The sequence below is a fragment of the Lissotriton vulgaris genome, chromosome 2_1 (assembly GCF_964263255.1).
Source record: "Lissotriton vulgaris chromosome 2_1, aLisVul1.2, whole genome shotgun sequence".
Lineage (NCBI taxonomy): Eukaryota > Metazoa > Chordata > Amphibia > Caudata > Salamandridae > Lissotriton > Lissotriton vulgaris.
Genome location: NC_141687.1, coordinates 351,113,826 through 351,258,004, shown reverse-complemented (window position 1 = coordinate 351,258,004; position 144,179 = coordinate 351,113,826).

The window sequence follows — 144,179 nt, the reverse complement described above, 5'->3', positions numbered from 1 at the left end:
TATGAGTTAGCATTGTTGGCCCACCAGGTCCCTGAGAAGAATTGGGGAGCGGGGTTGTGGGGTCGCTTTCTGAATGAGGGGAGAGATACCTTGTTAGACATGCCTGTTGCGGATAGGATGTTGTATGCTCATATGAAGGATGCTTTAATGTTGCGGTATGGCCTAACCCCCGAGAAGTACAGACAAGCTTTTAGAGAATGTAAGAAGTTGCCTGGTACGACGTGGGTTGAATATGTGTCTTATTTTTGCAGAGCCATGGATGGTTGGGTAAAGGGCAGCAAAGTGGAAAGTTATGAAGCTCTTTATGATTTATTTGCTTGGGAGCATTTGTCGAATAACTGTTTTCCAGAGCTGCGCCAGCACCTGTTTGATAGCAAGATATCTAACCCTAGAAAACTTGCTGAGGAGGCGGACCGCTGGGTCAGTACCAGGGTCCATAAGGGTCCAGTGGGAGACTCAGCCAAAGGTGGGCAGGGTCCCCAGCAGAAGAGTGGGGGGGACAAGGGTAAACAGAAGCAGTCTCAGAAAGGGCCCCAAAGTAATCCCCAAGGGAACCAAGGGAAAGGTTCCCAGCCTCCCCCTGAGAAGAAGCCAGGGGCTCCGACGGGTAAACCTGTTCATAGGGGCCCCCTAACCTGCTACACTTGTGGGCAGGTGGGACACCGGTATTACGATCCCCAGTGCCCCATGAAGAAATCGAATGCACCGCCGAGTGCACCCCCCCGTCAGTTGGCGAGTGTAGCCTTGGGAGGGGAGGAGATGGTTGTCCATGGTGGGAGGGGTCCCACAGAAATGTCCCTGGTCTCGCTAGGAGACATGCAAATGGTCCCTCCACCCCCTCTGCCTAGTAACACTAGTAAATATAGGCAGTGGGTGACCATTAATGGCCATAGAGTGGAAGCTCTCAGAGACACCGGAGCGAGTGTGACAGCTGTCAAGTGTCACTTGGTGTCCAGAGAGCAGGTGGTTCCCCACGCATTCTACCCCGTGATAGCTGCCGACAACTCCCAGAAAGAGTGTGAGGTGGCTCAGGTTTCTTTGAATGGGGGGGAGTTTCAGGTACTCTTCAGGTTGCTGTGAGGCCCGCCATGCCTGTCGATTGTCTCCTGGGCAATGACTTAGAAGACTCCCCTTGGGCTAAGGTGGAGAGAGAGGCGCACTTGAAAATGTTGGGCGTGCCAGAGTGGGTGTGTGCAACCACTCGTTCGATGACAGCGAGTAAGGGTGTTGATGGGGTCCCGGAGCCTGAAAGTACGGCCCAGGACCCAGCTGTGAAGAGAAGAGGCAGGAGGCACGGGAAACTGGCCCCCGTAGTTCCCGTGGTCCAGGAGGAGGTAGACCATGAGGGGGATGCCCTGGAGCCCACAGGGGAACAAATTGCCGAACTGGGAGACCTGCCCGAGCTGACCCACTGGCAGCAGGATGGTGGTCCCTCCAGGGAGGAATTCTGTGCGGAACAGAAGGAGTGCCCTTCTCTTGTGGGCATGAGGCAGCAGGCCTCAGCCCAATCCTCAGGTGATCAGTCAGGGTCACATTTTGTGTACTGGGAGAACGACGAACGACCTCCTGTATAGCGAGCCTAAGGCTGCTGAGCCTGGGTCAGCCCGTGTGCTGGTGGTACCCCAGCGCTTCAGAGCCTTCCTACTGGGTTTGGCTCATGACGTTCCGATAGCTGGACATCTGGGGCAGGACAAGACCTATGACAGGCTTGTCACCCAATTTTATTGGCCTCAGATGCGTAGGGATGTAGACATCCATTGCAAGACTTGTCGCACTTGCCAGGCAAGTGGGAAAAGCGGGAGGAAGCAGAAGGCTCCCCTCCAACCTTTTCCAGTGGTCAGTACCCCCGTTGACCGGATGGGTATTGACATTGTAGGGCCCCTGGACCCCAAGACAGCCCTGGGCAACAGGTTCATCCTGGTCTTGGTGGACCATGCCACCCGGTACCCGGAAGCCATCCCTCTCAGAACAGTGACGGCCCCCGTGGTGGGACGGGCACTGATGGGTGTTTTCTCCCGGATGGGGTTCCCCAGAGAGGTGGTGTCAGACCGGGGCACCAACTTCATTTCGAACTATATGAAGTCTCTGTGGAAGGAGTGTGGGGTAACCTACAAGTTCACCACTCCTTACCACCCTCAAGGAAATGGGCTGGTTGAGAGATTCAACCGGACCCTTAAAGGCATGATCATGGGTCTCGAAGAACCAATGAGGCGGAAATGGGACGTCCTCTTGCCATGCCTGTTGTTTGCTTACCGAGAGGTGCCGCAGAAGTCTCTAGGGTTCAGCCCCTTTGAGCTCTTATACGGTCACCTGGTAAGAGGGCCTTTGAGTCTGGTCAAGGAAGGCTGGGAGCAATCTCCCAGGAAACCTCCCCAGGATGTATACAGCTACATGCTGGCCTTTCGGAACCAGACTCGGCGCTTCAGAGAACTTGCTCAGGCAAATCTGGAGGCCAGCCAGGAGGAAATGAAGCGATGGTATGACCGGAATGCCACTCTGGTAGAGCTTCAGCCTGGTCAGGAAGTGTGGGTCATGTCCCCTGTGGAACCTTGTGCGCTCAAGGACAGGTGGACTGGACCGTTTAAGGTTGTGGAGAAGAAGAGCGATGTCACCTACTTGGTGGACTTGAAATCTCCCAGGAACCCCTTGCGGGTCCTGCATGTCAACCGTTTGAAGCCCCACTTAGAGAGGTCCGAAGTGGGCATGCTCCTATCTACAGATGCTGGAATGGAGGAGGAGAGTGAGCCTCTTCCTGACCTCCTGTGTGCTAAAGAGCAAGACGGGTCAGTGGATGGTGTGGTCCTCTCTGACACACTGACCCTTGAGCAGAAACAGGATTGTCGCCACCTGTTGGGACAATTCCCAGATCTGTTTTCCTTGGTTCCGGGTGTCACTCATTGGTGTGTCCATGACGTTGACACCGGAGACAGCCCTCCTGTGAAGCACAAGGCTTACAGGGTGACTGACAAGGTTAGACCATACATTAAGGAGGAGGCCTCCAAAATGTTTGCGTTAGGGGTGGTTGAGTCCTCTAGCAGTCCTTGGGCCAGCCCAGTGGTCTTGGTCCCGAAGGCTGCAGCGCCTGGTGCTTCACCGGAACTCCGGTTCTATGTGGATTACCGAGGACTCAATTCGGTCACGAAGACTTACACGCACCCCATCCCCCGAGCTGATGAGCTCATCGATCGGTTGGGGGCTGCCCGGTACCTTAGTACGTTTGATCTAACGTCTGGGTACTGGCAGATCACCTTGACTGATGGGGCAAAGGAGAGGTCCGCATTCTCCACACCAGATGGGCTATACCAGTTCCGGGTGATGCCCTTTGGGATGAAGAATGCCCCTGCCAGAGGTTGGTCAACCAGGTCTTGGCTGGACTGGAGGATTTCAGTGCCGCCTACCTGGACGACATCGCAGTGTTCAGCGCCAGCTGGGAGGAACACTTGCGCCACCTCCAGGAAGTGATGTTGGCCCTGCGCGGAGCAGGCCTCACAATCAAAGCCAGTAAGTGCCAGATTGGGCAGGGTTCGGTGGTGTACTTGGGGCACCAAGTAGGGAGCGGCAAGGTTGCCCCCCTGCAACCCAAGATTGATACCATCCTGGCTTGGGCGCCGCCCAAAACCCAAACTCAGGTGAGAGCCTTCTTAGGACTCACAGGTTATTACAGGAGGTTTGTCAAGGATTACGGCAACATTGTGCACCCCTTGACTTCGCTGACTTCCAGGAAGCAGCCACGAAACGTGATCTGGACTGATGCCTGTCAAACGGCCTTTGACACCCTGAAAACTGCAATGTGCACAGCACCTATACTCCAGGCACCCGACTTCTCGAAAGAATTTATTGTCCAGACAGACGCTTCAGAGCATGGCGTGGGGGCTGTTCTAGCTCAGGTGAATGAAGAGGGCCGAGACTTGCCTGTAGCCTTCATCAGTCGGAGGTTACTTCCCAGGGAAACGAGGTGGAGTGCGATAGAGAGAGAAGCATTTGCTGTGGTCTGGGCGCTGAAGAAGCTAAGACCCTACCTGTTTGGGACTCACTTCCGGGTTCAGACAGACCACAGGCCCCTCAGATGGTTGATGCAGATGAGGGGTGAGAATCCGAAACTGTTGAGGTGGTCCATTTCCCTACAGGGGATGGACTTTACGGTGGAACACCGCCCTGGTACCGATCACGCCAATACTGATGGTCTGTCCAGATTTTTCCGCCTTAGTGATGAGGACTCCCTAGGTCAAGGGTAGTTCTCCTCACATTTCAGCTGGAGGGGACACGTGTTAGACCTGACATCATTGGCTTGAGTCTCTCCTCCATTTTTTCTGTTTTGCCTCCACTGTTTTTCGATGTTTTGCTGGTATATGCTTTGGGCGCTGTGCCACGGCTGATCCGTGCCACAGCGCAAGTGCTCCCTATGTTAAATTGATGTATCTATTGTATCCATGTTTGGCTTATTTGGTTTACTATCAGTCCCTAGTCTAGTGCACCAGGAGTGCCGGGGCTTGTAAATACAAATGCCGCTCGTGGGCTTGCAGCACGTGTTGTGCCACCCACAGGAGCGGCCTCGTAAAAGAATGTCTGCGGGTCGGTCATTGCGAGACCCACGTGCAGCCTAGTGCTGTCACGCAGGCTGCGCAAGTATACCTACTTGCCAGCCCCCCAAACCTTCCCTTGACTTCATGTTAGTCACCCCTATGGTAGGCCCACGGGCAGGGTGCATTGTAAGTATAAGGTAGGACATGCCTGACCAAGTTGGCATGTCCTAATAGTGAATTACAGCCATCTTCGTTCTTCACTATTGCGAGGTAGCCTGCTCTCCATTAGTTAGAATGGGCCGCCGGGATTATTAACGCTATGATCCTAGCTGGCTCGGGGAGCATGGTGCAATGTCGAGTTTGGTATCCCTGAACGCGGGGTTTAATTACGCATCTGTTGGTGTGGATGGTTTTTGGACTCTGGGTTCGAAAATAGCACTTTTAGAAAGTGTCTATTTTCTTGTCTAACCATTTCTGGTTTCTGCTGGTCTTGCGTGTGTGTGACAGGAGCTGGGTGGCTCCAGAGGTCTGGATGAGTCAGTGTGGGATGAGTGGGACATTTGCGTTGAGAGTAGGGGGAGAGTAGTTGTTGATAGCCTGCCCGGTACAATGCTGGCTCCACCTCCTGCCAAGCGGCTGATGGCTCTGTGCCTGCCATGGACGATCCTAGCCCCACCTCCTACCAAGAGGCCGATAGCTCTGCCCCTGCCAGTGTCAATGCTGGCTCCACCTCCTGCTGGGTGTCTGAGGACCCAGCCCTGCTCAGTGAATAGGCCAGGTGCTTCTGCCTGGCTCCACCCACAACAGACCCAGGATGTTGGGAAATTCCCCTGCATGGACAAAGGGATCAAAGACGAAAAGGGGTATAAGAGAAGGACCCCTGAACCAAGAATTTCGATCACTTCTGACAAGGAACCCTGTAACCAAGGACAAGAGGCCTGCTGATCTGAGGACTTGCCTACCCCTTCTGCCAGTGTGCTGTTTGCTGGGGGGAATCCTGCAGTGCTTCTTTATTTTTGCCAAGGAACCAGGAGAGAGGAACTGTGTGTGTACTCTCACGGTTGCTAAGAAAATCTCCAAGGACTGGAAGAGTGCCAGTCTCCTGCTGAAGTCACAGGGCTAAAGGACTTCATCTGCTAAAGTGCTATTTGCTGGAATCGTGAATCCAGCACCTCTGAGAGAACCAGCAATCTCGACGCCGACGGACGTCGCCGAATCCAGCTCGACGCAGTGGGTAACGGCCCCAGTGTCCCGCTTCCTCGACGACCGGCCGCCGGGCCCGACCGACGCCAGCAGCAACGCCAGTGAGTGGGAGTACGGCTCTAGCTCCAGAGGACCTCGTGTCTGCACCTCTGCTGATCGCATCAACTGTGTGCCCCCTCGACGCCGTGAGCGCTGCTCACTCTGTGCAACCGCACCATCGACGACGTCTGCTGAGGCCTGATCGACACCGAAGACGCGACGCCGGATTGCTCGACGCCGCTGATCATCGTGTGCTTCATTTTCCTAAAGGTACTGTGTTGTTGGGGGTCCGTGTGACTCCCGGCTCGACGTATCGCTCCTCGCGGTCGACGCCGAACCTTTGGATTAACTTTGCCTCGACGTCGTGTAGCCCCCGTGTGGGTTACCCTGTTGCTAAGAACTTTGTTTCCAAGAAGAAGATTTGCGTCGAAAGACTTTGTGCTAAAGAAGAAACTACCTTGAACTATTTTTCCCTTCCCAGAGTATTTATTCAGATTGTGTACATTTTGTCGTTATTTGGTCTTGTGCTAAGCCTTATATAAAAATACTTATTTTTATAATACTACTGTGTCGTGTCCATTTGTAGTGTATTCACTTTATTACTGTATGTGGTCATAAATGCTTAACACACAGCCTCTGAGATAAGCCTGTCTGCTCTGCCAAGCTACCAAGGGGGTGAGCAGGGGTTATCGAAGGGTGTGATCCCCTTGCCCTGACTGGAAAAGGTGTGTCCCTATTTGTCAGAAGTGTATACCTCTGCCAACTAGAGACAGCCGGTTCTAACAACCCCACAAATGGGTGGGCTGTGGGAGCGAATCAATGTGTTGTACAATATTTAAAATATTAATTCTTTCAACAAGAGCATACATATTTTTCAGCAGAATTATATGAACTCTATGGTGTTTGTAAAAGAACTCGAGTAACCAAATATATTGTGTTGAGAAAGCTTGGCTACTCACTAAACATTTACATTGAAAAACAATGACATTGAAAAATATTTCTAAGCTCCAACCAAAATGTGTATGTCAAATTTCTATTGAGCAGATTTTGAAACCCACGTATTGCCTAAATCCTGTGCCAATTCAGGTGAATGTTGCAAAAGAATATAAGGTAGGTAAAAGTCTAGAGGCAAGATGTGTTACAAAGGAATTTCAGTTTTTAGTAAATTGAAAGGTGTTCAGTCCTAATGAGCAATTGAGGGATATGCCTTTTAATCTTCATGCTTCTCTTTTATTATGTGAATTGTAATGCCTAGACTGGAGGCAAACTAGGAGCTCTACCACAGAAACAGTGGTTTTTATAAGGAGACAGGGTTGTGATTTATGGTGCTGACTCACCTTCCTGCACTCAGCGAATGTACAAGTGCAATACTTTGAACTCACATGGGGATATTCTCAAGAACGTGTGATAATTATCGCAAAATTAGCTTAACACAGCTTTGCATATCGCAGTCTATCGCGGGAAAATAATGGTGTGTTAACGTTGTATTCCCAACACGGCGGTACCATGCGATAGTCTCACGGTAACGTCGAATGACCGCATTAAAATAAATGCGACACCTAAAAAATGCGAAACACAAATGTGAAAAGAGCGTAGATGTCCCAAATCACGATACAAAAATCAGCAATAACCAGCGACAGGCCGGCAATTCCCACGCATCATGTTGGAAAATGCACTATAAAAGCAGAGAAAATCACAAACAAAATAATTTAAACTGCGTAGCACCATGGAGGAAGCCAGAGCAAGTACAGAGAATGACCAGAACCCCATAAGGCTCTAGGAGGACCAGCCTTGGACCTCGGGGTCACGAAGGACAAGGAGAAGAAGACGAGAAAGACGAGTTTCAGTCCACAGGAAAACAGAATCATCATCACAGATGTGATAGAACTCCACCAACAACTGCTCTTCACCTCCAACGTGTCATTGGCAAATAAAAATGCAATATGGCAGTTCAAGGTGAATGCAGTCCGAGTGAGGAGGAGGACGATTGGAGAGCTCTGGAGGCGCCCGAATGATGCAAAGCGCAAACCAAGAAGAAACTCGCTGACAACCATCAGGAAGTAATGCAGACTGGAGGTGGCAGTCCAGCGGAACACCAGGAGCTGGATGAGATGGAGGATCATCGCTCAGCCCCACCCTCTTCAACGTCTACATGAGCCCCCTCGCAGCCATCGCACGCCAACACAACCTCAACATCATCTCCTACGCCGACAACACCCAGCTGATCCTCTCCCTCACCAACGACCCCGCCACCGCCAGAACCAGCCTACACGAAGGGATGAAAGACGTCGCCGAGTGGATGAAGAACAGCCGCCTGAAACTGAACTCAGACAAGACGGAAGTCCTCATCCTGGGGTCATCGCCCTCTGCCTGGGACGACTCCTGGTGGCCCCCTGCCCAGGGCACCACTCTCAAGCCAACGGACCACGCACGTAACCTGGGCTTCATCCTGGACTCCTCCCTCTCGATGACCAGACAAGTCAACACCGTCTCATCATCGTGCTTCAACACCCTGCGCATGCTCTGAAAGATCTTCCGATGGATCCCCGCCGAAACCAGGAAGACGGTCACCCAGGCACTCGTCACCAGCCGACTGGACTACGGAAACACCCTCTACGTCGGAACCACAGCCAAACTTCAGAAAAGACTCCAACGCATCCAGAACGCCTCCACACGACTCGTCCTGGACATCCCCCGACACAGCCACATCTCTGGCCACCTGAGAGACCTGCACTGTCTCCCCGTCAGCAAGAGGATCACGTTCAGACTCCTCACCCACGCACACAAGGCACTCCACGACCTGGGCCCCAAGTACCTCAACAACCGCCTGACCTTCTACACACCCACCCGCCAGCTACAATCGACCAGCCTAGCCCTCGCCACCGTTCCACGCATCCGCAGAGCCACCGCCGGAGGAAGATCCTTCTCCTACCTGGCAGCCAAGACATGGAACTCCCTCCCCATCCACCTTCGGCTAACCCAGGACCATCTCTCCTTCAGGAAGCAACTCATGACCTGGCTTTTCGAGCAGTAACGGACCCCTCTCCCCCAGCGCCTTTAGACTAAGCCTGGGCGTAGTTCGCGTAGCCGCACTCCGCGAGCTACGCGAAGATGCACTTGCACTCCGCGAACTCCGCATAACTCCGCGAACATGCGTAGTAGCTTGCTTGACCCGTTCGCGAGCCGTTTTTGTCTTTCGGAGCGCCGTGGAACTCTGGAACCTGCTCGACACCACATCTCCAGACGTCGCCTTCCTCACGGAAACATGGATGAACGCCTCCTCAGCACCCGACATCGCCGTCGCCATCCCGGACGGATACAAGATCACCCGGAGAGACCGCGTCAACCAGACAGGAGAAGGCATCGCCATCGTCCACAAGAACACCATCCGCATCACGACCAACTCAGACGACACCCTCACAGCCGCCGAACATCTTCACTTCCAGATACACACGGACCCCAAGACCACACTCAGAGGCACCCTCATCTACAGACCCCCAGGACCTCGCACACAATTCAGCGAAGACATCGCAGACTTCATCAGCCCGCACGCCCTCGCCTCCGCTGACTACATCCTCCTAGGGGACCTCAACTTCCACCTGGAGAACAACAACGACAACACCACCACCACCCTGCTGGACAACCTCGCCAACCTCGGACTCATGCAACTGGTGAACACCCCCACCCACTACGCTGGACACACGCTTGACCCAGTCTTCTCCTCCAGCAAGTACATCTCCTTCAGTCACTCCACCGGACTCCACTGGACAGACCACAGCTGCGTCCACTTCAGCTTCAGAAAGACCACGACTCACCACCACCCGCAACAGGTTCCCCGCAGGAACTGGAACAAGATCACCACCGACCAGCTCACCACTTCACTGAGCCAGAACCCTCCCGCCAGCTCAACGGACCCCAACCAAGCAGCCAACAACCTCACACAGTGGATCACCAATTGCGCTTGCCCAACCAGCCTCGACCACTCGCAGTCCGGTTTCCGCGCCAACCACAGCACCGAAAACGCCCTCATTGCAGCCACTGACGACATCCGAGCCCTGCTCGACAACTGGGAAACAGCGGCCCTCATCCTCCTGGACCTCTCCGCAGCATTCAATACGGTCTGCCAACACACCCTAGTGCAGCGCCTCAGCAACATCGAAATCCAAGAGAAGGCACTGGAGTGGATCATCACGTTCCTCACCGGAAGAACCCAGAGAGTCCGCCTCCCCCCGTACAGATCCAAGGCCACCGAAGTCATATGCGGCATACCACAAGGATCATCACTCAGCCCCACCCTCTTCAACGTCTACATGAGCCCCCTCGCAGCCATCATACGCCAACACAACCTCAACATCATCTCCTACGCCGACGACACCCAGCTGATCCTCTCCCTCACCAACGACCCAGGAACCGCCAGAACCAACCTACACGAAGGGATGAAAGACGTAGTCGAATGGATGAGGAACAGCCACCTGAAACTGAACTCAGACAAGACGGAAGTCCTCATCCTTGGATCATCACCCTCCGCCTGGGACGACTCCTGGTGGCCCCCTGCCATGGGCAGCGCACCCAAACCAACGGACCACGCACGCAACCTGGGCTTCATCCTGGACTCCTCCCTCTTGATGACCAGACAAGTCAACGCTGTCTCATCATCATGCTTCAACATCCTACGCATGCTCTGAAAGATCTTCCGATGGCTCGCCACCGAAACCAGGAAGACGGTCACACAGGCACTCGTTACCAGCCGACTGGACTACAGAAACACCCTCTATACCGGAACCACAGCCAAACTCCAGAAAAGACTCTAACACATCCAGAACGCCTCCGCACGACTCATCTTGGACATCCCCCGACACAGCCACATCTCCGGACACCTGAGAGACCTTCACTGGCTCCCAGTCAGCAAGAGAATCACGTTCCAACTCCTCACCCACGCACACAAGGCCCTCCACGACCTGGGCCCCAGGTACCTCAACAACCGCCTGACCTTCTACACTCCCACCCGCCAGCTACGATCGACCAGCCATGCCCTCGCCGCCGTGCCACGCATCCGCAGATCCACCATGGGAGGAAGATCCTTCTCCTACCTGGCAGCCAAGACTTGGAACTCCCTTCCCATCCACCTCCGCCTGAACTAAGACCACCTCTGCTTCAGGAAGCAACTCAAGACATGGCTGTTCGAGCAGTAGCGGACCCCCCTTTGCCAAGCGCCTTGAGACCCTCTGGGTGAGTAGCGCGCTATACAAATATCCTGATTGATTGATTGATTGATTGCCTGCATGCTCGGGATGTGTAGCGCGCGAAGTTACCCATGAGGTTTGTCCCGCCCGCTCGCGTCCCCTTATTTCCGGTCACTACTAACGTGTTCGCGAGTAATTCTGTGCCAGATTGCAGTTTCTGCGTGTTCGGCAACTCAATCTTACCGACAAGCATCCTCGCGCACGCGAAAATGCTATTGAGCGCGCGAGAACTACGCTACGCAGCAGTTTGCGGAGTATTTGACAACTTCGCGTTCTCCGCGGAGCGCGGAGTTGCCGAAACTCCGCAAACTCCGCGAACGGAGCGTAGTTCTTCGCCCAGGGCTACTTTAGACCCTTCCGGGTGAGTAGAGCGCTATATAAATGTCATGATTGATTGATTGATTGATTGAAATGGTATCCACAGTCATCAGTGGGGAGACGGTGGCAGGAGCTGGGGGTCCGGACACTGCTCGACATGACCTGACACAAAAGCAACAGGGTGAGTACCGAACAGGGACTGGGGGGACAGGGGGAGATGGGCACAATGGCACACATGCACAATTAGGTAGAGCACACTGCACAACCACAATGACTCTGGATCATGTCCCTGATCCCCTTGGCACACTGCAGCACACATACAAACATCAAGTAGGCCCACGCCCACCATGGGCACAATCGGGTCCCTCCACACACAGCACCATTCTCACAACCAACCCATGCACACGTGTTAAAACCAGCAAAGCTGCGTGTCTGTGAGCCACACTGACAATGTAAATGACACTGAATGACGGATAGTAAGGCTGCAGTCCAATTATCATGACTTGGTGCACGCCACAACACTGAGGTGGCTGTGTGGAACACATCTGGAAAGGAGCAGGTCACACTCTGACACATCCACATGCACAAACAACCCCTGACGTCAACAACACATCTGCGGATAAACCATGCCCAAGTGTCTACAATCTGAACAAGAGCCAAAATTAGCCAAGTCTGCAACATCTCAGCACTGTAGAAGCAAAGAAGTCACAGGCACACCACCTCAAATGGATAAGGGGCAGCAAAATCATAGCTGCAGGGGTGACTCTCCCACATGCAGCACACACACATAGCAATAACAGCACATCAACATTGACGACAATGTGGTACAAATTGCAATACTTTCACTGCAGAACAGAGTACACAACTGGTTCCGTTTGTGCTTAGAAACCTGCCAATCACATCTGGCATAGCAGGAAACTGTGAGATGATTATGTACGTGTACAACCTCACATCTGTGTTGTAGTTCAAATGTCCACTGTCCCGCATCAAATAGTCAGCTCCTCCCAAACAGTCACAATGTACATTGTCATGCAGTCTGTATGTAAACTTGAACAATGCGTCAACATACATGTCAACACAATGTTAAAATGCATCTACCCTTCATATTGCAGATGGAAAATCAGCACCTCCTGCAGAGCAGACCCGACAACTCATCAGTGTTGATGAAGAGGACCTCCACACCTTCGACACCGACGCCCTACAACAGCTCATGGACAGCTATGGCAACCCACCTCCAGGAGCAGGGTAGTCCAGCTGCATCGAGGTGACCCCACCCCCTGCACAGACCACACAGCAGGAAGCACCCACCACCATGTCTGGCTCCAAGCACCTCACAGAAGAACACATCGCATTCCAATGCCAGGTGTTAGACTGCCAGAACGAGGTGGCTGAACAGGTGCGGGTGGGGTTCGACCACATGGCAGCCAAACTAGATGACATACGTGGGTGTCTAAGTCACATCAGGGACCACTTACACTCCCTAATGGACACCCACAGTGCGCTCCATGATGTCCAACAATCCATACCCAACATCACTGGAGTCATGGCTCTGAGATGAGAACAACTGTCTGGTCAGAGTGGCATCAGCGATGTCAGCATAGAGTTGGCACAGATGCTGAGGATAATGGAGAACATGGAGCAGATGCATGCGGAAAGAATGACTGCCACGGATGCACACCAACAAAAAGTTGTTAGTATCTTCCATGCCCTGCAAATCCTCATCATCGCTTTCTTGCCACTAAGGCAGTCGCTGATGAATGCTGCTGGTACTTCTACACACACATCTCCGGCCCTCTGATGTGACAGTGGCACACAGTGATGCAGACCAAACATCAGCACCCACATGTCAGACAGATGACATAGAGGATGAAGATGCGGGTGATTCCACCTGTGTATTAAGAAGGAGCCAGTACCAATCTACTCCGCCTTACGCCTTGTTTCAGCTTGGTTCTGCCCTCTGCATCATGCCCTGGAACAACACCCCCCACTTTCCCCTGAAACACTCTGCAACACTCACCTTGGCCCACGACATGGACAGCCATATTTTGTTTGCTCACCAATGACACAGCAATCAGACTGCAGACTGTACTCTTCCTCTTCCGATGTACTTGTCAATCCCTAAATGACTCTGGCTGGCCCTCCACTGGGCTACAATGTATTGTGGGGTTTGCATGGCCAGTACTGCTCCAGCTCTGACACTCTACCGAATGTGAATAAATCAATTAAAATCACACAGATGTGTCATGTCCATAATCGATCAAAAATGAAAGTATGAATTAATGTAAGGACATTGATTGCACAAAAAGGTACACCCCAGGAAATAAAAGCAATGTGTATGTGTGACTGTGAGCGTCATCATCTGCTATGGTATCTCTCTCAAGGAGTGCCTGCCGCATGCAAGACCAAGGTCAGAGGTGCAGATGTCCTTCCGCCGTATGCATTGAGACAAAGGAGCTTTCATCCCTAATGTTAGTCTGACTACTGCTTGCATTCTGGAAATGTGATGTGGCATTCACACTGCAAATGAGGCTAGGCCTTAGGCTTAGGGTGCACCAATGGCGATAGACACACAGCAGTTTGCATGTATGAGCCAAGAGCCCGAGCGGTCTTGCACTCCTTGTACAATCCCTTCGTGCGTGCCCCCCCTCCAGGTGCATGCAACATTGCAACATTGTCGATTGCAGGGCATGTGGCCCTGACACTGCGACAGAGACACAACCATCAGTTGGTTTCCTGTCCAGCCCAGAAATGAACCACTCCCAGAGCCCATGAATAATTATTCACACCCCTACGCTGGCCTGGCGTACCCCGACCCTGCCCACTCGGATTACCTATAGAGGGGGGGACGATTACGCTACATGTCTCAGTACTTCCCCACTGCCGGAGGTGACATGACTGCGTATGCCTGGCATATCACGAGACTTGATCATAGAGGGTCCATGACTTGTGTTGCACAGACTTGATGGCACCGGATACACTGTGGCCGGCACAAGCCTACCACCACGAGACTGTGACTTTCGGTGCTCTGAGGTAGGGGCACCTTAAGTGCTGAGCCGGTGTGCAGCCTGCGATGATGCACCATCCTGGTGGTCCAGACTTGTAAGGATTTGTATGAGCCCTGCTGGACCGCAGTGTAGGCCTGAGCAAGCGGACAGCGCGGGCCTACCGCCACGTGGCATTGCCTTGCGGTTCACAGAGTTAGTGGCACCTAAAGATTTGAGCCGGTGTGCAGCCTGCGATGATGCCGTGTGCACTGATATGATCTCTGCCATTGCGAAATCAAGACCCAGAATCACGTGTTTGACCTGGTGGCCTGCGGTGCGGGCTGCATGATGTGGAGGCTGCCAAGGTCGCCAGACCTGGGCTTGGAGCTTGCACCGGCAAGAAATCCAAGATTAGTAGGTGTGTCATGCACTCATCAAAGGACAAAGAGAGAGATAAAGAAAGGGAGAGAGAGAGTGAAAGGAAGTGAGAGAGAGAGAGAGAAATAGAGAGAAAGAGAGGGTGAGAAAGAGAGTGAAAGGAAGAGAGGGAAGTGGAAGGGGATCAGTGAGGCCTGGGTGCGCAGGAGCAGGCTATACCGCTGGGCGGCGGGAGGGGCTGGGGTGCAGCAGCCTCTGTGCGCAGGTGCGGGCAAGCAATGATGGTGTGCGCAATGATATAAACTCTGCAATTCATAAATCTGGACTCTGTTTAGATAAGGGACCTGGTGGACTGCAGTGTATACCGTCACGTGGTTGGAGACACACCAGTGGCAGCAGGTGAGCAGTTAGGCCTGGGTCCGCAGTGTCGGCACTCTCTCTCCCTCTCCCTCTCTTCCTCTCACTGTCTCTCTCTCTCCCTCTCTCTCTCTTTCTCTTTCTTTCTCTCTCTTTCTCTCTCTCTCTTTCTCTCTCTCTCTTTCTCTCTCTCTCTCTCTTTCTCTCTCTCTTTGTCCTTTGAAGAGCGCATTACACACCTTCTTATCTTGAATTTCGTCTTGCAGGATTTGACTTACAGATTGTGCAGAGAAGACCCGCCATGACTCTTCCAAATAGTTGTTTTGAGTTTGATTTGAATAAAATGATTTGTTTGGAAATTCAAAGATGAATGAACGATTCTCCTTTTTCTGACCACACATGAATGTTAATTGTTGTAATGGTACAACATCAGGTGAATTGTTTTGTTCATGATTTCGTAAAGTTGATGTAAAATATCTTTGTCCGGGGGGTGGGGCGGGGGGGGAGGCGATGGGTGTTGTGGCTTTCTTGGGTGTCCATGCTGCATGATCAGTAGCTTCATGGCATCTGTTGTTTTTCTGGTGTGTCTGTGGGCTGGGCTCCCATTTCTGGTGCAGGTTATCGTCCGACTTAATTTCAGAAAAGAGCAGGTGTTAATTCCCTCCTGCTAAAGCGCCTTATCGCATGTTTTGTGATCTTATCGCTGATCTGGCTGGTCGTTGAGAATGTTGCCAAGTGGTGTTTTCGTGGCTTTTTGCACGGGAACGCCTACTCTGAATCTCATTAGGGTTAGTTGCCAGTGTCATCCTTGGCGATGTTTTTTGCGGCTGCTATCACAGGAAAACTAGCAATGTCGGCTGTTAGCAACAGCTTGTGAATAGGGAGATAAATCTATTGCCACTTCTGCGATAAGTCCTTGAGAATATGCCCCACAGTGTTACCGTAGCCAGGACCTTGGTGTCAGACCTTGTGAAAACCTGGATGGTTCTTTTCTTTTGGTGCTTGTTTAAACCTTGAAGACGTATAAACTACATTGAGGTTGTACTTTGGATATTAAACTACATTAAGAATGGGAAAGATACTCTTAACTCCAAAGGACAGTTGACATTGTCATGATGTACATATTGCATTTAAGGTATTGTAATGGTACATGTTTAGAGAAACATAATTAATTGATATTAGTATGAATTATATAATCCTTATGAATATTTATTTGCATTGCAGTTTAAGAAACAACCCAGAGTATACAGTAGAAAGAAGAGTGCGTGTTCGCCCGCACAATAGAAGGTAGTTATCTTATCTTGAAAGGGAGTGAAATTATGATAAACTTCGAATATTTAATTTCCTGAGGTTCTAATTGTGTTTCAGTCTATAAACACCAGAGTTCCATCAGCATCCAGCGAGTATGAGATATAGAGATATTCGGAAGGTGTATTTTTACAACAATTAGAGTAGAGGACTCTATGCAAAGATATGCATTGACAGTATCAGCTTGTCTTTAGAATTCCACTGACTACCAGCAGGCATCCGCTCCTGCAAAGTAGACGTCAGCACCCTGTATAGTGAGAGGTCAAAGTGGCAATATCCAGTGTGTCTGTTTCTCTCACTTATCCTATTCTTGTTTCCCCTTGTCAACTGCTAACCACATATCACTATTTTGTGTGGCTGACTGAGAATAAGGAAAAGTGTAGAAATGTACATCGTGCCCTCTAGATTTCGAATTCAGATTAGTGCATTTTGACAATACGTTCTAAGCTGAGCATACCTTCATTAGACCTGTAGATAAGCAGAACAGAACAGAACAGATTAAATAATGATTTCCTGTCTGTCTTACAATGCATGAAGTGCTGTAGAGTGTACACAGAGTAAGGTCTTGTAGCAAAAGATGGCAGTTAGTCCCCACTAAAATAAATGTAGAAATGTTACTTTTTAAACCACCTTTCTAAAGCTTCAGATGCACTCAAGTTCTGAGTCTCTTAAAGTTCAAGGCTTTTGAGGAAGTCACCACTGCTGTCTTCATCAGAGGCACGCCGAAGTTGGGAAAGGCTCTGATGGATTCCTGACACTTCCAGACAATCTGCATGGGCTGTGGCTGACACACAGAAGATGGACAAGAACCTCCTGAGATTGGCCCTACAACACTTGTGGTGGTATACAGCAACAACAGATTCCATTGTGAGCAATCTCCCTGGCCTACTTCAGTTCCTGATTGTTTTGCTTTTATGGTTATTTTTTTAACACCTGTCTCAGTCCAGTTGTGCTCCTTTAGATTTTGAGTCCAAGGTAAATTGTCTTAGTATGCATAGAAGTTATTAAGGGTATTCTGTACTGACCGCCAACCCATGGCATCAATATTATTGAGGATTGCGTGATATGGAACAAGACTCGGGAAATGTAAATGATGTTGAAGTATGGAAAAAAATGCAAACCAATAAAAAGCAATAAAAAAATGGCGTTCTGCAAGATATGTAATATTTAATTATCTCTCAGACTGTAATTTGGCTAAAGGAGGCTGGGTGACTCTTTTATTTTCCCTCAAAAACTATAAAGCAAAGATCAAGTTATAGCACAGCCAATGGAAATCCATGCTGAATATACAAATGCGTATCACAAACTGTGGTAGAACTGTTAACGTTACTATTTAACAAACAAAGTAGGGAATTAACCACTCATCTAATCTGACTAAGTATTTCTTTAGCCAAAGACGTAGATATAAGCAGAGAAAATGTATGTAAAAGTGTAATGAGTGAAAACACTATTGTAAAAGTCACAATATGCTATATAAAGACACATATGCTAACAAAGAATGTAAACAAAAAAGAATGAGGCTGGGTGACCACAGGTCACATACATGTTTTTGGGCCTAAAAATGCGAAAAATTCTTCTGCTCGATGACCTGTCTTGTTTTACACTTGCCAGTTGTCAAGAGCTACTGTCACTATAGACTACATCATACAGGACTTGCTCGCTCATATGGATAAACAAGCATTTACAATGCAATGGTCTCGGCAATATTATAGGTAGAGGTATTGGTATTGCTTATTATTTTTTTAATCTTTTTTGTATCCTTAAATAAATGGCATTGTCATTTCTATTGGCATTAGCTTTTTTTTGCATATGTGATACCTATTGCATTAGCAGAGAGAGAGTGAGGTAGTGAGATAGAGAGAGAGAGAGAGTGAGGTATTGAAATAGAGAGAGAGTGAGGTAGTGAGAGAAAGTGAGTTAGATAGAGAGTGAGGTAGTGAGATAGAGAGTGAGGTAGTGAAAGAGTGAGGTAGTGAGGGAGAGGGATGTTGTGAGGTAGTGAGATATAAGCATAGAGTGATATTGTGATGTAGTGAGATAGAGAGAGAGGTAGTGAAAGAGAGTGAAAGTGAGTTAGTGAGATAGAAAGAGTGAGGTAGTGAGATAGAGAGAGAGAGTGAAGTTGTGAGCTAGAGAGTGAGGTAGTGAGAGAGTGAGGTAGTGATGTTTTGAGAGAGAGAAGTTGTGAGATAGTGAGGTAGTGAGATAGATAGAGTGGAGTAGTGAGGTAGAGAGAGTTATGTAGTGAGAGAGAGGTAGATAGAGAGTGAGGCAGTGAGAGACAGAGAGTGAGGTAGTGAAAGAGTGAGGTAGTGAGGGAGAGGGATAATCTGAGGTAGTGAGATAGAAACAGTGAGTGAGTTTGTGAGGTAGTGAGATAGAGATGAGTGAGGTAGTGAAAGAGAGAGTGAAAGTGAAAGTGAGATAGAAAGAGAGAGAGTGAGGTAGTGAGATAGAGAGAGAGTGAGGTAGTGAGTTAGAGAGAGAGTGAAGTAAAAAAAAAAAAAAAAGAGTGGGACATTGCTCATGGGGGCCTTAAGGGTGCCGGAACACAAGATGTGGACCTTAATGTGTCCAGGACCCAGACCACAAAGACCTTACAGCAATAAGGATGCTTGACTATTTGGCCTAAAGGCAGCTCACACTCAGATCTTGGAGTTCTTATGGTCTTAAATCACTACAAAGCATTTACCATAACAACCAGGGAAGTTTCAACACATTACATTTACAAGGCATTTAGGAATTTCTGTGTGGGCAGACTGTGGTTGGTGGTATTTAGGGGCTGGAGGAAGCTCTGGGGTCGTAAGAGGTTTTTAGGTTTCAGGGATGGGTAGTGGTAAGGGTTTTTTGGGGGTTCAGAGATGGGTATAGGTAAGGGGTTTTAGTGTAGTAAGGAGGATTTGTAGGACTCAGGATAGGAAGGGATTTCTTGGGTTTAGGCGTGGGTAGTGGCAAGGGGTTGTCAACGTTCAGAGATGGGTGGTTTATAGGGATAGCAAGGGCTTTTTTTTTTTAAATCTTTATTAACAGGAAGGAATAGTGGTCAGTCAGTATCATACAGTCATATGGTTGTGGTTACAATTTTTGTACATTTAACTTTTCGTATGCGACAAGAAACATTACAGTAGCAAGGACTGTGCTGCATTAAACCTTTGAAGACTCGTACATACGTTGTCATGTGGTCCATTCGCATGTATTGTAGTTCGTTACAGTTCCCCCCTTCGTGTATAATTCAACGGTAGCATTACTTTCATATTACAGAAATAACAAACACCCTCCCCCCCCAACCATGTGTCATCATTGCCATTGTGTTTCCACCCACTTTCTCAATCAGTACTCTCCTTAGCGTGTTCATCGTTACATAGCCAGGTCAGTGCAAGTAATATCGTGCTGTTGTGTCGCTGAGGTTAATACCCCCTTCTCGCTTTGTTACTCCTCCTCCCCCTCTGAGTCCAGTTCGTCTCCCTCCGGCAAGGGGTCACAGATTTCTCCTCTGTATATGTTCCACGCCGCCCAGACCTTGTTCCACTTGCGGGGCGCCGCGCGTAGGACGTATACTGCCCTTTCTGTTACCATCAGGATGTCCATGTTCTTAGCCCACCTGCTCGCGGTGGGTAGGTCTGGTGCGCCCCACTTCTGTGCTATATCCCGCTTGGCCACTGTCATGGCCAAAGTTGCCCAAATCAGTTCATATCTACCCAGGTCATTAGGGTCCCAGATGTTCAAAAGGCACTTGCGTGGTTCAGGCAATATAGTAAGTTTAAGGGCCTGGGAGATCGTGCGCATTATCTGCCTCCAGAATTCTCGTATTTGTGGGCATTCCCATAGTGTGTAAAACAGTGTCCCCTCCTCCCCGCAGCCTCTCAAGCAAAAGGGATGCGGCGCTCTCAGTATTTTATGAAGTAGCGTCCTGGTGTAGTAGATGCGGTGCAAAATTTTTAGTTGTACCAGTCTGAGCTTACTCGAGATTCCAACCTCTCTTGGGGAGGCCAGCGCCTCATTCCACTCAAATTCATCCGCCTCACCTATTTCCTCTTCCCATCTTTCTTTAAGTTTCAGCGTTGGGTCTTTGAGATTATTGATCAGTTTTTTATACGTGAGTGAGGTCGCGCTTTGGATCATGAATTCTGTTAGTAGTCTATCTTCTAACGGAGAGGATTCCGGCAGAGTAGTACCCGCAGGAATCGCCCGTAGTAATGCGTGCCTAATTTGTACATATCTGAATGTTTCTGTGGGTCCGAGGTTATATTGCTGCTGTAGGTGTGGAAATGGTACTACTGTGTCATTGTCCCAGAGGTCCCCCACCGTAGAAATGCCTATGGAGTCCCACCGCTCAAATCCCTTACAGCCTCTGAGGTTTCCCAATGTCTTCGTGTCCCATAACGGCGTCATTTTGGTGATTCGACCTGTCCACACCAGTCGGGCCTGTGCCATGTGCCATAGGGCCGCCCTGTGCCTGGTCGGACCGAGTAGACTCTTAAGGTGTGATTTATTGTAGAGCACTGACAGCATACAGTCCGTTCCAAGCTGTGACCAATCTGCCCGATAGGCCGGGTCCTCTTTTGGGGCGTGTATCCAATAGTTTATTATTTTAAGCTGGGCCGCCCAGTAATATAGTTGAATGTTGGGGAGCGCTATTCCCCCCTCATACCAGCTTTTGACCAACTTGTCGTAAGCTATACGCGCCGGGCCAGCACCCCAGAGCAAGGTAGAGACCAGCGCCATGATCTGCTTGAAGTATCGTGGTGGCACTAGGTGCAGGGTATTTTCTAGGACATAGAGGAGCCTTGGGAGCGCCATCATTTTGTATAATGCTGCCCTACCCAGTAGGGTCAGGGGCAGGGCCGCCCAATGCTTAACGTCCGCACGCAGGCGATCTATAGGCGGCTTTAAGTTACTGGTAAAAAAGTCTGCCTCCTTACTCGTGATGACAATACCTAGGTATTTGAAGGAGGCCGTTGTCGTAATCAGAGGACAGTCATCCTGCAACCTCGGTGCCGGGCCTTTTAGTGTATATATGACAGATTTCGACCAATTCAGGGTGTAGCCCGATGAGTGTCCGTGGGTGTTACAGAGTTCTAGCAGGGCCGGGACGCCGTCATCAGGTGCAGTCATGTAGATGAGCATGTCGTCGGCGTATAATGAGACTTTGTCCTCCCACCCCTCCTCCCATTTAATGCCTGCAAATAAGGGCGTGGTCCTGATCTGAATTGCCAGGGGTTCAAGCACTAGCGCGAAGAGCAAGGGCGACAAGGGGCAACCCTGTCTAGTCCCCCTTCCCAATTGGAACCTCGGTGATATGTGGCCATTGGCCACTACTTGTGTGACTGGCTTCGTATAAAGCAGCCGTATCCATGCTATATATTTCGGCCCAAATCCCATACGTTCGAGTACCATGAAGAGATATTCCCACTCTACGAGGTCAAACGCCATTTTTGCGTCGAGGGAGAGAATCACAGCCCTCTCCGAGAGGAGGTGTGCACGGGCCATCACACCATGTACTCTCCGGAGATTCATCGCTGTGCTCCGGTGAGGCATAAAGCCCGACTGGTCAGGATGGATCAGGGTACTAAGGTGGGGCATCAAACGGGTGGCCAGAAGCTTAGCCAATATCTTTGCCTCAATATTCAGTAATGATATCGGGCGATACGAGGTACATTCAGTCGGGGGTTTCCCTGGTTTGGGTATCGCCACAATCGTGGCCGTGCGTTGATCCAGCGGCAATTCTGCTTTTTCCCTGCTTTCCAGATACATGGCCAGCAGTGGGGCACTGAGTTCCGGAGCCATGGACTTGTACCACTCCACGGGTATCCCATTCGGACCCAGTGCTTTTCCAGACTGTAATGCCTGGATTGCCAGCTGAATTTCCTCTTCCGTTGGGTCTACTTCTAGGGTTCTCATATCATCCTGTGTAATGCTGGGGACGGCAATATCCGCTAGTGTTGCTGCAGCCATTTGCCGTGTGACTACCCGGTCTGGGGTGTATATTTTTTGATAATGCTGTGCCAAGGCGCAAACTATGTCCTCTGGGTGTGTCAGTGTCCGCCCTTCCTCCGTGTGCAGTCTCTGAATACCTTTCGCTCCACTCCCCCTCTTATCTAGCCATGCCAGCATTCTACCCGCTTTGTCTCCCACATCGTATATTCTATGTTTAGTGTTTGCGATGTAACCCTTCTCTGTCGTTTTTAGGTGAGCCTGATATTGCTGTTGCCGAACCATGAGGGTGTGTGTCGTGGTCGGGGAGAGGTCCGTCATGTGCGCCTTATTGGCCGTGTTGAGTGCCAGTTCTAAGTCTGTGAGTTCCTTCCGGGAATCCCGTTTGTGCCCCGTTATTGCTGCAATGGCCGCCCCCCGGAGGACTGTTTTGTATGCTTCCCACAAGATTGATGGCGACGTCACCGTGCCAGTGTTTTCAGCAAAATACTGTGTCGTCACAAGTTTAAGTTTCTTCCGAATCTTTGGGATTTTTAAAAAGGTTGGGTAAATTGGGTAGATCCTTGCACATTTTTTTCTCTGGTGGTAAGTGATAGAGCAATTGGAGAATGATCAGAGATGCCCCTGGGCAGGATGTCCACTTTATCTACCATTCCCAGTCCCAACCCCAGGGCTAGAAAGTAGTCTATACGGGATAAACTATGTACAGCTGAGTAGTAAGTGTATTGGGTAGCCTCTGTATGCAGATGTCGCCAGATGTCTACAAGGCCCAGGGCTTCTACAAAATCCGAGAGCGATGCAGTTCCTCGTGATCTGGCCCCAGAGGGAAAGGTGCCCATAAATGGATCCATGATTGCATTAAAGTCTCCCCCGACAATCGTATCCCCTTCAGGGAGGTCAAGGAGGAATTTGCCTAGTGCAGGCAGGGCCACGGAGTGTAGTGCCGGGGGGATATATACCGATATTATATTGAGAGATCTGCCCTCCCACTGGCCATGTACTGCAGCAAAGCGACCCTGGTCGTCCGCCACGCGATGTGTTATGATAAAGGGAGATGATCTTTTCACCAGTATTCCCGTCCCCCTGGAGCCGGTAGTGAATTCTGCATGTATCGCCATTGTATAGCCGCGCCTATCAAGTGCTTTGCAGGTGGACCCCGTGAGGTGGGTTTCCTGTAGGAGGACCAAATCCGGGCTGTGTCGCTTTATGGCCTGCAGTACCAAGCCTCTTTTTATTTTGTCACCCAGGCCTCTGACATTCCAGGTTAGCATGCGCAGTGGGGGTACCCCATAGTCACAGGGGAGCCCTCAGCGGGCGTGTTGTGAAGCGGCCTGGCCATTGAGTCGGTGAGAGAGCATTGCACGTGGTGTTGCCGTGGGATAAGCACAGGTGTTGCTTCGTGCCATGCTGTGTAGGTGACTGGCAATATTCGGGGTGGTAGTACAATGTGAGTGCTGAATGATGACTATGAACAAAAACATGAACTCTAACAAGAAAACTTCAGTCCCGTCCCCCCACCCTGCTACCCTGCTCCACGGACAAACCCCCGCCCGTTTCCCCAACTTTGCAGAGCGCTTTAGTCCTTCCCCAAACATCTTACTTGCTCGTGGGGTTGGTGAGTCCCTTACGGGCACTGCCTGTGCCCACCCTACTCAGCTACGCCAGGTCCATGGCCCTTGCGCCACACTCAGTCCCATACAAATACAGTCCGGCTTCAGACCGGAGCCAGTTGTCCAGAGTCCAGCGGGTCCCTTTCAAGATCCGATTCAGTTTCTTCCGCGCCTTCTTGATGGGGTGATTGGGAGGTCTGATTGTTCAATGTCTTTTCAGTACGATGTGTCGGCCGGTCCCGATCTGGGCGATGTCGATGTCCCACTGGCCTCCAGCCCTCCAGCCATTCCTGCGCTACCTCCGGCGTGTCAAAAAACCAAGGGGCAGATGTATCAAAAAACCATTTTGCGAGTCCGTAATAGCGATTTGTTGCGAATCGCAATTTCGGAATCGCAAAATGGTATGTAACAAAAATAATGCAATAAAATAGCGATTCCTTAAAAGTCGCAGAAAATAATGCGAGAAATGTGCGAATCGCATAATTGCGATTTTCGCATTTAAGGAATTCGCAAAAACGGGAATCATGCAATGCTGGAACAAGTTGATGACATCACAAGCAGGAAGTACCAGTGATTGCTTGCACCTGCTACCCAGAGCCACACCCAGTGGCAGTTGGAAGAGTGTGCTGAGGCAGAGCAGACCTGTTTGTTCAGCTATGGAGGCACAGAAGGCACAGGAGGAGCAGCCAATTGAGAAGAAAAAAAGAAAGCAGAAGTTTTCAGAAAAGGAGCAAGAAGTGCTAATAGAAGAATTGGTGTGTAACCATGAGGACCTCTTTGGGAAAAAATCTCTAAAGGTACCTGACTCCAGGAAAATAAAAATATGGCTGGAGATCCAGGAGAAAGTCAACTCTGTAGGAGTCACCACTCGCTCCATTGATGAAATCAAAAAAAGGTGGTATGACATGAGACTCAGATCCAAGGAAAGACTTGCAGAGAGGATAAAAGATGCCAACCTGACAGGTGGTGGAACTTCCATGGTGGACAAACCCACACCCCATGAGGAACTGATAGAATCCACACTGACAACTGAAAGTGTGAGTGGAGTGACCAACATAGACAGCTCAGAACCCACAGCAACAGCACAAGGTAAGAGGATTTGAAAGTGCACCCATGTGTGTGTACAAAGAATGTGTGTGTGTGTGTGTGCAATGCATGTAAGATTACCATTAGTCCATTAACACTGTGAAACAAGACCACAGCAATGTATTATGGGAGTGGTAGTCCCATTGACATAGTAACACTCACAATCATAGTCACTCATATAACTTTTTTATGTGGGACTTCGTAATGCTGAAACAGTGCAGTACAAGTAATACTCTGCCATAAGAAGTTTTTATTTTGTCATGAACACAAATTCATATTTTGCACTCTACATTCACAGGACATACCAGTGAGGACAGGACTGACAATGATGTTGAATTGTCACCTCCCCATGTGATGTCAGATATAGACAATGAAGTCACTAATGCCCCTGTGACCATACAGAGGAAGCGCCGACGAGTTCTACCTCTACAACCAATGGGAGAGGATGAAAACTCAGATGTTGAAGCAGTGTCCAATGAGACAGTCACTGTGTCCACCCAAGATGCACAACAGCCTTCACAAAGTCCACGGAGGGCACGTGCATTCCGTATTGAGCCATCTGTAAATAACACAGGACAGAGTGAAGTTGTGACAGTGTTTGCAGGCCTTGAGCACAACATGCTTGAGGTACAACGCCTTCAACATAAGGCACTGAGATCCATAAATAGGCAGCTAGTCAAATCCAACAAGAACCAGGAACGCATGGCTGATGCTATAGACAAACTTTGCCTGACACTTGTCAACACAGAGGAGGCACGGAACAGGGCTGCACAGGCTGCGCAGGACACAATGCACACCTACACCAAAGCCATCAACAGGCTATGTGCAGTCACCAGCAACTTCACACGTCGCAGTGTGAACATGCAGCGTGAATTGAGTGATTGCACACGTTCAGTTGGACAGAGTGTGAACAATATGACATTGGTACTGGAAAGTATGCAAACAAACCAATCAGGTGCAAGGGCCCTCCTGTGCTCGGGAGAAAGCGAGGACAACTCCAGTAGGAGTAGCAACAACCCCACACCAACAAACATCATGGTGCAACGCAGGAGTGGAAGGCGTTCCACTACTGGAGCAGAGCAAGAGGCCATGCCTCCACTTGAGCAACATGCTGGCAGTCGCCAGGGGAAAAAATGACTTACCTTGTTGAAGTACCCATGCAGCAGTCATGCATAGATACTTTTTTTTGTTTGGTTTTAGTAGTATGTATATGTGAAATCACAATGATTACAAATAATTTAACATACATTTAGCACTGTTTTCATGTTCTGAATAAAAGAACACTAGCAAAGTGAAAATGGTTTTTAGTATTTTTTTCTCACCTAAAAATAGTTACGTGTAATCTCTGCCCTCCTTTGACGACCAGCCATGGCTCCTACTCCTGCCACTGCCATTCTTGGGGGAGGGTTATCATCATCATCATCAGATGTGTCTGAGTCACTCACTTCAATTTCTGTGCCTTTGCGGATTGCAATGTTATGCAGCATTGCACATGCTGTCACTATTTTGCAACATGTCTCTGGATTGTATTGCAATGCACCTCCACTTTTGTGTATGCGTCTGAAACGGCTTTTCAGAATTCCAAATGTACGTTCTATTACCCCACGTGTGGACCGGTGTGCCCTGTTGTAGCGTCTTTCACTTGCATTTGCAGGATTCAAGTATGGGGTGAGTATGAAATCACGCACTGCGTCGGCACTATCACCTGCAAGTTAGAGAGGAAAAAGTGACTCAGAGTTCCATTACATTGGTTGGGTGGAAGGGAGGATGGATGAGTATTACTTACCCAGCAGGTATCCATCTCCAAACTGACCAGCACTGAGACGTCTATGTATTGCACTATGTCTGAAGATGTAAGAGTCATGTGTACTCCCTGGAAACTTTGCCACAATGTCCTGGATTATGTATTTAGCGTTGCATATGACCTGGATGTTCAGTGAGTGGTAGTTTTTTCTGTTGCGGAATACATATTCAATGGCTGCTGGTGGGGTGATGGCAATATGGGTTCCATCTATGCATCCAATCACATGTGGAAATCTTGCTATTTGATAGAAATCCAACTTGGCTTCCTGTATGGCTTGCTGAGTATTGGAAAAATATATATGATGTTGAAGTCTACTGATCATTGCATCCAAGAAGACATGGAAAAAACGTGATAGGGCACTCTGTGAGACTCCACCAACCTCTGCTATTACTGTTTGAAAGGAGCCAGAAGCCAAAAGGTGCAGTGAGCACAATACCTGCACATGTGTTGGTATGGATTGTGTTCTGGCAGTTGGGCGTGTCAAAAATGGTTTCAATTCAGTAATGAGGTCAAGAATGCTGTGAGGATGTAGCCTGTATTTTTCATATATCTCCTCCTGTGTCTGCTGGAACAGCGTAATGCGTAATCGGAATATCCTTTCCTGCCGTTGTCTTCTCTGGCCAAGAGCTTGGATGCGCATCCTCCTGGCAATCAGGTACAGTCCCGCCATTTTGGAAACAGTGAAAATGCATTCTGGGTGCTCATTTATATATATATTTTTTTACCACCTGCTTCTACCTGGTGTTAATAGCGATTCCTTAATGTGCTAAATAGGCAAAATCGCAATTTGCGAATTTTTCTTACATATCCATGCGAATTTCGCACTTTTGCGACAATGCAAAATCGCGATTCGCAAAATATTCTGCGATTTAACCTTTCTCGTACATTAGGAATTCGCAAACATGCGAATTCCTAATGTGCGATGCGATTTCTTTCATACATGCCAATTTCTTTTTTGCATGTCGTAAACGCTGTAAAATAGAGATTCGCAGCTTTTGCGACATGCAAAACACTTGATACATCTGCCCTCAAGTCTTTCTCTCAGCCACAATTCGCAATTTAGCGGGAAATAGCATGGAGTACGGCAATTCTCTGTCCCGTAGCGCCTTTTTCACCTCTGTGAATGATTTACGACGTCTGGCCACCTCTGCCGTGTAGTCTGGGAAGAAAGCTAAGGTTACGTTATGGATCCGCACCGGCGGTGAGGTTCTTGCCGCCTGTGGGATCGCATCCCTGTCCCTAAAATTGAAAAGCCTGGCCAGCACAGGCCTTGGTGCTGCTCCTGTCTTGGGCGGACCTCCCGGGACTCTATGTGCCCTCTCCACCGAGAAGAAGTGGGACAGGCCTTTGGGCTGCAGTTTGTTTTTTATGAGATCTTCCACGTAGAGGTCCATGGCCCCCTTCCCTTCCGTCTCTGGAAGTCCAAGGATGCGCACGTTATTGCGTCGCGAGCGCCCTTCTTGGTCGTCCAGCTTGTCGTGCAGGAGCTTGGTGACTTTCTGCATGCGTTCCATGGCTACTTGCAGGTCCAAGGTGTCTTCCACAAGAGATTTCGTGACCACCTCCACCTGCGATACCCTTTCCGCCATTTTGTGAAAGTCTGCTCGCAGCAATGAGACTTCAGAGGAGATGGCGCCCACTGTTGTTTTAACCTCTGAGAGTGTTTTCATAATGTCTTCCAGCGTTATTTTTTTTGTTCCTTCTGCGTCCTGGGCATTACCCGTGGAGCTTCGCCCTGTATTGTGCGGCTGACCTTGTTGTCCATAGGCAAATTTGTCCAATTTGGCCTGGGTGGATCCACTCCTAGTGCCTTTGCCCGCCATGGTGCTGGGGCTCGTGGAATCCGGAGTCTTGCTCTGCTGAGTCGCGATCAGCGCTTCGTCCTTTCCCGCAGCTCGTAGGTACCAACCAGGGAGCAGTAGGCTGGCGCGTGTTAGACGGAGTATCACCTTCTGCCCTCTGTACAGGCCTCACTGGCCGTTGTGGTGATGCAGGACAGTCCCGGCGGTCGCTGTGCGTTTTTCAGTTCGTTTCACTGTAGGCCGCGCCTCGTGGTCTGCGCTCTTGCCCCTCAATTCTCCCACCCCGAGTAGGGACGGTCTCAGCGGCCTCTGATTGGGGTCTCCCGGCAGGTCCACCTCACTCGGGCACCCCGGATGGCGGAGGGTCCGGTTTTGGGCAGTCGCACCCCCACCTATAGGCCAGGCAGGCCGCAAGCTCTCCCGCTTGGGGTTCAGGATCTGTTTCTCCACTGTGCCAGGGCTACTGATGCTTCTGGGCAGTATGTGGGCCCCGAGTCCCCTTCGTGAGTTCCTGCGTGGATCCTCAATGTATCGCCGTCCCCCGGGGGTACCAATGTTCCTTACCTCCGATCGGGGCTGGTATTTGCTTCCACTCCGACCCCGCGGGCAAGTGGGGCGCGAAGATCGCCTCAGCCGTTCCGTGCAGCTCGCTAGGTCCCCAGGGGGGGGGGGGGGTTTGGGGTTTTCGGCGCCGCGCAGCACGCCCTAGGCCGGATCGGCCCGTTCCTGTGTGTTATGCCAGTCCCGCACAGGTGGTGTGTCTGTACGTGTTCCGTAGGGCGAAGCCACTATATGTCCCAGGTAGTTTTGTGCGCTGTCAGGCGGGTGCCGGGATGTGTCCACCCTTCCAGGCCGGCTCGGTCTCACTTCCGCCGGGGCCTGTGCGCTACGCAAGGCCGGTGCTGTCCTCCCGCTGGGCGGCCCAGACTTGGTCACGTGGATTCCGTTAGGCTCCGGTCCTCCGATTAACTTGAAAGTCGGACCGGTGACACCGCTTCGTTCCCGGACCCGATCGCCGCCGCTTCAGGTGAGCAGGGTAGCGGATTAATGTGTCGGATTTAGAATAAGGCCACAGTGCCCTCAGGAGCTCTCACGCTATGCTGCCGCCATGCTTGGCTGCTAGCCACGCCCCCAGCAAGGGCTTTTTAGGGTCAATCGATGGCAAGGGTTTAGGGGACTAAGGTTCTTATAGGATCAAGAGAAGGTTAGTGCCAAGTAGTAGTAAAACGTTTTATAGAAATGTATGTGTGTATACACACACACACGTGCATTAATGCATTGTAGTGATGCTGCAATGCGCGACTGTGGTATTTGCAGTAATGCTAATGTTGCTGAATGTATGTGATGCGCTGTAAGGGTAATCGTTGTGGTAAATGTGCTATAATGTCTTGTCTTGTGTGGTGTGGGTTTGCAACGCAGTGACCTATATTCAGTCTTAAGGCAGCTTTGACTCAGATCAACACTGCGTTTTTGGCTTACATCCAAACCAGGGACACGCTGGCTATGCCACTGCTTACTGATGAGTCCTGGACTTGGCCCATGAGACATAAAGCATCCTGGGTCTAGTTGATGGTGGTTTTAGAACAGGCAGGTTCAAGGTAGTCTGGGTGTTGGAGTAGGTTTCCAGAAGGTAAAGGCTGTGTGGATTCAGAAGTTCTTAAGTGTTCTAGTTATGGTGTTAAGATGGCCCGGTTAAAGCGATTTGGAAACACAGAATTGTAAAGGTTGTCTGACACAGAGGTGAAGCAGTTTGGCTATAGGACGCTATGGAGAGCTGGTTAAAAAAGTCTGGCCCAGTTTCAGGGGTGGGAAATGTGGTCTGGTTTGAAAATATTTAAGGGGACTCAGAGAGGGGGTTAAGGAGACATGGATGCAGGAGTTGTTCGGAATAAAGAGGGGGTCAAGGTGGTCTGATCATGAGGGGCACAGAGACCTGGGTAAAGCGGTTTTGTTACAGGCGGGTTAAAGCCTAAAGGTAGTCTGATTCGGTGGTCCAAGAGGAAGAGTTGAGGCGGTCGGGCTAAATGAGCATGGTTTAAAAGGCCACATCGCAGGTCCGGCTGAAGTGATCTGTTGTTTGCAAGGGGGCTAAATGGGGGACTGTGTAAGGTGCCCGGTCTACTCATTGGGAGTAATAGGCGGTAAAGCGGGAGGGTTACAGACGGAATAAATGGGAGACTGATTAAGGATGTCTGCTACTACGGGATTAAGGCGACCTGGTTAAAATGACGTTGATACAGACGGGCTGAACTGGGGTCGGATTATGATGATGGGGCCAGAGGGGGTGGAGGGTAGATGTCTGGGTAATATGTTATGCATGCATATGCGTCCCTGCACACTTACCTCTGGATAGCAGTCCTTGGCCAGCACCTGTAGCATGGCCGTCTTCCCACAATGCACGTCCCCCACGAGGACCAGCTTACACCTCACCACGGCGGGGGCCTGGGGGCTGCGCCTTTCCTTCATACTCGGGATCTGCTAAGGGCTGGGCCCCTTGTGCTGAGGCTGGCCTCCTGGTGGTGGTACCCCCAGACTCTGCGGAGGCCTCTGCGGCTCCCCAGGCTGCAGTAAACTGTGGCAGAGCTGGTATATCAGCTGGACCCAGGCTGTCCCGCTGCAGTGGCTCTCTGAGGGGTGTCCAGACTACGCCACTGGAGCAGCGCACCGAGGGCCGCCCGGCTGCTGGTGCTTGGGCTCTGCTGTCTCTCAGGCCTGCCCTCGGGCCCGGGGGCTGCTGAGGCTGGAAAGGCTGGGTGCAGCACGGGCTCTATGTGCGCCGCGGGGAGCTGTGCAGCGGTCAATCAGCCCTGGCTGTGGATGCCCGGCTCTGGCGGGGGCTGTGCACGCGCTGCTGCTGCCCCGGCTCAGGCGCTGGTGGTGCTTGCGCTGCGGCGGTGGCTGGGCTGCGTGCTCTCCTGCTGTTTGGCGGGCTCTCCTGGGGGTGGGGGCTCTGCTGACCTACATGGAGGAATGTGGCGGCTGCGGCTGCAGGAGGATTCCCAAAAGGGCTCTAGCCAATCCTGAGGCAGTGACAGGCTAGGGCACCGGCCAATGAGAGGCGCGCCCCCACCCCACCTCACACCAGCTTGTCATTAATGCCTCGGTTGCATACCGTAAGACCAGAGGTGCCGCAATTCTTTTGCGTAGAAGGGTCGCGTGGCGCAAGCTGAGGTATATAAATGTACCTACAGTAATGGAAAGACGGACGGTAACTCACCAGTCAACGTGGGTTTAAAAATCCGCATATTACGCGTCCTACAAGCCGAGTAACCCCTAAAGTATTTTAGCCCCCAGAAAGCTCATTTTCATTACCGCCTGCGGTCTTCAATGGTAAGAGTAAGCCCCCTCCTCTCCAAAAAGTAGTGCTCACTATGGGCAACAGCAACGAAAGCTTCCAGAACAGACAAACAACAAGAATAAGATGATCGATCCTCACCGCAGATGAGAAAAAAATGGCGGCCGCAAGCTTCCGATCATTTTCGGATTCGGGGGCGTGGTTTTGCTGTTTTGAGTGACAGACGACGTCACTGTCTAAAGAACAGCAAAACTTACGCCCCCAAATCCGAAAAAAGACGGGGCTAAATTGGAGTGACGCATCTCTCCTCCAATGGCTGGCATCCGTTTACGAAGCCAGCCAATGGAGGAGAGACGGGCCAGTGAGGCGGGTTCTAAAGCCCTACTAAGAATCATTAAATCTCCTCCCGAGACTGCGCAAGCGCAGCCTTTAGGTCCTCGACCTAAAAAAACTAACATCCTGATTAAACTGTAGAAGTAAAACGGTAGCAGCAACAGATAACTTTTAAAATTAAAATAGATATGATGATACCTTTAATCACCATATCAGAAAATGAAACTGTATTTCATAAATTGCTTTGTAAGTATTTTTACCAGTGCCTGAGTTTTGCCAATAAATTATTTTTTTATTCGTAGGGTTTTGTAAAATGTGTTTTTCCCGTGAGTCTTCAGGGCACTTTACAGATGAACTAGAGGAACAAGAAACATTTACAGATGACAGAACCTTATGAGTTACAGTACATCGATAGAATTGACACTCACAGTGATGGATTGGCACATTATATACATTGTGCCACTATGCTAAGCAAATGGAAGTATCAGCGGTTGAGTTGTGGTAAATAAAATTACCGTACAATTTTTCCGTATAATTAATGACAAGTAAAAGAATAGCTCAATCAAATGAGAGGCAGATTCCGTGGTATCCGAGTCATACGGGCTTTAATTAAAATGGCTGGAGCCAATGGAGATCAGATCCATCACCACAAGGGTTCAGGAAGGGATATGCAATGATGTCAATGATGTCAACGTTTTATTAACAGTACACAATATATAAAGTAAAACTGCACAATGGTGATGGATACAGGAGGCGTGACAAGTGAAAAGAATAAGATAAGAACACATGTGCGTAGCAAGAAGGCGTGTACAAGGGCGTACACGGAGGTGTGTGCTGGAAACGTCACAGAAAGTGTCATAAGTGGGTGGATGCATAGAAAATTTCTGCAGGGTCAGCAGAAACCTTTAACATGGGTGCGCGCGCAATCAGTATGACGTGTGATTGACGTGGACCTAGGGAGAGGCGGGGGCTTGACTTTAGCACTAGTAGAGGAGACAGAAGTCTGGCATGTCAGATCGACCTGTTCCTATAACATATCTGATATCTTGTGTTTGGAGGATGTTTTATCTGAAGTAAAAGGTCTCTTGGGCAGAGGCTATTCTATACTGAATGCATATGTGTCTAAGTGCAATGCCCGGGGCCATGGGCCTACCATGGTAACGGGAGCAATGAATCACATGAAGGAGACAGGAAGGCTTGGCCCTTTGCTCTGCAGCCGGGAATATGTTTACCTATATCACTAGACTGGAATGTGTTTTCGAGGAGGCTGAACTGATAAATTGAAGGCAAAATACTGTCTTGGCAGGCAGGCCGGGCTGAGCCAGGCACCGCTTTGCTTGGCAGGAAGTAAGGTAGAGGTCAGGGATGTATTCCCATGCTGCAGCTTTTCAGAGACAGAAGTGGTTCGAAGTCAGAGATCAGGGCCTAGCTCGGCAGAGCCAGGAAACGTACAAGTATACCATGTAAAGACGTTGGCATGGCATGTTTAAAGACTGAATTATCAATCCATTCATGGTGGATCTGGTAGATGACATGTTAACGTTGGACGCAAATGTATATGCGTCTTCATATTCGGTCATGGAGGGAAATTACATGTACTTTAAGCACGTACATGGAATCGTTGGGGTACACGTTAGGGGACATACTTGACCATAAAAATTTCAATTATCTCATTCCCTCCTTGTCCCCTACGTTCCCTTCAGGATATATCTATTTTCATGAGACCATCTATCTGTTCATATAACATCATCTGCTCATCTTTTCTCATACGGGAACTGGAACGTGAACTTGGATGTGGAATGCAGGCTGTGGCACACAAGCCGCAAATCGCTGGCCCACATTGTAGGCATAGACAACAACTGAATACTATGAGCAGTATGATTCCTAGGAATGACAGTACTTTCCATCCCCAGGCTGATATTACACTCCAGAGCCAACCGGACCAAGTCCAGGTGCCTGGGTTCTGGTGTAGCTGATGAGCCATTTCATGAAGCCTGGTTATTGCTTTGTATACTGATGGTGCGTTATTAGGAATAAACACACAACAACTGGATCCGATGACTCTACAAGCTCCGCCCCTATCGGCCAGGATGACGTCAAGGACAAGGCGTTTCTGAAGAACAACAAGTCTCATAGCAGACTGTTCCTCTGTTAAGTTACCTAAAGCAGAAGTAGTCTCATTCACTACTGCTTCGAGGGTTCTAGTTAACTTGCGTATTAGTTTACTATTTGAGACTGTACCTAAGAATGGAAAAAATCCTTTATTGAAATCTATATATTGTTCTAATGTGGTTTCAGTCTGATCGACAATTGGGAGACCTCTCTTTGGTCTAACGTGAGTGAGATGGGAATTCCTATGATAATCAGATGGGGCTAGAAAAACAGGTGGCAATAGGAATGCAATAAAACAAGTACCATTCCAGTCTAGAGGTAAACGTATATAGGCTGTCTGACCACAAATGAAATAGGAATGGCGGGAAGCTTTGAAAGTAGACTTGCCTTTATCACTGAATTCGACCACAGTAGTACAGTCACTGTGTCCTAGATGTACTGAACCATTCTTTCTGACGCATAATTCACCTTTTACTGGTAAGACTGATATGGATGGCAAGTCTGGACTAGTCTCGGATTGAACATTCAGAATCATGAGGTCAAGTGTAAAATTACCTAATCCATACACTTCATTTTCTAGATCGGTCCCTGTCCTTTGTGGAAGACCTTCCTCGTCTGGGAAACATGCTTTATTCATAACTGTGTTCAGATTCCCCCATATCCAATTGCCCTGGGAAACTCTGTATTCAGTGTCTAAAGAGGATATTAGACTAAACCATGCACCACAGGAACCATTATGTGTAAACGGATAAGGAAAGAGGGGCAGAGCTCCCTTGTAGTTCTGATAGGGAGGGAGTCGGCCACATATCCAACAATTAGTAGCATTGCTGGTCTGGTGAGAATGGTGTAACATACGGATGAATGTATTATTGCGCAGCGCAAGTCGATAAGACAATTCCTGTGGGGGCAGATCACTAAACGTGTGCTCTGCAGTGTTATTAGAAAAAGAATGTGCAATGGGAAAAAAAAAATGCAATATCCAACTTATGCAGATTATCGTAAGACTCAGAATAAACATAAAAAGTAACGTAAGAATGCAACGACTTCGGAGATTTTTACAATATCGCTTTCTCTTGATCTCCTGTCTATCTCTCTAACTATTGGGGTCTATCTTATACATGTCAGGAACCTGTCTAACCGCTTCACCCGAGGGGGACTTAAACAATTAAACTGTCTGACTTACTAGACCTCAACTTGGACTTGTACTCCTGCTGCGGAGTTTTCTCTAACAGGGGGAGTTTAGTATCAGTGTCTGGAATGTGGCAGTCCTGGGAAACAGTTTTTGGCGGAAGCCCATAAAATTTCTTCACATGGCTCGAGTGCAGCCAGCCTTTTCTTCCTTCTATTTTCACAGCGGTCCTTGTGGTCATCAGAACGATTTTAGGCTCCTTCCAGCGGGGCTCCAGAGGGCTTGATCTGTCGAAATTGCGGACCACGACGATGTCACCGGGAACAAGTTCATGCGGTTTCACCTCGGTGTTGTCTGGGAAGGCTGCCGCAACCTGTGAACGACATGATAGTAGTGCAGACATCAAGGAAGCAAGGTAATCTGTCAGCATAGAACTGTCAACATCAGTAATCTTACGGGGCATAGGCGTCCCCCACATATTCGGAGGCCTACCGAAGACCACCTCATACGGGGATAGCCCTGCCCTAGAATGAGCTACCATTCGCATGTAAAAGAGGGCAACTGGCAAAGCTACCATCCAATCTACACCTTTTTCTGCACATACTTTAGCAAGACGGGTTTTCAGAGTCTGATTGTGTCTCTCCACGAGACCAGCTGCCTCGGGATGTCGAACACAGTGGACTTTCCATTGATAGCCTAACAAGAGTGAAACCTGTTTCATGAGCTCGGACGAGAATGGCTGACCATTATTTCTATTTAGGGGGTTTTGTAGAGCGCTTGGTGACGCACAGCGGCGTGTCCCCGCGCTAATGAGCTAATGTGTACCAGACTGATAAATGCAGAAAATTACTGTGAAAATAGAGCAGTCTTCAGCTTGGCTCTGAACAGTGTTTCTGAGGGTTCTAGTCGCAGTGCCATTGGTAGCTTGTTCCATCTGGATGCTGCAAGGAGCCTAAAAGATCTTCCACCCATCCGGGCTCTGGACACCCTGGGAATTGACAGGAGTCCTGAACCGGAAGATCTCAGAGAGCGAGATGGCTCATAGGGTGTCAGCAATCCTTTCAAAGGGAGCGGAGCTCTCCCGTTGATGATCCGGTGGCACGTGCACAGGGCTTTGAATTCCACCCTGCTGCGAATCGGGAGCCAGTGCAGAGACCGGAGGGCTGCTGCGGAGCCCGCTCTTCTAGATAGTCTAAGCACTAGTCTAGCAGCGGCATTCTGGAGAACCTGGAGACGGCTCAGGTTCTTTTCCAAGGTTCCCAAGTAGAGAAGATTGCCGTAATCCATCTTTGACGTGACTAGTGCATGCACCAGAGTTTGGCGGGCTCTGATTGGTAAGAATTTTAATACCTTCCTGAGACTTTTAAGGGTCCCAAAACATGATCCAACCACCTGATTGATCTGAGGACCGAAGGTAAGGTCAGAATCAAACCAAATGCCCAGGTTCTTTGCTTTCTGGCAAGGGGCAGGTAGTGGGCCCAAGCACGGTGGCCACCCCGCCGACGTCCACGCTGATTGGCCTCCCCCCACTACCAGTACCTCGGTCTTGTCTCCGTTGAGTTTGAGGCAATTGGCGGACATCCAGGCCGCGAGATCTTGCATGCAAGCTCTGAAGATGTCCGCCGAGGGACCGGGGGTACGTGATAGGGAGATGACCAGCTGCGTGTCGTCGGCATATGATACCATTTGGAGGCCATAGCTCTCTACCAAGGTTATCTGAATATACGACACGGGGCAAACCGTACCGTGGGAAGAATTCACGAACCAACTGCTTGGCAGTGGTTATGGCAGTATAATCTGGGACTGGATATGCTTCTGTCCATCTGGATGGGGCACATACAACTACGAGGACATACTTGAATCCTCGGCATCTGTCCATCTGGATATAATCCATCTGGAGGACTTCAAAAGGATGGTCAGGGGGATGAAATCCACCTTGTTCCACGGGAATACCTTTTCCTGGATTGAACTGACAACAGATCATGCAAGTACGCACTTTCTGTTTTGCTGCTGCTTGTAAATGCTTGTTGAACCAGAGGTTCTGTAAACTGTCTAACATGGCTTTCTCTCCTAAATGTACTGGACTATGTGCTGTATTAATGATAACTTGAACCATAGAGTCGGGGAGAAACCATGTGGCTTTTCCCTTCATCATCCATCCTTGTTCTGTCTGGACCCCTCCTTGTTCAGTCCATTTCTTGATTTCGTCTGGGGTGGCATGTGTCTGTATATCGAGTACATCTTGTGTGGGATCCCTAACTGTCATGCAATGTGTCAGTGGAGCTACTTCAGTCTTTGTCATGTCAGTCGGTATATCAGTTTGAGTCTGAGCTGTATATTTTGCTGTTCGATCTGCCAGGTCGTTACCCTGGGAAATAGTGTCCGTGACTTTAGTATGTGCTTTGCACTTCATGATGGCTATGGCTGTAGGCAAATGTATTGCTTCTAACAGAGCTTGAATGAGGGGACCATGCTGGATCTTGGCTCCGTGAGAGGTCAAGAAACCTCTCTCTTGCCAGAGAACACCGAAGTCGTGTACGACTCCAAATGCATAACGTGAATCTGTGTATATGTTTACTTTAAGGTTCTTGGCTCGTATACAGGCTTGGGTCAGAGCAATGAGCTCTGCTGCTTGAGCTGACAGGGTGTCAATGCGATGTGTTTCTATGACATCAGTTTCAGTGGTCACTGCATATGCGGCCACTAACTCTCCTGTGCTTGTTCTCATACATGAACCATCCACATAGAGTGTCAGGTCTGGGTCGGGTAATGCGATATCTGTCAAGTCTTGTCTGGGTTTCGTGATTGTGTTAATGACTTCCACACAGTCATGTGGAGTAGGGTCTGTTGTGTTTGACGGCAAAAGTGTAGCAGGGTTTAGCGTATTGCAGCGTCTAATCTCTATGTGTGGTTGAAACAATGTCAATTCATAACCTGTCAGTCGTGCTATAGTCAAGTGCTGAGTCTGTGTTCTGTTTAGGAGGACTTCCACGGAGTGTGGAACCTGTACTGTCAGCTGATGTCCTAATACTATGGAATCACTTTGTCTTATTGCTAGAGCTGTTGCTGCAACTGATTTTAAGCACGCAGGCAAAGCCTGGGCTACTGGATCTAATGTACTCAAAAAATAAGCACACGGTCTGTGTTTGTCTGCCTGAACCTGAGTGAGAACCGATAACGCTGTGCCATCGCGTTCCGTGACAAAAAGTGTAAAAGGTTTGTTGTAACATGGTGTTGCTAAAACAGGTGCTTGACATAAGGCTTTCTTTAATTCGTCAAAAGCTTGTGTATGTTCCTGAGTCCAAGGGAGGACAGTCGAAGTCGCTGCCTCCTGTGTTGTCAACTGTATGAGTGGCTTAGCTAGATATGCATATTGAGGAATCCATTGTCTGCAGTAAGAAGTGAGTCCAATAAAGGCTCGCACTTCCTTTTGTGTCTTGGGTTGTGGAAGGTGTGCAATTAACTGGATACGATCAGGTGTTAGCTGCCTACCCCACTTGGACAGCAAGTGCCCAAGGTATACCACTTGCTGGGCACAGAATTGCAGCTTCGAAGGAGACACCTTGTGTCCCTTGTCTGCCAGAAAATATAGAACTGTCAGTGATGCACGTTCACAATCTCGTTCTGTTCGGGCCGTGATCAATAGATCATCGACGTATTGGAGTAGGGCAGTGTCAGTAGGCATGTGAATACTGTCAAGTTGTCGTTTCAGTGCCTGGCTATAGATGCTAGGGCTTTCTGTGAATCCTTGAGGGGCGCGTGCAAATTTGAAACTTCGGCCATTTAAACAGAATCCGAAAAGGTACTGGCTTTCCGGACGAATGGGGACACTAAAGAAGGCGTTCTTGAGATCGATTACAGTAAAGAACGCTGCTTCTGAATCAATAGCTGTCAATAATGACGAAATGTCCGGGACCACTGGGTATTGTGGTATGATACATTTGTTTAATTCTCGAAGATCGATCACCAATCGATAGACTGGTGGTGCATTCGGATCAGTTCGTTTAAGAATCGGAATGATAGGGGAATTACAAACATTTGAGTCGGTTTCTACAACCACTCCTTGTGCAATGAGCTCGTCAATGATTTTCAGTAAAGCCACTACAGCATCAGGTGGTAACTTGTATTGCCGGATTCGGGGTAATACAACTCCTTGTTTGAGAGTAACACGGTATGGTGTAATGTGCATACAACCTACATCAGTTGGACCTCGTGCCCATAAATGCTCTGGTACATTCTGTAATCTGGGATCAAAATCTCTCAACACATAATGTCCTTTAAAATCACGTAGGAATAACCTCACTCCTTCCGGAGAACAACAAATCACAGCTCCTAGAGCTTTCAGCGTTTTTATACCAAGCAAGTTTTCTGGACATGATTTCGTAAGTAACAAATCTGTAGTACGGGACAATGGACCAACTGCAAGGGGAACTGGTTTCGATACTTCATTAACAATAGGCTTTCCTGAAAATCCAAGGGAAACATTCTGTGAGCCTGAGAGGGGTGCCCCTGGAACCTCGTCATGACTAATGGTAGTTCTGCTTGCCCCTGTGTCAATCAAAAATTTTCTGTCCTTACCTAATACCTGACTATGTACATAAGGACCCTCTTGATCTACAGGAACCTCGATAAGGGGCAAGCCAACCTCCCTCTCTAGGCTGTTTCATGTATACTGTTGATAATCGGGGTAATCTGACTGTGCATACTGGTACATCTGCTATGTGACATGTTGTGTTGCGGCAATGGGTTGGGGTTGGGGTACCGCTACGGTCTGTTGTGGAATCTGCGTAGGCTGCACATTCTGCGGAATATTTTGCTGAACCTGATCCTGTCTAGGTGGACGCGGTCTTTCTTTCGTTTTACCTGTAGCTATATTGTGTTTCAGAACGGTACATTCATTTATATAGTGACCTGGCTGTTTACAATAGTTGCAGGTCCCTTTAACAGGAGCTGCAGAATGACTAGTCTGTATGTTCTGCGTGTTACCCCTCTTCTGACCATCCGCTGGGACGGACTGGGCAACTAGTACTTTCATTTTCGTGTCTTTCATACGTCTCTGTTCATGATCATGTTCCTCTCTAATTCTGTTCTGGTGGTACTGTAACATTTGTAACATTTGGGAAGGCGCATTTGCTTGCCATGTACTTTCAACTTTCAGTACACGGTTCTTAACCTGGGGTAAGGAATTCTCGACTAATTTGGTCACAAAAAGATGTGGATATGACTCGCTACTTGTTTTCAGGCCACTATTAACAATAAAACATTTCTCGAATCTGGAATAAAAATCACTAGTGTCTTCGTCTTGTTTCTGTTTGCAGGCTGAGATTGCATCCCAGTCCTCTTTTTTAACCGTAAATAATCTAGGCAAAACCTGTATTAGTAATCCTGGTAATGCTTTAGTTTTGTCCCCAAGACCTAAACCTGGGGTACGTGTCTTTTCTTCATCCTCTAATTCAGTCCAGTTAATCTTTTTATCTCCCACCTCCCACTCTTTCTCTTTCAGTTTCTCGTAAATACCAGCTGGTAACAGTACTTTTAACATTTTCATAATATCGGGATATGTGTAGTCTCCCATCAGTAACATGTCTTTTAATTCACGGTGGAACCCTGCAGGGTCTTTATCGTGACAAGGTACTATTTTCTTCATTTCCAATAATTCCATTTTACTTAAGGGGGTGTATACGAATACGCGTTGAAGCGCACCCCCTGGAGTCGTCTGGACGGGATGAACTTCTCGTAAAGGATTCTGTCTGTCTAGGTGGTATTCCTGTCTTACTGGTGGTGGGACAGAAACAAAATGTGGAGTCAAGAATGTTCTGTATTTGTGACGTTGTTCAAGAATCACATTAATTAAATCGGTACCTAGGCCTCTCCATATTTTCAGAAGTAAGTCTTGCAACATATTATACAATGGACCTGGATCTTAGTGCTGATTTTCATATAGTGTAATGAGATGTTGGATCATGTATATACCAGCTAGTCGCTGTTCGTCTGGAGAAAAGCTCAAAAACGTTTGCGCTACTGAATCGTCTTTATACATACTGTCGTTCCCGGCCCATTGGACTGCTAACCGGGCTAGTTCCTGATCACGCATGGTACTAAGTTCACGATAACCTATTCTTTCTTTCAGTATTTTATCAGTCTGTTGAAATACATGTTCAAGAGAACATTGTTCTGGTATGGGGGAAAGGAAACGTTTCTTGTTTTCTAGACGTATGGGTCTGTCAAAAGGTCTGTCAAAGGAATACTGTTTAGGAAGCTTCACTCTACCTACGTACGCCATTGTACCTTGATTCTCTACTGGAGTCTCTGTTTCTTCCTCCTCTGAGGATTCGTTCTTGTCTGACTCGGCTTCCCTTTCAGCCTTATGTCTTTCGTGCATCGTTACTATTTCTTTACGGATCTTTCTGCACATGGCATCTATGCAATTTTGTTTATCGTGTTTACAATCTGCAATATTCTGACTCCATTTTATCAGCACATCCATCTCTTCTTTGACAGCACCTGGCCGGTCTTGTTCCCTTATCAGACAATTAATCAGGAATCGTAAGATAAAAGTTTGTGTCTCAGTCTTTTGATATGCCAGGGCCTCACGAATACATTCTGGTCTCTCCCCCGTTCTAATAAAATGATATATGTTGTCTAGATGGTTTGTCATTTCTGGTAATAACATCAAATAATCTGTAACACGTCGTAGACGTAACGAGGCTAACATCATGTCTCCCTCTTTGCCAGGTACCGGATCATATCTACAATCTGTAATATACTGTCTGAGTTTTTCGTATGCAACCGTTTTTGGTGTACGTTGCAATGCTAATTCTCTGACTGTCATCCGTTTCACTTGTGGCGGGGTGCGGAGGTGGCCTCCTACGGCACCTCCTGAAGCGGAAGCGAGGGCATAACCTGACTGAGTTGTAGCTGTTGAGGTCATGGCGGGTATATGTAATGGGGGTGGACTCTGGGTTGCAGTTGTCGCAAAAGGATTATGACGACCAATAGTAGAGGGAACAGTAGTACTAGCAACAACAGTAGGGGAAGTGACAACAGGCGCGGGAAGATGGTAACGTGGTGGGGTCGTGGTTTGAACAGTCGGAGCAGGCTGTTGTACATTATTAACGGGTGGTACGGGTACATTAGTATATGCTGGAGCTACGCCATCTAAATAGGAAGAAAGGAATATGTCTGCTGCGGTCTGTTTGTGACGTACTTTAGTCGGAACCAATGGTGGCGGCAAGTTACGGGGTACTTCCGGGGTCGCCTTGGGCAGGCCCTCGGCAAGAACTGGATACATGCCTGTAATGAGTGCATTTCTTTGACGGTCTAATTGTTCTAATCTGACTTGTTCGCCTTCTTCTAGTAACTCCTTTTCTCTGACCTTTTCAGATTCTTCTCTACTTTTCTCTGCTTTTCTGATTTCTTTCTCTGTCCTTCTATGCAATTCTTTACGCCACAATTCTATGGCATCTTTCTGAGATTGTCTGGCTTTCTTTTTCCACAGCGCTTCTTCTACTCTCATGATGCACTCAGCATCCCATGTCCCTGTAACAGGCCATCTATACTTCTCTTCCAGGTCTTTAGTGTAGTCCACCCATAAATCTAAGTACAGCACGGCATCTAAGCCATGTTTGTGGTACATAAAATATCCTGGAGTGTCCCTAGGCGGGACGGGAACTGCTTCTTCGAGTATCCCTTTCCTAGTTCCTATCTGACGTAATTTCGAAACAGTGGCATGATCGGAGTGATTCGGACGTGAACACAATAAACACAGTGAAGAACAGCAAACAATCATTCACACCACGACATTAAAATACATTGAAACGTTTCGAACAGATACTGTCTAATACATAGTGAAACACGATACTGGTAATCTCGAGAGATAATGCAAGAAGACTTAGAATGCTGAATCACTGAATTACTAGATGCACTGCTAAACAGTACAGATGCACTGCTAAAACAGTACAGACCGGATCTGTGTACCCAGACCCGTCTTGACCGGACACAAATTAATGCACCCGTCTAGATGCGTCCCCAGCAACGGTACTCACCGGGAAGCAAGAACGGAAGGCCTCGGAAACTGGACTAGACTGGACTGCTACGACGTCTGGTTACTGCTACGCACTACGCATGCGCCTCGATGCTTCGGAAACAGGTGGGCCTCTGGACACCTCGGACCTTGCTTTCTCGGCTGGGCTCTGGTCGGGATCCTCCGCACTCCTCACCGCCTCGTCTGGATGCTGAACTGCAGTCTCCGTCTCCTCCGTGGGCCTGAGGGAGATACAGGAAAACCTGCAGATGCGCATAGGAGTCCGTCACGGCTGTAGAGGGGTCAAGGCCTGCGACGCATCGCCGGCGCGTGGGGTGGGGGAGGGGTCCCTGTTTGGGCGCCAAATTATGTGGTAAATAAAATTACCGTACAATTTTTCCGTATAATTAATGACAAGTAAAAGGATAGCTCAATCAAATGAGAGGCAGAGTCCATGGTATCCGAGTCATACGGGTTTTAATTAAAATGGCTCGAGCCAATGGACATCAGATCCATCACCACAAGGGTTCAGGAAGGGATATGCAATGATGTCAATGATGTCAACGTTTTTTTAACAGTACACAATATATATAGTAAAACTGTACAATGGTGATGAATACAGTAGGCGTGACAAGTGAAAAGAATAAGATAAGAACACATGTGCGTAGCAAGAAGGCGTGTACAAGGGCGTACACGGAGGTGTGTGCTGGAAACGTCACAGAAAGTGTCATAAGTGGGTGGATGCATAGAGAATTTCTGCAGGGTCAGCAGAAACCTTTAACATGGGTGCGCGCGCAATCAGTATGACGTGTGATTGACGTGGACCTAGGGAGAGGCGGGGGCTTGACTTTAGCACTAGTAGAGGAGACAGAAGTCTGGCATGTCAGATCGACCTGTTCCTATAACATATCTGATATCTTGTGTTTGGCGGATGTTTTATCTGAAGTAAAAGGTCTCTCGGGCAGAGGCTATTCTATACTGAATGCATATGTGTCTAAGTGCAATGCACGGGGCCATGGGCCTACCATGGTAACGGGAGCAATGAATCACATGAAGGAGACAGGAAGGCTTGGCCCTTTGCTCTGCAGCCGGGAATATGTTTACCTATATCACTAGACTGGAATGTGTTTTCGAGGAGGCTGAACTGATAACTTGAAGGCAAAATACTGTCTTGGCAGGCAGGCCGGGCTGAGCCAGGCACCACTTCGCTTGGCAGGAAGTAAGGCAGAGGTCAGGGATGTATTCCCATGCTGCAGCTTTTCAGAGACAGAAGTGGTTCGAAGTCAGAGATCAGGGCCTAGCTCGGCAGAGCCAGGAAACGTACAAGTATACCATGTAAAGACGTTGGCATGGCATGTTTAAAGACTTAATTATCAATCCATTCATGGTGGATCTGGTAGATGACATGTTAACGTTGGACGCAAATGTATATGCGTCTTCATATTCGGTCATGGAGGGAAATTACATGTACTTTAAGCACGTGCATGGAATCGTTGGGGTACATGTTAGGGGACATACTTGACCATAAAAATTTCAATTACCTCAGAGTGTGAATATGTCAAAGGCCACACACCAGCCAAATCATATGTGCGGGTAGGCCAAGAAGAGTATATCAAAAAGAGAGGTTCAGAGATTTAGTAACTTTTATGGCAACACTCACTGACCTACTATGCCTGTATATGTACTTGTACTGTTGCACTTGCTGGAGTGGGAATAGTAATTGTTACCCCTGCGCTATCCAACACTTTCCCTATGGTTGCACTCGCTGTAGTAGGAATAGTAATTTTTACCCCTACGCTATCCAACACTTTCCCTACTGTTGCACTCGCTGGAGTGGGAATAGTAATTTTTACCCCTACGCTATCCAACACTTTCCCTAGTGTTGCACTCACTGCAGTGGGAATAGTAAATTATTCCCCTCCGCTTTCCAACACTTTCCCAACTGCTGTACTTAATGGCGTTCAAATAGTAATTGTTACCTCTCCGCTATCCAACACTTTCACTACTGTTGCACTCGCTGGAGTGAGAATAGTAATTTACCCCTAGGCTATCCAACACTTTCCCTACTCCTGCACTCACTGGAGTGGGAATAGTAAATTATTCCCCTCCGCTATCCAACACTTTCCCTACTGTTGTACTTTGTGGAGTGGGAATAGTAATTGCTACCTCTCCCTTATCCACCACTTTCCCTACTGTTGTATTTGCTGGAGTGGGAATAGTAAATAATTCCCCTCCGCTATCCAACACTTTCCCTACTGTGGTACCTGCTGGAGTGTGAATAGTAAATTATTCCCCCCAGTATCTAAAACTGCTACTAATAACTTCAAAAAGTGCTAGATGTATATTCATGTTTATATGATTTAATTACAGCTATTTAAAGCCAAAAAAAATGTACCAAAATGAACCACGTGATAAATGTTGGCTGTAGACCAAGTACATATTACTGCGTTATATATATATATATATATATATATATATATATATATATATATATATATATATATATATTGAAGCTCCAAAGTGCACCGGCAATCCCAAGGCACTCACTAGCGGGTGCAAGCTCCGCGCCGATACTCGCGGTAAATATTAAGGCTCAAAAACCATTTCCTTCGAGAAATGTGTAGCGCACTCCAGAGGTAAGGCAGCAAGGTTTTATTTCTCAGCCCACAAACAACTCGTGCAACAGACGCATTTCGGACGCCAAGTCCTTCGTCAGTGTTTACACATTCAACCGTCTGGCAGCAACATATAAAGTTTACCAAAAAACTGAAAACAATTTGTAGCGCAAATGCAGCGGCCATTTCAAAGGGGATTAAATACCATGATAGACATTTGGAAAAATTCCTATTGCATGTCATAGAGGCTAAGCATGGGCGAATTTTGCGAAATCGCGATCCGCGAATTTGCTGATTTGCGAATTCGCGATCCGCAAAATTCCCGAATTTGTGCGAATTTGCGGATTTTTGTTTTTTTGCATGTTCGCAGGGTTTTTTGCGTATTCGCGGGTTTTTTTGCATGTTCGCGGGGCTTTTTGCGTCTTCGCGAGCCGCTTGCATAGCGAAGTTACCCATGCAGTCGTTTATGGGAGAGGGAGAGAGAGATAGATAGATAGATAGATAGATAGATAGATAGATAGATAGATAGATAGATAGAAAGAGAGGGAAAGAGAGAGGGAAAGAGAGAGGGAGAGAGAGAACGAGAGAAAGAAAGAGAGGCCGGATCTCTGAAGGGCCAGATTCCTGAGTTGCCCCTACAGAACATACAGATTTTTATTTTTAGCAAAATGCATATGAAAATTGTGCTGTAAAGGTCTCTTTTACTTTAACCCCTCCTGACAACTCAAAATGGGTGTATTTGCATCCTCTCCCTTCTTCCTGTTTTTTATTTCTGTAAGTGCTTCCTGATGAGGTTTAATTCCTTGGACAGGTGCCTGGTTGCCTACTTGTAACTATTATCTGACCCAGCTTCAAGGGTCAGAGCAGGGTCAGAGAATAGTTGCAAGTAGGCAATGAGGCGCCAGGAAGCAATTAGCAGCAGGTGTCCAAGTTGAAGTTAATTTGTTTGTAACCCTTTTGTAAAAGGTTACAAAGAAATTAGGTTCAACTTTTGCACCTGATGCTGTAACCCTTGCTTGGCTGAAAATTCGTCCCCGCTGATTCGCGGATTTTACCGCGATTTCGCGAGATTCGCGGATCGCGAAATCGCGGGAAATCCGCAAATTCGCCCGTGAAACGGATTTTACGCCCACCCTTAATAGAGGCCACTATGGCCACCCGTCAGGTTATTAGTGCCGTGTATCGGCAAATACCTGCATTACTAGGCGCTAACGGACTGTCCGTTTCAACAGTATAGGGGCACAACATTTATACATATATATATGTAAATATGCACGCATCAATCACATCCGTGATTCTGATAGTTATTAGAAAATTGTGCATGCATGTTACAATAAATACCTTAAATCAAGGCTGATATTAATAGGAAATTAGAAATCGAGCCGTGTATCGGCTTATCACCACACCTTGCCATCATAGAGGTGAATTCATAAAATTTCATAAAATGTTCAAATTCATAATCACATTACAAATTGTCAAAACAACACAACTGTTTTTTTGAGGAGATGACCCATTATCTCATCATCAGGGTCCTATACAGGTCATCCACATGGATCCATTTATAGTGCATCAGCCATCTTAAACATGCGAAATTACATATTCAAATTCAAAGTTCTCATTTCCAGATTCAACAAATTGTTCTTTTTCATCATATTTGAATATATTTCAACTAGATCTATCATCTTCCCAAATGCACTGTTAATTCCTTCCCACTATTAAGACCCAGTGGTGGGAGTGGGGTATTTTACCTCTAGGATGTTATGTGCTGCATGGCTGTCCCTGCACATACTGTCTTTTCGATCTTCAAGGTTGTAGCGGCCTGAGGGGAATGGAGGAGGCGCTTTTGCTCTTGGATGTGTGGGATCGAGTCTTGCCACCCCTAGCCTGCTTACTGACACCGGAGCCCAAGATTTTCACCCCCCACACCACCGACCCACATGCATAATCATGATGCATGTTGGGAATTGAAGTTCGAACATTTACCACGATCTCCAACAGGGTAGCTGACTGCTAGGGGAGGAGCCATGTGTCGTCACCATTACTTCAGGTGGAGCAGAGCTACAGGGTTCATTGCTGGACTATCGTGAGTGAAGGGAACTGAAGAAGGCAGGAGACTGCCGAAATGCATTCGCCGCCGCTCAACTGATGCATCCGTGAAATAAAGTATTTTCCTGCTAACCCCCTCTTGCCTCCGCCTTTCTCTGTTTCAAAGGAGTTCTTTGCATATTTTCTGCGCCTTGCCAGAAGCGCGGTTCGGATGGCCCCGCTAATTCAAGTGACCCGGACTACTCTGGCACTGCACTGTTGGACAGTGTTTTCTTGGCTCGATGGATCGAGAGCTCCGGAGTCCGCTCTGAAGATTGATTGACTGGTGCGGAGTGCGGTATTTTACCTCTAGGATGTTATGTGTTGCATGGCTGTCCCTGCACATTCTGTCTTTTCGATCTTCAAGGTTGTAGCGGCCCGAGGGGACTGGAGGAGGCGCTTTTGCTCTTGGATGTGTGGGATCGAGTCTTGCCACCCCTAGCCTGCTTACTGGCACCGGAGCCCAAGATTTTCAACCCCCACACCACCAACCCACATGCATAATCATGATGCATTTTGGGAGTTGAAGTTCGAACATTTACCACGATCTCCAACAGGTGAGCTGACTGCTAGGGGAGGAGCCATGTGTCGTCACCATTACTTCAGGTGGAGCAGAGCTACAGGGTTCATTGCTGGACTATCGTGAGTGAAGGGCGCTGAAGAAGGCTAGAGACTGCAGAAATGCATTCGCCGCCGCTCAACTGATGCATCCGTGAAATAAAGTATTATCCTGCTAACCCCCTCTGGCCTCCGTCTTTCTCTGTTTGGAAGGAGTTCTTTGCATATTTTCCACACCTTGCCAGAAGCGCGGTTCGGATGGCCCCGCTACTTCAAGTGACCTGGACTACTCTGGCACCGCACTGTTGGACAGTGTTTTCTTGGCTCGAGGCATCGAGAGCTCCGGAGTCCGCCCTGAAGATGGATTGACTAGTGCGGAGTGGGGTATTTTACCTCTAGGATGTTATGTGCTGCATGGCTGTCCCTGCACATACTGTCTTTTCGATCTTCAAGGTTGTAGCGGCCCGAGGAGACTGGAGGAGGCGCTTTTGCTCTTGGATGTGTGGGATCGAGTCATGCCACCCCTAGCCTGCTTACTGACACCGGAGCCCAAGATTTTCACCCCCCACACCACCGACCCACATGCATAATCATGATGCATGTTGGGAGTTGAATTTCGAACATTTACCACCCTCTGGCCTCCGCCTTTCTCTGTTTGGAAGGAGTTCTTTGCATATATATTTAGGGAGGGCACTTGCTCTGACACACTGCTGGCACTTTGACTAGTGTGATGGCTTTCTGATGATTTAAGCATCTGACTTTTAACACATACAAAACAATAGAAATTCAGCAGTTATCGTTGCCTGAGCTAACTATAACTGATACTTCCCTAGTGCTAAGCATGGGCGAATTTTGCGGATCTCGCGTTCGCGAATTTGCGTTTTTTTTTATTTTTTATGTTTGCACGGGTTTCTGCAAGTTCGCGAGGGTTTTGTACAATTTCGCAAATTGCGAAATTGTACAAAACGCGTGCGATCTTGCAGCAACCCGTGCGAACACAATAATATGAAGAGAAAGAAGCTCCTGGTCACAGGAACAGCACGGGGATTGCGCTCATGAAAGTCAAGGATGCAAAGGCCTCTACCCAGCATCACAGCTGACTTTCCACGGTAGATTTGGGAAGAGGCACACCTGTTCAGCCTCGAAGACGCTCATGATTGTTTTTGGGCTAATGAATGAGTCACTGAATTTGAGCATCAACTAGTTCGAGCGCCCATGTGTGTGTTACTATGCAATCGCCCCGAAGTGCGCAGGGGTCCCTTGAATGAGCTGTCCATCATAGTGGGTGAATGGCAGGAAGACGGTGCAAACCGCGAGTGTGTGCGCGGGGCCAAACGTGCGGGGCTTCCATGCGAGTTCACATGCCTCTTGTGTGCATAAAAGGTCAGAGAAAGATCAGTTCAGCCTGGCCTGTTGTAACTATTTTAGGATGGCGCCGGCAAGCTGCCAGCGCCATCCTAAAATAGTTACTAAGTTAGCTTCAACAGGAAGCTCTAATAGATAAAATCGAGCACCTGCTTTATTTTATCTATTAGAGCTTCCTGTTGATGCTAACTTAGTAACTATTTTAGGATGGCGCTGGCAGCTTGCCGGCGCCATCCTAAAATAGTTACAACAGGCCAGGCTGCAAGTTTTGAACTTTTGCCCCCGGAAAAATCCGCCGCTTGCGGATTTGCGGATTTTCGGTAAATTTGCGGGAGTTCGCGGATTGCGAATTTACCGAAAATCCGCAAAATCCGCGAGCGGAACGGATTTTCCGCCCACGCTTACCTAGTGCATTGCTTGTGACCTCACATATTACTTCACTCATGACATGGTCAGTGACATCACTGCTGACATCTCAAATGGCATAACTGATTATATCATCCAGTGATTTTGAGTATTTTCTAAAAGTTTATGATTGTTAAACATATATACTAAGATACTAAAAAGTTAAATTAGTATACATTGTGTACTACTAATGAGTGATACTATTTATAAGATATTATATAAGTGGCTGTGTGACTCTATGTTCCCATGTGTGAGTAGGTGCCTGGGTGGTTCTATGGGAGTGTGAGTGGCTATATGGGTGAGTGAGTGGCTGTGTGAGTGGCTGTATTAGTGTGTGAGTGACTGTGTCAGTGGTTGTATAGATGAGTGAGTGACTGTATGTGGCTTTGTGGGTGAGTGAATGGGTGTGTAAGTGGTGTTTGGGTGAGCGAGTGGGTATGTAAAATGCTATATAGGTGAGTCATGGGTTGTGTGAGTAGCTGTATGGGTCAGTGAGTGGATGCATAAGTGGTATATGAATGAGTGAGTGAGTGTGTGAGTGACTCTATGGGTGAATGATGACTGAATTTGAGAGTGGCTGTATGGGTGAGTGTGCGTTTGGGTGAGTGTGTGCTTGTGTCAGTGACTGTATAGGAGTAAGTGAGTGGCTGTGTGAGTAACTGTATGGGTGAGTGAGTAGGTGTGTGAGTAGCTGTATGGTGACTGTCTCAGTGTGTGAGTGGCTGTATGGGTATATGAGTGGGTATGTAAGTGTCTGCTTGTCTGTATGACTGGATGTATGAGTGGCTGTATTGGTGAGCGAGAGGGTGCATGAGTGGCTGTATGGGTGAGTTAGTGATTGTGTGAGTGGCTGTATGACCAAGTGAGTGGGTATGTGAGTAAATGTATGGGTATTGTGAATGGGTATGTGAGTGGCTGTGTGGCAGTATGAGTAGGTGTATGGGAGGTTGCATGAGATATAAGTAGGTGTGTGAGTGGTTCTGTGGATGATATAATCAGGGATGTAATTTGTGATGTTATCAGTGATGTCACTATCCATGACAACTGAATTTCCATGGTTCTGTATATGTAAAGTCTGAGCCTGACTATAACGTCCCTGTAACCTTAGTTTTTTTCAGTGAATTTTCATGTTTTTAAATTCTATTTCCTAACTATACCCTCCCTGTAACCTTCGGTTTTTCCAATTAATTTCTACGGCTTTTAGTTTTAGTTCTTAACTTTAAACTGTTATGTTTGAGAGTGGGTGTATGAGTGGCTGTATTGATAGGTGGGGTAATTTATGAGTGTCTTTCTCAGTCTGTGAGGAATGTGACAGTGGTAGAATGGATGCATGAGTGGTTGTTAGAGTGTCTGTGTGGGTGTATCAGTCCCATCCTGAGTGATTCGGCCAGAATAGAAAATACCTGTTCCATTATCCAACAAGAGTCCGCAGTTTTGAACAAAATGTCTGCCAAATAGCCAAAGTGGAATATTTATATTGGTTAATTAGTAACAGCTATCTCAATGGGTAAATGTGTAGTGCATATTCTATAGTACAACTGTGTAATGAATCAGTATGCAATGTCTCCTAAGACTTGGTGTGCAATTCAGCTATGTGATTGTTCTTCATGCATCTTTATCCATAAATGTGTGATAACATGAATTTACCTATCAAGAATACAACAAGTCTACAAAGAGGTGTTTCTCCCCCAAACAAGGGTACTTCCCCTCAGCTACTTAAAGTAAGTTCATCTTTATTTGGTGGAGATGTTGTCATATTCTTCAGCATTAAATATGCATCACAAAAATCTACTTGACCACTATCTACCAATAATAGACTTTTCACTCACCTAATTCCAACTGAATGACTCATTATGTAACTAGATTTGTTAGTGACTATTTCATTGTCCAAATGGCTACATAACAGACTTCATACATACATCAGATACTGTTAAAATGGATGGCTATTTGCGTCAGCACTTCACTTCATATATTATTGAGTTTGTCCATGCCTATTTGGGTATGTAACAGGACCAGTAACCAATATTCATACTTTCTTTCATTTAACATACACTTACAGCTATATATATCCTCTGCTTCCGCCCACCTCTCTCCATGCACTCCTGTATGGGTGCAAGATAGCGCAGGGGTAAGCTTGCGGTAAATATCACAGCTCCGTTGTTTATCCCAAACAAAAAGGGAATCGGCACTCACGGGGGTGAATTTATTAATTTAATGAGAGATGTGCAAACAAAGGCGTTTTGGCTGTCACCTTCCTCAGTGTCAATAGGCGCTCCACAAACAACAACATATTTAGACATTATCCTAGACATCAAAGACGGCATAGTTTACATATTGGATTTCCCTCACCGCCATCTTCTAGTTTCTAAAATCACATTGTATATAACACGTATCATTACCACAAATTGCATATCAATACACAGGCGGCATATATAAGCTTTAAAATTGTATATTGCCCTGTATGGGCCAATGTATCTCGACTACAATTAGGGAAAAATCACATTGAAAGGCAAACAAAAAGCCTTATTTTATATTATAGTAGCTGATAAATAAGCAATATCAAGTTCATGTGTGGTCAGTTCAGATATTAAAACCTTAAAACCAATATTACATCCTGCATCGAATTTATGCTTGCATAACGGACATCTCAAGAATGATATCTCACCGGTGCTAATATATTCGACATTAAAGTGCGATGTGCAATATTTTGCCCTGTATGGGCTTTCATACATGTAACCGCTCGATTTACCACAATTCTACTTAGCAACGTAGCGTTACCCTGCGTGAAGAATTGTATGATCACAATAAAGTGCGATGTGCAATATCTTGCCCTATATGGGTTTGCATACATATAATCGCTTGGTTTATCGTGATTCTGCTAAGCTGCATAATTTTAGCCTGCATAGATGTAATAACCAGCTTGCACCGCTTATGTCTCTCTGATGGAATAATCAATATAATGATCATTGTGATTTAAAGTGCAGAATGTGTTATTCAGCCCTGTATGGGTGTATGCGTATTATACAATATAGTCAAGATCCTACATTAGCAAAAATGCTCCCCAATATGATTTTCCACCCCTGAAATAGGAGAGGGGAGCGAGGGAAAAATTCATATCAAACTACTCTATGCCTGTAAACAAATTAATTCATCCCTGTGAGTGACGATTTCCCTTTTTGTTTGGGATAAACAACGGAGCTGTGAGATATATATACATATGTGTGTGTGTGAGTGTGTGTGTATGTATCTCTCTCGCTGTCACTCCCTCTCTCTCTCTCTCTTTCTCTCCATATATATATATATATATTACCTACTGGCGGTCGCCAGTAGGTAGTTATAGTTAGGATTATTTTGAATAGGGAATTCACAAAATTCTATTGGGAATAACTTTGGCGCCGGTTGATGAATCTGCCTGAAAATTTCCTCATATTTGCCTGGTGGCGCTCCGCTCCGCTCCTTCCCTAAAAGTTTGGAGGGGATTTGTCAAGCGGGGGCCGAGATAAAAGGGGGATCCCAAAACGTGTTTTCCCCATGTTAATTTCCATAGGGCGGTCGAACTCACTTTTAGCCCGAACGGCTGAATGGATTTCCACCAAACTTGGCAAAATTGTAGGGACTGGTAGCCCAATGTGCCTTTGCTATGTCTCAAGATACGTGCTCCAGTGGATTTCGAGTAATTTATGTTCAATAAAATATATATATCTATAAGCGCGCCCCGGTACGCGCACCGGGGCGCGTACCAGCGCGCTATGCGAGTTCGCGCGCGGAAAGCTGATTGGCTCTCGGGTGTCTGTCAACATTCCAAACAGTCCGGAGCGGCCGCCATCTTGTGTCTCGGTAGGATCGAGACACAAGAGGTGGCAAAAACAAAGGGGGAAATGACCAAAAGGGGGCAGAGTAGACCCCCCCTGGCCCCCTAGGTTTGATGTGGGGGCCATAAAAGGGCCCCGCGGGGCAAAAAAATAAAATATTTTTTTTCGATTTGCGCGGGGGGAGCGCCCGGTACGCGCACCGGGGAGCGCACCGGGGAGCGTACCATGGGGAATAAAGAATGACAGTGTTTAAAAAATGTAGCATTTTTTAATAAAATGGAGGTAGCTCTAAAAAGAACTGTTTTTTTTCTTCTTTTTGTTGTTTTATATTTTTTTATTGTTTTTTTGAACATTTTGTACTTTTTTTGGCTCTTCGAACAATTTTATATATTTTTTGTTATTTTTATGGGGAGAAACAAAAAACAGGGAATTGTAAACGGCTCAACTGGAGCAAAAAAAATCAGGAAAAAATTAAGGTTTTTGTCTGCAGATATGGTTATCTCCTGCACGGTTGTTTAGGTTTATACTTTTTTCGCCAAATGTAATTGTAGTCCCACAATAGATACAAACAATTTTAAAACATCCAAACTTGGTTTGGATGTTTGGGACCATCTCCCTTGCCTCTGGACCCGATGGAGTGGGTTCTTTGCTTGTTGAGGTTCTGGAAGAAGATTGGGGAAGGTTTCTGGACAGTTCTCTCACCTCTGCCGCAGAATAGTTGTTAGGATGCTTGCGTTGCATGTGGCGAATCATGGTGTAATTACCAAAAGAATATTTTTTTGTAGGGTTCCCCCTGGAAAGTTCACAGCCACAGATCAGACAAGTCACTTGTATTCTTCCATCGACCTTTAAAATACATATATAAAACATATTTATTTTACAGAAAGACACACATTCACTGGATGGTGTCATCAGTAATGTCATGAGTGATGTCACTGACCATGTCATGAGTGATGTAATATGTGATGTCATCAGCGGTGCATTGTAGGCGCGCAAGTTATAGTGAGTCCAACTAACTATAACGTGGGAATTTCAATGGTTTTATGTCAGTAAAATTTCCAGCTAACTATAACTGCTGTGAAACCTATGGTTTTTTCAGTGAATATATATATATATATAAATACCTGTATATCGCTGATCTTCAAACCTATTTAATGGTTTTTTAAAACCCCTTTTTTTACACATTATGAAATATGTCTGACACTTTTTTATACACTTGTTTTTCCATAGTGTGCTGAAATGTATTTATAAGTATTTATTTGCGGAGTTTGCACAGTTAATTGTCTTTAAATTACTATTTTCACATTGAATTTAGCCCACTTGGGCTTTATTTTCCCAGAATTTGCAGTAATGTGGATGGTTAAGACTTAACAATTGTTTAAGGATAACATTTTTTAAATGGGTCCCCTTTCAAATGATTTTTGGTCTGTTACCAAATCCCGTAGCTGAGTAAAGAGTATGATTAGTAAATGACCGGTTCGAAATTATTAGGCATGTAAATAGAAAGAATGTTTTTTGTAACATTGATATTTCTATATTTTAGAAAATAGTTATGAATTGATTAATTTTTAAACACAATTTTTAAACATGCTTTTACATTTTGTACGGTTTTAACAATCATGCATTTTAGCGCGAGTCATCATTGTATTTTACATGTATTATAAAATGTGTTTTGCACTGCATATTTAACTGGGAATGACTGTTTTAACTACAAGTAGGCAGATAATAGTCTGTCCTCTAGGTTCATGGTTACTTTTCGGCACACTGAAACTTTAAAAAGGTCACCTTACCTTCTTAGCGTTTGTCATGTGATCAAGACGCTTTGCGGGCTGAAACGTGTCATGGTTGACTTGATGTTTCGGCTCCAATAAATAATATTTGCACCAGTCTTGGGTTCGTCTCGTCTCTGCAGTTTTGCATCTTTGAAGACGTTGTATGCCTCATATATATACATATATATATATATATATATATATATATATATATATGACACCAACTTCGTTCGTGGATACCTTTGCGAACAAAGAGCGAAAGAACCGAGCCCAAACTCGGTTTTTGCATGTGAAATGGATTTATTCAGTCATAAATCGGCAGTCCTGCCCGACGCGTTTCGGAGTCCAGCTCCTTGGTCACGGATATATATATATATATATATATATATATATATATATATATATATATATATATATATATATATATATATATATATGACTGAAACTCCTCCCATGACTGAAGAAGCAGAGGCCACAGCAGGGGTAGCGTTGGAGACACTTTTAATAGCAGAATCGGCATCATGCATTTCGGCCTGGAACGGCCTTCGTCAGATGCCTTGAAAATGATCCTGTAGACTGGTTCACAATTAAATACTGCCCCCGCCAAAATATATATATATATATATATATTTCCTCGAAGTTGCTCCTTCCGACTGCTGGGGCCTTGAGGGAGGTGGTGCACATGCCGGCGAAGCACGCCGGTAATTAATCCACAACAAAAGTTCCAATATCGTGCGCTCTCAGTAACACAGATTCCACAAGGTTTCCGGAGTTCCAAGGGTGTTTATTCACTTTTTTTTTTGAGTTCCAAGGGTGTTTTTATTTCACAACATATTTCGGCCTGCAAATAAGCCTCTATCACGTGAACGTATGTGCACAAAACTGAACTAATAAAGCATTCAGCAAAGAAATTAACATAAACTTGAAGATGGTGCATACAGTCACAATGTATGGCAGACATCTTTTAATGTGAGGAAAAACCTGTAATGGCTGCATAGTTACTTGGAAACCATGAGAACCTCATCGAAATAAATGAGGTCTCAATGTAAATGTAAAGTAAATGCCCCCAATGGAGAAATGCATGTCATGTGTGTCTAAGGTTGTGAAACCATTTGACGAACATGCCCCCGGGATTAAATGAGGACTGAAACACATGCCCATGTCCATAGCGGAATGATCAGATAAATGCGGGTGTGGCTAGCCAATCAAGATGAAGGTTGCAGCCCGATAGAGCTCCGGACCCTCCCGGGGGAAAACACCCCTGTTGGCGCGAATCTAGCAGCACCTACACCTGGCTGGGAGTGTGGGTAGCTGCGTGGACACCCCTGTGATCCTCTGGGGTATTGTTCTGTACCTGGAGACGATCCCATGCTGGCGAGACGAAGTGTGGCCTGCCTCTGACTCCTGTAGGCCGGGACCGAGAGCTCTGGTGGAGGTGGGGACTGCAGCCTGTGGAGCCGCCTTTGGGGGACGGTGTGCGCATGCCCCGTGCCGATCCTGGTGGACTGGGGGCTGCACATGTCTGTGGCCTTGAGTGTAGATGGCCTCCCGGATGGAGAGGCTGTGAGGTTCTGAGAGAGTCTGCCGAGAGGGTCAGCGGGGGCCCGGAGCTGCACTGGCAGCGTAGCACAGCATCTAAGACCACCTGGGACCTAGGGGGCCTGAACTTCCTGGCCACATAGCTGATTGCAAAACTGGGGACGGGGAGTCCTGAACTCCCGACATTGTTTGCAGTAACCCCCAGGCCTAGTCCCTTGGCCTGCTCCACGTCTTCTGGGGGACCGGTCAGACCAGCCGGTGAACAGTGCAGGTGTGCCTGGATATACATGGGAGATACCTGTGCACTGGTCGTGGTGAGTGGAGGTGCTCTCTGAGGGGGCCTCCCTACATACCAATCCCTGCGACCCTCGCCTTCCCTCCCTCATCCCCTTACATGAAGCGCCGAGCGTGAAGCTGGGCACCCAGTCCCCATAACAGAAGTGACTGGGGAGAATTTGCAGACTGCTCCCCCACCCCCCATATTTATCCCTCCTCACCCCTTGAACTCTGTTTGGGAAGCCCCAGACCAGGCACATCAACTTGTACGATATCCTGCATCTGACCCCCACGTTGGCTGGAAAAGCACCTGTCCTACCCTGAGGACTACCTTGCTGACAGTTCCATCACGCCTTAACCTTGGGAGTTGGACGACCCCTCCCCCCGGCTGAGCGGGTGCGGTACCCCTACGGTGAGCGTGGGGGAATCTCTGCGTCATGGACCAAAATCAGGCAAAAGGACAGGAGAACCAGGGCGGCTCTGAAACCCCCCGCACCATGTCAGGCATTGCAGGTGTGCACTCCTCACCAGGGGCCACCTTGACTGGTCACACGGAGGAACAGCCCCCGGACAAACTGGATCTCATCCTTAAAGAAATAAGGGACTCTAGCACGGGGATGGAGCTACAATTAGGCGCTCTCCCTACTGGCCTGAGTCTCCTAAAAGCTGATCATGGCAAGTTGGCAGACAGAGTAAAGGACCAAAGTCTCACCTTGGCGGATCTCACACCGACAGTAGCGGAACATTTCTCTTCATTACAGCAACTCCAACAGCAATTCACCACACTGCTGGATCGAGTGGAAGACACGGAAGGAAGAAACCGACTCAATAATATACGTGTCATAGGCCTGCCGGAGCGCTGTGAGGGAAATCGTGCTGCGGATTTTATGGAACACTGGTTCAGGGACAATGTGGCACCCGAGGGGCTCTCTTCATATTTCTGTGTAGAAGGGGCTCACAGAATCCCGACCGGTCAGCCTAAACCCGGATTACCACCCCACCCACTGATTGTGAAGATCCTTAATTATCGAGACAGGGATACTATTTTACAGAAAGCTTGTGAGAAATCCCTCATCCAATACGAGAACCACCGTGTGTCCTTATATCCAGATTACACAACGCTGGTCCAGAGACAAAGATCCTCATACCAAGTGGTGAAGAAAAAATTACAGAATGCCCAGCTTAAGTACGCACTACTGTACCCTGCCCGACTGATGGTCATACATGAGAAAAAAACTAATTTCTTTGAAAGCCCTTCTGATGTCAAAGAATGGATGGAGGTGATGTGCATAGGGTCGAGCCAGGCTGACACTTTGGGAAGGTCTACGCAGGGCTCGGGTGGCGGCTCGGGCGGTCTGCACGCCACTCACTCCCCAACTACCAGTAGGAGCGGTGGAAATGCCGGCCACTCGCGAGAACAGCATAAAAGAGACCATGAAGGGGTGCTTGCGGGGGCTGGTGCCTTTCGAGAGGACGAACATAAAATTGCAACCGACTCGGAGGATAGTACATTTCATTCTGGCTCTGAACATAGCTCAATCCTGTTTCCCACCATCACCCCTATAGCAGCGGACAACATGCTAGATAATTGATTACTAACATTGAACTACAGATAACAGAAAATGTGATTGTGGTTACTGATGTTTTTTACTGATGTGGTGATTGATATTGATGCTGATGTTCTACTTTGCTTAGCACTCCCTTCACACTTATGTCTTCTGTTTCCACCAGGGACGGAGTACCGTTGAGCCAACGGGTACTGATGTTTGCCTACACAATGGCAATACAAACAACTAGCCACCTCCCCTTTAGCGTACGCACCGTTATTTGGTTCTTATGTTTGATATACCATAGTTTGGCCCAGCGTAGTTCCGCTGCTGTGCCGAGTTTAGTTACAGTTCTGGGGTACGGGGACTCCTGGTCAGATCTACCTGAGCACCTAACACAGGAGGGGGTGGTACACTACATCTGGGAAGATGGCTAGACCAGCTGAGACCAAGGGGTTCTATAATTTCCTTACGTGGAATGTGCGGGGACTGGGACCAATTCAAAAACGTCACCGAATTCATTAGTTTCTCCTTAGACACCAAACGCATATTTTGTTCATTCAAGAATCCCATCTTCCTCAACCATGCAGGCTTGATAGTTTTATAAAGAAGCGTGAATGATCTTATCCACCATTCTTCCCCTTGAAGGTTCGTGTCCTCCGCCCACAGTTCATCGGGAAGGACAAAATCTCCGTCCACTTCCTCCAAGATTGCCCAATACCAAAATGCAACCTCTTTACCCCCCTGAGGTTTCTCCACCAGCTGTTGTTCTAGCACACTACACCTCCCCACTAGGGCATTATTTTGAAGGAGCTCTCTAGACCAGCTTACTAGTTGTATATATTTAAACCTTGATAGCCTTGGGCCAACCCTTTCAAACAAATTGTCCCACGATGTTAATACCCCACCAGCCATCAAGTCTCCCCATCTCAGTATCCCCCCTCTCTTAGTGGTATCGAAAGGTCGTCACCCAAACACGGGGGAAGCCCCGGAGACCCCCAAATTGGAGCTAAATTTGAATAGTAGGCCAGCCTTGCCGACCTCTTAATCCTTGTCCAGGCTCTGGCCATCGACTGCAAGACCTTCAGCCTCACCTTTTTTAAAAACTTCTGTTCTCCGAATTTAAATAGAAAGCCGTCCAGTGGCAAGCCCGTTCCATTTAACATGGCCTTAAACATTCTCCCTGCTGATGAATCTGTTGGGGTTTTCAGTAACATTCTTGAGAATGATAACTGAAAGGCCCAAGCGTAGTATTGTATGTCTGGGAGGGAGAGCCCGCCCTTTTCCGTCCTCCTCCTCAGTTTCTTCCAAGCTATCCGAGTGGACTTGTAATTCCAAATGAACGCATTAATGTCCTGTTGACATTTCGTAATTTGCTTTGGTTCAAAGGCTAAAGGAATACTGTTAAATATAAATGTGAGCTTTGGTAAAATTGACATTTTTATAAGGCTTACTCTCCCATAGATCGTCAAAGGGAGAAAGGTCCATGCTTTTAAAAGCGCCCGACATTCTCGGCAAACCCGATCCAAATTGGCCTGAGCTATATTCCCAACATCGTGAGTGATCTTAATTCCCAAATAGCGCATTGTTCACGGTACATAGAGCCTACTGGACACCACAAAAGCTGGCAAAATTCCAAGCTGGTAAATGTTGTAACAAGTGTAGTCTCCAAGGCGCATCGGATGTTCACATGTTCATGGACTGCCCTCCAATCAAGGCTTTTTGGGTAGAAGTCCTGCTTACATTGGGCTCGATACTCAAAGTATCTTTACCCTGCACATTAACACTGATAATCTCTGGGATGGATGATAATGTCACTGGCACAGCAAGGCCCTTGTTGTTTTATGCAATTTTACTCGCTCGGCGACAGATATGTAAATTTTGGGTCGATTCCAAGGCGCCAACACACGCCAGTTGGTTGTCATCTCTACTTGAAACATCAAAGGTAGATTTGGCTAGACCTTGTAGCAGTAATAACCTTACATTTTGGAACCTTTTGATTTCTTGGTGTTAGTGCACCGGGGTTTTTTTTTTTTTTTTTTTTTTTTTCTTTTCCCCGGGTCCTATGATTATGTCTTTAAACTCCAGGGTCCACTGTGGCGGTTTCGAACGATACGAGTTGGGCCTCGCGGTAGTTCCTACCTTGATGGAGTCTGGGATGGGTTTGGCAGGCCGCCATCCGCCACCAATGCCTCAGTAAACCCAGATATATTCTCCCGCCAAGTTGGTTCCCAAGGTCGTGGTGGCAGTGAGGTGCGTTCCATCCCTGGTCGCACGAATAGGTGGTTGGCTATACAGTCTTGGGTTAAGAGGTACAGGCAAATGAGGACAAAAAAAAAAAAAAAAAAGAATCCCATCTTCCAGATTCAGAATCGCAGAAGATGCGGAAGAAATGGGGCCACATTTATTCTACAACTTATTCGGCAAAGGCTAGGGGGGCTACTATCTGGGTACGCCATGGGACCCCATTTGTTGAACTTGAGCGCCGGGTAGACGACCAGGGCAGATATATTTTAGTGAAAGGTACTCTGGATGGGTCTTTGGTAGTCTTGGGAAGTATATATGCTCCGAACTATGAACAAGATCAGTTTTTGTACACACTGGGCACGGTGATGACAGAGTGGGTCGGGATTCCTTGGGTCCTTGAGGGGGACTGGAACGCAGTTTTGGACTTAGATAGATCACATCCTCTACTTCAGGCCTCTGTGGTGACTAAATTGACTGACCAATTCACCTCTTGGGTGGATGGCTAGACATTGGCAGATGCCTGGTGAGGTCTCGATCCTACCCATAAGGAACATTCCTTTTACTCCCCAATACACAACCTTCATACTGGGATTGATCGATTCTTATGCCCCAGATCCATAGTAACTAGAGTAGACAGATCAGAATATCTAACTAAGACCTTTTCTGATCATAGATCCCTGAAACTCACTCTTCTCTGGGGTAGGGTGCCATCCCCGGTGCCCACCTGGGGATTGAACCTACATCTGCTTGAAGACGGTCCCTTTCGCACATCCCTATCCAACACTATCGCTGATTATTTGAGAGAAAACTGGAACACTGCCTACTCGAACCTGATAGAATGGGACGCCCTGAAGGTGGTGGTCCGAGGGGCGACAATAGGGCAATTAGTGGGGGCCAGACAAGAGGTGCACCGGAAATTTTGCCATGTGGAAAACCAACTGCAAGTACTGGAGAGGGAGGTGGCCCTCGACCCTGGGAGGAGTGGGGAGCTACAGTCCGTTCATATAGATCATGCCAAAAAGCTAGAGACACTACGGTTGATAGATTATAGGGAATATTTACACCGAAAACCCACTGATGTGGATAGATCAGGCACACTGCTCGCTCGACTGGTGAGGGATCAACCGGACCCGCTGAACATAACCAGCATTCGTGACCGGACTGGCACCTTAGTCAATACACAAGCAGAAATAAACAGTGCATTCCATGATCTCCTTCAGGCACTGTACACGCCCTCCATACCAGTAGACACTGTATTGATAGACAAATTCTTACAGGGACTCCCCTTCCCGGTGCTGACAGACGATACTAGGAAGGACATTGACGGCCCCATTACCCAGCATGAGATACGGGCAGCGATCAAAAGCCTGAACCGTAATAATACACCTAACCTATTCGGAACTCCTAGTGCCAGTACTAGAAACAGTCTACAAGGTAGCATTTGACACTGGCCATCTACAGGACTCCACCATGCAAACGCTGGTTACATCTATACCTAAGCCTGGCCGAGACATGCTAGAAATGACCAACTACAGGCCTCTCTCCTTATTCTCAACCGAATATAAGATTCTTAGTAAAGCACTTGCCAATCGTATACAATCCCATCTTCCCACACTCATACATCAGGATCAATGTGGATTCCTCCCTAATCGCAGCACGTCGCTGAATACTGGTAGACTGCACTCTATAATGACGGCTACCTCACGTGAGCTTCCCCGAGCGGGGTGTTTAGCACTGGACCTTAAACAAACATTTGACTCCTTATCCTGGGTATTTATGTTTGAGTCCTTGAAACGATTCGGATTCCCAGATAACTTTCTTAAGTGGGTCCGCTTACTATACACATCTCCCACAGCTAGGGCTCGCACTGGCCGATATGTCTCAAAACGATACATGGTGCATAGAGGCACGAGGCAAGGTTGCCCCTTGTCCCCTTTGTTGTTCGTGCTGGCTCTCAAACCCCTGGCCCTGATATCTGTCTACGCTGATGACATCTTGTTATATCTGCGTGACCTGACAGCGGATAACGACTCGCTCGCCGCCATATTTGAATAGTTCGAGCTTTTATCAGGTCTAACGATAAACCCTGACAAGTCGATTAGTTTCTTCTTTCGGGAGATGCCACATCTTACCCACATACGATTTGGCACATACCCAATTCCAGTTGCCGCTACCACGTCTAAATACTTGGGTATACAGGTGTATAGGACACCGAAAGACCAAATAGATGGCAATATCCAACGGGCCATAACACGACTCCACAGTAGTGTAGGGTTCTGGACCTCTCTGCCCCTGTCAGTCATGGGCAGAATTGCCATCTCAAAGATGGTTATGCTCCCTCGCCTTCTATACTACTTTGTGAATTTACCGGTGATCCTCCCTCAAACTATCTTTAATACACTGAACACTATCTTGATCAATCTTATCTGGGGAACAGGCCGGAGACGGATTAGCCTCCGAAAACTCCAACTTGGGACGACTTTGGGCGGTCTGGGGGTCCCTGATTTCCGGGGATACTACTACGCTAGCCAACTCCAGTCGCTTTCTTACTGGACTGCAGGTAGGAATTTGCATGAGATCGGCTTCACGGTGGAACGATTTGACCGCGGGTAACTCCATTCTTTATTACTGCCCAAGACCTGGATACCCCCGAACTGTCCCCCCTTATTAAGAACCGCCTTACTTTTCTGGAGGAAAGCCCTCTCTTACACGTCTACAGTGCCACCCTATGCAGCAAACATTCCTTTATTAAGCATCCCTACACCACAAGGTAGACTCCAGAGCTGGGTGGATAGTGGGATAGAGGACGTGGGAGCCTTTTTTGGAGATGATGCCCTGTTGGACCACGATTCCTTCACGCAGATTACTGGTGCTCCCCCATGCCTTTATCTGTTACACCCTATGGTAGCACATTATATTAGGTCCACATGGGCACCACAAAGACTCAAACCAACACAGCACGAACTTGTACACCTATTATATTACATGGGACCTGGAGGACACCTTGTACAGTGTTTGTACACAGGGATAAGAGCACACACTGCGATTCCGCTCATGACCCTCAGAACACGCTGGGCGGAGGACTCCGAAACTGAACTGACAGACAAGGCGTGGAAGGTCATACTAGAACATCCCAAAAGGGTGTCACGAAATGCTAGGCTCGAATTTATCCAGGCAATGATGCTCCACAGATCATATCTCACCCTCAAGAAAATACACCAGATGTTTCCGGACTCCCCCCATAATTGTCCTCGCTGTAGAGGAGATGAAGCGGACTTTATACACATGCTGTGGTCTTGCCCACAACTGCAGGGATATTGGGCCGAGGTTCACCAAGCGCTCACTACTGTGACGCAGCTGCCGGTTCCGGGTGAGGACCTGTCTTGCCTTGTGGGACTGCGTAGACGGTCAGGGAAACAGAAAGTCCGGCTGATATTCCTGGACCTTGCACTCATTTTAGCGATCAGGGTCATAACGATGAGATGGAAATCCCCCAGATCCCCCGTAGTAGCTACATGGCAGACGGACTTAGTGCAGTTGGGTCGGGCGGAGGGAGTAGCCCTCCGAAGGGAGGAGGAGAGAGGACTATGGAAACATCCCGTAGCGTTAGAGTCGGAAGCCATGCTGATCGCCCTAGAGGCGCTTGACTTAGTCCCTTCACAGGGGATGGTGTCCCAATAACATGTACGGCCCTATAGGTCCTTCTTAGTGTAGGGCCCTTTCAGCAAAAAGCGGATGAATAGTATTTGCTGTACATACCCTATAGTCTGACAGCCTTCGGAACACCCCCAGGAGGATTAGGACTGGTGATAACGGAATGACCAGGAGTGGGAGAGGGTGGGTTAGGGAGGGGTTGGGTTGAAGGTTTTCCATGTTTTATTTTTTTTTGGTTACTTATATGAAAATGGAAATTAATACATCCTTATCCAAATTGTATTGAAACACCCTTCAAGCGATATGTTGAGCCATGCCTATGATGCTCTGTTTACCTTTTGACAATTTTTCGTGTATCGCACATGAGATATTGATATGATTACCGTATAATGGGGAGAGGGATGTAAACCAAAAAAGACTGTCTGTATGGCATGAACCTGTTAATATCATTGTCAAATTTGCAGTCGACAATAAAGTATATTTTAAAAAAACGATCACATAAATGCAATAAAGTGTGTCAGGTACAGGTTACCATGTAAAATACGTTGTGAATGTAAATACAAGTCATCCATCTATTGGTGCCTGCGGACAGAGATCGCGGGTGTAGATACAATACAGCATTAAATCTGGGCTGTCGGGACTCGTGCTTGATCTAGTGTGTATACTAATCGTGCAAAAATGTCCAGAAATGACAGGCGAGTGCCCCCGATGTACCTGATGATCAAATCAATTGGGCAGGTTCCTAGAATGTTGCTAATGGGTAAAAGTGACTCATTCACATGGAAGATGATCAGTTCGTACTTGAATTGTCAAGTGGTTCTTGCCAATGGAGCCCATCAGTCAAAAGTGCTCAGTGATAACACAGTGAAACGGGAAGGTGCCTGTGAAAAGTGAGTGCTGCGTCTGTGCCCCTTCCTTTTCTCCTGTGGGAAGAAACAAAATAAAACAACATCATATTACCTCATGGACTAAAAACAATACAATAAAATAAACTTCCTCTAATGAACTTAACTAGATGGCAGGAGGAAGAGCAGTCGGCAAGGCCGCCATGAGGGTGGCTAAAAACCAGGGAACACGAGGGACTATGAAAAGGGTATGTACTCCCGTTAATCCTCCCTCAGATGTATTGCTAGTTCCTCGTCTTGGTTCAGGCCCCCCGGATCTTTGGTTTGGAAGTCTACAATGTACTTGGACTCCCTTTGTCTGAGTTTCAACACCCTGTTCCCCCCCCCAGGGTTCCTGGTGATTTGCTCTAAAATGAAAAATCTCACCAAAGCGGGATTGGAAAATGTTTGTCTCTGAACTGGTGAGCCACTGGGTATTTTTTGTCATTGTGTGTGATGGCCCGGCAGTGTTGAAGCACACGTTTCTTAGCTAATAGGGTGGTACTCCCTACATACCAGAGTTTGCAGGGACACTCAATCACGTAAATGACGAAGGTGGAACTACATGTCAAGAATTGCTTGAATTCCTTTCTGATGCCATTGTAGGTGATCTTGTTCGTGAAAGTGCTGTTCTTGCATGCCTTGCAATGGCCACAGCGAAAGAATCCCTTGAGTCCATGCTCGTGCCCAGGAATATGTAGTAACTTCACTGTGTACTAGCATGTCCCTGATATTTCTGCCCTTCCTGTATTTGATCCTGGGTCTGGTCGGAATGGATTCCCCATAAATGTTATCGCATTTAAGGATATCCCAGTTTTTTGTTAATATCCTGTGGATGTTGCTAGACTCTGCTTTGAAGGTCATAATCAAGCGGGTATTACATTCAGTGTCACCTGCGGGATCCTGGGGCTTGTCAATGAGAGTGAGGGATCTGGGAACATCATCAGCCCTGTCTTTGGCTTTGCAGAGCACCCAATTGAGGTACCCTCAGATCCTGAAGTGGGCTAGCATCTCCTCACACTCTTGTTGGTACACAATTTCAGTGTTACAGTTTCTCTTGGCCCTTAGCAGTTCACCATAGGGGATACTCTATTTAAGGGTCTCCGGATGACTGCTGAGGGCATGCAGAATGTTGTTGCCTGCAGTGCTTTTCCTGAATAATGTGGTGTGCAATTGTTTGTCCTTGATGTCAAGTCTGACATCCAAGTATTCAGCAAACAATTTACTAATGTGGCTGGGAAGGACAATGTTGTTATTATTGGTATTCAGTTCATCAATGAATTGAGTCGCCTCCTGTTCACTGCCCTTCCAAATGATGAACAAGTCGTCAATGTAACGCAGCCATGTGGTCACATGTTTGAGGTGCCCCGCATAGACCAGGTGGGTGAAAATCTCTTCCTGCCAGCGTCCCATGAAGAGGTTCACGAAGCTGGGAGCGAAGCAGGAACCCATCGCGGTACCAACCACCTGTCTATACAAGACACCATCGAATAGAAAGATATTGTTGGCGAGACAATATTCCATCATGTTTAGTAACATCTTGCTATGCTCCCTGAAACGTATAGGCCGAGATTTAAGAAAATGACCACATGCATCTAAACCCTGGTGATGGTCAATGATGGTGTATAGTGACTGGACATCCAGTGTGAAGAGGACGGAATCCTCATCTCACTGTATTTCCTGTATTTTTGTAAGAAAATCTTTGGTGTCTCTGGTGTAACTATGTAGGCCACTGACCCCTTCTCGGAGGTAGTGGTCCACATATTTGGAAACATGTTTGGATACGCTCCCCCTGGAAGAAACAATGGGACTTCAAGGTGGGTTGACCTGATCTTTGTGGAGTTTGGGCAATAGGTAAAGTACATGAAGGACTGGATGGTCATTTTTAAGGTACCTGTATTCCTCCCACTCTAAGATCCCTTTGTCCTTCCACATTGTTAATTTATCCCAGATGTCGGTAATGCTGTTGTTGTAGATCTCTGAAGTAATGGACATGTAAAACCTGGGGTCCATGAGTTGCCTATGTGCCTCCGCGATGTATTTGTCTCTGTCCATGATTACAACATTGCCACCCTTGTCCGCTGGATGGATGACAATGTTGGTATCTTCCATCAATGATTTGAGTGCCTGTCTCTGAGTGGAGGAGAGGTTACTGCTAATGGAGCTATAGTTTTTCTTTTTGTGTCTGTGGGTGCAGAATGCTTTACTGACACGGTCGTGAAATGTGTCAGTCGTATTATGGGGGAGTGTGGGGAGGAACGTAGATTTGGGTTTAAAGCCTGAGGCGGCACTGCAGCCAGTAGTGAGGTCTAATCTATGTCAAATCTGCGTGGTACTGATTGACCCACTATCACTCTCGGAGGGTTCTGCCTGGTAATCGCTGCTGATGTCTGTGTTTACAGCACCCTCTTGTTCTAGTTGTAAGATATCAATGAGGGTATCTACATCTCCAATATTGATATTGTCTAAAGGATTGGAAATGAGGGGTTTGGTTTTCCTGGACCCCCCCAACCTTTTCAATTTGTGCCACTTTTTAACCTTCAATTTTTGAATACATTTAAATAAATCTACCCTGGACTCTGTATAGTTAAAAGGCATCGAGGGACAAAAGGAAAGCCCCAAACATAATGTAATTTTTTCAATGTCACTCATCTCCCTCCTGGATAGATTATTGACAGTCTTGTTTACAATTTCGGGATACATTAGTGTCCTCTTCTGGAGCGCATCTTGCTGTTTCCCACACCGCCCCTTGCTCTGCCTCTTTTTCCATCTTTGTTGTAGTCTTTTTCCTCTGTTTCTACGCTTCCCCGTCCTCTGCTGCGTCCTCGGCCTCTCTGTCCCCTTGTCTTTGTTGCCCGAGTTTCCTTCATCGTCCGTCGGCTCCGGCGCAGATGACGATATTCCTCTAAAAAAATTCACCGGTCGGGATGTGTGTTCCATGTTGGCGGCCCCTTCAACATAAATGTCCGATTCAGTTTCGCTTGTTGTAGACATAGAGGTTTGCTGATTGTCTTCGTTTCCTCCAGGGATTGTGGATGATGTTTCTTTTGAGTTGTACAAATAGTCATATTTTTTACTAAACGTGAGGATTCTACCACTCTCATAGTCGTTGTAATCACTGTCTAGTTTCCTTTCTTTGCGTGCCTTAATGTCCTCTTCATACTTTTTGAGGCGATCTTTCATGGCATTTAGTCAATCAATCAAAGCATTTATAGAGCGCACTACTCACCCGTGAGGTTCTCAAGGCGCTAGGGGGGTGGGTGCTGCTACTGCTCGAAGAGCCAGGTCTTGAGGTGCTTCCTGAAGCTGAGATGGTCCCAGGTCAGTCGTAGGTGAGTGGGCAGGGAGTTCCAGGTCTTCGCTGCCAGGTAGGAGAATGATCTTCCTCCGGAGGTGGTTCTGCGAATTTGTGGGATTCGTTTTTCTACTGCATCGACCTCAGTATGTTTCTAAAGATCTTCCATTGCTTCCTGTATCTGTTTCAGAATGAGGTCTCTGTCGATCCATGCGTATTTGACTAGAAATTCCAGCATCCTCCTGGAACTGAGAGTTCTCTGACCATTCTGTAAGCATTGCTGGGTTAGGTGTTTCATAAGTGGGTGTAGTAAAAATCCTCAAGCTCCTGGGTACCATTTCTTGATCTATGTAGTTTTGTAAAGAGATGGCTTCCCACCATTTGGAGATCCCATTTCTCTTCAATTTCTCCAATTTGTTGATCTTATCACTCAAAGATTGAGAGTAATCCATCCTTGCCTCTACTGCGGCTTTGGGTTTTTGCCTCTTCGTGAATAGGATCTGAGCTGCCGCTCTTCATTCCTCCTCTTCCTCCATAGTGCACTTTGCCCTTGTCAAGAATATAGTTCCTGGTGGATACTGTGCCATCCCTGTATAATTGCAGGTTCCTCCTGCCGTGTGCCGAAATTGCCCGAAAAGAATGCGGGTCAGGAATACAAGCTCATAGAGCGTGACTGAGAGAGTGTATATTCACGGGAACACAAGAAAGCCAAACAAATGTGGCCGCTCCGTCAAAGCCATAGATACAGGCACACAACTGCTGATAGTGCACAGAGGGAGTCAAAGATGGGCAGAGAGTTCACAGATTTCACCTCCGTTTCCCTGGGGAGCAGGCGAGTAACCTAGCCTCGGCAGGGCACCCGCCCTTTCAACCTGAAAGGACGGACACTCAGGACCCGATCTCTCCGATCTCACCTCTAAAGAGTGTAATCCAACTTTGTATGTTCTTTGATCCTTTCAACACTCGGCCGGTCCGATTGCAGTCTCGAATTGAACGTTTCCTCGAAGTTGCTCCTTCCGACTGCTGGGGACACGAGGGAGGTGGCGCACACGCTGGCGGAGCACTCCGGTAATTAATCCACAACAAAAGTTCAAATATCGTGCGCTCTCAGCCCTTGGACCTCCGGAAACCTTGTGGAATCTGTGTTACTGAGAGCACACAATATTGAAACTTATATTGTGGATATATATATGTATATGTATATAATATAATAAAAGAGGGCAAGATTCGTTCCACACAGCTGTTGTCAGTTTTCATTAGTCCATGAGGAAGAGTTATATCGAAACGCGTCGGACCTGAGACGCAGTGGGGGATTGTGCCTCTGCTCTTCGCTGATTAAGAAGCTTGAAATCCTCCTGGGTGTACCAGCCTTGGCTTAAATTTTCTTTCAATATAAATATACATATATATATATATATAAATATATATATATATATATCCAAAGCTTAACTTTCGATCTGAACCCCTTCCACTTGCAGCGGAGGGCCCTGACGGGATAGCGTATCCCAAATAAATCAAAAGCTTTTCCAAGAAATGATTAAAGTAAAAAAAGTAATGTCCGGGCCAGCTTCTGTAGTTTAACGAGCTTTAATTATAGCTCCACTCGACGCGTTTCGAGGAGGTTTCCTCTTGTTCACGAGCGTGAGTGTAAGGGAACAGGTGAGTTAAATACAGTCACATGACAGTTGAAAATGGTAAACAGACTCACAGGTTTCAAACATATCGAGCTAAACTGCATGATTCACTTCATAAATTCAAAAATATGTCGAATAAACATTTAAAGAAATAATAAACACGTTAACAGGCAACTGTGGTGCACTCTTGGAAATGGTCTGGGAGTCCAGACACCCAGCCGGGGGCTGGAGCCAGCGCCCAGGGAGGCCGGGGGCGATCGACACCTGGCGGAGGGGAGCCGTTGACACTCCTTCTCCCATTGACCTGCCAAGTGGTCTCTTCACCCCCTAGGTGGATGGTGGTGCCTCGATGTCGGGGCCTGGCCAGGCCCAGGGTCGGGGTCGAGCCGAGGCCACACGGTCTTGTTCTGTGGTGTCCAAAGATGGCGGCTGGGCCGGGGCAGTGGCGCTGATGGGGGCCCGGGCCAGCCGATACTGGGGTGTTCGGGGGCTGGAGTTCCGTTGTGGACGGGTTGTGGGTTGCCCTAGCGGTTTGCCGGGATGGTACTTGTCGGGGATACAGGGAGAGCAGGGGTCCGGTCCCCGTCATGCGGGGAGGGAGCGGGCCTTCCACGAGGCCTGTCCAACATGCGTCCCCCCCAGCTGAAGGCAGGGAGAGTCACCCATCCCCTTGGGTACTCTCCTCGCCGAGGCGGAAGAAGCATGACAGGCCATCTGCGTTGGCGTGGTCCTGGCCTGGACGATGCTCCACAGTGAAATCCATCCCCTGCAGGGAGATGGACCATCGCAACAGTTTTGTGTTCTCCCCCCGCATCTGCATCAGCCATTGCAGGGGTCGGTGATCTGTTTGCACCCGGAAGTGGGTACCGAAGAGATATGGCCGGAGCTTCTTGAGGGCCCATACCACGGCGAAGGCCTCGCGCTCGATGGTGCTCCAGCGCTGTTCTCGGGCCAGCAGGCGTCGGCTGATGAAGGCCACTGGCTGGTCGACTCCCTCGGGGTTGAGTTGAAAGAGGACAGTCCCAATACCATGATCTGAGGCGTCCGTCTGCACTATGAACTCCCGGCTGTAGTCGGGGGCCTGGAGCACGGGGGCGGTGCACATGGCAGCCTTCAGTTTCTCAAAGGCCGCTTGACAGTCCGGAGTCCAGTTGACGGTTTTGGGGTTCTTCTTGGATGTGAGTTCTGTGAGGGGCCCCACAATGCTGCCATAGTCCTTCACAAACCGCCGGTAGTACCCGGTGAGCCCCAGGAAGGCTCGGACCTCGGTTTGGGTCACAGGTGGTTGCCAGGCCTGGATGGCAGCGATCTTGAGCTGGAGGGGGGCCACCAGACTGCTCCCCACTTGGTGTCCCAGGTAGGTCACGAACCCTTGCCAATTTGGCATTTGCTGGCTTTGATGGTGAGCCCGGCCTGCCGGAGGGCGTGCAGGACCTCCCGGAGGTGGTGGAGGTGGTCTGCCCAGTGGCGACTGTATACAGCAATGTCGTCTAAATAGGCGGCGCTGAATTCTTCGAGGCCCGCCAGGACTTGGTTCACGAGTCTCTGGAAGGTAGCTGGGGCGTTTTTCATGCCGAATGGCATCACCTTGAAGTGGTAGTGGCCATCCGGGGTAGAGAAGGCGGATCGCTCTTGGGCCCCAGGGGTGAAGCCGATCTGTCAGTAGCCTGCTGTTAGATCGAAGATGCTCAGGTAGCGGGCGGCCCCCATGCGGTCAATCAGCTCATCCGCCCGGGGGATGGGGTGAGCGTCGGTTCTGGTCACGGCGTTCAGGCCCCAATAGTCCACACAGAACCGGAGCTCGGGGGCCACGCCCGGGGCGGCAGCCTTGGGGACCAGTACGACTGGGCTGGCCCAGGGGCTGTAAGACGGCTCGATCACTCCTAGAGCCAGCATTTTGGAGACTTCATTCTGGATGCAGGTGCGCACTCGATCTGGCACTCGGTACGCCCTGTGTCGAATAGGGGGGTTATCCCCGGTGTCCACGTCATGAAGGCACCAGGGGGTGACCCCGGGGATGAGAGAAAACAGGTCTGCGAATTGAAGCAGGAGATCTCGACAGTCCTGGCGTTGCTCTGGGGATAAGGCATTGGAGAGTCTGACCCCTTCCACCGAGCCGTCCTGCTCGATTGTCCTCAGTAGGTCAGGAAGGGGCTCGGAGTCTTCTTCCGTCCCACTGTCGGTAGCCATCAGGAGGCTGAGTTCCGAGCGAACAAAGTGGGGTTTGAGTCTGTTGGCGTGGAGGACCCGTAGGGGATTCCGGGGGGACTCCATGTCGATCAGGTAGGTGACGGGACCCTTGCGTTCTATCACCTTGAAGGGCCCTGTCCATTTGTCCTGTAGGGCGCAGGGTTCAACCGGGGACATCACCCAGACTTGTTGTCCCGGCTCGAACTCGATGGAGGAGGCATGCTGATCATACCATTTCTTCATGTCCTCCTGACTGGCTTCAAGGTTGGCCTTGGCGAGTTCCCTGAATCGCCGGGTCTGGTTGCAGAGGGTCAGGAGGTACTTGTATACATCCGGAGGAGTCTTCCGGGGGGCCACCTCCCACCCTTCTTTGACCAGGCTGAGGGGACCCCGGACGGGGTGTCCATACAGGAGTTCGAATGGGCTGAAGCCCAGGGATTCCTGGGGGACTTCTCGGTAGGCGAACAGGAGGCACGGGAGCAGCACATCCCATTGGCGACGTAGCGGTTCTTCTAGGCCCATGATCATCCCCTTGAGGGTGCGGTTAAACCGCTCGACCAGTCCATTTCCTTGCGGGTGATAAGGGGTCGTGAATTTGTAGGTGACCCCGCACTGTTGCCAGAGAGATTTCATGTATTTAGAGATAAAGTTCGTGCCCCTGTCGCTGACGACTTCCCGGGGGAAGCCCACCCGAGAGAAGATCCCCATCAGGGCTCGGCCTACCACGGGCGCCGTCACGGTCCGAAGAGGGATGGCCTCGGGATAGCGGGTGTCATGGTCCACCAGGACTAGGATGAACCGGTGCTCTTGGGCTGTTCGGGGGTCCAGGGGCCCCACGATGTCTATTCCCACCTGTTCAAACGGGGTGGTGACGATGGGGAAAGGCTGCAAGGGTGCTTTGATCTTTCGGCCGCTCTTCCCGCTGGCCTGGCAGGTTGGGCAGGCCCGGCAGTGGTTGGATACATTGTTCCGCATTTTGGGCCAGTAGAAGTGGGTCACCAGGCGGCTGTACGTTTTGTCTTGCCCCAAGTGTCCGGCAAGGGGCACATCGTGTGCTAGGTTCAAGAGGAAGTCTCTGAAGCGGAGGGGGACCACCAGCACCCGGCTGGCCCCTAGCTCAGCAATCTTTTGCTCACTGTAGAGCAGGTCATTGTCCCTATAAATCCAGTGGGCCCCCGAGGTGTCTCCTGTGTTCTGGGCGAGGGCTTGCTGCCGTAGTCCCTCGAGGGAAGGACAGGTTCTCTGCTCCTGTCGGAATTGTTACTGGGTGGGGCCACCCTCTTGACGCCACTGGGCCAGTTCGGGAAGGTCTTGGAGTCGATCGAGTCCTTCTTCGCTGTGTTCCGGCGAACTGGCTTCCAGGGTGGCTCCCTCTTGGATGATCGAGGGAGGAGGCTCTGGCCATTCGGGTTCTTCGGGACTGGGGATGGCGCGGGCGGCCATGGACCGGGTCGTTACGCAGACCCATTCAGGGAGGCCCAGCATCCCCAGGTGTTCTCTTCTCTCGACGGCTGACCAGGGGGAACTTTCGAGGTCGTTCCCCAGGAGGCAGTCCACGGGGGCATCATCGCGGACAGTTACTTTCAGCATTCCGGATACTCCTCCCCACTCGAAGGGGACGCAGGCCATCCGACATAGACTTTCTTAGTTGTCGGCCGACCGTACGGGGCAAAGGACATTTGGCAAGATCTGGTCCGGGGTCACCAGATGGCAGCGGACTGCGGTCACACTGGCCCCGGTGTCGCGGAGGGCTTCAGCCCGGTGCCCATTAATGTTGACCCACTGGCTGTACTTCTGCGTGTTGGCGGGAAGGGGTGCCCGCGGAATCAAGTCTCTTTCCCCTAGGAAGACCATGGACATGGCGGCTGGTTCCCATTCGGGCTGGTCTGGCTCGTACTCTTCAGTGTCCTCTTGGGTTTGCTCTTCTCCCAGGGCGGCGGCAGCGACCTGGCGGGGCATAGGGCTCTGGTTCTTCGGGCAGTTAGGATCATTGGCGTAGTGGCCGGGTCGCTGGCATCGGTGGCAGGTAACGTTGGCGCGGAAACCTGGTCGCATCGGGGGGTTTCCCCTGCCGGCCGGGGGCGGGGTGTTGCTGGCGGGAGCCACTGGGACGGTGTCTTTGCCCCGACCCTGGCCTCCTCCTCCCCCTCGGGCCGATGGAACCCTTGGGCGGTTCTGTTCTGGTCGCTGGGCCCGTTTCTGGAAACTCGGGTGCTTTCCCATCGGTCAGCCTCGACGGCGAGTTGCCGTGGTTCAGTCAGTTTACTGTCAAGGAGGTGCTGCCTGAGCTTGACGAAGCAGTTGTTAGAAAGGTGCTCCCAGACAATAAGGTCAAAGAGTTGCTCGTAAGTGGTCACCTTGCTGTTCTTGATCCACCCCTCGAAGGCCCGGCTAAAGTAGTTCACGTACTCCACCCAAGTCGTACCCGGGATCCGTTTGCAGTCGCGGAACCTCTGGCGGTACATCTCGGGTGTGAGTCCGTATCGGGTGAGGAGAGCGGCTTTCATGTGGTCGTAGGACGTCATCTGATGGTCCGGGAGTTGCAGTAGGGCGTCTCGCCCTTCGTTGACAAACCTCCCCCATAACCCGGCTCCCCAGTCGCTCTGGGGAATCCGGTGGGAGGTAATGGCTACCTCGTAGGCTTTGAACGATTGCTGGATATCATCGTTCCGGTAATATTCTCTGACGACATCCTTGGGGATATGGACCTTGGGGTCCGTAGTGACCGGGGGGCTCGGGTGCCCGGGGACCCCGAGATCTTTGTTCTGCCTCCGAATCTCTAGTTCCTTCAAGCTGCGCTCATGCTCGTAGGCTAGCTTTTTCTCTTCTAACTCTCTCTGCCTTTGCTTTTCTTCTCGCTCCTCTCGGAGCCGTAAGTGTTCCAAACTTATTTTTTGTTCCACCAATTTGAGTTCTACATCTAATCGAAGTCGAGGTAGTTCCAATTCGTGGAGCCTGCTCTTTTCTCGTTCTCGGGCCTCCTCTGGCGAGAGACCCGGTCTTCTTTCTTCTGTCGGCGCGGTGCTTGTTTCGGTTGTCTCGTGGCTTTGGTTTTGGGGTACGGCCGTACCCGTCTCTGCCCAAGATTCCAGGGCATGTTTGAAGTCCTCTTTCGTGCTCAGTCCTGTGGTAGCAATGCCCAGTTCTATGCAGAATTGTTTTAGTTCTCTGTGGCTGTATTCTTCTAGTTTTTCCATCTGGAATTTTTTCCGTTGTTCCGCTCTCTTTCGTTGTCATGGTGGTTGTGTGTCGTGGGGTGAGTTACCCTCTGTACGATTATGCGTCGGCTCGGATCGCGCCGCTGGCCACCAATGTTAGACGGGGACCCGGGGGGGTCGGCCGAGAGCAGGGGGAGAAGCCTCCGGTGAGGGCCGTCCCCGGCGATCGTACAGACAAGTAACTACCCCCCCACAGATGGACACTACACAAGGATGAGTTCCACACACTTTATATACGAATCTTGAGGCAAGGTAATAGCGATACAGGGGGGGGTCAGGACACGAGGGTCCTCCCAATTCTAGTCTCTGTAGAGGAAAGGGGTAGCGGGACAGTCTTAGTACCGGACCGGTACAGATGCGGCAGGAGGGAAGCTCACAATCCTCGAGCTTGGGGTCCGCAACGATGAGCCGCGGCAGCGCCTGCAGGCTAGGACGATGGTTCACAGCGAGGAGGGCCGCGGCAGGGCCAGCAGGCTAGGATGATTGTTCACAACGAGGAGGGCCGCGGCAGCGCCAGCAGGCTAGGATGATGGTTCACAACGAGGAGGGCCGCGGCAGCGCCAGCAGGCTGGGGTGATGGTTCACAACGAGGAGGGCCGCGGCAGCCCCAGCAGGCTAGGATGATGCACGACGAGAAGGGCCGCGGCAGCGCCAGCAGGCCAAGACGATGGTTCACGAGGAAAGGCCGCGGCAGCGCCAGCAGGCCTCAGAGATGGTTTCACAAGATAAGGCCGCGGCAGCGCCAGCAAGCCTCCAAGGATGAGTTCTTCACAGTGTCTCTCGACTCCAAGATACAACTGCCTTCCTGCTCTGGAGCTGCCCCAGTTATAGGTCTGGTCTTCTTTGATGTCCGGACCCTCGCACTTGGAGGTCGGGAGGTCCGGGATGAGGGAGTCCAGACACCCAGCAGGGGGGTGGAGCCAGCGCCCGGGGAGGCCGGGGGCGATCAACACCTGGCGGAGGGGAGCCTTTGACACTCCTTCTCCCATTGACCTGCCAAGTGGTCTCTTCACCCCCTAGGTGGATGGTGGTGCCCGATGTCGGGGCCTGGCCAGGCCCAGGGTTGGGGTCGAGCCGAGGACACGCGGTCTTGTTCTGTGGTGTCCAAAGATGGCAGCTGGGCCGGGGCAGTGGTGCTGACGGGGGCCCGGGACAGCCGATACTGGGGTGTTCGGGGGCTGGAGTTCCGTTGTGGACGGGTTGTGGGTTGCCCCAGCAGTTTGCCGGGATGGTTCTTGTCGGGGATACAGGGAGAGCAGGGGCCCGGTCCCCGTCATGCAGGGAGGGAGCGGGCCTTCCACGAGGCCTGTCCAACAATTGAGTTTTTAAGATCCATAGTAACAGCCCCACCAGGACAGCCTGCTAGCTGCTCAGCCCATCTTCCTACTGAGAACACTCACAGCAGGCACCAAAACATTCCACTCATGTCAATCATACCAAAATTCTACACAGAACACTCACACTGGCTGAGCAGCTAGTTACAAGGTAAAGCTGAACACTATAAACCTAACATTGAAGATACTACATTATCTTTTCCCTTAACAAATGTAAAATTAGTAAAAACCATACTGAAAATGAACAACTATACACAAAATATACAGATGAAAACAATAGTCTAAAACCCAGGTGTAGATGGTAAAACCCACACCACGAGAGGGAACAGACTAAACTAAAGAAGAGAGAAGGGCGGAAACCTAACACCATCCTCCACCTTAAATAAAAAAATAATCATGAAGCGCAGGGAGACTTACACAAAAGAAACACATGAAGCGCAGGGCGACTTACACAAAAAAACGCATGAGGCACAGGGCGAATAACACACAACAAAACCACTTGAAGTGCAGGGCGACTTGCACTGAACAACACGTGAAGCACCGGGCGGCTTAAATACAACACAGAAAGACATGAGGCCCAGGGCGGCTTACCCACACCAGACAGAAACATGTGAGGTGCAGGGCGACTTACACACAAAGTGAAAATGGGACTACACCCATAACTACACACCCTATGTAGGGATGTACATTTAATGGAGCTAGCATCCATCAATAACCCATCTCTGTGTAAGGGATCATGACAATAAACACATGTAAATGGGAACTAACCCATGAGCCTTGAGTTAAACCAAACAAGTTATGTGCTGCCGCCAAACACAAGTTGGCGGCACGCACTGTTAACGCTCGCCGGGAGGCTCAAGGCACGTTGCTGCAGTAAAGCATCCAGTAGCAGCCAGCAGCTGCCAAGGCCCCAGGATGTCACAGAAGATTCCATAGCAGCTGCGCGTGACACCATCAGGATGGTAAGGTGCTCAAAATCTATTTTGAATTTAAGACACAGCAAAGCAGTTACACAAGCTTTCGTTCAATTAAGCCATATTAATTGAAGAAAAATTAAAAAAAACATAGATCTCGCTTTGATAGTCCCATTATGCCGAAATCAAGTGATAAAGACCTTGTAATAGCAGAGTTTCAAAACACGTAGAAGTTTGCCAGACCTGTTAATTCATCGTGTAAGTGCACACTGTAAGTGTCAAATGTCCAAAGAATGAGAATAGCCATAATGAGTTCACAGCAAAAATCCATGAAACATGGAAAAAGCTTGATTTAACTTCAACTCATTCCATCAGACTGCATCATGCAAAGTCCATCCACTGAGTCAATCACTAAATCACATCTTTGTAGCCACTCCTAGCAGATTGAATAGACTCCATAGATCCAGGCCAGTGGCAAAACAATGAAAGGACACTTCCAAGGTTAACATTAAATTTGCTTTGAGAAACTTGAGCTGTCAGTTATCCACTATTTGTAGCTCACACACATCGATGTGGCTTAATCACCCACAATTCGTAGTAATGTCCGTTACACCACATGCACACTGACATCAAGTTCCTTTTTGTAGGAAGAATGAAGCATGTCCAGGCTGGGCAAACGTAGTTGGGGCCGTCCGTTAAGAAGAACACTGGTGGGGCTGGCTTGCCTGTATTAGCTACAAACTTGTTTCTTGTAGATGCTGTAGTTTCTTTTAATTCCTCTTGTTTTTCGTAGTTCCTCTGTTTCATGACCAGTTGTATACAGCTTCTAAATCCTTTCAGATGCTCGGGTCCATTTCCAATCGCCGCCAAATGTAACAAGATGGATTCCATGCAGATAGGTAACATCTTTAAGATATTTATTGAGATCCATAGTGACAGCCCCACTCCATATACAGATCCATAGTAACAGCCTGCTAGCTGCTCAGCCCATCTTCCAACTGACAACACTCACACCAGGCACCCAAGCATTCCACTCATGTCAATCATACCAACATTCCACACAGAACATTCACACTGGCTGAGCAGCTAGTTACAAGGTAAAGTTGAACACTATAAACCTAACATGAAGATACTACAGTGTGTCACTGTCTGAGTGAGTCTGTATGTGGGTGCACAAGTCTCTGAGTGGGTGCACAAGTCTCTGATTGAGTCTGAGTGGGTGCATGAGTGTCTGAGTAGATCTGTGAGTGGGTGTATGAGTGTTTCAGTAGGTGTGTCACTGGCTGCATCAGTATCTGACAAGGTCTGTGAGTGGGTGCATACGTCTCTGAGTGGGTCTCTGAGTGGGTGCATGAGTGTCTGAGTAGATCTGTGAGTGGGTGCATGAGTGTTTCAGTGGATGTCACTGGGTGCATCAGTATCTGAGTAGGTCTGTGAGTGGGTACATGAGTGTCTAAGTTGGTCTGTGAGCGGGTGCATGAGTGTAGGAGTAGATCTGTGGTTAGGTGTGTGAGTGTTTGAGTTGGTCTGTAAGTGGATGCATCGGTGTCTGAGTGGATTTGTGAATGGGTGAGTGAGTGTCTGAGTGGGTCTGTGAGTTGGTGAATAGGTCTCTGAGTGGGTCTGTCCGTGGGTTCATGAGCCTCTGAGTAAATCTGTGACTGGGTGCATTACTCTCTGAATGGGTCTGAGAATAAGTGCATGAGTTTCTGAGTGGGTCTGTGAGTAGGTGCATAGTCTCTGATTGGGTCTGTAAGTAGGCATGAGAGTGTCTGTGTTGACCTGTGACTGGCTGCATGAGCATCTGAGTGGGTCTGTGACTGGGTGTGTAAGTATCTGAGTGGGTCTCTGATTGAGTGCATGAGTATCTGACTATGTCTGTGAGTGGGTGTGTGAGTGTCTCAGTGGGTCTGGGAGTGACTCAGTGGGTCTGGGAGTGAGTGCATGAGAGCCTCAGTGGGTGTGTAAGTATCTGAGTAGGACTGCGAGTGGGTGCATAAGTGTTTGTGTGGGTCTGTGAGAGGGTGTGTGAGTGTTTCAGTGGGTCTGTCACTGGGTGTGTCAATATCTGAGTAGGTCTGCTAATGAGAGCATGAGTGTCTGAGTGGGTCTATGAGTGGGTGCCTGAGTGGGTATATGAGTTGGCGTGTGAGTGTTTCAGTGGGCCTGTCAGTGGGTGCATAAGTGTCTGAGTGGGTCTGTAAGTGGGTGCATCAGTGTCTGGCTCAGTCCGTGAGTGGGTGTGAAGGTGTCTGAGAGAGTCTGTGAGTTGGTGTGTTTAACAAGATGGATTCCACGCAGATAGGTAACATCTTTAAGATATTGATTGAGTTGTTAAGATCCATAGTAACAGCCCAACCAGGACAGCCTGCTAGCTGCTCAGTCCATCTTCCTACTGAGAACACTCACAGCAGGCACCAAAACATTCCACTCATGTCAATCATACCAAAATTCTACACAGAACACTCACACTGGCTGAGTAGCTAGTTACAAGGTAAAGCTGAACACTATAAACCTAACATTGAAGATACTACATTATCTTTTCCCTTTACAAATGTAAAATTAGTTAAAACCATACTGAAAATGAACAACAACTATACACAAAATATACAGATGAAAACAATAGTCTAAAACCCAGGTGTAGATGGTAAAACCCACACCACAAGAGGGAACAGACTAAACTAAAGAAGAGAGAAGGGCGAAAACCTAACACCATCCTCCACCTTAAATAAAAAAATAATCATGAAGCGCAGGGAGACTTACACAAAAGAAACACATGAAGCGCAGGGCGATTTACACAAAAAAACACATGAGGCACAGGGTGAATAACACACAACGAAACCACTTGAAGTGCAGGGCGACTTGCACTGAACAACACGTGAAGCACCGGGCGGCTTAAATACAACACAGAATGACATGAGGCCCAGGGCGGCTTACCCACACCATACAGAAACATGTGAGGCGCAGGGCGACTTACACACAAAGTGAAAATGGGACTACACCCATAACTACACACCCTATGTAGGGATGTACCCTTGTACATTTAATGGAGCTAGCATCCATCCATAACCCATCTCTGTGTAAGGGATCATGACAATAAACATGTGTAAATGGGAACTAACCCATGAGCCTTGAGTTAAACCAAACAAGTTATGTGCTGCCGCCAAACACAAGTTGGCGGCAGCACTGTTAATGCTCGCCGGGAGGCTCAAGGCACGTTGCTGCAGTAAAGCATCCAGTAGCAGCCAGCAGCTGCCAAGGCCCCAGGATGTCACAGAAGATTCCATAGCAGCTGCGCGTGACACCATCAGGATGGTAAGGTGCTCAAAATCTATTTTGAATTTAAGACACAGCAAAGCAGTTACACAAGCTTTTGTGCAATTAAGCCATATTAATTGAAGAAAAATAAAAAAAAACATAGATCTCACCTTGATAGTCCCATTATGCCGAAATAGTGATAAAGACCTTGTAATAGCAGAGTTTCAAAACACGTAGAAGTTTGCCAGACCTGTTAATTCATCGTGTAAGTGCACACTGTAAGTGTCAAATGTCCAAAGAATGAGAATAGCCATAATGAGTTCACAGCAAAAATCCATGAAACATGGAAAAAGCTTGATTTAACTTCAACTCATTCCATCAGACTGCATCATGCAAAGTCCATCCACTGAGTCAATCACTAAATCACATCTTTGTAGCCACTCCTAGCAGATTGAATAGACTCCATAGATCCAGGCCAGTGGCAAAACAATGAAAGGACACTTCCAAGGTTAACATTAAATTTGCTTTGAGAAACTTGAGCTGTCAGTTATCCACTATTTGTAGCTCACACACATCGATGTGGCTTAATCACCCACAATTCGTAGTAATGTCCATTACACCACATGCACACTGACATCAAGTTCCTTTATGTAGGAAGAATGAAGCATGTCCAGGCTGGGCAAACGTAGTTGGGGCCGTCCGTTGAGAAGAACACCGGTGGGGCTGGCTTGCCTGTATTAGCTACAAACTTGTTTCTTGTAGATGCTGTAGTTTCTTTTAATTCCTCTTGTTTTTCGTAGTTCCTCTTGTTTCATGACCAGTTGTATACAGCTTCTAAATCCTTTAAGATGCTCGGGTCCATTTCCAGTCGTCGCCAAATGTAACAAGATGGATTCCATGCAGATAGGTAACATCTTTAAGATATTTATTGAGATCCATAGTGACAGCCCCACTCCATATACAGATCCATAGTAACAGCCTGCTAGCTGCTCAGCCCATCTTCCAACTGACAACAATCACACCAGGCACCCAAGCATTCCACTCATGTCAATCATACCAACATTCCACACAGAACATTCACACTGGCTGAGCAGCTAGTTACAAGGTAAAGTTGAACGCTATTTGGAATTTTTATAAAGCGCATGGCATTACGCACACCGGCGTCTCCCCGCGCTGAAAGAGAGAGTGAGGAGGCAGAAAACAGGGGGATAAACCTAACATGAAGATACTACAGTGTGTCACTGTCTGAGTGAGTCTGTATGTGGGTGCACAAGTCTCTGAGTGGGTGCACAAGTCTCTGATTGAGTCTGAGTGGGTGCATGAGTGTCTGAGTAGATCTGTGAGTGGGTGTATGAGTGTTTCAGTAGGTGTGTCACTGGGTGCATCAGTATCTGAGAAGGTCTGTGAGTGGGTGCATATGTCTCTGAGTGGGTCTCTGAGTGGGTGCATGAGTGTCTGAGTAGATCTGTGAGTGGGTGCATGAGTGTTTCAGTAGGTGGGTCACTGGGTGCATCAGTATCTGAGTAGGTCTGTGAGTGGGAGCAAGAGTGTCTGAGTGTGTCTGTGAGTGGGTGCATGAGTGTCTGAGTGGGTATGTGAGTGGGTGTCGCGATCGCCTATCTTGGGGGCTGCTGTGGACTACAAACATGGCTGCCGCACAGGGGCACGCATGCATGGCGGCCAATCAAATGAGTGAAAGCGCGGCAGTCTCCAAGCAATGGCGCTTCGCGTTCTAGCTACGGAGTTGTACACTTACCTTCCGCTTCCTTGTAGGATAGTCGGGTCCCCTCGATCGCTTCTTCTGGAATCCAATGCCTGAAGCATTTTCGGAGCGTCGGGTCTCCTTAATCGCGTCTCGTAGGATCCATTGCCTTTGATTCGTCAGGTCTCCTCATTTGCGTCCTGTTGGTAACAGGGTCCTCCTTTCTCCCGGACATCGTCAGATATCCAGTGTTCCTGTTCTATGGTCCTCCTTCATTTCGGCTTCACTATATGTCCTGAAATCCTTTGTGCCTACAACAAAAAAGAAGAAAACAAGAAAACTGCATTACTGTATTTACGGTAACAGCACCCTGTGCTGACGATGTTTATTGTACTGAGTGTCCCAAGTATACTTATCCGATTCAGCATTTCTGACGCTGTGGTTCTCCACTCTTCCTGTTTGGCTGGCTACCTGTTATAAAGGAAATATAGAGAATTCGTTATTTACACTTGAAGATAAGGTGACATTCTTTATTTAGTGACATTTTCGTTATTGGATTTGGATTCACATGAATTATGCAGATACTGTAAAAAAGGTGGCCTTGTTAACATAAGTGTTTTTACTGTTTCATTGCATGCCTTGTTGACAATCCCTTTACTAAGTAGCCTTTGTTTCCTCCTCCAGACTCAGACACACGCCTGTCAATTTCAGTCTTTTGTATATATTAGAAGAAGGGAAGTCTAAGGTATGAGATAGCACTTTTAGAGGATTAGTGAATACAGTACACCTTTCTACATACTAACCAACTGTCTGTTTTTTCTCTCTGTCTAGAGCAGAAATAGCCCTGTATTGGCCTGGTTTTGTTGCAGCCTGAGGTTGACGAGGACCCTTTTCTCTCCTTGTTTTGCTTATCTTCTTCCCCAGGTTACCATTGTCTCTTTGACTTTTTGTTGGGTGCAATAGGTGATTTGGGGAGGTCGCGGACCCTTCTTCATGTCCATGGTGTTCCTGCGGAAACATAATTGAGATTTCTGACAGTGGGTGTGTGAGTTTCTGAGTGGGTCAGTAAGTAGGTGCATCAGTGTCTGACTTAGTCTGTGAGTGGGAATGTCACTGTCTGAGTATGTCTGTGAGTGGGTTCATGAGTGTCTGAGTGGGTCTGTGAGTGGGTGCATGCTTTTCTGAGTGGGTGCATGAGTGTCTGAGTGGATCTGTGAGTGAGTGCGTGAGTGTCTGAGTGGATCTGTGAGTGAGTGCGTGAGTGTTTGAGTTGGCCTGTCAGTGGGCACATGAGTGTCTGAGTGGATCTGTGAGTGGGTGTGTGTGTGTCTGAGTGGGTCCGTAAGTGGGTGCCTGGGTCTCTGAGTGGGTCTGTCTGTGGGTTCATGAATCTCTGAGTAGGTCCATGACTGGGTGCATGAATGTCTGAATGGGTCTGCAAATTACTACAGGAGTCTCTGAGTAGGTCTGTGAGTGGGTGCATAATCTCTGACTGGGTCTCTGAGTGAGTATATGAGTATCTGAGTATGTTTTTAAGTGGGTGTGTGAGTGTCTCAGTGGGTCTGGGAGTGAGTACATGAGAGTTAGTGGGTGTGTCAGTATATGAGTAGGACTGTGAGTGGGTGTATATGTTGTGTGGGTCTGTGATAGGGTTTGTGAGTGTTTCAGTGGGTCTGTAACTGGGTGTGTCAATATCTGAGTATATCTGCTAGTGAGAGCAATGGTGTATGAGTGGGTCTGTGAGTGGGTGCCTGAGTGGGAATATGAGTTGGTGTGTGAGTGTTTCAGTGGCTCTGTCAGTGGGTGCACGAGTGTCTGAGTTGGTCTGTAAGTGGGTGCATCAGTGTCTGGCTCAGTCTGTGAGTGGGTGTGTATGTCTGAGTAGGTTTGTGAATGGCTGTTTCACTGTCTAGGTGGGTCTGTGAGTGGGTGCAAGAGTCTCTGAGTGGGTCTTTGAGTGGGTGCATGAGTGTCTGAGTAGATCTTTGAGTGGGTGCATGAGTGTTTCAGTGGGTGTCACTGGGTGCGTCAGTATCTGAATAGCTCTGTGAGTGGGTGCATGAGTATCTGAGTAGGTATGTGAGTGTTTGAGTTGGTGTCACAAGCCAAGACCTGAACCACAGGAGCCGATGATGGTCCCAATGCCCCGCCACCAACACGCCGTCCGAAGAACTAAATCCTCTAGGCGGCGTACTGATAGGGGGGAAAGGGGAAGTGGATAAAAGAGAAAGACAGCCTGGTTGTGGATTTTGAACACGCAATTGGATCAGCTGAGTCGGTACAATTCTTAATGCTGTGCCTGCAGTAAATGTAAATATCATGTACAACAATACATTACAGTTTAGTAATATTATCTGATTCTAACATTAAACATCTTATTACCAATTGCTTCAGAGCTATTGCTTCTCTCTCTGAATGTTGTTTTTGATATGACAATGAGGCACCTAAAATGTAAGACAAGGCTTAGTCTAGTTCAGCTTCTCTTCTACACAATACTGTCTATTTAATACTATTCTAGTTTCTTTACCATGAATGCATCTGTTGATATTGCACTGAATTCTTTTATAACATTCTCAACAATGAAAGAATTATATCTAATAAAGTCTTAACGGAAGCAACTAGCTTTGTCAGGACGACGGTTGAAGTGCGCAGTTCGATTGTTTACTCACGCATTAAGCACCTGGCTTGCCGCGAGCCTCATAGAGCTAGAACGCTGACCCCTCACACTGTTGGGGTGAGTGTCCGCCATATTGGATTTCTGCAGGGTTATTAGGCATTGCCTTAAAAAGAGTTTTGTAACCTTTAGTTTAACCTTTTTGAAACAGTGTTTCTGGCCTACTCTCACACTAGTACTTGTTTTCTTTTTATTTACCATGGGACTATGTCGAGTAAGACAGATCTTGACAGTTGGTCTGTCAGTGGACACATGATTGTCTGAGTGGATCTGTGAGTGGGTGCGTGAGTATATGAGTGGGTCTGTGAATGGGTGCCTGGCTCTCTGAGTAGGTCTGTCTGTATTTGTATTTGTATGCGGTATTTATAAAGCGCGAACTGTCGCTCCGAAAGGAGCATCCTGGCGCTGATGCAGTGTACAATACAATATTGAAACCTAGATAGCAGCCATTACAAAGCTGTCTGACAGGCTGTAAATCCAAGTTTTTAATTGTTTCCTAAAGGCATTCTCTTGAGTCAGAAGTCTGAGATTTTTGGGCATGGCATTCCATGCCTTAGAGGCCAGTACGGTAAGTGTCTTACCTCCCTTGGTTTTGTAATTAAATCTGGGGATGTTAATTAGGTTGCCACCTGCCGACCTCAGGCATCTTGAAGGATTATAGCTCACAAAACGTCTCGCAAGATACTTTGGACCTATCTTGTTTAAGGCTCTGAAAGAGGTCAGCAAGATCTTGAAGAAGATTCTCTTGTGTAGCGGCAGCCAATGCAAGGTCTTAAATGCACTGGTAGCTGAAGATCTTCTGGGTAGTTTGAGTACCAATCTCGCAGCTGCGTGTTGGACACTTTGAAGTTTTTTTAGCGTGGATTTTTTGACCCCGGCCATCAGGCCATTGCAATAATCCAGACGCGATAATATCAATGCTACTGCCACCGTCTTTCTGGAATCAGTGGGCAAAAACTCAAAGAACTTTTTTAGAGATTTAATAAAGCTGAAGCAGCTTCCTGCTGTGTTCCTTACGTGCTGGTCGAAGGAAAGAGTGGAGTCAAATAGGACCCCTAGATTTCTTGCGGTTTCCACTGATTGGGGTGGAGCAGGTGAGTCCTCAGGCCACCAGTCCTTGGGACAGAATTGAACATCTTTTCCCAGAGGTAAAATCTCAGTTTTGTTGGTGTTACATTTTAAATGGTTGGTATTCATCCATCGGAAGACCTCCATCAGGCAGCTCTTAAAGTTTTGTTCCATATTGATGGAATTTTTATCCATAGAGACCACTAGCTGGGTATCATCAGTGTATGATGTAACAAGTATCCCATTTGACACTATTAGTGTAATAAGGGGGATCATGTAAATGTTGAATAATAACGGGCTTAAGGTAGAACCCTGTGGGACCCCAGATGGAACTTTCTTTTCTTTGGATAAAAAAGAGCCTAGAGATACTGTTTGAGATCTGTCAGTCAGGAAAGATGTTAACCATGCCAGGGCAACTTCTGTTATACCTATACTTCTCAGCCTGTCCAACAGGATCTCATGCGAGATGGTGTCGAACGCTGCCGTGAGGTCCAATAAGATCAAGACAGCGTTTTTGCCCTCATCCTGCAAGAATTTGATGGAGTCAGTAAGCTCGATAAGAGCAGTTTCAGTTGAATGTTTAGGACGGAAACCTGACTGTTGAGGATGTAAAATGTTATAAGTGTCAACAAAAGTTTTCAATTCTTGTAAAACTATCTGCTCTGTGATTTTACCCAAGATAGGGAGGAGGGATATTGGTCGGAGATTAGATAGGTCAGTGGTAGGTTTGTTGGATTTCTTCATTAAAGGCTTCACAATTGCCTTTTTCCAGTCAGGAGGAACCACTCCAGAGCTGAGTGAGGCATTGACTATCGCATTAATAGAAGGATTAATTACATCAATTATCTGATGAAGTATTTGGGTGGGCATGAGTCAGAGGGGGCTCCTGATTTACAAGCCAGAATGACCTTACGGGTTTGCATGAGGGAAGCCGATTGAAAGGCACTCAGGGTGTAAGGTTTGTTTTCCCCCGGCCTCAGATGGCTATTTTCATAGGGGGGAAGAGGGACTGGGAAATCTTTCTGTATTAGCTCAATTTTCTCCTCAAAGTAGTCGGCAATCTGATTGCAGAAAGTTGCCGAAGGAGGAATTTGCGGCTCCAGAGCTTTTGGATGCATGAAGGACTTCACTATTGAGAAGACCGTTCTTTGTTTCTGCTCTGCCTCTTTAATGGCATTGATGTAATATTCCTTTTTGGCCAGCTTGATACTGTCCAGGTAGGATTTCCTATGCTGTAAGTAGAGGGTTTTTGCTGAATGATCATAGGTTTTTCTCCATTTCCTTTCACTTTTTTTACATAGTAAGTGGCTTTCTGCTAACACCTGCGAATACCAAGATGCATTCAGATTTTTCCTAGTGCCCTTGCTGGAACGGTTTGTAGATGTAACACGTTCTGCAATGACTTGGCACATCCAAAAGTGAAAGTCTCTGGAGTCCTGAGTAGCAACCCCAGATAATCTAGGAGCTTGCGACTGTCTGGGGGGATTAGATTTAATGCATTCAGCCACTCTCTTCCAGTTTAAGTCAGAAGTAGGCTGCTGACTAGTCCGCAATATTTTGACCGGTTCAGAGACACATATCTTGAAAGGAATCAAACTATGGTCTGTCCTGATTTGTGGAATCGGGGTGTGTGTTTCCAGTGCGGGGAAATTAGAACAGACACCATCCAGGGTATGTCCGCGGAATGAGTGGGTAGCGATATCAATTGATGCAGACCAAAGATATCTAGGGTCTGATAAAAATTGGTTGCTTGAGTATCAATTTTTGATTCCAGTTGCAGGTTGAAGTCCCCCATGAGTGTAAAATGAGGATAGCGCAGAAGAAGCTGGCCTAGACTGTCGCCTAGTGAGTCTAAAAATGAAGACACGTTGCCTGGGGGGCGATATATCAGTCCTCCCGAGAAGGAGGCAGATGCATTTAATATGATCAAGAAGCCCATTCCTTCTGCTCCTTTGAGGGGACCTAAATTAAAAGTATGGCACTTAAGGGAGGTTCTAAGGAGTACAGCGACCCCGCCTCCTCTACCTCTCGGTCTAGCTAGCCTAAAAATAGTGAAGCCGGGAGGAAGAGCGGTCGAGATATCAGGGTTACTAGTGTCATTGAGCCAGGTCTCGGTCACAAAAAGGAAATCCAATTCCAAGTCAAGAATCAGATCCCTGATATCCTGGCTATGGCAGCCTAGGGAGCGTGCATTAATCAGGCCACCCTTAAATTTGAGGGGGCGAACCCTCGGAGTGTCAACGCCTAGAATGGGTTCCTGGCATGACCAAGGTGTGGTCCATTTACAAGTAATGCATTAGAAGGGTCCCCATATAAACTCCATGCGAGGACAGACAGAACATTTACCACTATCATCCCAAGCGCGCAGCTCGTTTCCATTGTAAGTACGTGTAGGTCGAGGTAGATCGGCATGGCCCGCAGCCATCGCGGACTTAGCGCCGACGGGCGCAGACGGGCTTGCCTTTGGCGCGCCCGCTGCGCCCGCCCGCTGCGCCGTTGGGTGGGAGTGTTCATTTTATGGTGCAGGAGGAGGGTGGGAGGCAGCGAACGACTAGTGCGCTAACCAGGTCTCCCCCAAAGATGGCGGTACCCTCTCTGCAAGCGCGTCAGCGCCGAGTCCTCTGAATGTGGAGCAGGCTTTGCAGATTGCTTGTGGAACCGGGTGCAGTAAGTTAAAATTCTATTCTGTAATTTTAAAAAACGAAACAAAGCAAATCGACTAAGATTACACAACACAGTTTAAAAAAAGTATTTTAGCAGGCTAGAACCCCCGGCTTTCCGCCTCAGGGGAGAATGAATACACTCAATCTAAGCGCGCTCACCTGAGCGCGATTTAAGTATCAGGGAGGGTGGGAGGCAGCGAACGACTAGTGCGCTAACCAGGTCTCCCCCCAAGATGGCTGTACCCTCTCTGCAAGCACGTCAGCGCCGAGTCCTCTGAATGGGGAGCAGGGTTTGCAGGTTGCTTGTGGAACCGGGTGCAATAAGTTAAAATTCTATTCTGTAATTTTAAAAAACAAAACGAAGCAAATACACTAAGATTACACAACACAGTTTTAAAAAAGTATTTTAGCAGGCTAGAACCCCCGGCTTTCCGCCTCAGGGGAGAATGAATACACTCAATCTAAGCGCGCTCACCTGAGCGCGATTTAAGTATCAGGGAGGGTGGTCTGTTGGTTCATGAGTCTCTGAGTAGGTCTGTGACTGGGTGCATGGATGTCTGAATGGGTCTGTGAATGACTGCAGGAGTCTCTGAGTAGGTCTGTGAGTGGGTGCATAATCTCTGAGTGGATCTGTGAGTGGGTATGAGAGTGTCTGAGTTTATCTGTGACTAGCTGCATGAGCATCTGAATGGATCTGTGACTGGGTGTTTAAGTATCTGAGTGGGTCTCTGAGTGAGTGCATGAGTATCTGAGTGTGCCTGTGAATGGGTGCGTGAGTGTCTCAGTGGGTCTGGGAGTGAGTGCATTAGAGTCTTAGTGGGTGTGTCAGTATCTGAGTAGGACTGCAAGTGGGTGCATAATTGTTTGTGTGGGTCTGTGAAAGGGTGTGTGAGGGTTTAAGTGGGTCTGTCACTGGGTGTGTCAATATGTGAGTAGGTCTGCTAGTGAGAGCATACGTGTCTTAGTGGATCTGTGAGTGGGTGCCTCAGTGGGAATATGAGTTGGTGTGTGAGTGTTTCAGTGGTCTGTCAGTGGGTGCATGAATGTCTGAGTGGGTCTGTAAGTGGGTGTGTCAGTGTCTGGCTCAATCTGTGAGTGGGTGTGTACATGTCTTAGTAGGTCAGTGACTGGGTGTGTCACTGTCTGTGTGGGTCTGTGAGTGGGTGCAGGAGTCTCTTAGTGGGTCTCTGAGTGGGTGCATGAATGTCTAGGTAGATCTTTGAGTGGGTGGGTGAGTGTTTCAGTCAGTGTCACTGGGTGTGTCAGTATCTGAGTAGGTCTATGAGTGGATACATGAGGATCTGAGTGGGTCTGTGAGTGGATTCATGAGTGTCTGAGAAGGTGTGTGAGTGGGTGTGTGAGTTTTTGAGTTGGTCTGTCAGTGGGTACATGAGTGTCTGTGTGGATCTGTGAGTGGGTGTGTGAGTGTCTGAGTGGGTCTGTAAGTGGACACATCAGTGTCTGAGTAGATCTGTGAATGGGTGCAAGAGTGTCTGAGTGGGTCTGTGAGTGAGTGTGTGGGTCTATGAGTGGGTCTGTCTGTGGGTTCATGAGTCCCTGAGTAGGTCTGTGACTGGGTGCATGACTGTCTGAATGGGTCTGCGAATGAGCGCATGAGTCTCTGAGTGAGTCTTTGAGAGGGTGCATAATCTCTGAGTAGGTCTGTGGGTAGGTATGAGAGTGTGTGTGTTAATCCTTGGCTGGCTGCATGAGCATCTGAGTGGGTCTGTGACTGGATGTGTAAGTATCTGAGTGGGTCTCTGAATGAGTGCATGAGTATCTGAGTGTGTCTGTGAGTTGATGCATGAGTGTCTCAGTGGGTCTGGGAGGGAGTGCATAAGATTCTCAGTTGTTGTGTCAGTATCTGTGTAGGACTGTGAGTGGGTTCCTAAGTGTTTGTGTGGGTCTGTGAGATGGTGTGTGAGTGTTTCAGTGGGTCTGTCACTGGGTGTGTCAATATCTGAGTATGTCTGCTAGTTAGAGCATGAGTGTCTGGAGTGTCTGAGTGGTTCTGTGAGTGGGTGCCTGAGTGGGTATATGAGTTGGCATGAGAGTGTTTCAGTGGGTCTGTCAGTGGGTGCATGAGTGCCTGAGTGGGTCTGTAAGTAGGTGTGTCCGTGTGTGGCTCAGTCTGTGAGTAGGTGTGTCACTGTCTGAGTGAGTCTGTGACTGGGTGCATGAGTGTCTGAGTAGATATGTGAGTGTGTGCATGAATGTTTCAGTAGGTGTGTCACTGGGTGCATAAATATCTTAGTAGGTCTGTGAGTAGGTGCATGAGTGTCTGATTATGTCTGTGAGTGGGTACATGAGTGTTTGAGTGGGTATGTTAGTGGGAGCGTGGATGTTTGAGTTTGTCTGCCAGTGGGTGCATGAGTGCCTGAGTGAGTCTGTGAGTGGTGTGTGAGTGTCTGAGTGGGTCTGTAAATGTGTGCATCAGTGTCTGACTTAGTCTGTGAGTGGGCATGTCACTAAGTGTGTCTGTGAGTGGGTTAATGAGTGTCTGAGTGGGTCTGTGAGTGGGTGCATGTTTTTCTGAGTTGGTGCATGAGTATCTGAGTGATTCTGGGAGTGAGTGTCAGTGTCTTAGTGGGTCTGTGACTGGGTGCGTGATTGTCTGAGTGGGTCTATCAGTGAGTGTGTCATTCTATGAATAGGTCTGTGAGAGGGTGCATAAGTCTCTGAGGGGGTCTGTGAGTGGGTATGAGAGTATCTGTGTTGATCTGTGACTGGCTGCATGAGTGTCTGAGTGGGTCTGTGAATGGGTATGTAATTATCTGAGTGGATCTCTGAGTGAATGCATGAGTATCTGAGTATGTCTGTGAGTGAGCTTCTCATCGGCTCTGTGAGTGAGTGCATGAGTGTCTCAGTGGGTCTGTAAGTTGTTGTGTCAGTATCTGACTGGCACTGTGAGTGGGTGCATACGTGTTTGTGTGGGTTTGTGAGTGGGTGTGTAAGTGTTTCAGTGGGTCTGTGAGTGGCTGTGTCAGTATCTGACTAGGACTGTGAGTGGGTGCATACATGTTTGTGTTGGCCTGTGAGTGGGAGAGGGAGTGTCTCAGTGGGTATGTGAGTGGGTATGTCAGTATCTGACTAGGACTGTGAGTGGGTGCACAAGTGTTTGTGCCTGTGAGTAGGTGTGTGAGTATTTCAGTGAGTCTGTCACTGGGTGCGTCAATATCTAAGTAGGTCCGCGAGTGAGTACATGAGTGTCTGAGTGGGTCTGTGAGTGGGAATATGATTGTGTGTGTGAGAGTGTTTCAGTGGGTCTGTCACTGGGTACATAATTGTCTGAGTGGGTCTGTGAGTGGGTGCATGATTGTCTGAGTAGATCTGTAAGTGGGTGCATCAGTGTGTTGCTTGGTCTGTGATGTCAATATCTGAGTGGGTCTATGAGTAAAGGTGTGAGTGTCTAAATGGGTGTGTTAGTGGGTGTTTGAGTGTCTAACTGTGTGTGTGATTGGATGCATCAGTGACTGAGTGGGTCTGTGAGTGGGTGCATAGGTGTATGAGTGAGGGTGTGAGTCAGTGTGTGAGTCTCATTTTGGGACTATGAGTGCATGAGGGTCTGAGTGGGTCTGTGAGTGGGTGTGTGCAGCCGCGGCCGTGGATAGAGTTCGGTGGGGCAGGGAGGCAGTACGGGGGAGGGGCAGGGTGTGGGGTGGTAAACAACAGAATATGGATAATTGCAGGTAAATAAACAATTAAATAAATAAAACAAATTTTGTAGTGCACCCTGAATTGCAAAATGCGATGCAGCGCGCGCTATGAATTTCGTTTTATTTATTACATTGTTTGCTTTCCTGCAATTATCCATATTCCGTTGCTTACCACCCCGCACCCTTCCCCTCCACCGCACCGCCTCCCTGCCCCACCGAACTCCATCCACGTGCCGCGGCTGGGTGTGTAAGTGTCTTAGTTGGCCTATCAGTTAATTCATCAGTATCTGAATAGGTTTGTGAGTAAGTGATATTCTGAGTGGGTCTGTGAGTGGGTGTGTGCATGGCTGAGTGTGTCTGTGAGCGGGTGTGTTACTGTCTTAGTGGGTCTGTGAGTGGGTGCATGAGTCTCTGAGTGGGTACGTTAGTGTCTGAATAGATCTGTGTGTTTGTGTGTCAGTATCTGTGTGGGTCTGTGACTGGGCATGTGAGTGTCTATGTGTGTCTGTGAGTGGGTACATGAGTCTCATACTGCATCTATGCATGGGTGTGTGAGTGTCTGAGTGGGTCTGTGAGTGGGTTCATGAGTATCTTAGTGGGTCTATTAGTGAGTGCTTCAGTGAGTGCATCAGCATCTGAGTAGGTGGGTGAATCTCTGAGTGGGTCTATGGGTGGGTATTACATGTTCGAGTAGATCTGCAAGTGCGTGCATCACTGTCTGAGTGGCACTGTAACTAAGTGCATGAGTCTCTGAGTTGATCTCTGAGTGGGTACCTGAGTGTCTGAGTGGATTTGTGATTGGGTGTCAGTGTCTGTGTGGGTCTGTGACTGGGTGAATGAGAGTCTGTGTGGGTCTGTGACTAGTTGCATGCGTCTCATACTGGATCTATGAGTGAGTGTGTGAGTGACTGACTGAGTCTCTGAGCAGGTGTGTGAGTGTCTGAGTGGATCTGTGAGTGGGTCTCAGCATCTGTGAGTCTGTGACTGTTTGTGTGAGTGTCTGTGTGCGTCTGTGAGTGGGTCTGTGAGTCTCTGAGTGGGTCTCTGAGTGGGTGCATGAATATCTGAGTGGGTCTGTGCGATGGTGTCAGTGTCGGTGTGGGCCTATGACTGGGTGTGTGAGTGTCTGTGTGGGTCTGTGAGTGGGCACACCAGAATCTGAGTAGGACTTTGAGTGGGTGCATAAGTGTTTATGTGGGTCTGTGAGTGTGTGCATGAGTTCCTGAGTGGATAGGGGAGTGGGTGTGTGAGTGTTTCTGTGGTTCTTTCAGTAGGTTCATGAATGCCTGAGTGAGTCTTTGAGTGGCTGCATGAGTGTCTGAGTGGGTCTGTAAGTGGGTATGTCAGTGTCTGACTTGGCCTGTGAGTGGGTGAATCAGTGTCTGAGTGGGTCTATGAGTGAGTGTGTGAGTATCTAAGTGGGAGTGGGAGTGTCTGACGGTCTGTGAGTGGATATGTCAGTGTCTGAGTGGGTCTGTGAGTGGGCACAAGAGTGTGTGAGTGTGAGTGGGCATGTGAATCTCTGAGTGGGTGTGTAAGTGGGTGCAAGAGTGTCTGTGGGGGTCTGTGAGTGGATGTGTAAGTATCTAAGTGAGTGCCTGAATGTTTATGTTTGTTTTTTTAGCAGAATTCGCAAATATGTGGCAAAGTTATATGGGAGAACCGCTCTGAGTGTTGCTACGGATTCGCAAATATTCGCATGTGAAAAAAAACAGTTTGTGGGCATGTTCCTGCCCATAAGTAGTCCCTCGCAGACTCATATATTGCTACCAGGAGGTCTGGGTACCTCTACCCTGCCCCCTTCCACTACATTTCATGTTTTTTTTCTGCCGGCCACCATGTGTTAAATGGTGGCCACAATTTTCTACTCAAGCTGCAGTCACCCAGTCACAGCTATGCTGGTGGAGCATGGATTTGTGAAGTGTCCACGCCTCTAGATATACAAATTTGCTTTTCTTTTAGTATCTCGAAAACTACTGAACTGATTTACACCAAATCACAACAAAAAGGGCTGTTTCTGGACCAAGAGCTAGCTTTCTGCAAAATTTGGTGCAATTACGATCAGAAGTTCGGGTTGTAGTTGTGTCTAAAATCTCGATGGGAATTAACATTAGAAACATGCTTTTTTTACCCTCCCCTTTGTATGAGCAGCGCTTGATGGATTACCCCAAAACATTCCATGCACGACTAAAATCAGGAGGACACTTTCTAAGGAAAATGTCATGAAGATTTGTCATTGTGCCAAAGTTATAAGCAAGTGAAAAAATGCGTTTCCTATGGAAACAAGGTCCTAATTATAACTACCTACTGGCAACTGTCAGTAGGTAAAATATATACATATATGTATATATATGTGTTTTCCGTGGTTCTCACCATATGCTGCCACCCTCAATGAAGCGGGTGCCTCAACTTCGCGAGGCTAAGCTCATATACTACTCATTTCTCAAAAAAGTGGTGTGCACTCCAGGGGCAACCGTTGTTCACATGAATTTATTCATGCCACAAAACATCCCAAACTGTTTTATTGATGTTTTGTGGCATGAATAAATTCATATGAACAAGGATTGTCCCTGGTAGCGCAACACTTTTTAGCAAAACCCATATATAAATAGTCTCCAATAGGTAGTTATAGTTAGGACCTAGTTTCCATAGGGAAAGCGTTTTTGTTTTGTGTGTTTAAATATATATTATATATGTCTAAATTATTTATATGGATAATATAATATATATATTTTTAAACCTCCCGTACTTCCCATCCCTTCTACCTGCGACTCATCCCAAACCTCATGACTCTATGACCCTCTAAAAATTCTTCTTAATCTGCCACCTCTCCTTTAAGCCATGCCACCCAACTAAGAAGCACACAGGACCATCACTTACAAAGCAACTCCATACTTCCCCTATTCAAATCCACTCCTATCATTCTGTCAGTACCCTAAACTCTACTAAGCACACAGAAAATCAAAAGCACAATCCAAACATAAATAATGCATGAGAAAAAGCAAAAGCAATTTGTACTAACCTATTGCTAATCTTGGGTTACGGAGTAGCGTGCTATTCGCTGAAAAAGCGATTCAATGTCTCGTCAGCGGTTGTAAGCGCAATATAAATACATTTACAATTACAAATGCCATTACAACAAGAAAACACGTAGATCCGCCACAGAAACACCAGTAGTGCCTAAAAAATATCTTGACATGTCCCAACAATTGCTAGTCATAAAAGAGACATATTTTTTCTATATAACAACCATAATAACGGTGAAAAATAATCGTTTATGATACCAATAACAATTTACTAACCTTAACTCACTGGATGATGGATTGCACTTTTAAGCTCTGACCTCCACTATGAGGTAATATATACACAAAACATGGTCTATAACAAAATATAAACATCCCATTAACTATTTAGTTGAAAATATTTTGGTTGATAAAATACTTGTTATATTAATAAACTATTTTGGCAAGTTTAGAAATATAAAGGAAAAATGGTAGTTACAAAATGTAGGGGTCACACCCAGTGTAACCTAAATTTGATCAATTATGATAACAATTAATTACTTAAAAAGAATACAATTTATACAAAAGTTTACATTGAAATGGATATTGGTACCCAGAAAAAGCTTGAAGATTAAAAAAAAGTAATGGCAAGCTTTTTTTTTAAATTGTATTTAATAAATAATGGCATGCTTTTTAAAAAAAATTATATTTAATAAATTATAACATTAAGTGCAATAAAAACTAAATAATTCAATAGACAAAACTCTATTAGAATTAATTAATAAGATACATATTTTCAATAGTATGGATTAAATATTATGGATATAGTGAGATATAAGAAGAGACCGGAAACACATGCAACTAAATAAAAAACTAGTGGCCTGATTTAAAGTGCGGAGTAAAGTTGTGTTTCGTCAGTGTAACAGAGTATAATACTCTGTGGACCTGAAACTGTACCCGTGCTCTGCATTTAGAGATGTTCGCTGGCCCTGCGACATCTGAGGTCATTGGACAGTGCAGTCAATTAGACGGACGATTGCTAACCTTTTAACATGTAATTGGGTTTTCAAAAACAAACTCCCAAAGTAAGAGTTTTTTTCTGAAAAAGCAAAAACTAATGACCCCTGCAATATGGGAGTTGTCTCCTCTAGTGTGGAGTCCATTTGAATGTTTTCATGTCCCTTACCATCAGGTTTTACCCGGTGGTGATGAACAGTGAAAACTGCTCAATAGACCCCCTGCTCTAAATCAGGTGGGCGGTAGAATTGCCAAAACTCCAAAGGCCCAATGGAGAATGGGCCATCAAAACACTATCTTAGAGACAGAGCCTGCCTAGATTTCATTGTGCGTGAGACTATGGTCAGGGCTTTAAGTGGGCCGGGTCTCACCGGGTCTGAGCACTGGTAGTTTTTTAAGGGAGCCTCGAAACGGGTCTTTATTGGGTTCTGTTTTGTGCCCTGGCATAGGCGGTCGTTTTTTTTTTCCGGACTGCAGTGACAGCAGGCACATCGATGTGAGTGTAGGGAGCGTTGTAGGGAAGGGAAATCCATTAAAGAGAGTAATTTTCTCTCTGGATTTCCCTTCTCTTTTTTAATCTCAGGAGCAGCAACATTGTAGTGGTGTCACCACCAGGGCTTTAAGTGGAAGTGTTTTCAATATATTATACAAGCCATAGTTGCTGCCTATTTATTTTATGCAACTATCAACTATTGACAAAGCCAATTGTACTGACTTTTAGGTATGATGTGACTTGTTGTATCATACATCTGGACCCAATGACAGGAACAGCAAAATACAAGTCGGGTGGTACACTGTGCTAAACACAGATTTTTAGCTTACATGTTTTAAGCCACACCCTTAATTACATTGACCACGCCCCTTTGAGAGACCCCCCAGTTTTTTCATTCCACTTAAAGCCCTGACTATGGTGATACTGAAGGTCCGCAAAGCTGTAAATCAGGCAGGCAGACCTAAGGTTTGGTGCAGTGGGGACTCCATTGCAATTGCAATTGTGTACACTTTTGCTAAACTTGAAATCGGGCTTAGATAACTACAAAGTTTTCTTGGTAGTGTTACGAGAAATATTGTGAAAAGAGGGAGTTAAGTAACTGAAAATCAATTTAAAAAATAACTATTTAAAAGATGCTAGCCATAACTCATGAGGAAATACCAACAACAATGAGATGAAGACAGTGGAATGGTTAAAGTAAAGCAAGCAGTACCTCCATGAGGAAAAGGCAGATAAATAAAACAAGCAATTGCAATGCAATAGGGCTCGCATTTGCAAGAGTTTGAGCTATTAGAATTGTAAATGACAATGCCTTTTATTTATGTTTTAAAAACCAAAACGTAAATAAAAGGCATTGTCATTTACATTGACAATAGCTCAAACTTGCGTAAATGCGAAATCTATTGCATTCAAAATGCTTTTTTTGTTTGTTTGTTTTTTGCTTCGTTCGCAAGACTTTTTAGCAAAATCCATGGGCGAGGCTCCGAAGCCAGAGGCGACTGTCCCAGAGTACTGAGTGGAGCGCCCGAAGGAATAGTGAGGAGGCACACTGTCATGAGGCCTACCCCCAACAAGGGCTGTATCGTCCTCTGGAGTGGACGAGTGACTGTGTGGGGTAGGGGGTTCAGTGGCCCATATAAACAAGAAATCTAGGCCCCTGCCGGAGCTGACCGGGGCACCCTGGCGAGCTCCCGGATCTCTCCCCATGTGTCCTGCGGCCCGGAATCAGGCAGAGGTGCGGCCCGGGGGCAGTGACGTGCAGATAGGAGACGGAGCGGCGGCAGCAGAATGAAGAGGGCAGTGACGTGCAGATAGGAGACGGAGCAGCGGCAGAGGAATGAAGTAAGTGCTGCGACCTGCACTGCTTAGGCCGCCGCTCCCTCCCCAGGAACGCACAAAGTTAGGCATACACTGGCCACACCCAGAGACATCCTGGTGAGCCATGTGGCGTGGCCTCCCCCTTCTCCTTACCAGTAGCACCGCCAAACGCAGCAGCTACGGGACGAGGGGGTGCTTCCTGGACTCCCTAATTCCCTTGCCATGGCCCGAGCTTACTGTTGTGGAGTGGTGTGGCTCACTGGTTAGAGGTGGCAGACCCGAGAGCAGAGAACGGCCCGGGACCAGGGTTCGATTCCCGACGCGGCAGGGTCTCGGACCAGGATCAGCGGACTCGATAATTCTCGCATCGGTGCCTCCTCCAACCAGAGATCACATTCGGCAACTCTGGGCATTAGCTTGCCTCATCTCCACAACGGCCCCTCACAAACGCCGGGGATGCCTGGTTTCACCTTGGAGACTCCCAGGAGGGACTATCTCACAGGGAAAGCCAGGACGGGTTCCCCAGCGGTCTATAGCGCTACGAGGCCTGCGGTGCGGGTAGAAGTGCGCTTTATAAGACACACACAATTTCAATTTCAATGTTCCACCACATTCACCCCACGGCTCCTTGACCTCGCACCAGCAGAGTGATGGAGTTTCACATGCCATGAGCGTGCACATGGCCTGTCCGGGCCAAAGATCAGAGAGACGCCATGAGTGTGAGAGCGGTGGGAGCGTGTGAGGCAGAAAGGAGACACCATGCACGTGCACATCGCCTGTCCATGCGTGGACATGGTTTGTCTCCCTTCTCTAGCAAAACCGACAACAATAGTCTCGCCAAGGCGATGCGCAGCGTTCGCTAGGCAAGACCTCATAAAACGGTGTTGGGCATGGCTTGGGAAGCGTGGCCGACTAGACATTTTGGAGCAGAGCTCCCATGCCACAAGCAGAATCCCACTAATCCCTGTGCATGTGGCTGCGGTAAGACCCTAGACTGCTGGTTGCAACTGATTGATGAAGAAGCATTTCAACAGAGCTCATTTCCAGAGGTGAGGTCCCTCCCAGCGCTGGAGGAAGAGGATTTCCTGGATGGTCCTGTGGCTGGATGTGATCCCTTGCACACATTGAGGCATGCAAGGCTAAACTCATTGCAGGAGTGGCACAGTGGGAGACTTGTGGCAGATTTGAAGCAGGAGCCTGGGTGTGGTTGAAGAATAGGGTCGCCCGTGTCTCAGGCTTCGTGGTGGAGGAGTACTAGTGAGTTGACAGACCAAGCATTGCTGTGTGAGGTGACCAAAGTCCCCTTGAGCATGTTAAGAGGGTCGGCGCTGCGAGGTGGATGGAAATAAGGTACAATGCTGAGCCCAATAGGAGGGCTTCTCCTGGACCCCTTAACACTGCTTGCATTGTACTGTGAGACTGTGGCCACTTCAGTTCAGAGGAGGCTGCGGAGAGTGAGAAGTACCTCATGCCCAAGAAAGACCCCAGGGGGGAACAATTGGTGCAGCAACAATATTGCACCACCAAAGACTAAGCTAAAATAAAGAACATGTCTTGCTGGATACCAAGAAAGAGGCAGCAGTATAAGTATACAAAGAGCGCACTTTGCCCTGAAAACCAGTGCACAGTTACTCCAACCTCTACCCCCAACAACAGGAGAGTGATCAGACTATACTGCTCATGATTGCTCACTGGTCATACTGATGTGAGAGACTTCTTTAGGCACACTGCGCTGCAAGCGTAACCCCAAAAAGGTGGATTTGAATGAGGAAGAAATAGTAGGCAGGGACATCGGCCAGCCTCCAGCTTATGTGATATGATCAAGTGCAAAATGGGCAAACTTAAAAGAACTGAATAGGCGACTCTGTGCCGGGGGAAAACCCATGTACCGACAGGATGTGACCCCAAACTCTCCAAATGGTCAGTCTGATGATAACCACAAAGAAAAGTTTGCCAAAATATACAAGACCATTGTTGCCTCACGGGAGGCCTGGACGCGAAGACTGGTGGAGCGGACATTAGCCTCAGTTTGCTCAGAGTGGAGCAGCATATACTCTCTGATATAGTCACTGAGGTGGAGTCAGAGCTGGTGAAACCCAGCCCTTGATGCAGGAACTTCAGAAGCAGGGGGCAGATTACAATACTAGAATAGAAATGGCGGAGCACAGGTTAAAAGAAGCAGGTGGCCACTCCATAAGGAATAAAATCAATCCTGTGGGACAACTGGAGAAAGTTGAGGGGCCCGGCACCAAGCTGTCCTTGGAACAGTGGCTTATATCACAGGTGGCACCTAAAGGAAAGTCAAACTTCTTCTCCATTGAGAGGTGCCATCCACACCACTGAACCTGGGGCGCCCCCTAGGCCAGCGGTGGCCAGCATCTTATACTATAGAGACAGGGACATTATTCTACAATTGCCCATTAGAGACAGGGGGAAGTGGTGCCTTGTCTTTCTGGACTACACTGTTGAGGACCAAAAGCAACTACATTGATTCCTAGATTTCAGTCACTTCCTCAAATGTCCAACTGACCACTGCTGGGTCTTAAATATTTACTGTTTCAGTGAAGCTTTGCTTCGTTGGCAATAGCAACGCACATTTCTTCACAGACCCTGGAGAAGCAACAATATGGTTGGATGAGAAAGCAGCAGAACAGAAGATTCGACAGCAGGCTCCAACCGTGAACAACCAGCAAAAAGAAGGAAGCACAACAATAATGTTAGAACAATAACTTACAAACCAATATTGAACCAAGCAAGAAGGGAGCAACTGAAGACAGCGGAGGAACTGTCCCGGTGGAGGAGCGCATCACAAGATGTCCCTGGCGGCTCCTCTAAGTTCAGGCCTGGGCTCCAACGCCGAGTCCAGCATCGGTGACTTTGAGATGGATTTGGCACCAGTAGTGGCTCCTACATCTGCTAATAATTTGATAGCACCTATTGTGGAGGTGTTTTTCTCAGTCAAGAAAGTAGGTGGTGGGTGGGGGATTTGTAGGGTGGGTTGGTCACCTGCGACTGTATGCATTTCGTAGATAGTTGGAGAACGGATCGGTACTATCCTAGAAGTCTGATGGTGCCTTGGTGTCGAACCGTCACCCACTGGGAACATGCCTATTGTGGCAAAGAGGTCTCCAAAAGACACTTGGTCTGGAAGTCATCCTGCATTCAAAGACCCAAGGACTCCGAAAATAGCTGTGTTTCAGCTGACATTCTTTGACTGCGCCCTGACATTTTTGAGCTTTGCCCTGTCCAAACATTTGTCAATAGTTTACACCAGACTTTTACCGTCAGGCTATGTGCTGATAACATGGTTAAATACACATAGGACCTGACAGAAGGTGGTTAATGCATTAAGATATGTATGCGGTGCACTACGAGCGTGTGCTTATAAAATATGCAGTCTGCAGCATTATAAGCACTGACCCATGGCTGTTTTTACTCCTCCCAGTATGGGAGACAGTAATGCATATCCATTCCTGATGTGGAATGTGAGAGGTATGAGGAATCCTATTAAGAGTTATAAGAGATGCTCCTTCCACCATGGACATGGGATAGATGGGGCATATCTGCAGGAGAAGACCCGCATAACAAGGTCTGAAGGGAATGCGTTCTATAACAGATGGAGGGGCCAATTGTTTTGTGCTGGGTATTCCTTAGATTAAGGAAATCCATTGCTGCCGACTGACCCGGCCACCCCTGGCTCCATGACCCCAGCGCGACTCGGCGCCACCGGTAGTATCCGGATTGCGGTACAAACGGAAACTAGGTACTTCACGTTCTCCGCCCTTGGGCCCGTGAACAACAGCTAATTACTCTCTCCCGCTATTCCATACAATTATTCCAAGTCCCTGGCCCTGCTGGATCGAAATCATCTCAAGCTCATCTTCGAGCTTCTCACCATTACGCTCTTTGGCTAAAGAGGCTTGTATTCAAAGGCAATTATTGTTTTGTCCTGATGATGGACCCCATCATTTAGTAGGGGGTCCGAAACACCGTCGACCTTTTGTGTACCATATACCTATGTAATGAATTACTATACAATGCTATGTAATGGTACCTAAGAAAATTTCTCTGTATAACTGGATTTCTACAGAGATTGCTGCTCTTGCCTTGCAAGCCCTTTTATGTGTTGTCTGTGTCTATGTATCGTCGTGGTTGGGTACAGGCTTGTGCCCCACGCACGTGAATTGTTGAAGGTGTTATTTTGTGTTAAAATTTCCTATCTAAGTAAAAACTTTGAAGACCCCTGTCCGGCTGGGCATGTCTTCGGCAATATAGAACTGACTGAGTCTATATTTATTTTTCAACTATCCTTTGTCTCCTGGCTTGGGACCATTGTTGTGTTTGTATAATTAGTTCCCCGAGGTCCCTCGCTGATACTTTTGGGGCCCCTTGTTGCTTGAAAAAGGGTATTCCTTAGAAGCACATGATGGATAAACATAGAGCATCAACATGGATTAGACCTGGCGCTCTCTATCCAGTGCAGAGGACAGGGAGAATAACTACCTATCACTATCATTAAGGGGTGGGGACTTCAACAGTGTCCCCAACAAGACACTGGATAGATCTTTCCCCCCCAACACTTCCACGACCATAGACTATGTTGCCCTTGAGGAATGATTGTTGCACTGGTGTCTGATGAATGCCTGCTCAGCATTACATTCTGGAGATAAAGTTCATAGCCTGCATTCTAGATTCGACGTGTTACTGTACTGCAAGCATGTACAAAGAACTCTCGTACAAGCATAGCAGCTTGTAGAACAGTTTCGGATCACTCACCGGTGAGAACAGAAGCCTTAACTGACAGAGTACACCGAGAGACAACAGCGACACACACATGTCACAATACTTTCATACGAATGACGGATTGCCAGGGGATGTCCATGTTGAACGGATGCCTTTGAAGTGTATGTATCTGGCATCTGCATCACAACTGTACATGGAGTTAAGTCTACATTGAAATGTGAAATTGAAATATTAGAGACAAATATAAGCATGCTCGAGGGGGAGGTGGCTAGGAGACTGCAAAGCATCAAAGTCCTGGCAGCAGTCAGAGCAAAGCACTGGGAAGTGCCGAATAGATTGTGCGCACTAGATTACATGGAGGCAATGGCTAGACAACATATGGAAGGTGACAAGCCCAGTATCTTACTTGTGTGGCTAGTACATAATGAGGCAGACCGAAAACAGATGACAGCAGTGAAAATGACAGATGGGCAAATTGTGAGCACCCAAAAACAAATAAATGGAGAAATGTCTGAATATTACCAGATATTATGCAAAAACATGAATGCCTGCAATAAGGAGGCGCCGGATTCATATATTCTGAAGACTGGGGTTAAAAACTGAGCCCAATTACAGCTCAGGCGATAGAGTCCACTTCAAAGATAGATGAGGTTAGAAGTTCCGTTATGGGACTAGCACATGGTAAGACGCTCGGTGGAGACGGGCGCGCAGAGGTGTTCTACACTACATATTATATGCCAGCACCCAGATTAAAAGTGAAGTGGCACGTGAGATGAGTGCACTTCTGCACACTACAAGAGAGGCACAGATTGCAACTGTGCTCAAACAAAACAAGACCGTAAATTGATTAAAGTGTATCGCCCCCCATCTGTTCTCAATCTTGATTACAAGATATAAGCCAAGGTCTATGCCAAAAGAATAACCCCTGCTCCAGCAGACCTGGTTCACCCAAGACAAACTGGTTCGATCCCTAAAAGTGATACCGCCCTGAATGCCAGATGCCTTCCAATCCTGATGTCATGGAAATGGCCACAGTTGCAAAGAGTACCTGCTCTTGTATCATTCAGCATGGAGAGGGCTTTTGACTCTGCGGTGGGACTATTTATGCGCAGTTCTAGAGGCAGTGGGATAAAGGAGGGGCTCCTCAAGCAGGTTGGACTCTTGTACACTCAACCAAATGACTAGAGTTGGGACAGGTGAGACTATATCTCAGGGATGGGCACTTGAAAAAAGAAGCCAACAGGATTGCTCACTTTTGTCACTCTTGTTGCCCTGGGCATGAAGTCCAGGCAGCGGTTTGTAGACGAGTGTCCGGGAGATGGGACAGAGTGACCGACCCAAGCACACAAGTCACTTTGCTGTAGGCAGATGATGTAGTACTACACTTGTTAATGTGATTGAAGATGTTTGTAGAATTCAAAGAAGTATCTGGGCTGAAGGTGAACCACATGAAGTCCTGCATATTCCCCATATCTCAGCTCGACCAGCCCCATCTTGAAAGATTAGCTACTGGTGCATTTTGATGGGAACAATACACAGTTCAGATACTTAGGCATCCAAATATATTGTGTGGAAGAAGACTTTATAGCAATGAGCATGAATAACTCCATGTCCAGAATTAGCAGGTCTATTGTGTTCTGGAAGGGATTTCCTCTCTCGGTATTGGGAAGAATGGCAGAGGTGAAGATGAGAGCTCTCTCAAGGTTACTGTGTCACTTTGCCACTGTGTGGAGAAATTGCCTCGGAGCCTATTTGGAGAGCCATCATAGTATGCCAACTGACTTAATATGGAGGGTTAATATGGAGGGGCAGTGGCGTGGACTAAGATGCTCGCAGAATAAGCTACAAATTCCCATGACAGAGGAAGGCCTTGTGTGCATGAATCAGAGTTGAAATGTGTGACTGCATTGGCTGGCAAGATGGCTGTCGAACGCAGCATACACTTAGAGTATGGGCTGGGTGGCCGGGATTGGGCAGCCATACTTTGGGACTCTTTCAGGCTTCACCGGGTGGAGTGAAGGTAGTTAGAGTGGTGGATGACATTATGTTCGCCAACTTGCCTTTACTCCGCCCACCAAATTTAGAGTTCTCAGCTGGCCCTGTGGTGAACTCTATGGGCTTGTATGAACCGCCAACGCCATTTAAAAGTTTGGTGTGTATTCATCATTGGTGACAGATTATTACACCAAACGTTTAAAAGTTTTAAATTTTACTAATGACTCGACATCATGAGAGTTTTATTCCAAGGTGTGGGGGTACATTTTTGTAATGTTTACTCTCCGTCGCCATAAGGATATCTTTGGTGCTAACAGACACTAACAAAAAAGACATCCGACCGCCCACTTCAAATATTGTCGTGGTCAGATGGCTTACCTCTGACGGCCACTACTCCCTCGGGCAATCGGAGGAAATTTACACAGGCGGAGTAAATTTTACTCTGTCGGCTTAAACCTGGCAGTAAGCCCGACTCAAAATTGGGTGGGCAGACTGAGAATTTGCCAGACTGGGTACTTCATTGCCATTGCAACAGAGTATCCTGTCCGCCAAACACCAAATCAACCCTTGGTTCCTTAATGGAAGCTCCTAATAAATATGTTAAATACCCCAGATTGCTGGCAGCTGTTAGGTACTGCTTATCCAGATTGATCGCTCGCATTAAAAATCCCCTTTGATTTGAAAATGCCCAAACGAGATCTACCACTGAGGGGGTAGAGGGAAGAGGGGAGGAAAGACATTTGGGACAGAACTGAGGAAGGGAAATTGTATACGTTGTTAAAAAATATAAACGTCTTTGATTCAATGTTTTACATCACGTGTATCTAACTTCTAAAAAATTACACAGGATGTTTCTAAAGACACCGAACACAGGCCCTACACGTAGTGCAAACAAAGCTGGCCTTCAGGCATGTTTTGAGGTCTGCCCCACATTGATGACCTATTGGCCGAATACATGCAACAGTATTAAGGAGGTAAGTAACAGAATATAAGCATTTGTAAAGTACACATTCACCACAACGGATGTCTTGGCGCTGAATAACAGATGTTTATTTTTACACAACTCATTTTATCAATCTCAGAAGAATGAAAGGTTGAGTGGACCCGCCAGGATTTAAACCCCTGACCACAAGGTCAAACACAGGCCCCTAGAGTGGATGCATTAGTCCACTAAGACCACCAGACCCGACAAGTATCCAACCTTAAGCTGTATTTGAAGCCTAGATTAGCCCTTCTTGTTCTGCTCTCCTGGTTGGCAAATCTGGCGATAGTTTGGGGAAAAAGATTAATATCTACGCTGTGCACACATGAAAGAGGCCCGCCTCTGATTCAATGGAATAGAGAACAATCTAGGTGGGCGGAGACTAAACTGCAGGAACTAGGACTGCACAGCAGCCTATCAATGAGTGGGACACATCCCTAACACAATTATCTAACAAAGACGCTGACAGGCCGCCCCGAAGCCTCCAAGGATCCTCAGTATAAATTGGGGACCAACCCTCATATCCAAGTTAAACCTGCATCTATATATATAAAAATGAATGTATGTCTGTCTGTCTGTTTGTCCTTTATACATTACTACACCATTCATCCGATCGGCATCAAACTTTGGGAAGTTGTTGAGTACACTCCCGCGAAGGTTTCTGGCAAAAAAATTATAATAATAATTTGTTAAAAGTTGTTGAGTACACTCCCGAAAAGGTTTCTGGCAAAAAAAAAAACATTTGTTAAATATCGGCCCCCACCCAGGGCCCTCATAATCTTTCCAATACTGAACGTTTACAGTTTCCGGTGCGACTCGCTTTTGCAATGACCATCAACAAAGCACAAGGACAATCGCTGCAAGTGTGTGGACTAGATTTGGAGAATCTGTGCTTTTCACATGGACAACTGTATGTGGCCAGCCCACACGTCGGAAAACCTTCTGATTTATTTGTGTACGCACCAGACGGAAAAACAAAAAATACTGTGTATCCACAAGCACTCGAATAAATAAACAGAATTAAAACAATACTTTAAAATGTTTTCCATATTAAAATGAATAAGTTTCAATAAAAATTACACAATGTAAATTGAATGTCATCATAACAAGTTTCCTTAAATTTCCTTTCTACTGAGATCGCAGCAACGCGCGATGGGTAAGCTAGTCAGTTCATAAAGCAGTTAGTGGAGCAGAAGAAAGGAACGGGCAGTAAGAGGAAATGTGAAAAAAACACTTCATAGTATTGGGACGTCGGATTGGGATTAATAATTATGGTAGTAAACTGTGGCTGCTACCGTGGATGAAATGTGTAGATTTATTTGGATGAAAAATGCTATTGAGATGTGAATACGTAACTTGTAAATTATATCATGCGCTACAGATATTTATGTAAGTAATATAGAAGTATAAGATATGTCTTGAATTGAATGTTCTTGTGATGTCAAAATTAAAAATACATTTAAAAAAATAAATAACCGCGTTGAGATGGCAGGAGAGGAAAAGACAGGCACGGAAATGCAGTGCACATCAGGTTTAGCTTGCTGTGCAGTGGTTTACCCTGAAACATCTTCTTTTAACACCGATGCTACGAGACAGGCATGGGTGGGGCTTGAGCACATCTATGTGCCTCCTTGACTCGGAGGACTGGAGTGGATGCTTCCTTGATAGGTCCACAATTAGCACCTGGTCCAAACTTGAAGTCGCCAAATGGGGCATTTATATACTCACTACTTATTTATCTCAAAAATGATTTACGCTAAACTATGTGGGAATTTCAACACAATCTGCTTCGATACTTCATCTCCAGACCCGAAATAAGAATCTAATGCCTGCATTGGTCATTGCATCTTTGACAGTCGGCATCACACAGGCTTTCATACAGGTTTGGACGCCCCCGAATCTTTACAATGTTTTAGGCTCTTAGAGAGTGAGGCAAGGTAACTCTGCAGCTCAGCCGATGGGGACTGGAGTGGCTCTAAATCTCCAATGACTGAAAAGAAATGGAAACGAGCTTGCTTCCAGACAAGGACTATCTTAAGCCTTTGTCTATAAATTCCAATGCATCCTGTACTAACTATATCTATCTATATAGAGCTAATAGCGAGAAAACCCACTATGAAAAAAGGTTTAGTTATTTCATACAATGAGAAAGTCCAAATATGGCGGATAACCACAGCTTTGCACCAAAGTAAGTAAAGCTTTGTTCTGTCAAGGGTCTAACGATGCCCCAGAGCCCCCCTTTCATCATACGTCTTGGTCGGTTATATTGCGAGAACTTCATGGTCCAATTCCGTAGTACTCGTCAGCTGTATCTGCCTTTAGCTGCTTCCTATGGTAAACTGGATCTTCACTGGTCTATATATCGTGCTGGGTAAATCTCCCTCGAAATGTGTTGGTGCCTGCGGGCAGAGCACCTTACAGCATCAAAGCTGCAACAGGATCGCCGGACTGGAGCACTGGACTCTCATGGTCACAGCTTCCCATGAGGTTAGCACCACAGATCGGCTGTTGGTGCGACTAATCAAACAAGACCTTGCGCAACATTTGATGTTACACTTGCAATCCAGAACGGGCCAACTATTAACATGACAATACGACATACATAGCGAGTTTACCGCCCACTACACTGCCATATGCACGCCGGTGGTGCAGACGACCCCGGAGCAGCTGGAAGCATATGTGTCCCAGCTGACTATGCCGACGGTGACTGGCTCAACGGGATGAGTTAAGAGAGACAAAACCACTACTAGAGGTGCAGCTAGCCATCTGGGCGCTGGCCACTGGCAAGGCACTAGGCCCAGATGGGCTGCCTGCAGAATTTTATAAGGCTACCAAGAAGCACTCGCCCCGAAATTGCTCACATTATACACTAGTGCACAGGAGACCTCTACCCTACCTCTGTCATTGCGTGAGTCCCTACTTGTTTCACTTCCCAAACCGGACAGAGACACAGAGCTCCTGGGTTCATATGGCCCCTTAGCCCTGTTAAACTCGGATTACAAAATATTAGCCAAGCTGCTGGCAAACAGGCTGGCTCCAATGGTTCCGCAATTAGTACATGGGGATCAAAATGGGTACGTGCCGGCGCGCAGCACATCGCTGAACTTGAGGTGCTTTTTGAGAGTCACCCATTACTTCAGAGAACACCGACATACTCAGGGTGCTTAGTGTTAGACCTGGAAAAAGTGATCAACACACTTGAATGGGAGTTTTCATTTTCCACCCTAAGTATGGCTTGCGTGCTGACTATATAAGGCTAGTTAAGGCTCTATAGACGACCCACAGCAAATGTCAAGACAGGGCCGTATTTATCCAAACCTATTCCAATAGGTCGAGGAACGCGACAAGGCTGCCCTCTTTTCCCGCTACAGTTCACGCTGGCCATTCAACCACTGGCTACTGCCTACGTGGCACAATGGTAGACTGGGGAATCCCACTGGGGGATTGTGTACATGCGTTATCATTATACGCAGATGACCTGCTGATATACTTACGCGATCTCCGGCAACCACGCGGCGCAATAGAAAAAGCGTTCTCGGATTTCGCCGCTCTGTCTGCTCTGCGTGTGAATTGGGGCAAGTGATGTCTCTACCCCTTTAATGAGTCCACCACAGATCCTATACTAACAATGAATGGCAAGACAGTACATTGGCAATAGACAGCATTTCGGTAGCTAGGGATCCAAATATATCGAGAACCACTGGTTCTCCTGGAGGACAATTACGCTAGGGAGCAAACAGCGATCAGATCACAAATGACGTTCTGGCGCACGCTGCCACTTGCCACAATGGGCAGAGTAGCACTATTAAAAATGGTGGTAATTTCAAGGCTTCTGTACCATTTTGCAAACTTGCCAGTATACATCAAACCGGAGGTGTTCCGAACATTCAGAGTAGATATAAGGAAGTTCATTTGGCACGGCAGTCGTAACAGTGTAGCGTTGGCCAAGCTTTACTTACCTATAGATGGCAGCGGAGTGGCCGTCCCCAACATGGAGCACTACTACTTAGCAGTGCAAATGCATTGAGTGGCCCGCTGGCTTTGTGAATGGCAGCTCACTGATACTGCTTCGCAGCAACCGGGCTACACCCAAGCGCAGATAATGGCTCTATTTCACCCGAGTAGAAGAGGAGTGGTCCCACCCCCGAGTAGAAGAGGGGTGGGTCCCAGGTAGGTTCCACCCAACAGTTGGTGCAGGTGGCATACGCCTGCTCTCGGTGCGCTAAGCATCTCACCAAAGAGATCACCACATATGCACATCTCAGCAACAACAAGTCACAACAGCAATGGAACTTCGTGAATGGTACAACTTAGGAACCCAGCCAGTAGAGGACTTATACCAAGACGGACAGTTGCTTCCATTTGACATTCTTGTGAACGAATACGGTCTACCGCAGGGCCAATTTCTGCTTCATGCTGCGCTAATGGTTTCATTGAGGTCACTCTGGGGAGAACTAGCAGAAGAACAAAAAACACACCTAACGCTACAGTATCTGCACATAATAGGGCACACGCTGGCATCTCACTATATGGTTGGCAGAGTCACGACGTATACACGGGGCAATCCTGCTAGCAAAACTCAAAAAGCACTGGGACACAGACCTACAGAGACAAAGCACAGACCGGGAGTGGCGAAAATATTAGAGAGTCCTACTTACAGTCCTACATTAGAAACCGCTTGGTAGTAGAGCGCTATATAAATGTTTTTAAATTCAAATTCAAATTCAAATACATACCACAGAATGCCAGATTTCGGCTAAAACAACACTAAAAAAAGCAAAGAGCTTATATGACACCAGCCAAAATAAATAGAATTTTTAAGCCTGAGGATGCACAGTGCCCTAGATGTGGATTGGTTGGCGGAGACCTCATACACTTGATGTGGGCCTGTACCAAGCTGGCTGCGTATGGGAGGACCATCACAACACATTTAACACATTGCACTGAACGCAAGTTGGAGTGGAACTGGTAGGTGTGCCTGTTGGGGCTATACCAGAGGACCAAGAAACACAGGGTGACAACTTGCTTTATAGACCTGGGGCTTATAGTAGCAAAGTACCTCATTACTAAGTGCTGGAAGTCCCCTGACCCCGTCAGTAAAGGCATGGTTTCAGTCCATTGTATGCTGGGTGCAGGCGTAAAGCGTGGCGCTCCGGGGAAGATGCCAGTGGCATGCGCAAGATGCCTATAGCGGCAGCATGAGACGCAATACTCACAGACCTCAAGAAACTTGGCAGGAACACTCGGAGACATGAGAAAGTTCCTAAGCGATGAACACAACACAAGAACACACTGATAACACCCAATAGGAGCTGGCGTCCTCCTCTAGAAGAAAAGTAGGGCTCACAGACGTAATGCGTGCATCGACCCTGACAAATATCCAAGATCCAAGATAAACTCACTAAAGTATACCAGGTCAAAGGTTGGCAGAGCGTAGAGCCACTAAAGAACAGGATGGCATAGAATGTAATGATATAAACAGAAAAACATGAGGTGCAAACAGGAAGTATGCAGATTGCAGAGACAGACGGTGATACATACGGCAAACACTGCATTGGTAAAGACATTTGCGCCTAAATGTATCAGAACTGTGAGATGTGGTTCTCCCATTCCTATTCCCCCCAACCTATTGCTCACCCCCCCCCCCCCCCCCAAGAGTTAGCATGTTATCATAAAAGGTATTAAGTGCACTTCTCGTTGGACATTAGTTGGAGTGATGATATACTGATTTAGCAACTTTTGTACACACTTCTCGCTACCAGGTACCTAATATGCTGTATGTAACTGAGCGAGATGCAAGTATGCAATTTCAATTGTTTGCAAAAGCTGTAATGCATGGAACTTAATAAAACTAATAAATAAATGTAAAAAAAACTGTTAGACCACAGATACCACTAAACAGTCAATAATGGATTGGAGTTATGTCCATTGCACTTCAAGTACTCGGTATCCTGAACTAATGGTGAGATTAGGCACAATAATGTTTTTAAACTGCTTGCTGCTCACTACATTGAGCAGGATCTGAAAAAATGTCTGGAGCTCCTTATGGCATATAGCTACAACCCTGGTTAGGTTACACCTAAGAAAATGTCCAAAAACTAAAATAATGGGAAGACAAACATCTTGCATTATTCCACAAACAGTGTAAAATATTATTGAAGAAACCTGCATAAACAACTCTCCAGCTAAAAGTCTTCACCAGTGTTGACTAGAATGACTCGGTGTGTGCCAGGAGAGGTGTTGTCCAAGACTAATGAGTAAGGGAAAACATTCAGTTACCTCTAGATGCATGCCATTTTTCTTTTGTGATATTATAGAATGTCAGTCCTCTTGGATAAATGAAACCCTGCAGAACTATGCCAGGTAAAACTGCACAGTCATTTCTCATTCCTTGACTATTAACTCATATTTGCAACGTACTGGCAGGGTATTACTGCAATTTCATGTGTAGAGTTTCCCCCCTGCGAGTACTGGGCAGCTTGTATTCAGGGTCTATGTCCTCCCTGGGAGCTCCTGACTACAGAGATTACGCGACCACTCGCAATGAGAAACCTGACTTCCCCGCGTTGAGAATCTCGCCGGGAGGTTTATTTTCCACGCTCGCGATCGGCAACTTGATGTTGCTGATCGCGAACAAGGAAAAAGAATCGCCGGGATGTCATTTTGCTTGCTCGCGGTCGCCAACTTGACGTTGTGGACCACGAGCAAGCATATAATGACCCCTGCACTACACTTCGCGTGTTTACACTGTGCTATGTGCAATTCGAGTAGTGCAAAGTAGCGGAAACTTCGCAAACTACGAGAGCGTAGCGTAGTGCTTTGCCCAGGGTTAGTAATTTTACGGTTACATTTCGAGTAACTTTACTAATTTTTGGCTATTCACCATGTATGAGCATAAAGTTACACAAAAGTGTAGACTTGCATGTTCCCACCACTTGAAATAGGGTGTGGGGTAAATAAAAGCATCAAATACAACTGCAAAGTTACTATTAGTAGTTACTTTATGAACATATTGGATGTTCTGGTGAGACCTCTGCAATCCGGGTGGAGATCTCCTGATGATAAAGTATAGAGAATATTTTAAAAGTTAATTTTGGGTCCTTTTTGGCCGGAGTAACTACAGAAATGCTGCTTGTGAATAGGAAATGGCTTTCTTTTGTGGGTGGGCATGCATGACCCTCCTTACCCCTTGCTGAACCCCCACAACCCTCCCCTTTAGTAGTAAGTATTCCCCGTGTTCCAGTCCCTCCGCACAGTCCCACCCACATTTAAGAAAAAAAAGTAGGCGCATGCTTGTGGAAATCTCTGCAGTGGAGGGGGGGTAATCTCAGCACATATAAGAAAAGAGAACCGAAGGTGGAGGCATAGACCACTGCAAGTAGGTTAGTAAATTACATGTTCTAGTATGCTAGTAGTATTATTGTAGCACTACTTCTGCAGCATTGTTGGAAACAGCCATTCTTCAGTTGGACTGCCAATTTCCAAGTACTGGAACTGCCTGCTCCTGAGAGGACATGCAGGAAAGAGGGGCTGGGTGGCCATAGGAACAACCCGTCACACACAGGTCTTAGGCCAGCTGCAGCAGACCTGCCCGGACTGTGAGGTGGAGCCCCTGGCCCCTTAGAGTTCCTGCTCATGGCGTGCCCAGAGAGAGACTAATAGCCGCAGGACGTCAAGGACAGGTTTGTCCCTCACCTCCCCCTATCCTCCGGCTGGGGCACTGTGTCCACCACCAGGACGGTTGTAGGGGGTGCCTTCACACCTGGGGTCTAGGGGTGCAGGGTGGCGACACTTCACCCCGCCCCAAGATGTTGGCCCTGGAATTGGGGAAGGCACAGGATTGTGTAGGCCCTCAGAAGTCACCCAGGTGGAAGTGCAAAAGGGCGGCACAGGACAGAAGAGTGTGGGGAGGCCCAGTTAAGGAGCCCTGACAGCACCATCGCAGGACACCCTCTCCCAGGAGCAGCGGAACATTAGGGCCAATGGCATGCGAGTTGCCCCAGACATATCCTGCCCCATGAAACAAGATTGTGTGGATCTGCAGGTGTGGCCTAGCGTGCTGATCTCGGTGCTCCCCATTAGATTGTGGCCCTCTCCTACATCTTCTACAGGGCATAAGGATATAAAAAGCTGTGAGAGGGGGATATCATCTAACTATACCTGTGGAATGTACTAGTCAGCTATGCACAGCATCATTGGTGGCTCCTCTGTATATTGCTCCCAACGCCCAGGAAAACGGTGGCACCCTCAGAAACATGGCAAAAGACAAGGACTCAAAACAATCTAGACAGGGCAACATTGTTCGTTATGCTAAGGTAATGACCATTTTTATGGACATGGAAGACCCTGGTCCACTATGCCTAACAACGTGACTCTCCTGCAGCCGGTTCAATTTTCACAAGAGGTATTGTAGGGCAAGAGAGGGGAGGTGTGTTTAGAGGTCTTCCTGATGGACCAGGACCTACTCAATGTATCAGAAAGAGTGACGGTGGCTGAAATCAGGCTGCCAGAGGTGGAAGATACAGTACACAATCTCAAGAAGGGGGTTCGAGGAGCTTCGCACCACAAATAAGGATGATGTTTGGCATCTTGAAGATGCAGAAAATTGTTCATGAAGAAACAACCTTTGCTCTGTTGGCTTTCCAGAAAGGGTTGATGGTACTAAAACAGTGCCTTCTTGGTGACTTGGCTGAAAGAAGTCCTTCCTTGTGAACAATTTTCTACATATTTTGTAATAGAGAGGGCACACAGAGCCTTGGGTGGTAGCCCATACCCAGGATCTTCACCCCGGTCCATCATAGTGAAGTTCCTCAACCTCTTGGATTGCTACATGATCCTTTCAGAAGCAGATCGCATGGGAGAATTGAAATATTACAACTCAAAGATTGGGCAGGCGGAGCTAGCTCGTGGCGAAGTATGCTGCCTAAGCGCAAAGCTCCGCATGACCATCAATATACTCGGCAATTATCCGACATTTGAAATGTGTTGCTAGCTTCTCTGGGGCTGTTTCCGGCTCCTATCAAGGCAGTCACCAGATCACTGATTTTTATTCTGGCCGTGGGTATATAGTACAGCACTCCCAGCAACTGCGGGAAGACCTCGCCTAGAACCATCCTCATCAGAAGAACCTGCCTCATGAAGGGCCATTCAACAGAAAGCTGCCCGCTTTCCCCGATTCTCTACGCTTTGGAGGCGGAACCCTTAGCCTGTGCACTTCGCGAATACCCTAGGTACAAAGGTATTCGTATACCAGGCTATAAACTCATAGTTTCGACTTATGCGGATGATACTCTCCTATATGTACGCGATCCTAAACGCCATCTTTCTTATGTGCTACGAGAAATAGTTTTCTTTGGGGGGGGGGGGGGTTCAGAACTGCAAGTAAACTGATCAAGGTCCATTATATTTCCACTTACCCCGGCCACGACTCGGTTCAAATCAGACTTCCCACTACAGTGGACGACGGACTTGGTGCAATACCTGGGTATCCAAGTGCACTCGGACTCAGACGTTGTCATCAAGGAAAACTATGGCGTTTTGATGAATAAGCTGGAAGACGAAGTGGAAGGCTGGATCAGACTTCTGTTGTCTCTCCTAGGCAGGCTCTCTATAATGAAAATAGTGGTTCTCCCTCGCTTTCTGCTCCACTTTACCAACATTCCAATGGTTCTCCCAAGTGTATTTTTTAAGACATTCTCAACATTGATGGTTAGGCTGGCATGGGCGGGTAAGCAACCTAGGGTTAAATGGCAAATACTCAGGATGTCTTATCATATGGAAGGATTGGAAACACCTGATCTGGATCTGTATTAAAGGGCGGCGCAAAGCACGCATGCTTATCACTGGATGCAAGGCCGCTGGACACCTGCCGCTTACATATTGAGAGGGCGGTGTCTTCCCCCTGCCCATTACCCATGCTACTCTTTTCCTCCCCAGACCGAAGGACCAGTATATTAGACTCAGTCAACGTGACTGCACATGCATGGCACCACCTCTTAAAGTTACAGGCTGGAGATATCCTGTATTCACCCCTGGCCCCGTTGGAATGGTGCCATTGGTTACCTCCATGTAGCGACATAGGTGTAGTATGCGCTTAATTCTATGGATATCAGTACTATAGGTGGCTTGTTTGAGGGGGCACAGCAAGAAGCTGAGAAAGCTTGACAGGGGGGACATTATAGCCACTCTCCTCACCAGATTCCAGTTCCATAGAACCAGACATGCGTTATGCCAGCTATTGTGGAGTGACCTAGCGGAACCTCCAGAGCTGGCCACTCTTACACTTATTATAAAAGCTGATGAACCGAAGAGACTAGTATCAAAAATCTACAAATTTAGCATGTCCTACAGGGAGAACTATTTTACTAAAGCCCGCTTGGCATGGCAACGGGACCTAAATAGGGACATAGACGAGGAGACATGGATGTACTGCTGCACCAGTACGAAGTGTGTCTCCCTTAATGGCTGACACCGGTTGATTCACTTTAAATATCACAATAGGGTTTATTATACCCCGGAAAAGGGTTTGCAGATACAGCCTGAGGGATGACCCTGGGTGCGGGCGTTGCAACGAAAGGGTGGCTAACTTTATGCATCTAGCATGGTACTTCCCCGGTATAGCGAGGTACTGGGAAGGGGTATTCTTAGAGCTGGCAGTGATCACAGGACAGGAGCTTGAACCGGAGCCGGCTCTTGCTCTGCTGAGCTGCTCTAAATCTGTGCCTAAAGGGATACATAGATTGGTAGACATGGGACTTCTGATGGCCAAGCGCAGAGTGGTGATTTGTTGGATGCAGGGACCGCTTTCTACGACTGCCCAATGGGCAAATGATATGCTGTGCTGATGCACCCAAACAGAGTACTATAGTGAACTCCTCCACCCTGCAATAGGCCTAAGAACTTCTGGACGCAGTATAGAGCATATAGAACTAATAATGACGGAGGAGCCGAGACTGCTGAGGGAGAAAGCAGAGCTGACAGAGTAACCAGTTCTGCAGCGACATAATTAAATAGCTGGGTTTGGCGGGGACGGGGGTGGCTCAACGGGACCTATGGTAGCATGTAGAACTGTGATATACTGTTAGCCTAGTGGATGACTTGAGATTGGGTTCGCAATGTATTTTATTTTCCGGGTTTGCTGAAGGACGCAACATGCTTTTTATATACTATGCCATACTATTTATCCACTGTATCATTTATGTGCTATAATGTAAGTTCACAAAACTCTACTGTCAGTGTACTGTCAAGGGAATGAAACAGTGTCCTTTGTATTCTTTTTGCCTTTGTAAAGAGATGACCTTTTGAAATAAAAACAAATTATAAAAAAAAACTCAAAGATTATGGTGTTTCCTGATTATACCCGGGAGGTACAACATCACCACTGCACATTTGACAGGGTTAAAATGAAATTGCAAGCCCTCCAACTGCAATAGATGTTGCTGTTCCTTGTGAGGTTAATGGTGATATACCAAGGAAACTCTCCAGAGGAGGCATGGGCCCGGATTGAGGAGCAACTCAGACCGAGTGGGCCAACGCTCTGGACTGACAATGACTTGAGACCCAGGGCCAGGCCCAGAGAAGGACAATGAAGATGATGGAGGTGCAGTTGTGCTTCTGCGCAGCAGAATAGGAGAACTCTGTACCCAGCAAAGGGTTCAGGTCATGGAAAAAAGATTCTTTTCAGAGGGAGACCGTGAGTGGGGTCTGAGGAACATGGGGTGCTTTTGCCTTGTGAAGACTGCCTCCCTCAGGGACGGTCAACGAGGGCCTAGCCTCTCACTCAGATTGCCCACACCCACTTGCCTAAGCCATAACAGTCTTGGAATAGGATGCAGACATGCCAGAGCCACAATCCCAGATCATTTCCTCTGAACTAGGACCATTGGAACCCAGAAAGGACAGCTAAATGTCGGAGGTCAGAGAGATGGCCATCTGCTTTCCAGCCATGATACCCCCGTGAGCGTTGGTTTGAACCCACATTTTTTTCACTGTAGTTTCGCTCTCTATTCTTTGCTATGTGGCTACACTTAACGGTGATAGTGTTTGTGAGGTAAATTGAAATTGGGGTGTGGGTGACAGACCTCTCCTTATCTTCTTGCACAATGGTATTTTACAATGTTGTGGACAGGTGTTCCTGGGAAACTGTGGGGTTTGGGGGGGGGCTTGGCTTGGCGGTAGGGATGTTCATTGTTTCCCTTTTTCATTGGTTTCATTGGTTTCTGGAGGGCACGCATAGACATTGTAACATAAAGGCCACGAGAGACACGCTAACGTTGGTAGATAGCGGTACTGGAATCGTTAATGGCACCGGCTGATGGCCCTGAAAGCGTCTCTGTTTTAACCTGGAATGTTAATGGACTGAGGAACAAGATAAAGGAGGATTTGTGGCGCAATACATTAAAGGAGTACAGCCAGATATTGTTGCGTTATGGGAGATGCACCTATAGGGTACCCAATGCCGATTTTAGGGGATAGGGGAATAAACAACCCTGGCCTACGCAGGTTACTCGTCCGGTTTCCTGGGGGTGGCAATCCTAATGAAGAAATCCCCCCCACCTTCACCGTGGCTCACCGTTGCACTAATGCTAAGGGCAGAATTATGGGGGTCAGCGGAATATGAGAACAACATAAGGTTACCCTGGTATGTGTCTATGCCCCCCTTGACTAAAGTGGTAGATATCCTTCTGGGGCACACTCCTCTCTCCATACCATATGAGGAGACCTCAACCACATGATGCACGTAACTCTTGATAGATCTGCTACACCAAAAAGTACCCTACAGGACACACTTCTTGCTCCTTTTGTGCATACATAATGGTGCTGACTTATGGCAACATAAATATCCAAACGACCTTCCGTACTTGTATTTTTCCGTGGCACGCAGGGCATATTTCCGACTGGACTACATGTTTGTTCCTGAGTTTGAAGTAAGAGAGGTGTCTCAGGCAGATTACTTGTCCCTGGGACTGTCAGATCATTCCCCTCTCCTCATTAGACTGGGACCACACCCTAGTCCTCGGGCTGGGGGGTGGAGGTTGAACGCTTGGGACTTTAAGGATAAAAAGGTTGAGCGGGGTCAACACTGAGCTTTATTTTGCAGAAAACAAGTGCTTGGTCTCCTGCAGTGTTACACTGTGGGAGGCATACAAGACCGTCCTAAGGGACAGGGCCCAAACGCTGATCTCCCAGAAGAAACAGCTAGAGGCCACTTCATTAGAGGATCTAGAGCAGTGGATCGTTAAGTTGGAAGGACGCGCCCTCTCCTTTACCGACCCTGGGCTACTTAGACAGCGCGAAACATTACACACAGAAATCGCGACCAGGCGCAGGACACTGCTAGAAAGCACATGATAGCGACGTTACATTGATTATATGAAGTGGGGGACAAAGCATGTAAACTTCTTTCATGGCTTAGCAAAAAAGAAGTGGAAGCACATTGGGTACAGACCATACAAGATGATGAGGGGATCCCATACGACTACGATTCACAGATTGCCCAAGCATTTGCCAAATATTACAAGTCCTTCTATGCAGTGCATCCCCTCAGTGACCCCTCAAACATTGCCCAGTATTTGGAAGTCCTTCCTAGTCCAGTACTAGGAGCAAAAGCAGTTGAAACTCTGGAATCCGCCCTCACCCTTAATAAGTTGCAGGACGCCATTTCTACGTAGAGGAAAAGGAAAATTCTGGTACAAAATGGAATCCTGGCCTAGTTCTATAAACGATATTCAGACCTTCTGGGACCCCATTTACTTAACCTCTATAGGGAGGTGGGCAAATTGGGTACTCTCCCCCCGGACCTCTGGTAGGCCACGAATATGGTTATACATAAGGAGAATAAGCCCAAAGAGAGATGCGGATCCAATCACCCAATTTTGCTCCTAAATAAAATACGGAAGTTAAATTACTGGGGACTGTCCTAGCATCACACTTAATGCAGGTGACGTCCCCCTCATCCACAACGACCAGTCCGGCTTCATACCGGGTAGGGCCACTACGCTGAATCAACGTCACACACACAACTGGATTACAGTAGTGAAAGACCGAGTGTCTCCCATGTTTACTTGTCCTTGGACACTGAGAAGGCGTTTGACGTGGTCCACTGGCCATTCCTAGAGCACACATTGCTTGAATTCAGACCCAGATTTAGGAATTGGGTGGCGTTTATGTAATGGGGTCCGGTTGCAGCGACAAAGGTAAACGGGATGCTGTGAATTCGCGATCAGAAGGGAGACACGGCAGGGATGCCCCCAAGTCCCCCCTCCTGTTTGCCCTCACAGTTGAAGCCCTGGCCTGTAAGATACGCACTCACTCTAGTATCAAAGGCTTCTGAATCTTCCCCAACTACGTCATAGAGAAAAAGATTTCCATCTACGCAGATGACATTCTGTTATACATGACGGAACCCGCAGTGACTATCCCACTCATTTTTCAGACACTAGAACACTTTGGGAAGAATTCGGGATACAAAATTAACTGGGACAAATCCCTGTTATTTACCTCAGGATCAACCTGAACCTGCCACTTCCAGGAAAGTTGACTTTTGAGCCTGATGGTTTTAAATACCTTGGCATATTCGTTAAACCAAATAGGGAAGTGTGCTAACCTCATAATGTAGGAGAGATACTGTCTAACTTCAGGAGAGGTGCTGAACAGTGGGGGAACGCCCCCCCCCCCCTCTCGCTATTGGGGCGTGCTGCCCCATTTAAAATGATTACCCTCCCGCAGTTGTTGTCTGCCTTTCAGAACACATACTACCCAGTCCCTATAGCCACTTTCACTTACCTCAATTGTGACATAAGATCTTTATCATGGAAGGGCGGACATCCTAGAATAGCTCATATGACAATACAATGCAATAAATATCAGGGGATTGCCCTCCCTTATATTGAAGCCTACTATTGGGCAGCACACCTTGTCCCTTTAACGACTGGACCCATGCATCTTAGGATCACTCCACCTATAGATTGGCTCTTTTAGAGCCCCGGTCGCACCTACACTACCTATATGGAGGCAAAGGAACCAGGAGATTGCCTCCTGCAACAGAGGTGAGCCTGGGGGTGTGGGATAGAGCCTTGAGAACAATTGCCAGATTTCATAAACTTACATGGGAAACTACATTGTGCAGGGCCCCTGAATTAAAGAAATAGTCAAACTGCTAGGGTTTGAGTGGTGGGTCTATGGGGGTCTCGCCGGCCGGAGATATCCTGGGGGTGGGGGGGGGGGGCAATCAGAAGAATGGGGCCAGGTAGGGGCCAAGTGAAGATGTCAGTGGGGCCCCTTCACTTGATCCTGGCCCTGTATGCAGCGTCGGACTGGAAACCACAAACAGTGCTGGTTAAATGGCTTCAGCCAGCCACCCCACTCGCTTCCTCCCCTCTCGTTCTCTGGGCCTCTTCGTCCATCCCCTGCCTCTCCAGACTCCAGCTGACCTCTTCCTCCTGCTGCAATCACCAAAATTTGGGGGAGCTAGAGAAAGCTGAATCTGGCGTGGACAGAGAAAGTGACAGAGGCACCAGTAGCGCCCCCAGACTTTAAACCCGGGCCCCAAAAGCTCCAACCTTCCCCCTTCGTAGTAATTTAGCAAACACGCTGCTTAAGGGGCACCACACCTACAGGGCAATATTACTTGTTCCTTACCAGACTGTCCATTCCATGCTTGGCCTCTTTCACACTCCTGGTTGTAAGACACATGCACGGCGTTAGCAGGCAACAAATCCCAGCCTGCCTCCAAGCTCAGGAGTTCAGTGCCTGCGCCCATTCAATTCTTGGCCTCTCTCTTTGATGGATCATCACTAGGGAGAGTTGGGACTCCTCAACTCGGATCCTGTCCCAAAGTGCAAGGGAAGTTCCCTCCACAGGGGGCCACCGAGTACGTGACCTCACTCATAAGACTCTACCAAGGACAATGACGTGAAGCTTGAACCGGTTCGGACTGGGGCGGAAAACAGGCCCAGACACCAAAATAAAAGTGGCCCCCACTAGCGAATCAAATAGCTACAAAAGGCTAAACCGGTATAGTTTAAAACGTGTAAAGACGCGCTGTACGGGAGTTTTACAAGGCCTTGGCCTGTGCGTGCAGTTATGCTGCTGCAGGCGGTTTTTGTTGGTAAAATCAGGGAAATCAATAGTGAAAACGGCCGCACCGCACCACAGAAGAGGCCCACAAACACCCTCAAAATCGAACCCACACCTGACCTGCCAGACCTGCCCACATGGCGCTGCCATGTCGCCCTATAGGTCAGTCCGGCCCTGAGTTTGAGCTACAAGGACCATCAGGTCTCCAGGTCAAACCAACCCCTGCCTTCTATCTCCATACGAATCCATTGGAGGGGAGAGCTTTACACTGCACACGTGGAAGGGTGGAGGCGGCCCATCCGATTGCTGGCCTCTTTTCTCGGGTGGAGGCCAGTCCTCACAGTTATCCATCCCCTGGCAGGCAGCAGCGTCTGCCAGCGGTGGGCGGCAGGTGCCAAGCCGCGCCGAGCTCTCGGTGGCGGCACCGAGGCCGAGGGCATGAAGTCATCCCACAGCGGCCCGATAACTCACGCGCCATGAGCTGATAATGACTTCCAGGCAATTAACTCGAAACAAAGGAGGCTCCGTCTCAAAACCGACGAGAACGATTCTAATAACTTAACTGCTCAGGGTAGAATTGGAATTGCATTGTAATGATTACTTTTTTATTAGGTGAAATTAATGAATTTTGATGAAAAGAATATTTTATGCTCATTAAAGCCAACCGCAATTCGTGCTCATTTTGTTAAAGCTCACCTTGAGATATTGCAAAACAGCCCTTAATCCAGTTACACATCACCTGCAGGTGCACCGCCGACCAGACCCCGGAAACAGCTTAGCACACGGCATCACTGGGGCTAGCACACAGCAACATTGGGGCTAGCACACAGCATCACTGGGGCTAGCACACAGCAACATTGGGGCTAGCACACAGCAACATTGGGGCTAGCACACAGCATCACTGGGGCTAGCACACAGCAACATTGGGGCTAGCACACAGCAACATTGGGGTTAGCATACAGCATCACTGGGGCTAGCACACAGCATCGCTGGGGCTAGCACACAGCAACATTGGGGCTAGCACACAGCATCACTGGGGCTAGCACACCGCATCACTGGGGCTAGCACACCGCAACCCTGGGGCTAGCACACAGCAACATTGGGGTTAGCATACAGCATCACTGGGGCTAGCACACGGCATCACTGGGGCTAGCACACAGCAACATTGGGGCTAGCACACAGCAACATTGGGGCTAGCACACAGCATCACTGGGGCTAGCACACAGCAACATTGGGGCTAGCACACAGCAACATTGGGGCTAGCACACAGCATCACTGGGGCTAGCACACGGCATCACTGGGGCTAGCACACAGCAACATTGGGGCTAGCACACAGCAACATTGGGGCTAGCACACAGCATCACTGGGGCTAGCACACCGCATCACTGGGGCTAGCACACCGCAACCCTGGGGCTAGCACACAGCAACATTGGGGCTAGCACACAGCATCACTGGGGCTAGCACACAGCATCACTGGGGCTAGCACACAGCATCACTGGGGCTAGCACACAGAAACATTGGGGCTAGCGCACAGCATCACTGGGGCTAGCGCACAGCATCACTGGGGCTAGCACACAGCATCACAGGGGCTAGCACTCAGCATCACAGGGGCTAGCACACAGCATCACTGGGGCTAGCACACAGCAACATTGGGGCTAGCACACAGCATCACTGGGGCTAGCACACAGCATCACTGGGGCTAGCACACAGCATCACTGGGGCTAGCACACAGCATCACTGGGGCTAGCACACCGCATCATCGGGACTAGCACACAGCATCCCTGGGCTAGCACACAGCATCACTGGGGCTAGCACACAGCATCACTGGGGCTAGCACACAGCATCACTGGGGCTAGCACACCGCATCATCAGGGCTAGCACACAGCATCACTGGGGCTAGCACACCGCATCATCGGGGCTAGCACACAGCATCACTGGGGCTAGCACACAGCATCACTGGGGCTAGCACACCGCATCATCGGGGCTAGCACACAGCATCACTGGGGCTAGCACACAGCATCAATGGGGCTAGCACACATCATCAGTGGGGCTAGCACACAGCATCACTTGAGCTAGCACACAGCATCATCGGGGCTAGCACACAGCATCACTGGGGCTAGCACACCACATCACTGCGGTTAGCACACAGCAACATTGGGGCTAGCACACAGCATCACTGGGGCTAGCACACAGCAACACTGGGGCTAGCACAAAGCATCACTTGGGTTAGCATACAGCATCGCTGGGGCTAGCACACAGCATCACTGGGGCTAGCACACAGCATCACTGCGGCTAGCACACAGCACACTGGGGCTAGCACACAGCTCTGCAAATGCACCTCGCCTGCCACACACCTCAGGACTACATCAGTGGGGCTAGCACACATCATCAGTGGGGCTAACACACAGCATCAATGGGGCTAGCACACATCATCAGTGGGGCTAGCACACAGCATCAATGGGGCTAGCACACAGCATCACTGGGGCTAGCACACAGCATCACTGGGGCTAGCACACAGCATCACTGGGGTTAGCACACAGCAACATTGGGGCTAGCACACAGCATCACTGGGGCTAGCACACAGCTCTGCAAATGCACCTCGCCTGCCACACACTTCAGGGCTTCATCACTGGGGCTAGCACACATTATCAGTGGGGCTAGCACACAGCATCACTGGGGCTAGCACACAGCAACACTGGGGCTAGCACAAAGCATCAATGGGGTTAGCATACAGCATCACTGGGGCTAGCACACAGCATCACTGGGGCTAGCACACAGCAACATTGGGGCTAGCACACAGCATCACTGGTGCTGGCACAAAGCTCTGCGATTGCATCTTGCCTGCCACACACCTCAGGGGTTCATGACTGGGGCTAGCACTCAGCTCTGTGAGTGCACCTCAATAGGAGCACTCACAATGCACTCTAGTACTCTAACACCTCAAGCCCACTAATCTCCGCTCTTCTAAGTAATATCAATGTTCCTCATTAGAGACCCACAAGTAGGGCTTGGCGGAATGTTCCATTCTGCCTGGAGACCTCGCGGAATTTGGTGACAGTTCGGCCACACTCCACAAATCGCCGCATGGCGGCAGCTTTTCCCGCGAGGCTCCAACATGCGAGCTGGTGTGAGATTTGGCGCACCCTAGTGCCATTTCTAACTCTGGCTGTTGCGATTAGAGGGCAGCTCATTGAGTAGATCTTGCTGTTGCTTGAGTAGATTTGCTAGAGCGGCAGCAAACCCCACTTGAAGGGCTGCGCGCTCTTGCACACCGCATGGTGCAGTTAGCTCTGATTATTTAAGCGCTGTTGGGGGGGGCGTGGCTTGGGCGCCGATGGCGATGGTCGCCTGAGAGCTCGGCTCCGGGACTAAGCCCGGGATTATCCTGAAAATCGGAGGCTGCGGGGCACCCCAGACCCCGCATTCTGCTGAGCGTGCCGACGGCAACCTGCCGGGGCCCCTGGTGGAACTTGGACGAGGGTTGCTCCGGAGTAATACCGAAGTTTGCGGAGTTGCAGAGTGCGACCCAACATGGCGCCCGGACTCCTTTGTCCCCCTGGTCGGAACTACTGAGTTGATGAGGTGCCGCGGGTGTCGACTGGCGCCCGGCTTCGCCATCCCCGGCTGTTCTGGACATTGGACATTTACTGGATCGGACCTTTTGCAACAGATTTGCACTCGGTTGGACGGCCGGACGGGTGCCCACGCAGTGGAGGGCACCGGGAGCGGACGCCCTGTGATTCAAGCGGTGGCCCGCCTCGCGACTCCGCAACTAGCTACGTCTTCCTGACCAGTCCACCTACATGGGAGGCGCGACACTCTGGCGCCACGGATCATCCGAGGGAGTTGGTGGCCCTCACCCCGGGGCTATAGTGGGTGAACGGGTCTGTCCGACTCGGCAACGGCTGTCTCCGCCCCCTCATCGGTGCCCTCGGACGCCGTGGCGGTGGCGTGAGCCGAAGCGGCGGAGTCTCCACAGGCTCTGGAGAAGGAGGTCGCCCATACCCGAATCGAGGACAAGCACCCGGGAAGGTCGTGATCGACACCTGTACACGGAGACGCCTACTCCGGGACCCTCACGGAGTGCCCCTGGAAGCATGGGGAAACCTAGAGGAGCCAAGGGATCCACCCAGACCACCTCGGACTCTGAAGCCCAGGACAAAGAGGAGCATGGGGACCCAAAAAGTTCTGGCAGCGCGCCAATGCAGCAACAGTTCGACCGTGTCCTAGGGGCGATAGAGGCTACGAGATCAGCCCTCCAACAGGACATTGCTCAGGTGGCGGCGAGCCTGGGCCTCCTCAGGGCGGACCATGGCAAACTTTCAGACCGGGTCAAGGAGGTGGAGGGCACGGTGAAAACTTTGGAGCCGGCGCAGCGAACCTTGGCTGCGACGATGAAGGACGCCTTATCCCGAATTGAGACCCTGGAACGGAGAGCTGAGGATGCGGAAGGCCGCAACAGGAGGAACAACATCCGAGTGGTGGGCCTGCCGGAAAAGATCGAGGATGGCGACATGGTGCGATACTTGGAGACCTGGCTCCGAGACACGGTGGTCCCGGAGGGTCTGTCCTCCTTCTACACTCTGGAACGGGCCCACAGAGTCCCAGCACGGCCCCCACAGCAGGGACGTACCCCGAGGCCGGTGGTGGCGCGGTTGTTGCATTTTCGAGACAGGGACTTAATCCTTAATGCCGCCAGGCACAATGGCCCGTTCCAAGTAGCGAACAGTCAGGTGAACATCTTCCCTGATTACACTTACGAGACGCAGCGCAAGCGGTTCTCCTTCCTAGCGGTTAAGCGCGAACTCAGGAGCGAGGGCATTCAGTATTCACTCCTATATCCTGCAAGGCTCCGCATCATTGTCGATGACAAAACCCAGTTCTTCGACACCCCGGAGGAGGTCTGTGACTGGCTCGAACTATACCGGACAGGGAAAGATGGTTTTGGCTCCTCGTCCCAACAGGCAGATGAGCAGGAACAAAGGAGGCGATCCAAGAGGGTCAGGAATCGCCGCGGCCGCACGAGAGGGCCCTCGACTGCGGAAACATCATCGGAACGGAGGGGAGTGCTGGAAGTATTGTCGGAGCTGTCGAGAGCAAGAGATGAAGCCATCGAGGAGGAAGAAAACCCGGGTGCTGAGGGAGCACCATCGGACTCGGAGGATTCAGTGGCGGACAGTACCCATACACCGGTGATCACACCGAAATCGGTGGAGGACCTTCTAGATGGACAAGGGTAACGGGGTATGCTGCCTTGTTTTGGGAGGGGGCCCGGCAGGGGGGAGGCGGTTGCCGTCCTTTATTGCTGACAAAGAGGGAGAGAGGGTTGGGGGGCCTCTGCTTTTGCCCCGGAGGGTTTTGGCACTGTTTGGGGCTTGTTATAGTCCTGGTGGCCTGGGCGACGAGGGCCCACTGCCTCCGCCCAGCCCGCACCTGGCCCATAAGGCCTTCCTACGGTGACGACCGTAGGATTAGTGGGGGTTCTGGGGTTGATGAAAAACGAGGTTTGGATGGGATCTAGATGGTGCAGTTTGGGTCCTGTTCTGGGGTGGGTGGGGGGGGGTTTGGTTGGTTCTTGGGTTGTTTGGTTTTGGTTGGGGAAAATGGCCGCCATCAGCGCTGGGAGGATTGATGCCTTTTCTTTGTGGGGACCCGGATGGGGGAACTGGGCAAGAACAATCTGGGACAATGGCTGATGTTGCTAACTTGAAATGTGTTACTTGGAACGTGAGGGGGCTTCACACTATGTCCAGGCGCCACAAGGTCCATGCTTATTTAGTGCGTAGGGGAGTGCAAATGGCGCTGCTGCAGGAAACTCATCTGAACAAGGCGGAAGGGGCGGCGCTTCAGCGTAGATGGCGGGGGCAGGTCTTTTCCACGTCGTACTCTGCTTATGCCAGGGGGGCGCTAATATGGATCAGGGCAGGGGTCCCCTTCCAAGTCACGAGGACAGTGTTGGATCCAGAGGGGCGTTTCGTGGCCATCTCAGGCACTCTAGGAGGGAGGGACCTGAACGTTTGCTGTGTATACGCTCCTAATGTAGACCAGACTGCCTTCCTTTCCAGGTTATCGGGCTCGTTGGCCCACTTTTTCGCCGGGCCCCTCCTGTTGGGGGGAGACTTTAACTCCGTAGTGGATGTGGACATAGACCGCTCGCATCCCCCGCTCCCCGATTCCCCGGTCCGTCGCACGGCTAAGGGTCGTCAGGATTGGCAGACCCGTTGGGGTTTGACGGACATTTGGAGGGCGCATCACCCCGCATCTAGGGATTATTCATATTTCTCGAGCCTCCATGAGCTGCATGTCAGACTAGATGGCTTTCTTGGTTCGCCCGAACTGGTTTCGGCAGCGGTCCGATCGGAGTACTTATCGAGGACCATCTCGGACCATAACCCCCTCCTACTGGACCTTCGCTGGTTTCCTGGGACACCGGCGGTGCCCACCTGGAAGATGCGACCCGAGATCCTCGAGGACAGTGTCTTCAAGGCGGACTTGGGGGAGAGAATATCGGATTATTTTGCGTCCAACGGCGGCTCCGCGAGTACTAGGGCGATAGAATGGGACGCTTTTAAGGTAGTGGTGAGGGGCTACTGTATTTCTAAGAAGGTGGGCATGAGGCGCGTCATCCTGGCTGATTTAGACACGGCGGACCGGGCACTCCGCGAGCTTGAAGTTCGCCGCCCCGGACGCCCGGAATTGCAAGCACAAACGGCGGAGGCGAGGGAGAGGGTAGCGGCGGAGGTCGAACGGCTTCGCTGTTTTGATTATAAGGCCTATACGGTCCGGTCTATCGCGGAGGGAGATAGGTCGAGTGCGTTGTTGGCGTGGTTGGCCAACCCTACGCGCCAGTCCCAGACGATGACAAATATGCGTGGGGCAGGTGGGACAGTGGTATGCACCCAACCGGAGATCCTTAGTTGCTTCCGGTATTATTATGAATGTTTATACCGCAGTCGCTCCGCACGTGACCCAGACCGACTTGATAATTATCTTCGCCCACTGGAGCTCCGCACAGTAGAGCAGGAAGTGGCGAAAACTCTGGGTTCTGACATCGGCTTAGGGGAGATCCGCGGGGCCATTAAACGGATGGCGAGGAACAAGACCCCGGGCCTAGATGGCCTACCAGTGGAGTTCTATGCAGCTTACGCTGACCTCCTGGCCCCTCGGTTAATGGTGGTCTACAGGGAGGCGAAGAGGCTGGGGCGACTCCCGAGCTCGATGTGTGAGGCGTTGGTGGTTCCTCTCCTCAAACCGGGCCGAGACTCATCCGACCCGGGGTCCTACCGTCCCCTATCAATGTTGACGGTGGACTACAAAATATTGAGCAGCATCTTGGCCTCGAGGCTGCTGGGACATATGAGTTCCCTGGTGCATGAGGACCAGGCCGGTTTCATCCCACGGCGGAACACGACTATGAATATTCGTAGGTTGTTCCGCTTGTTAGGAGAACCATTTGTGGATGCTCCGTCCCCTGTAGTCTTGTCGGTGGACCTGGAGAAGGCCTTTGATAGCCTAGAGTGGGACTACCTCTGCACGGTGTTACGGAGATTCGGCCTCGGGGAGGGATTCGTCAGATGGACCGCGGTTCTTTATGCTTCTGCTTCGGCCAGGGTCCGAGCGGGCCCATTGATTTCATCGCGGTATCCGGTGGAACGAGGCACGCGGCAAGGGTGCTCCTTATCCCCGCTTCATTTTGCGCTAGCGGTGGAGCCACTGGCGATGCACCTTCGCTCGGGAGCCCACTATACGGGCTTATGGACGTCTGCGGGCCCGCATTATGTCTCGCTATATGCGGACGACCTGTTGCTCTTCCTGGAGGACCCGGTCGACGCTTTACGGGGAGCGGAATTGGCGCTCACGGAGTTCGGAGAGGTCTCGGGCCTCCGAGTGAATTGGTCTAAGACCTGTCTTTTTCCGGTACGCAGGGGTACCCCCGCCCCTGCGCTAAGTAGGGAGATTAGGTGGGAGCCCGACTGCTTTAAGTACCTTGGGGTATTCGTTTACCACGACCAACCCGACCTCCTAGATGGGAACATTGCCCGCTGCATTAGAGCACTTCGAGGTTGTATGGACTTTTGGGCCACGCTGCCGCTCTCAGTGGCGGGACGTATCGCCCTGCTCAAAATGGTGGCGCTTCCCCGGTTATTGTATTACTTCCGAACTTTGCCGATCTGGGTCCCACCGGCCACATTTCGTCGCTTACGCTCTATGGTGGTCGGATTCCTCTGGGGAACGGGCCGGCGGCGGGTGGCCCTCAATACCTTGATGAGGCCGAAAGACGAGGGGGGGCTCGCTGTGCCGGACTTCGAGAAGTACTATCTGGCGGCGCAGCTCCAGACCTTCACCCAGGAGATCGCCAGGGAATTCCGGGGCCCGGAAGACGGTAGAGGGACGGGTATGGCCAGGCATGTTCTCTCCTTTATAGCGCTGCGACAACGTTTGATCCTGCGGGACTTGTCGATGGAGGAGCGGACTGTCCGACTCTGTTGGAACCGGGCCCACGCCCGAGGCCAACTGAGAACACCGTATGCGCCTGAAATACCGTTGGGGATGCTGACGGCCCTCCCCCACGGAGGGGATTGGTCACGTTTGGCGGCCTGGGAGGATTCCGGTTTACAGCTCGTCGGGGATCTGTACGAGGACGGAGCGCTCTTGTCCTTTCAAGACCTCATTGACCGCTTCGGGATCTCCCGGGGTGACTTTCTGCTGCACTCGGCCATTGTGCGAGCGATCCAGGCACACTGGAAGAACGGGCAGGAGGAGCCCCACTTGTCTCAGGTGTGCCAGTACGTAATGATGTCGGCGGGCACGGTGAAGGCGGTCACTTGCCTCTACGGCAGGTTGATTACCGAGGGATTGGTTCCTCTTACCACTTTCAGGACCCGCTGGGAGGAGGACATTGGTAGGGAGATCCCGGAGACGACCTGGGCCCAGTTGGTGAGACGAGCCTGGAAGGGCACACGTAGCGCCCGTTTCCAACTGGTCCACTATTATGTTCTCCATAGAGCGTACCTGACCCCGGTGAAAATCAGGCGTTATTTTGCCACGGCTTCGGCGGAATGCCCTAGACATGCTATGGGCCTGTCCGGGACTGACATCCTACTGGCAGGAGGTAGCGACGACTCTGGAGGAGGTGACGGGGAGACTCTTATCATTAGATGCGGCGGTGGGGCTTTTGCACTGGTTCCCCCATACCCCCAGGAATAAAATTTCTAGTAAATTTATCGACCTGGGGCTCCTCCTTGCAAAGCGAGAGGTGACCAGGAACTGGAAGGCACGAGCTGGTCCGGCGGGCAGCAGATGGCACAAGCGAGCTTTTGAAGTGGGCGGCGGGAGAGAGCGCGCTGAGATATCAACTGGCTTGGAGGCAGGGTAATGAGAAGGCGCAGGAGGCCGCGTTGGAGTGGGAAATGCTGGTGCAGGCCCTCAGGGATTATTGTGCCCCCAGCGACTCTGATAGTGCAGAAGCGACTCGCCCCGAGTCCCGATGAACGTCAGCACTGTCAGTCCTATTGCCTTCCCCGTGGGTCAAATAGCAGATCCTATGTTGATAGCTCCCTGGCGCTGGTGGTGGGGGGGGGTCTTTCTTAGTTAGTAGACATTTTGGGGGGGGGGGTTTGTTTTTTGGGGTTCTAGGCTTGTTTGGAAAAGCAGATGACGGACAGTGTATTATCCGGACCAGCTCCAGCATCCTACTGACCCCCGTTGCATTTCGCCGCCCGACCCCAGGGTTGTGGGCCGGTTGGCTGTGTACAGACATTACGGAGGGGGGCCAGAGGGCTTTATTCTGTTACTATTGCTTATGATACAATGCTGGTCGCTACTGTACTGTTTTACTGATTCCTGCAATAAAAATATATTTCAAAAAAAAAAAAAAAAATTATTTAAGCGCTGTTCATGTTACTGGTGCTAAATTGCAACACGGGCAGCGTGACATGCATATATTCTGCCCGTTGGCGGAACTCCACAGAATCTCGCAGAGTTGTTTGTGACTCCGCGGATTGCTGCAGAGCGAAACTCTGCTAGGCCCGCCCAACCCTACAGGCACAAGACCTTTCATGTTCCAGGTCTGCTTCCCACTCTCAGCTCTGCTAGTGCACATCAATCCAAGCCCACAGTGCTCACTGGTATACCTCCCTCCTCCATATCACCAACGTACCTTCCATACAGCCCTCACAATAGTCCTCATTCCTCACCCACAATACCCCTCTAACCCCTGGACTGACACCTGCTCAGAGCTCCAACGATGCATCTCAACCCTGATCTGCTACTCAATGGTATGTTCAGCACTAAGACCCTTACACTACTCTACAAATCCACCTCAGTCCTGCCTGGCAGCATTTTCTGATATTCTCAGCACTGTGACTCAATGCCACCCTGTCAAAGCACCTCAATACCGACAATGCATCTCAGTCTTCCTGACATGCAACATTCCCTGCTGGTCTCAGCAGGAAGGCTCTCACACTCCCCTGACAAGTGACAATGCACCTCAATTATAACTCTCACGCATTCCTGACAATGCACCTCAATTATAACTCTCACGCATTCCTGACAATGCACCTCAAGCCTGGTGTATGGCACTCCGCGCCATTATTAGGACTGAGACCCTCACGCAGCTCTGACAATGCACCTCAAGCCTGGTGCATGGCACTCCGCGCCATTATTAGGACTGAGACCCTCACGCAGCTCTGACAATGTACCTCAAGCCTGGTGTACGGTACTCCACGCCATCATTAGCACTGAGACTCTCACACAGCTCTGACAATGCACCTCAATTGACACTCTCATGCAGCTCTGACAATGCACCTTAATTGAGACTCTCACACAGCTCTCACAATACAGCTCAATTGAGACTCTCACACAGCTCTCACATTGCACCTCAAGCCTGGCGTACGGTGCTCCACGTCATTATTAGCACTACTTGTAGGACACCCCCGCGCCGCATGGCCACCAGCTGCTGAGTGTGCCCCCGCTTGCCGCTACTATCTGCCTCGCTGAGCCTTCCCGCCCTCGGGTCCGCCATCAGGCCACGCCCCCCGCCTGTTTTGCCGTGCTGTGTGCCACTGTCTAGCTGTACTCGTCTCTACTGTATTTTAATTTTGTATTCTGTACCCTGTAACTTTGTTATTGTCCCCGTGCTGCTCTCTGTACCTGTATCCCCCCCTGTGCTGCTGTCCCCTGCACCTGCTCCCCGCTGCCGATTCCCGCCGCCGGGGAGTGTAGACATGCCCCCTTCCTCCCCGCTCCCGCCTCCCAGCTGCCCCTCCCTCCCTGCACTTGGCCATAAATGGCGACCGTGCGGCACAGGTGAGTGTGACCAACTTGTAGGACACCCCCGCGCCGCACGGCCACCAGCTGCTGCGTGTGCCCCCGCCTGCCGCTACTATCTGCCTCGCTGAGCCTTCCCGCCCTCGGGTCCGCCCTCAGGCCTCGCCCCCCGCCTGTTTTGCCACGCTGTGTGCCTCTGTCTAGCTGTACACGTCTCTACTGTATTTTAATTTTGTATTCTGTACCCTGTAACTTTGTTATTGTCCCCGTGCTGCTCCCTGTACCTGTATCCCCCCCTGTGCTGCTGTCCCCTGCACCCACTCCCCGCTGCTGATTCCCGCCGCCGGGAGTGTAGACACGCCCCCTTCCTCCCCGCTCCCGCCTCCCAGCTGCTCCTCCCTCCCTGCACTTCGCCATAAATGGCAACAGTGCGCACGCGCAGCAGTGACGCGCAGCGGTGACGCGCAGCGGGCTCGCCGACTGTGCGCCGAAGGCGCGCCAAAGGTAAGCCCTTCTGCGCCCGTCCGCGACCGGACTGCGCCCAGCGCCAGGACCCCTGGCTCCCGCCGACACCAGCCCACCCGCCGGACCTACAACGCCACCGAACTCAACGCACTCAACGCCGGCCGACTCCCGGTTTGCTACCAAGCCACCCCGAGACACACCCACGGACCCTTCTGCTGCAACTCCTGCAAGTTATCCTGCATCCGGACCTGCACCACTCCAGCAGTGCCCAAGACCCTGACGAGCAACAACAGCAGCCACCTGAAGTGCATCCTGCTCAACACCCGCTCCGTCCACAGACACGCCGTCGAGCTCTGGAACCTGATCGACACCACAGCCCCGACGTCGCCTTCCTCACGGAAACCTGGATGAACGCCTCTTCAGCGCCCGACATCGCCATCGCCATTCCGGAAGGCTTCAAGATCATCCGGAGGGACAGCGTCAACCAGACAGGAGGAGGCATCGCCATCATCCACAGGAACTCCATCCGCATCACGACCAACACCGACGACACCCTCGCCGCCGCTGAGCACCTGCACTTCCAGATCCACATCGACCCCAAGACCACCCTCGGAGGCACCCTCATCTACAGACCCCCGGGACCACGCACACAATTCAGCGAGGACATCGCCGACTTCATCACCCCGCACGCCCTCCCCTCCGCTGATTACATCCTCCTCGGGGACCTCAACTTCCACCTGGAGAACAACAACGACCGCAACACCGCCACCCTGCTGGACAACCTCGCCAACCTTGGTCTCAAGCAACTAGTGACCACCCCCACCCATTATGCCGGACACACACTCTACCCCGTCTTCTCATCCAGCAAGGACATCGCCTTCAGCCACGCCACCGGACTCCACTGGACGGACCACAGCTGCGTCCACTTCAGCTTCAGAAGGACCACGATCCACCACCACCAGCAACAGGTTGCACGCAGAAGCTGGAACAAGATCACAGCCGAACAGCTTGCAACTTCCCTGAATCCCAGCCAAGCGGCCACCAACCTCACGAAGTGGATCAGCGACTGCGCAGACGACCTCGCCCCTCTGTGGACCCCGCCTAGCAGACCCGGCAGCAAGAAAGCCCCTTGGTTCACCGACGAACTCAAGTGCTCCAAGAAGATCTGCAGAGCCCTTGAGAACGCCTGGCGCAGAGACCCCACCCCGGACAACATGACTGCCCTCAAGCTCGCCACCCGAAAACACCACCAACTGATTCACACCACCAAGAAGACTGCATTCAAGGAACGACTGGACAACAACGCACACAACAGCACGGAACTCTTCAACATCGTTAAAGAGCTCTCCAACCCCAACGCCAGAAACAACGACATCACCCCTTCGCAAGACCTCTGCAACTCCCTTGCCTCCTACTTCAACAACAAGATCGCGGGCATACACAACAGCTTCAGCACTCAACCGACGCACGCCACAACCGAACCACCGCCCCCCACCACCACCCTCCGCGCCTGGACCACGATCAGCACCGAAGACACCATCCGCACGATGAACTCCATCCACTCCGGGTCTCCAACCGACCCCTGCCCCCACCACGTCTTCAACAAGGCTGACGCTATCATCGCACCACACCTGCGGGACATCATCAACACCTCCTTCAACACTGCTACCTTCCCGGAGAGCTGGAAGCACGCCGAACTCGGCGCCCTACTGAAGAAGCCATCAGCCGACCCCACCGACCTCAAGAACTACCAACCCATCTCGCTGCTCCCTTTTCCCGCAAAAGTCATCGAGAAGACCGTCAACAAACAGCTGGCCACCTTCCTCGAGACGAACGGATCCCTCGACCTCTCGCAGTCTGGCTTCCGGGCCAACCACAGCACCGAGACCGCCCTGATCGCAGCAACCGATGACATCCGAGCCCTGCTCGACAACGGAGAAACAGCGGCCCTCATCCTCCTAGACCTCTCCGCGGCCTTCGACACAGTCTGCCACCGCACCCTAGTACAGCGCCTCAGCAACGTCGGAATCCAGGAGAAGGCACTGGAGTGGATCATCTCCTTCCTCGCCGGAAGGACACAGAGAGTCCGCCTCCCCCGTTCAGATCAGAAGCCACCAAAGTCATCTGCGGCGTTCCTCAAGGCTCCTCGCTCAGCCCAACCCTCTTCAACATCTACATGAGTCCCCTCGCAGCCATCGCACGCCAGCACAACCTCAACATCATCTCCTACGCCGACGACACCCAGCTGATCCTCTCCCTCACCAACGACCCCGCCACCGCCAGAGCCAACCTACACGAAGGGATGAAAGAGGTAGCCGAATGGATGAAGAACAGCCGCCTGAAACTGAACTCTGACAAGACGGAAGTCCTCATCTTGGGATCCTCACCCTCCACCTGGGACGACTCCTGGTGGCCCCCCGCCCTAGGCAGCGCACCCAAACCAACAGACCACGCACGCAACCTGGGCTTCATCCTGGACTCCTCCCTCTCCATGACCAGACAAGTCAACGCCGTCTCCTCATCGTGCTTCAATATCCTACGCATGCTACGCAAGATCTTCCGGTGGATCCCCACCGAGACCAGGAAGACGGTCACCCAGGCCCTCGCCACCAGCCGACTGAACTACGGCAACTCCCTCTACGCCGGAACCACCGCCAAACTGCAGAAGAGACTCCAGCGGATCCAGAACGCCTCAGCACGACTCATCCTGGACATCCCCCGCCGCAGCCACATCTCCGGACACCTGAGAGACCTGCACTGGCTCCCGGTCAACAAGCGTATCACCTTCCGTCTCCTCACCCACGCACACAAAGCCCTGCACAACCAAGGCCCAGGATACCTCAACAGCCGCCTCAACTTCTACGCTCCGAAACGCCAGCTTCGATCGACCAGCCACGCCCTCGCCGCCGTCCCCCGCATCCGAATAGCCACCACAGGGGGAAGGTCCTTCTCCTACCTCGCCGCCAAGACCTGGAACTCCCTCCCGACCCACATCCGCCTGACCCAGGACCACCTCGCCTTCGGGAAGCAGCTCAAGACCTGGCTGTTCGAGCAGTAGCGGACCCCCTCTCCCCTAGCGCCTTGAGACCCTCCGGGTGAGTAGTGCGCTATACAAATGTTTTGATTGATTGATTGATTGACTGAGACTCTCACGCAGCTCTGACAATGCACCTCAAGCCTGGCGTACGGTACTCCATGTCATTATTAGCACTGAGACTCTCCAGCAGCTCTGACAATGCACCTCAAGCCTGGAGTAGGGTACTCCGCGTTATTATTTGCACTTCGCAGCTCTGACAATGCACCTCAAGCCTGGCATACGGTACTCCGCATCTTTATTAGCACTGAGACTCTCACACAGCTCTGACAATGCACCTCAAGCCTGGCATACGGTACTCCGCATATTTATTAGCACTGAGACTCTAACGCAGCCCTGACAATGCACCTCAAGCCTGGCGTACGGTACTCGACATCATTATTAGCACTGAGATGCTCACGCAGATCTGACAGTGCACCTCAAGCCTGGCGTACGGTACTCTGCGTCATTATTTGCACTGAGACTCTCACGCAGCTCTGACAGTGCACCTCAAGCCTGGCGTACGGTACTCTGTTTATTATTAGCACCGAGACTCTCCAGCAGCTCTGACAATGCACCTTAAGCCCGGAGTACGGTACTCCAAGTCATTATTAGCACTGAGACTCTCACGCAGCGCTGACAATGCACCTCAAGCCTGGCGTACGGTACTCTGCGTCATTATTTGCACTGAGACTCTCACGCAGCTCTGACAGTGCACCTCAAGCCTGGCGTACGGTACTCTGTTTATTATTAGCACCGAGACTCTCCAGCAGCTCTGACAATGCACCTTAAGCCCGGAGTATGGTACTCCGCGTCATTATTAGCACTGATACTCTCACGCAGCTCTGACAATGCACCTCAAGCCTGACCTACAGTCGCCCCTGCTCCACGCAGCATGGTAAGCATGGCTGTGCCAGCCTGTCCACTTCCTTGTGTCCGCCCTGGCTTATACACCAGTGGACTCAACCACCTGAGGGTGTGCTGAAGCTACAGGCACATGCAGGGCCAGGATGCTCTGATGGTGAGGGTGCACCCAAAGTGTACCCTCTACCAAAAGCCTACGGTGCCTTAAATCCCATCAGACCAGGCTACTGAGGCTGATGGATGGTGGTAAATGTTTCTAATGCAGGGGACTCAGCTCCTTTCACCAGTATCCCTGGAGGATGACATGTATGCTGGCTTCCATAACTGGGGTGCTTACTTTCCCACCTCTGTGGTGTGCTGTGTGTGACATGTTATACATGTGTCATGAGGCTGGGAGACCACATGCAGGGAAAATGCTGTCCTAAGTAATAGTACTCAGTGAAAACTACACAACATAGTGGTTGCCCTTTAGGTTGACGTCATCCTTTCTTTTTGACGTTGTAGCCAACTTGTCGCTTTGCCTGGGACACCGCCCAGAGAGACTGTAAAAGTCTCGTGTTCTTTAGCAATGTACTTCTTTTCTCTGCCTCGGCCAAGCGAGCCTGGGGGAAATCCAATCTACTTGCCTCCCCGTTCCACCTGATTTACAACAATCTAGGAAGACAGAAGAAAGCCCAAAAAAAGTACTATGATTGAAAGAATTTTCAACTTTTTATGCCAGCTTGAGCTTTGCTGAGCCTTGTCCTCCAAGAAGGGCACATAATGCCCTCCTCGACCAGTAGCTTACACTTCATCTGGACATCAGAAGCCCACTTTTTGTACCAGCCCAGGGAGAAGTTTGCAAGTGCAGTAAACTATTTCTTGTCTCCCTCTACAATTGAAGGACCTGTACTTTCCAGTCCTAAACCACGAAGCAGCTGACTGATGGCTGGATGGGGGGCACGTCGATGCAGTAAGCCATCGGGAGTAACAAGAACCTTGCAGCTCAGCTGGCCAGAACCTAACCTAGGACATATGTGTGTCCATAAGGTCACAGACTTGAAAAGAAGCATTCTAGGTTTGTGTGATGGCAATGCACCTACCCTGGCACCATTGCTGCCTATGTAGGAGCCCTCACCCTCCCCTTTTAGCCGTAGAGGACACGATTTTATAACTCTCACTCCAGGTGTTAAGGCAGTGACTTCAGACACCACTGGGTTTTTTAAGACCGTAGGAGCCAAGAAGTGTCACATTTAAGTTGTGGTGGCATTCCAACTGTAGATTCCACTTCCAAAGGCCCATGTAGCCAAGGGGTGGTCTTGGCCCATAGATGTCCCTGTCAACAAGAAATCGTGACCACACATTGCCAGGGTGAAGCTAGCCTCTGGAACTTAGGATGTGCTAAACTCTTCACAGTATAATGACTCCATCTTAATTGTCTTTGGGGCAGTGGGACCAGCAGTTACAGACACTAAATATGTGTCTTATGGCCCAGATATGGGCTGCAAGCCCATTGTAAAGGGCACAGATTCAGCTTTGCCGATGATAGTATACAGCACCCGAACCGAACCCGAACAGCCTATTTTAGAGTTTGGCGGGAAGGTTACTCAGTCACAAATGTGACGAATATCCTGTTCACCGTATTACAGGTGCCATAGGGTATAATGGACTTGCAATACAGCAGACGGATATCCTGTCCACCATATTAGAAGTGTCATGGCATATTGTGGACTTGTAATACAGCAGACGGATAGCGTTCGAGATGGAGTAAGCAGGTCCGCAAATTCTAAATCAGGTCCTAAGACATCAGACCCCTGGACTGTTGACACCCTAAAACCACGCTTTTTGGTTGGAAAGGACCTCAGTTTGTTTTGAGTGGGAGGCTTTGGGTCATCTCGTTTTCAGAAACTGTTAAACTTGATTTTCAGCCACCTCGGCTCCATTGAGTAGTCGAGACGCCAATGGGCTCAGAGAAACGAGAGCAGACGTCAGGTGTATCCGAGCCCCCTTGATTCCTGCATTCCTTTCCTGCTCACCTCCCATTCTCTGGAATATTCTATACTCAGCCCATTGTAAAGGGCACAGACTCAGCTTTGCCGATGATAGTATACAGCACCCGAACTCTTCCGCAAAGGACTCCCTATTTAATGGAACATTCCTGTGTAAGCTCGACTGTCTGTTTCTGAAGGTTCAATCTGAGCCCCAGGAGGTCCTTCTGAAAACATTCTTTTGGCTTACTGCGTCGATCCTGATTTTTACTTACTTTTCAACCCAAAAATAAAGGGCCTTATTTACAAGACTCTTGTGCCACTTTTGCGTCATTTTTAACATGGGAAAAGTGACGTACGGGTGGCGCAAGGGGTTTGTAAATAAGCCCCAAAATGTTCTTCTAAAAGCTGTATTTCTGCCTATAGATTGCGTTTACTGAGTGTAATTACTTGTGTCTTACAGCCAGAGGTCCAAGTGGGCGAGATCTTTAGGGAATCACATGCCCATGGTCTTTTAACTCAAGTTTTGTTAAAAATAAATATACGCCCCCCAACTACACATACACACACACTCCCAGCACCCAATCCCCCTTAGCTGAAAGCGGCGGGAAGGAGGTCTCCTTTGCCATGGAGTGCAGGGATGGAAAGAGCTAAAAAAGAAACAAGATTTCTCATCGGGTTTGCTACTACCTGAAAGAAAAGTACATTTTGCAATTGGTTAATCAGCAAATGTAAAGGCTGCTTGGAGGCCAGACTAGTCTTTAATTGATAGAGTCACTCGAAGCTCCGCAGCCACAAAGATTTATTCTTTTTGAGAACTAGTGAAAGTGTATTACCAGCTGAGCTCGGAGTGCATTCTTTTAATGGACACATAACATTTTTTTGCAGTAGGTGCAGTCTGATTGTGTACCAGTAAAATATATACTCAGAAAGCGCTCTTTATCTTAAACACTGAATCTTTTTGCACATTTTGTGACATCCTATTGTAGACTGTGTAATACAAATTTAAAATAATGACTTCCTTTTTTTGCAGTGCTTTATATCACAGGCTGGGACCATGTAGCGTTATAAATATACAATTACCTGGTCCCCACTGCGCCAACCATGATTCAGATCTGTGACTCTCTACTTACTCATAGAGACGTTCAATCATTGCGTTGAGGAAATGTTGTTTAAGGGTCAGATTAGTTTAACTTGCATTTACTTTTCATTTATGCTATGTGCAATATTTTATATACAAGTATCTGAAGGTGAACGATCGACAAAATAGTTTTCAAAATATTTTGTTCTTTTTAGCCACACCTTTGACTCTGCCTCCCTCGCACCCCTCTGCTGAGACATCCCAGTCCTGATCTGCTGAATCAGCAGCTATTCCCCACACTAACACCCTCATACCCCTCTGCAAACGTATCTCAATCCTGACCCTCGGCACTCCACGCTATATTCAATGGGAAACATCGGTTACATCGCAGTGTTTACACTGCAATACCTTTACAACGCGGGTATTACAACGCAAGTCATTACAATGACTAGTGCTGGAAGGCATAGTGTGAATAGAGTGATGGAATAGTGTGATTTACTATTCCAACACCTTCCCTACTGTACGTAGACTGGAGTTGGAATAGTAAATCATACTATTCCTAAGTCCAGTGCCCCCTAGCGCAAGTCGTTGTAACGACTTGCGTTGTAGTGCCTGCGTTGTAAAGGTATCGCGGTGTAAACACGGCGATGTACCGTCATATATTCATATTCAACACTCGGACACTCACTCCACTCTGCCAATGCATCTCACAATGCTCTACAGCAACAGCATCATCTGCTATTTTCCGTACGAAAACCATCCATCAAGACACTCAGCCAATGTATCTCAATCTTGGCCTGCAGCACGGTGCACCCCATGCTATGTTCAACATTAGGATCTTTGCACCATTCTGCCAATGCACTTCAGTCCTGACCCGCAGCACCCCATGCTATATGGAACACTAGGACTCTCAAGCCGTTCTGCCAATGCAACTCAATCCAGACCCGCAGCACCCCATGCTGTAAGGAACAGTAGGATTCTCACACCGCTCTGCCATGCATCTCAACCCTGACCCGCAGCACCCCATGCTATATGGGATGCTCACACCGCTCTGCCAATGCATCCCAATCCTGACCCGCAGCACCCCATGCTATATGGGATGCTCACACCGCTCTGCCAATGCATCCCAATCCTGACCCGCAGCACCCCATGCTATATGCAACACTCGGACGCTCACGTTGCCCTGTCAATGCATCGCAGTCCTGACCTGCCGCATCCCCTGCTATTCTGTGCCTTAAGATCCTCTGACAATGCCCCCTGTCCTAATCTCTGGCATCTCTATGCTTCCCCCTAGGACCCCACGCAGCTCCGAGCCAGGCCTCAGCCCTAACCGCTGCACCGAGCCATGGTCCTACACTGGAGCCCCTCACAGTCCCGCCTCCACTCCTGCCTCTGAGCCAGCCAGCCGACAGATTGAAAACTATGGTAATGAGATGCATATTAAAAAGTATTTGCAATTCTGCGTTTCTCCTAGGCGACTATGCCGCCGCTCTCCGTACGCAGAGCTGCAATGAATTGATTTAGGTTAAGAATGTCTGTGACACCTCGCCTGTCATCCCCTGGGTTAAATGAATTTTGTCTCCGGGAGTCCCTACCAGAGAGCGATGTGATAGTACACTAGTTATTGTATCCCCCTAATCTCATCACACATTCCCATTCTATTCACAGCGGCAGAGCCGCCAACACTGTTCTGTGTGATAACTTGCTTTTACTTTTTTCGCTTCATACTACACATATGCAGTTTCTAAGCACTGTAAACATGTTTGTATTACCCAATTTAATGGTACTCAATTTATTAGTCTGAGAAGGATGGAAGACTGAGTCAGCTTTCCCATCTGAACTTGTGAACCTTAGATCATTGTCGATTGCAGTGGTGATTGGTGAATGACCTGTCCCACTTAACCAACTTGCTTGTATAAATAGTTTAAAGTTGGTTAAAACACTGGAAGTGGCTAAGTGTGTGCATGTGTGTTTAGGTTTGTCTCTGAG